The sequence below is a fragment of the Carettochelys insculpta genome, chromosome 25, assembly GCF_033958435.1.
Source record: "Carettochelys insculpta isolate YL-2023 chromosome 25, ASM3395843v1, whole genome shotgun sequence".
Lineage (NCBI taxonomy): Eukaryota > Metazoa > Chordata > Testudines > Carettochelyidae > Carettochelys > Carettochelys insculpta.
This window is the reverse complement of record NC_134161.1, coordinates 5,650,053-5,771,948: the sequence shown is the minus strand read 5'-3', so window position 1 is coordinate 5,771,948 and position 121,896 is coordinate 5,650,053. Positions and strand designations below refer to the sequence as shown.

The 121,896-nt window shown below is 50.7% G+C and overlaps 5 protein-coding genes and 1 long non-coding RNA gene across 9 annotated transcripts; 4 read left to right on the top strand and 2 right to left on the bottom strand.

The window, feature by feature from the left end:
* Positions 1–672: 672 nt before the first annotated feature.
* BCO2 (beta-carotene oxygenase 2) lies at positions 673–13,050 on the top strand. Of its 2 annotated transcripts, XR_012642501.1 has the most exons (12): positions 743–869; positions 2,482–2,693; positions 3,147–3,262; positions 3,885–3,987; positions 7,520–7,648; positions 7,812–7,972; positions 8,907–9,074; positions 9,672–9,809; positions 10,628–10,810; positions 11,494–11,604; positions 12,007–12,491; positions 12,934–13,009. XR_012642501.1 is itself a non-coding variant. In XM_074976719.1 (11 exons), the coding sequence occupies exons 2-11, from the start codon at positions 2,504–2,506 to the stop codon at positions 12,118–12,120; spliced, it is 1,413 nt and encodes a 470-aa protein (XP_074832820.1). In that variant the 5' UTR covers positions 673–869; positions 2,482–2,503; the 3' UTR covers positions 12,121–13,050. The 2 variants fall into 2 exon arrangements, 1 of the variants encoding a protein (XP_074832820.1); XM_074976719.1 differs by having other exon boundaries at positions 673–869; positions 12,007–13,050.
* A 3,202-nt stretch (positions 13,051–16,252) lies between these two features.
* Positions 16,253–49,298, bottom strand: LOC142001461 (6-pyruvoyl tetrahydrobiopterin synthase-like). 3 transcript variants are annotated; one of them, XM_074976703.1, is made up of 11 exons: positions 48,679–49,298; positions 43,563–43,705; positions 42,538–42,639; positions 37,523–37,692; positions 36,079–36,209; positions 30,330–30,378; positions 20,956–21,027; positions 19,862–19,884; positions 19,386–19,442; positions 17,972–18,042; positions 16,253–17,736 (listed from the first exon to the last, which is right to left on the bottom strand). In XM_074976703.1, exons 4-11 carry the CDS (start codon positions 37,638–37,640, stop codon positions 17,556–17,558), a joined length of 702 nt encoding a protein of 233 aa, XP_074832804.1. In that variant the 5' UTR covers positions 37,641–37,692; positions 42,538–42,639; positions 43,563–43,705; positions 48,679–49,298; the 3' UTR covers positions 16,253–17,555. The 3 variants fall into 3 exon arrangements, with proteins under 3 accessions (XP_074832804.1, XP_074832805.1, XP_074832806.1); XM_074976704.1 differs by lacking the exons at positions 43,563–43,705; positions 48,679–49,298 and having other exon boundaries at positions 42,538–42,922; XM_074976705.1 differs by lacking the exons at positions 37,523–37,692; positions 42,538–42,639; positions 43,563–43,705; positions 48,679–49,298 and adding exons at positions 31,669–31,871; positions 35,475–35,592 and having other exon boundaries at positions 36,079–36,210.
* Positions 49,299–49,423: 125 nt separating this feature from the next.
* On the top strand, positions 49,424–60,166 carry PTS (6-pyruvoyltetrahydropterin synthase). Its single transcript, XM_074976706.1, has 6 exons — positions 49,424–49,579; positions 53,208–53,287; positions 54,498–54,520; positions 59,037–59,093; positions 59,573–59,643; positions 59,882–60,166. The coding sequence occupies exons 1-6, from the start codon at positions 49,506–49,508 to the stop codon at positions 60,021–60,023; spliced, it is 447 nt and encodes a 148-aa protein (XP_074832807.1). The 5' UTR covers positions 49,424–49,505; the 3' UTR covers positions 60,024–60,166.
* A 4,842-nt stretch (positions 60,167–65,008) lies between these two features.
* LOC142001581 (uncharacterized) lies at positions 65,009–69,650 on the top strand. The gene is made up of 3 exons (XR_012642528.1): positions 65,009–65,783; positions 65,982–67,717; positions 68,779–69,650. It is a non-coding gene; the product is annotated as an uncharacterized LOC142001581 (long non-coding RNA).
* Positions 69,651–76,047: 6,397 nt separating this feature from the next.
* On the top strand, positions 76,048–83,001 carry LOC142001632 (6-pyruvoyl tetrahydrobiopterin synthase-like). Its single transcript, XM_074977068.1, has 6 exons — positions 76,048–76,163; positions 76,846–76,919; positions 78,012–78,034; positions 79,358–79,406; positions 79,757–79,827; positions 82,865–83,001. The coding sequence occupies exons 1-5, from the start codon at positions 76,066–76,068 to the stop codon at positions 79,816–79,818; spliced, it is 306 nt and encodes a 101-aa protein (XP_074833169.1). The 5' UTR covers positions 76,048–76,065; the 3' UTR covers positions 79,819–79,827; positions 82,865–83,001.
* Positions 83,002–91,490: 8,489 nt separating this feature from the next.
* Positions 91,491–96,476, bottom strand: LOC142001546 (placenta-expressed transcript 1 protein-like). Its single transcript, XM_074976902.1, has 4 exons — positions 96,286–96,476; positions 95,047–95,242; positions 93,954–94,012; positions 91,491–92,528 (listed from the first exon to the last, which is right to left on the bottom strand). The coding sequence occupies exons 1-4, from the start codon at positions 96,452–96,454 to the stop codon at positions 92,374–92,376; spliced, it is 579 nt and encodes a 192-aa protein (XP_074833003.1). The 5' UTR covers positions 96,455–96,476; the 3' UTR covers positions 91,491–92,373.
* Between the last annotated feature and the right edge of the window lie 25,420 nt (positions 96,477–121,896).

Below are 121,896 nucleotides of genomic sequence, written 5' to 3'. Positions count from 1 at the left end.
TTTCAGATGTTCATCATTTATTGAAAATAATTAGGAGTGTTTTTTTTTAATTACGTTGCAATTATAGCATCAGGAGCAACAAAGAAATGCTTAAAGAGCAGCAGGTGGCTCTGGAGCTGCAGGTTGCAGGCCGCTGGCTGAGGAAATGTAACAGATCCTCTTGCTTTGGTATTAGTGGAAGAATAGAGCCTTTGGAGGAGTTCAGTGCGAGGTTTGCTGCAGAGTTGATAAGCCTCACTCAGTGTTCCCTCTATTTAGCTTGAAGCATATTTGTTTCTGATCACAATATGTTCTCTAAACTCTAAGCAGTTGTCGTAAATGCTTCTCTCACTGTTGTTACACATTCATATCAATTACATTAGCTTAGTCTTCCCTCTGAACCTTGCTAAGGCTTGCTTGGGCTGGAAAGCAGGTGTCTGTTTTGGATTCATCCTGGGATGATTTATTGCACTGACTTTTCAGCTCCCTTTGGCACTCACAGACATTTTGGAAACAAAGCTTTATTTTGAACATTCGTTACATTTTGGTTATCTGTAGGATGCTGTTACCATGGAACTCCAACCCCAGTTGCAGATGTCTAGGCTGGCGACTGTCTATCTGTAGCCCTTAGCACTGAGGAATTCATTCACTTGATGTCTTCGAACCTCTTGTTTGTTTTCTGTAGTTCTAAAGGACTTTCTGCTGAGCCCACAACAGGAGCCGATCACCTTCCGCAACCAGAAGGGTTTGCAATGCATCTCACCACTAATAAAAAGTGTGGAAGAGACTCCTCAGCCCATCCTGACAAAAGTCAAAGGGCACATTCCCAAGTGGCTCAAGGGCAGCCTGCTAAGGAATGGGCCTGGGAAGTTTGAGTTTGGAGAGGAGAAGTAAGTTCATTGCTTGGGAAAATCTCAGTATTAATTAATTTGAGCACAATGTCAGAACCCCTGCCAGTAACTGTACAGCAATCAGGCCAAGACAGCTCTGTGTGGTAACTGCAGAAACGCAGCCTCCCTGGGAGCTGCTTCTCCCCAGACCTAAGTTGGCTCCATTTACAGCTGGGCTGCAAGCACTCTGCTGGGCTGTGCTCCCAGCCTGAACCAGCCCCCACAAGGAGAGTGCTTACCTTGTCAGTGAGTGGCAATGCCTGGGCTGGGCTGGCTGGCTGCAAACATGCTGCCAGCTGGAGTTGCTGAGCTCCCAGCCTGAATCTGCCCCCAAAAGGAACGTGTTTACCGAACCGGAGAGAGCGGTGGCTGGACTGCAGCCGCATTCACAGCTGGGCTGCAAGTAGGCTGCTGGGTGGAGGGGCTGAGCTGCCAGCCTGAGCCCGCCCCCATAGATCTTATTTCCCAAAACAAAAAGAGGGGGGAACCCTCCTGCTATCTCCTAGCATGTCCCTGCTCCTGCCCACTCCACTTCTGACTTTGCTTCCTGCCGACTTGAGATGAGGGAAACACAAGAGGTGGGGGAAGCTTGGGGGCTGCAGAAAGAGTTTGCAGGAGCTGAGCAGAATCCCAGACATTTTCTGATTTTGTAAAAACCCACCCAGAGAGCTTGTTAACAGGATGCATGTTAACCCTAATTCCAGTGTCCGGAGCCACAGAGGAGTCAGCACTCAGAGCCGCAAGTGACTCCTCAAAGAGCCGCAGGTTGCCGACCCTTGCTCGTGGGGATAGATTTACATGCCAGCTTCCCACACGCTAAATGTTTGTAAAGACAAACCCTAATTTGTGTTCTACTTGTGCCACACCATAAGCATGCAGGGGCTTTGTAGAACAACTGACTTTCAGTCCCGGAAAGCCAGTGGTTACCATTCTCAGAAGTCCTATGGCCAATTTTCAAAAGACATTTCAGCACTTAGGAGCTTGAGTTATTGATAGTGAGTGGGACTGAGGCTCCTAAATGCCTAAAGTCACTTTTGGAAATAAAACTTAGACCCTTAAGCCACGTACAGTATATCTACACAGCAGTTAAACACCTATGGCTGGCCCAAGTCTGCTGTTTAAGGTTCTCTGGGCTCAGGCTGAAGGGATAGACACTCAAGCTCAAGCTACAGCCTGAGACCTGGGACTCCACAAATTAGGGAGTGCCACTTAGTCCAGGCTCTAGACCAAAGCAAAGTTTTAGCCCTGCACATCAGCTGATCCAGGCCAGCCACTGCGATGCCTCAGCCTCAGTATTCCCTGTGAGCCCTGTGGCTTGCTGTGTAGGTGAACCTCTCGATGCTTTTGAGAATTTTACTCTCTCTCTAAACTTGGACCCCAAGCCTGCAGACGTGTGAGTAGTCACATGTCTGAGACTTTCCATCGTGCTCATGCTCTCTTCCACACGCACATACACACAGTTTCACGAAGAAAATGATTGTAGGATCTGATGCTCAGATTATAATGACACAGACAATAACCAACACAAGAGATTTAGGAGAAGACGTAGGAGATGTTGGACAGCACTGAGCTGCCTTCTCTCTGTGATTTTGTTTCTCTGCTCTGCTGGAAGATTTAACCATTGGTTTGATGGCATGGCCCTGCTGCATCGGTTCCAAATGGAGAATGGCACCGTGACTTACAAAAGCAAGTTCCTGCAGAGCGACGCCTGCGTGGCTAACAGCCGGCACAATCGGATTGTGGTCTCAGAGTTTGGAACCCTTGCGATGCCGGACCCGTGCAAGAGCATCTTTGGGCGCTTCCTGTCGTGGTTTGAGATGCTTCGTAAGTAGGCTCCTGAGTTGAAATCGGTATTCCCTGTAAACTGACCACCTGGGCGGCCGCTCAGGAGAGATTCCGGTGCTGCCCAGCTGAATAGCAGAGCTCCAACGGCTATGCGCAGCCAAGAGCATGAGTCTTTTGGTGAGGCACATTCACGCCTGCTTTGGTGCACATAAAAAGCACTGAAATGAGCCAGCACAAAGACTCAGTCATACCTGAACCCAAAGGGGTCAGATTTCTTTGATTTGTATTAAAAACAAGTCTTGTTTTCTTTGGAATGAAATCATCTGGATAGACAAAGCCCTGTGTGCTGTGACACATCGGTAAGGTGTTATTAATTTGTCACAAAAGGGCTTTCTGTCATTAACAAATTGGTTTGTTTGTTAAAATATCCCTAACTTGTTGGAACAAGAGGTGAGTGTAACACATCTGTATTACTCTGGGATTTCATTTCAGGGCCAACAGACAACGCCAATGTGAACTACGTAGTGTACAAGGGAGATTATTACGTCAGCACCGAAACCACCTACATGCACAAAGTTGACCCAGAAACCCTGGAAACCAAGGAGAAGGTAAAGAGTGGGTGGGATGTACATTGGTTTAGCATTTGACAGGCGGGAATCACATCACACTGTTCCCAGGATGGCCTTAGCAGTTAATGGGGACATTGCCAAAGACCCTCTTTGTCTTTGTGTCTAACCTGTACTGGTAAGAGTCCATGGTTGTAGCGGAACTTCTGTGTACCTCTCTCTCCTGGCAAAAATGACTTTTCTGTGGCAGATAGTGAAATTACCAGGAAATTAGTGGCCACTGACAAAGAATCAAAGAACCCGACACAGACCACAGAGGTAAAAAGAGAGAAGCAGGAACCATAAAAATACAACAGAAAAATAGATTTCAGTCACAACTGTTAAGTGATGCCTTGCCAGAGAGATGCTATCAAGCAAAGTTTTCTTTAAACATCTCAAAGGGTTTTCTTCCTTATCCGGAGATGGTATATACTGCGAGGAGGAGCGCTATTGTAACAGCCTGACATGACATTGCTTTGATATAATTTAGAACTCACGTGAGGATGTGACTCTCTGCTTCTAGGTTTATGGTTTCTGCTCTCCTCAGATGACTGCAGAAAAAGGCCTCAGGCCTTACCATAGGCAGTGATTCCTGCTCTGACCCTGAAAATCTTTGAATTCACAGGTGGATTGGAGCAGATTCATTGCGGTGAATGGAGCAACAGCTCATCCACAGTATGAGTCTGATGGGACAGTGTACAACATGGGCAACTCTTACGGGAAGCATGGTGAGGCTTGGCAGGGTGACTGTTCTGGGAAGTTCAATGAGGTGAGGCAGAGTTCCAGGCAGACTCCATGCTGCTGTGGGAAGGAGGTATTTTTGATGGAGCCTTACAAAGTGAGGAAGCTGCCATCTCTCTGCAGGACACAATCACAGCAAGGCAGGATCAGGATCAGTCTCAGACTGAGGCTGCCAACAATCTCACCATCCATTGTGCATTCTTATTGAAGAGCCTCTTCAGTTAATGTCCTTTGGGCGTATGACGACGGTCCGTGATGTGAGGGGCAGGGAAGACATGCAGGGCACTGTCTCGGACACAGATGAGGTGTACGGGGCACACGTGTGAATAGTTTGTTCGGGGATACATTTTGAGGAAGGTAACATGAAGTGCTGGGGCTGAATCCAAGGCCTTTTGAAATCCATGAGAAGGTTTTCCATTGACTTGAATGGGTTTTGGGTTCGGACTTTACCACACTCCCAGGGCCCTACCAAATTCACAGTCATGCTAAATGTGTCACTGACCCTGAAATCTGCGAGCCTTTTGTGTGCTTTCACCCTATGCCGCACATATTTCAGGGGGGAGACCAGAGCTTCTCAAACTGGGGGTCCTGACACAAAAGAGAATTGCAGGGGAATCTCAAGGTTATTTTAGGAGAGTCTCACCTTTGCTTCCCTTAATTCCATGCTGTCATCAGAGCTGGGGAATTGGAGACCAGTGGTTTTAATATTGGCTGGATGCCCAGCTCTGAAGGCAGCAATCCGCCAGTCACAGCGCAGAAGTCCAGGTGGCAATACCATACACGTCACCCTTATTTCTGCACTGCTGCTTTCAAAGCTTGGTGGCTAGAGAATGGCAGCTGCTGACTGAGGGTCCAGCTTTGCAGGCAATAGGGCAGAAGTAAGGGTGGCAATACCCTATCATACCATCCTTACTTCTGTGCTGCTGCTGGCAGCAGCTCTGCCTTCAGAGCTTAATTCCTGGCTGGCAGCCACCACTCTCAAGCTGCTCAGCTCTCAAGGCAAAGTTGCTGCCAGCAGCTGGTCAGAAGGAAGACTGGCAGTACTGCAATCAATAGTCTTGAGACCCCCACACAAATCCTTCTTGGGTCAGGACCTTTACAATTGCATCACTACCAAATTTCAGATTTAACACCTGAAATGACAAACTTTTCCATTTTAAAAATCATAGGAATGTGAAATTGACCAAAACGGACCACGAATTTCACAGGGCCTAAAGTATTCCTTAAGGGAAGAATTATTATGAAAAAATTATTATGCGAGATAATAGCCTGCAGTAAAATAAGTGCACTGACCGTTCAAAGACTCTATATGGAAATATCTGCTCCTTGGTCGCAATTCCCAGTTGTGCCAAACTCTGTGTGTTCAAGCAGCACCCCAGATCTGTAGCTTTGTGTCTGCTCTTTGTAGCTCCCAGACAGGAAACTATGGGTTAGATGTAGGACAGCTGTCAGAAATAAACCTGAAAAAAAGTGTGTGTTGAAAGGATGAAATGGTGGCACAGCTAGAATAAAAGTATTAAAAACAATGTTCATTTAGCTTGTGGTACTCATTGCCAGAAGTTGTCTATGAGGCCAAAAGCCTATTAAGATTCATAACAGGACAGGATATTTCTATGGATAACAAAGATTTAGAATTTAGCATAGCAAGGATGAAATAACCAAGAGCTCTGCATGGGAGATAACCCCCAGTATATTTCAGGGCATGAGCCAATCTTTGATTACTCTGGGACAGGAAGAAGCTTCCCTATGGGCTTCTTGTGCCAAAAATGCAGGGCTTCTTGAACCTGCCTTTGACACAACCTGCAGTGGCCACTGAAACAGTGGACTTGGCAGGCCATTGATGTGATCCAATGTGGCAATATGTAAAGATGGGGCAGTGTGGTGGGAGATCTATTGGTCCATAGTCCCCTGCCCTTGAGGTGTCTTGTTTGTTCCTCATATTTTGTCTTCTGCGGTCAGGGTTTAAAGTGGGATGCAAATTTTCAATGCAAATTTTCCAATAAGAAGAAGATATTGTGCAAAACCCGAACCCTATTTTTGTGGCTCTTCAAACCCAAATTTAATTTCTTTTTGCACAAGGACGTTCCTCCCCACTGTGCCTCAGCCCTGAGCAAGCAGATGATGCCCTGTGTTGTTGGAGCTCATGTTGCCGGCTTGCACCAGTTCAGCAACCAATCCCCTGGCCTTGTTATTCTTCCATTCTTGCTGTGATAATTTGTTTTGTGCTCAGCAGTGTGTAACTTCAAATTTCCCCATGGGGTCATGCACAGTACATAGCAAACCAATCCCTAGTGGGAGCGTGGGATCAGGTTCAGCAGACAGGCCGTCAGGCATCATTAAAACCAGGGCTCAGAATTCTGGTTTCTTCCTTTGACACGGAAACTTTGAAGGTGGTTGGCATTTTCATTGCACTGTTGAGAGTGCGCAGATGCGTCGACAGCCAGCTTAGCACAAAAGCTGAAGTTTGATTCCAGTTGGTCTGACTGAGGTACAGAAACAGACTCTTTGTTATCTGCTCATCTAAGCTGGTGCTCTGGCTCCAAATCTCTTAATGAGACAGAAGACAACGGAGCCCAACAATAGTGATGTGGAAATTGCCACTAGTGTGACTTGGAACAAGTCAGAAGAAATTACTGTAACGGATGAAGGAATGTGATGTGACTCTCTTCTGGGGCTGAAAGCGATGCTGAGGGGCAGGTAGATAGGAGAAGTCGGGGAGGGTTTGGGCTCTGCTGCGAGCTCAATTTGTGTCTTCAGAATTCAGCATGTGTCAGGCTATGGTCAAGTGTTAACCCTGCAGCTCCTGTTTGTAAAATGCCTTTGTCAACATGGTGTCCTGCTGGCAGAGATGGGAAAAGTACCCCCAAAATTACTTGAGTAAAAGTGCTGCTGATTTCACTTCTGGATCTTTGAGTACAATCAAGAGGTGACATACGTACTTTTGCTCAAGTAGTTCTCCAGAAGGACACTGGTGACCTGCACTTAAGTACACCCCCCACCTGTGTACTTTTACTCAAGTAACTTTTAGAGGCACTTTTCCCACCTCTGCCTGCTGGGGCAATTAAAGAATCACCACCCTCGGCTGATCTCAAACCGGAGAGCTCTGGCCAGCCTGAAAACTGCAACAGAATGGGTTGGGGAGATCTTGAACATGTGGCTAGGTGCCCAATAAAAGTAAAGAAATGGGAAGACCTTGTTTTCAAGGAGAAGGCCTGGGGATTTGTAGTACTGGATGAATCTGGACAAAGCTTAAATTTAAAATCTCATTCGCATCAGCACCTGATGGGATATTTGAAGATTGAAAGCTATCTGGGGGATTTATTCCAGTGGGAATTGTGTGGTTAAATCCCCTACTTGGGGTTGAAAATCTCACACGGGCCTGTCTTGTATCTAAAGGCTGATCCATAAGGACTCTGACCACAGAGAGGCTCGTGAACAAATCTGTGGTTGCCTGACCTGAAGTGCTGATTGGGTCAAGCCTGGGTCTGTGAGCTAACGAACATGCTTTCTTCTTTCAAGGTTCCACCTATAACATTATTCGGATTCCTCCGCAGAAGTCAAGCTGCGATAACACATTGCAGGGAGCCAAAGTTTTATGCTCCATTGCTCCAGCTGAGAAGCTGAAACCCTCCTACTATCACAGCTTCGGTGAGGAGGCTCCCCTTCTCTGCTATGCCTTGGGCACGCAGATCCAGCACAGCCTTCAAGCTACAACTTGCCAGGCTGTTTGCTGACCCCTGCTTCCAGCAGTTCTCTCACCTTGTTTGCCTATTGGAGCAAAATGTCTTGATTTTCCCCTTCTGTTCATTAGGAATGAGTGAGAACTATGTGATCTTCATTGAGCAGCCCATCAAGATGGATCTACGTAAGATTATGACATCCATGCTCCTTGGGAAGCCCATTGCTGATGGGATAAACTGGGAGCCACAGTACAAAACCCACTTCTATGTGGTGAATAAGCACACGGGAGAGGTAAATCTGCCATTCTGTCAGGCAATCACATCTAGGTCTCCTGTCCAGTCAATCTAGAGCTCACAGGAAATGCCCTGGCTCTTGGCAGCAGCAGCCTGGGCTGTATTGGCCAGTCTAGGAACTACTGCAGTATTGGCTTGAAAACCAGGGAATGGTGACGCCTCCTGGATGAGACTTCATTAGGTGCTGGGGCAGAGGCAAATGTGAGACAACTCTCTGCTGCCCATTAAAAGAATGTAGAAGCAGTTAGGGGCTCTTGGGAAGCCGTTCTGGAGCTGTGGGTACAAGGCAGAGATCAGGTCTGCTGACAGGGAGGTGTTGGGGGGTGGGGAGAAAAGGAGACAATATCCCTGGGGCCCAGTGATTCAGAGGGGTGCAGAGTCCCAGGCCCTTCAAGTTCACCACCGAGTGCTACTCCTCATGCTCCATTTGGCTCTAAGGGCTGGGACGCCCAGCCCCATTGTCCTGGCAGTACTGATGGCTGGCTGCCCTTGTGCTGCCCTGTCTGCCTGAGGCCCCTCACCTTCCAGGGGCGTGGAGCTGACCCTCTCCTTACACCTTGCCTGGCGGCCCCGCTGGCTGAGGTATACCTGCTGAGTGACTTGGGGATCCTGGTTTATGCCGTGTGACATCTCCAGGAAGCGCCATGTGGGTGTCGTGGCTACTGCTCCCACTTCTCTAGGAGGGGAGAAGGGTTCCCTTCCATGGCTACTCCAAGTGAGCGGTGGTGCCCTGGTGAGAGAGGCCCTTGCCCTGGTGTACTTTAGGCTCCAGATGGCCTGAATCTGGCTCTCTTCATAAGTGGCTGTGAAGCGGTTGTTCTAGCGCAAAAAGAGCGAGTGGGAAGTAGGAGGGAAAATGGGACTCTTTGGGCCCAGGGATGGACTGAGATTGCTGGGGGCAGAAAACAAAGCTGCCATTTGTCTCACTGCAGCTGCTTCCGGGGCAGTTTTACAGCAAGCCGTTCGTCACCTTCCATCAAATCAACGCTTTTGAAGATCAGGGCTGTGTGGTCCTTGACATCTGCTGCCAGGATGATGGAACGAGCCTGCGTATTTACCAGCTCCAAAACCTGCGCAAAGCTGGGGCGGGTCTGGATCAGGTAGAGCCTCTGTGTCTGTTGTATGGGACCTGATGCTTCCAGGCTGGTTGAGCCCAAGGCTGGGAAACGCGGAGGGAAAGCTCCCAGAAGTCAGTTGGTCTCATTGGTTTGTGGGCAAAGTAAGAACGTTTCATCAACTGTAAACTTGCATCGAAGTAACAATGACGTTAATATCAGGAATGGTGTGGGGAGAAGGGTCAGAGGAACAGCCCGGGGAAGGAATTAGAAGTTCTGGGTGAAAGAGAGAGGCAGAGTGGACTAGGAGTCAGAAAACTATGGTTCTATTCCTGGCTCTGACACTGGTGTGCTGGGTGAACATGGGCACGTCACTTCCCCTCTCTGTGCTTATTTCCCCTCCTGCTCTTTGTACGCCTTATCTCTTTGGCTGTGAATGCTCCCAGGCAAAACTGTTTCTAGCTCTGTACAGTGTCCAGCTTAGGGCCTCTAGGTGCTGTGTTAATACAAATAATAAGAGCTTACAGAGCTCCGGGATGGGGAAGGGGCTAGAATTCATTGGGTGCTTGCTCCACAATGGAGACTGAGCTCACCAGCCTGTTCAGGTCTCTCCAGCCCTGTAACTTCCTGTTTTCCTAATAGATCTATAACTCGTTACCCAAAGCTTTCCCACGCCGTTTTGTTCTACCGCTGAATGTGGATTCAAGCGTGCCTGTGGGCCAGAACCTCAGCCCTTTGTCCTACACATCAGCAAGTGCTGTGAAAGAGGTGGATGGGACGGTAGGTACTAAAGGGATAAGTAACTAAAGTTGTGATGGTGTTGTGCATATCTATATCTTCTTGTGCTGTGATCTTTTCAGATCTTGTAAGGTCTGTACATAGATGGAAGTCAGCACAAAGCCAAATGTCCTGGCAGGGTGTTGCTGGAGACGCCATCTTTTAGATGAGATGCAAAACCAAGATCCACACATGGTCACTAAAGATGCTGTGGCACTTTTGACATGAGTTGGGGTGTTAGCTCTGGTGTAACTGGCCAAAATCTGTCTTTGGATTCCAAATTTCACTCTGCACTTTCCGTTGGAGGTAGGCTTGTTCTTCGCTTCCTCCTGTAAACTGTTGAGTAGTGCTGCAGTGGGTGATTAATCAGTTACTTGGTTCCTCCCAGTGCGGATGCTCAAACAGATTAAAGCACAGCATGTCTGCACACCCAGATCCCACTGAGCTGGGCTGACTGTGCAGGGTGCACATAGCCCTGGAGGTGAAGTCTTTTCATTGGTGGAGGAACAATCGCTGGGTCTGCTTGTCAAGTGCACTGGTGTTCTGATGCTGTTATGGAGGCTTTCCTCCTTAGCTCAAGCCTTACGGGCCCTTTTGAAACACCAGACTGTGGTGAGAGTATGTCTCTTCCTTGGGTGGAATGGATAAGAGATCCAGCATGGTTCTGAGAGATGCTGGCTTAGAGGTGTACAGGGAACAAAGCCAGACATTTCATCTTCCCTGAAATAAGTGGGTAGCATGAGGATGCGACCAGTCTGGCATCAAAGCTGCTGCTCCAGGTCAGGGCTAAGAAACACCCTTGTGCTCTGTGCTTGCCCTAGGTCTGGTGCATGCCTGAAAATCTCCACTCTGCGGACCTGGAGGAGTTAGGGGGCCTGGAATTCCCCCAGATTAACTACTCACAGTACAATGGCAAGAAGTACCGCTTCTTCTACGGCTGTGGCTTTGGGCACCTGGTTGGGGATTCACTGATCAAGATAGATATAGAAACCAAGGCAATGAAGGTGAGACAATGTTCAAGTTCTCCCTGTTCACTGACTTAGACAGTGAACTGGTAATTGTAGGTTTTCAGTTATCCTCCAGCCCAGGCAGCTCTGTCACCCATGAGCATTGGGATCTATTTAATGGAGGGACTGGGACCGGGACCACACTTCCATTCTCTGTTTTACACTGCGTGAATGATAGCCTAACACAATGAGCAGATGTCTGTTTGCGACAGAGCAGGGCAGCTGGGGACACTGAGGGACATCTTAGGTGACAGTTTCAAATTGTGAATGAAGCATCTGAATGTACCTAGAGCTGGTCTATGGCACCTCCTGTTCCCTTCCACATTCCCTCTGTCAGTTTGCTGTCCCCCCTCCTCAGCCCACTTTCTTGCATCTTGTCTTAATATAGACCCCAACCCTGCAGGGAGCTTTGTGTAGGCAACCCCAGTAAGTCAGTGGGATTTGTCATAGGCACAGGGATCTGCCTGTATAGAGCTCTACTGACTTCAGTAGGACCATCTGTATGGATCTAGTTGCAGAATCAGGACCTTAGATTGTAAGTTTGTCAGGGCACAGGTTATCTCTGCCTTTCCTGACAACACAAATGGGCCCTGGCCCCTGATCCTGACTCAGATATCAGGAGATCAGTAGTACCTAAATCAGAATGAAGTGCATCTCTTATGTTATTCTTTCCCCACAAGACTTGGCGAAAGGAGGGATTCTACCCTTCAGAGCCCGTGTTTGTGCCTGCGCCAGATGCCAGCACGGAAGACAGCGGGGTCATTCTGTCCGTAGTGGTGACACCCTTGCAGGTAACTGGTTCTCACTTCTCACAAGTTGCAAGAAATTGTGGTTTCATATGGTGGTTTTTAAATCATAGCATCGGATTTGGTGCCCTCTAGAGGGCAGTCCCAAAACTTCGTTCTCCATGCTCCTCTGCTGTCCTGTCCCTGTACTGTACTACTGCGTTTTATTTGCATCCTCTGAAATTGACAATTGCAGCAGAGCATCAGATTCCTAAGAGCAGCCTAGTTTCTCAGGTCAGTGTTGCTCTCATGGCATGTCCAGGTAGCAACTGTTCCGGCTCATTGTCCTGAGTACTGGTCTGAATCGTCTCGCTGTGCAGACAGACTCTTCCTTGTGGAGAAGGAGAGGAGATGAGTGGGAAGGCGGAGTGGAATCAAACCCTACCATTCCTGTCTTTCGTTCTGTAGAACCAAAACACTTTCCTGCTTATCCTGGATGCAGAGACCTTCAGTGAACTGGGCCGCGCAGAAGTCCCTGTGCAAATTCCTTATGGGTTTCATGGAATCTTTATCCAACATTAAAGAAGAAGCCTTCTGCCCCTCGCTAGAAGCTCCTGACCTCTTGGAGCACAGGGCTAAGTCAACCCAATGTGAATCTCTGCTTTTCCTTTCCTTTCACTCTTGCGGTATGTCTTTGGTGAAGGAGGTGGACCTGTAGCCCCGAAGTTGTTTTCTGTGCAGCTGCAGTATTATCAATACACAGTCAATGTGTCTGAAGTTAGTACTGTGCAAAGAGAGAGTTCTTTCTCCAGAAGAGCTCGTTGCATTGGCCCACTCCACTGTCCTGCCTTGCCCGTCTGCTGCCACCCCCATGCAATGTGCGGTAAGCGAGAGAGGCCAGGCAGCAGCTCTTCTCCAAGCGGCAGCTTTGGCTTTAGTGTACAAAGCTAAAGGTAAGAAGGGACCCAGGGAAGGAGGGGAAATTGTCTCTCCCAAGTCCCAGCTTCTTGAGAAAACTGCCTCGACTCAGCCAGGCAGAACAGAAAAAGTGATGGCCCGCCTGGAAACAGCCAGTTCCAATTTGTCTGTGCGCTAACAGACAGCGCAAACATCATTCCCTTCCTCCGGTCTGTCACTGAAGCCCTGTGTGTGTCAAACCAGTCCCCTGCCCTCAGCATGAGTCAAATATGTCCCCACACCACCTCCTGTGATCCAATCAGCATCGGCCAAACACATCCCTGCTGTGCCCCCGCTATGACCCCTGGCAATCCACGGTGAAATCAGCAGGGGTCAAACTCAGCTATTGTTATATTTTCTGCTTACGCGCCCTGAGAGGACATTGCAATAACTGACCTTCCCCCGGTTGACTCTAACTCTCATTCATTTATCTTTCAGGTAGAAGGGCCAGTCCCTTGTGCTCAGTTGCTTTACCTGTGGTGGGATGGGTGAGGATAGAATGAGTTGGTTGGCTGTGGAGGGCACATACAGCAGTTTATTTGGCTGGCTCTACTAATAAAAGTCTCCTCACAGTGAATGATACCTGGCAGTTGGGCTCCATTTCTTGCTCAGGGACTTCTTGAATCGTACATTTATAAGGCCAGAGGGTACCATTATGATCATCTCTTTTGAGCTCCTCCATAACATTGAGAACCCCATCCAGACTTTTCTGCAGTTGTTTGTGCTGATGCAGGTGTGAGGGACACAAATCCAGTCCCTGGGCACATAGTACTTCAGAAAAACTAAACTACCTGCCTTTTAACGTGTGAAGAGCACAGCCTCTACCCTGGAACTTTGGAGGCTGAAATACACTACATATGAGCCAGCCTGATCTGCTTTGTACCTAGCCTCAAAGCACCAAAGTCCAAAAAAAGAAACAGAGTGCGGAATCAGCACAGCAATTCAGATGCAACCCCCCCCAAATGACAAGCTCTGTCTGAGCCTGATCCTGCTATTCATCTCTCTCCATGCCTTCGAGAAAGCCAAGGAGGAGACAAGAGCTTTTAACTAGGGTTGTGGCAAAGCCGGGGGAGGGTTTTCCAGAGCCAAAGCCCTGCTTCACTGCGTACACTCTAAACCAGCCTTGTCCATATTTAACCAGGTCTTAGCGTGGGCTCTCAAAGTAATGTGAATAACATCTACAAATGAATGGACCACAGGGATGCAGTAAATGCAGAGACCTCAAGGACAAAGGAAAGCAGCTGCAACAAGGAAGCCAACATCACCCATGTCCTTATGCCAGAGGCCCTTCGAGTAGGGAGAGGCCATGTCAATCCAGCCCCTTTGCTAACTGGATTTTTGCAAACAAGGAATCCAATAGCGAATACTAAATGGTGAGGGGATGCAGACACCAGGGAGGGCAGAAAAATCCAAAGGCCCGAGGGAGACTAGGAACAGGGACAAGAAACAAGCTAAGATTCAATTTAGGCAAACACATTTGTGGAAGAATAATCCAACCTCCTTGTGCTTAATGGGAGGGAGAAATCTGGGAGCAGGTGTATTGGTATAGTCCAAAATGTGCAATTGGGCGTGGGTTCAGGGCCCAGGCACAGCATGTAGGGCTGCAGGGGATGCTGCAACACCTCCAGGTTTTGGGCATCTCAGCCCTGCCCCTCGGCCACCCAGGGTCCTGGCCACTTGCTCTGTGGGGCGGTGAGGGGACACGGACGGGAGGAAGGGGTGGTGCAGCTCAGACCCTCCACTTCAACAACTGCTCCACTGCTACTGGTGCAGGAGTGGGGAAAAGGTGCTTGCAGCATGGGAAGCAGGCAGCTGATAATATGTATCTGATCTATTTTGCAGGTGTCTCTCCTAACAGTGAGACTCTGAGTGTGGTGTGGGAGGAGAGAACCCCTTTTTACAAGGCACTGGTACTGTCACCCCTGAAATAGATCACTTTCCATTCCAGCCATCACATTACCAGAAAGGCAGCCAAAGTGGGAGAGAGCTTTCTTCAAGCATCAGAGGAGTCAAGCATCTCACGGGGATAAAATCTATCCCCATGAGAGGAAGGCAGGTGATAACTACCCTTCCCATTAACCAGTGTTGGTGGCTGCCTGCGTTGCAGGCCAGATCCCCAGACATTATCTTGTTTACCAGCCCCTGCAAGTTCTCACCCCATTCCCTTCACAGAGAGAAGTCTGAGGGGTTGTTATGTTATTCTGTTTCTGCAATAACAACAAGGAATCTTGTAGCACCTTAGCGAACAGATTGATCACTCTGTTTCCCAAAGTGAGGTATGTGCGCCACTGGCGCTACTTGGAAAGATTTCAGAGGGTACGCAGCAGAAATCAGTTGCTTGGAGAGGGGGTACGCCAATAAGGCCAAAGTCCCGAAAGGGGCACGTGGATGTTTTAAGTTTGGGAAACACTGCTTAAGACATAAGCTTTCATGGCATGGATAAAAGCCACTCTGGTGCTGCCAGACCTGTGTTGTTTTTCCTGTCCTGGAGATATTTCCCAGCTGGGTCTCAGGCATGACCCATGGTTGGACAGCAGGTGGCGCACGACTCCATGCCAGGTCCTGCCTCCTCACTGACGCAAGCTCAGTGCTGTTGCTTCTTGCTAAGTCATGGTTTCCCAAACTGGGGGCATGAAGAAATTCCCGGGGGGGGGCAAGGCAACCCAGCCCCCCCAGTCATTCACCCCACCTGAAGAAAAAGCTGTCCCTTGCTTCCGGCTCTCAGCCCCTGCCACATCACATGGGCGACCCGCCGCAGCCCCTATAAAAGCAGGCGGCCGGAGAAGGCCCACATGGAGCTAGCTACCTCCTGCAAAGGTGAGTGTGGGTTGTGGGGGGAGGAGGAGGATGGAGTTAGACCCAGGGCTGGCTTTCGGGGAGGGGAGGGGCTCCAGCAGGCGGCTCACAGATGGCTGGGGTGGCTGGCCCGTGGTAAAAAGGGGTGTGTGGGGGACGGTGGTTGTGCAAGTTCACCCACCACCACCGGACTGTGGCTTCACTGGCTGTACTCTGTGCACACCGTACCTTACTCTCAGGAATCCTCCTGTTGATGCCTCCCCCAAGGGAGTTCACGGCTGCAGCCCTGTTCTGGGGTGGTACCTGTATGTATGCAGTTCCTTAGAGTCAGGAGACATCATGGGGGAGGGAGGTGGCTGTAAAGTCTGTTTATTCACATCCTGGTGATCGGGCGTACCTGGCCATTTCTGGCTCCCTGCAGAAGGCCCCATAGTCCTAAAACACCCTGTCCATGGAAAGCAGTAGAGAAGGGAGGGCCTTTGGGACTACCTAGAGAATTCTCATGCAGGCAGCCAATCAGAGTCCCAGTGGCTCAGATAAAAGAAGCTACAGGGCCAGGCAGGTCAGTCCCTGCATGGGGGGAGGAACCTGGGAAGCAGGCAGCTAATAACATGCATTTGATCTATTTTGCAGGTGTCTCCCCTTGCAGTGAGATTCTGAGTGCAGTGTGGGAGGACAGAGTCCCTTTTTACAAGGCAGTGGTATTGTCACCCCTGAAATAGATGACTTTCCATTCTGGCCATCTCATCCAGAGGGATGGGTCTGGGAGCCGTAGTCTGTCCACACATGATCAGGGGGTGGACCAAGTTGGGTTTCATCTGCAGTGATTTAAGCTGGGGGGCAGGCAGGGCTGCAACTGGGGGCAGGGCAGTTGCCTTGGGGCTTACCCAGGGGCTTCTGGATGTCACTACTTGTAGCCAACCAGGCTCGGGTTCCCCAGAGACGAGGCTGCACCCAGAAGGCGAGTGCTACATTTGGTTTATTGAAAGCGCGTGACACCCACGGTGGGAGCCCCAGAGACGCCGCAGTCACCTGTGGGGGAAAACCCGACGCGTCGGAGCTTCGCTCAGGGAGAGGCTCCGTAACAGGCCTCCTAACGCTAGCTGATAAAGCTGAGCTCATTAACATAAGATTGCCTAAAATTGCCTATGCATTTCTTATCACTATCTCTTGTGGCCTACTGCCAGCATAGCCTTGAAATCTTGGCAAGCGCAGCTTGTTCTGCAGCTGCTCCCATGACAGTTTTGCAGCTTTCACTTTGCACAGACTGGTCTGTTTAGATGCTCCTGAGGATTCACAGAGGGGTAGATCTGCTCTCATGAGACCGTTACAAACTCTTCTCGCACCCTACACTACTGCAGCTGGAGCCCTGAGCCCTTTCAATTACCACCAGGACCCCTTGTTGCACGGGCCAGGCAGCATTGAAGGGCTGTCTCCGGGAGGCCAGCCTGCTGCCTTGCCCTTCCACCCGAGGCCCTGCCCTTTCTGGAGGCCTGGAGCTGGCACTCCCCACCTTGCCAAGAGGCCCAGCAATTTTGTGTGCAGCCTTGGGAGCCAGGCCCTGAAAACTGAAGTGACAGGAGAAGATAAAGGAGCCAAGTGGGAAAAGATCCAAGAAAGTAGCAGCAATGAACTCAATGGAGGGAGTGTGGCTGCTGTTCCTGGGGTCACTGGTTTGAAAGCTGGAGAAGGAGATGGGTCTGGTTCCCACACAGTCACTGGGGAAGTGGTGTAAGCCTCAGGAATGGAACGAGGCTCACTTGGACACCCAAGCAAAGGGCTGAAGCCCTCAGTGAGCAGACAGGCAGTTTTGTTCAATTCTGTCCTATGTGGAAGGGGTTCATTTTGACTGTGACCCAGTTTTCCGAACTGTGTAACCCACTTTGAGAACTGAGCCAGTGAAGACCTGCCAGGTAAGGTCAACACCCAACGGGGGCGCCAGGAGTGAGAGTGAGAGAGAGAGACAGCACAGCATGGCACAGCAGCAGGACGTGCTCAAGGGGGTAGTGTCTTGCTTGTTACACTAACTGCCCTGGTCCCTTTCCTCTCTACCTGTCCGCATGGAGCAAGGGACACTACACCGTCAGCAGTAAGCTTGGTTGCTTATGTTTCTGGAGGAAACTAGCTTTAAAAAGTTCACTTGCCGGGGCCAGGCTGGAGGAGAGACCAGGGCTGGACACGGTTAGGGAGGCAGGAACGGGCACTACCTGCAGTGCAGGAGATTGCTTCTTGATTGCAAAGCTTCCTTTCATCTGTAGACAGTGCTAATCCCTGATTATGCCGTGTGTGCTCCAGTTACACGCTGAGGCTCGTGCAGGCATCTCTTCTCCCTTGTATTCAATGACGTTCTGCTCGGATTCGTACACCTTGACCTTGTAAAGAGCCCCTGCAGGCAGGCGCTTCTGGAGGTTTTCCCAGATGTACACTGCCACGTTCTCAGTTTTACTGCAGGGAAAACAGGGCCCAGGTCAGAATGGAGCAGCAAGTGTAGGTTAGATCCAGTTCCCAGCTGCATGTCAGTAAAAGCGAGAGACACAGGGAAGTATTTGATCACTTGTTTAAACTGGTTCCTCTGACCTGAGGGTGTGGTGACATACACAGTGCCAGATTTTCGTGTAGAAATGATAAGGGGCAGTCCTGGCATGAAATCCAATTTTACCACGAGACGCCCCCTACCAACCTCACAACATCAACAAAATAGGCCATGTCCTGATCCAGGTTCTTGTGGTCAAGCAGCTCCATAATCCCCTCCTATGGGAAGAGAGAGAAAACAGTGACCCCCATCAATGGGGTGTTACCCAGAAAGCTCAAAGTGTGACTGGTTCTCACCAACAGACTCCCTTCCTGAGGCCTTGGACTTGGAATGAAATGAAATTGGGAAAGGTGTGTCATGTCTACAAGGCAATCCCAGGTGTTTTAATGCCGGACCTTTTCCTGAGAGGTCCCAGAGATTTGCTGCAAGGAACAGCATAACAAGGTAAGACTTTTAAAGCAAGACAGCAACTGGTGAGAGGAAGCCAAAGGCCACAGCTTGCATGTTATAGGCCAGCCTGGGGACCTTCAGGGTTATGTCACTGCAGCAGAACGCATGGCTTGTGTGCATGCTTAGGCCTGGTCTGAACTGCAAAGTTTCACTTTCATCTCTGAAGGGTGTGAAAAATCTACACCTGAGCAACATAGTTAAGCTGAGCTAACCCAAGCTGTTGCCAGCACTATGATGATGGAAGAATTCTTTCTTCACCTGTCTACTGCTTGTTGGGAAGGTGACCAACAGTGACTGGAGAACCTCTCCCCTTGCGATAATAAATGCGTAGCCTGAAGTGCTACAGAGGTGTAGCTGCAGCATGGCAGCTGTGCCACTGTTGGGTTTGAAGTGTAGCTATGACCTCTTTCTCCAATGAGGGATTCTCTGTCACAGGTAATAGTACTCGCAGAGGTGAGGTCAGCTGAACGCTGTCTTTCAAGGTATGGATTTTTCACACCCTGAGAGATATATGCCAATGTACATTTTCAGTGTATTAGGCTCTGTCTGTACTTCAGGTGCTACACTCACTGTAGCTGTTGTGATGACACTTCCTGCAGCAATGGAAGGAGATTTCCTGTCAATGTACTTTCATCCACCTCTCCGAGAAGTCTTTAGTCAACCTGTTGGCTTCTACACTCGGGGTTAGGCCAGCTTAAATACGCTGCTTGGAGCTGTGAATTTTTCACACCTAAATTTTAACTGTAAGTCTACATCAACCCTTGTTTTCCTCTGGTCTTTATATCTCACTCACTCTGACACTCAGTATTTAACTGCTGCTGATTACACAAACTCTGTAACTCCCACCCTCTTGCCAGAATTTCCCCACTATAACAGGGTGGTCGTCATGCTGCATAGGAGGAGTAAGAAACCCAAAAATCATGGGGACTAGGAAATCTCCATAAAGGAAATGTATTGACATGACACTCTACATTTTCCTTTCCGTAGCCTCACGGTTACTATCCCCCATTTCCCAAAACACACTCCTCCTGCTCCACTTCAAGAGCTGCCTATCGTCCAAAAGTTGTGATAGATTCCCATGTCTAAGTGCTGTTAAGTACTTTGCTATTACCTGCATGTACGCTTTCAGGTCTCTTAGGTTTATAACCATCATTGAGTTAGGATCAATCTGCAGGGCAAATCACAGGAAAGGAAATCACAAGCACAGTTGACGTCCCTTAATCAGGGCATGCAACGATGAGCCACTCTGGCATCTAACCTGTTCCAAGCAAGCACCTGAGGAGGTTGCAGAGCATTTCCGAGGGCTTATTGACCAGCTGGGAGAAGTGGCAGGTCTGGCACATAGGCCACAAGGTGCAAGTCACAGCCAGGCCCCACAACTATATGAATGGGCAGGAATGATGTCAAGGAGGCATCATCAGTTACTTTGAGTGACAGGGGTCCTGCATCCTCACTCGGTGTAGGACCACTTCTTTTTGTACTGCTGAACAATGATCTTTTCAGTACATCACCCAGGCCATATGCCCCCTCTACCAGTGCATCCGCATTCCCCTGGCCAGAGGCAATCCCACGCACTGCTGCACTTACTTCTCCACGCACAGTCACCGCCACTGGAAAAACAAAGAAAAAAAAGTCAAATTACTGCCCCTGTGGGCAAGATCAACAAAACTGATCTCCACCATTCCTTACGTGGGATGAACGAAAAGGCAGACGGGCACAGAGAGGGTAGAGGAAATAGGAAACAACATGAAGCCAGACCTAAGCTTGCTGCTCAAAGTTCTGGGGAAGTACGATTTGGCTGCTGAAAACAGACCCAAGCTAATAAAGCCACCAGCTAAGTATTCCTGTTGAGCAAAGCAGGTTTTCACCTCACCCCTCCCTTCGCTCACCTGTGAGGTGCCGTGCTAGTCCTAGATCCCCACACTCAGCTCTGCTGGTGCAGCACCCCTACCCGTTTCTCTTGCGCCCCGGGTCAAAAGGTGCAGGGACAAAGGGTGCAGCGGAGGGGGTGGTGGGTGTTGCAGCAGACCCTGGCTTGAAGTGGTTTCCATTATATACAGGGTTTAGAGTTTGTTTCAGTGGTTCTCAGCACCCACACAAGAAAAACTGCTCCAGCACCCCTGCCTGGTTCCTCCCATACAGTTCTGCCAGTGCACATCACTAATAACTGGAACACATTTCCAGCTATTCTATTCTTGGCTTTCTTGGGGCCCCAGATCCCTGGGCCAGATGGTGTCCACAAGAAATTCATCTCTGATCCAAATTCATTGTCCCCTCTGCCCTACAGCAGAGTTTGAAACAGGTGAAAGTAACTTAAAGATTCTTAACAGGTCCTGTCCCATTGCAAACCAGGTCCCTGCCAGCTCTTTAAGTGGCTCCTTGCTGGCTTTTGCTGGAGCTCAGCCATATCTTGCTGGAGCTCTGCAGCAGGCACACCTGATTATTTTTATGCTTGGTTTGAAGGGAGGTGTGTAGATTGGAGAGGAGCCCACAGCATCACTCAATCAACAAAACAACAGCATTCCAAGTGCAAGACACAGTGCAGAGAATAAAGGCAGCCGTGGAAAAGGGACACCCATTTGTCTGCTCATGCTCCCACTTCCCTTTCATCAACGGTATGAGCTGATCCAGAGCTGAGCTGGGGCAACATGCAGAGTGTGCTGCCCAGGGCCGCTTCTCACCTGTATAGTTGTGCCCGTGACTCTGACTGCAGATCCCAAAGAGTTTCTCATTTTCTGCATCACTGTGATTTGCTGAAAAGAAATCGACAAGGAAGTTGTGAGGTGATAACTAAGAGACAGAGGAAACCAAGGGTTCGCTGCAGCAAATCAAACTGAGGGACCAGCTCGACTACTGACAGAATGGCCCAAAATAGCCCCTTTCTGTATCACAGGCAAACAGCAGCAGACGTCGTACAATACGAGCAAGCAGCGTGCAGTGGGATGGAAAAGACTTCCTGCTCCTAGACATGTCCATACTCCCGCAGCAGAAGGAAGGAAAAGCATGGAGATAATGCTGTCTGCTACCCATGCCCAAGACCCTGTTCTGTGCCGTGGCCATTCATTTGCCAGCAGAGGAGCCCAAGGACAATGCTGAAAGAGGGGCTCAGAAAGACAAGAAGAAAGGGGGAAGGAACGGAGTCCACGAAGGACTCTGAGCCAAGCTGGTGCGGGGCGCGGCCCTGTGCTTTGCCCGTGCTTAAGACGCTGAGGGCGAGCGGCAAGGACGGGCTTACCGACTGGCTCTCTTCTCTTCCTTGCCTCTCAAAGCAGTCCCACTCCTCTGCTCCTGTGCCACTCACCAGTCCTGTTGCACTGACCGCAGGGCTGGGAGTCTTGCGGGGATACGGACGGCTCAAATGATACACGAGGGGTCGACTGAGGACATAGAGACCAATTGGGGGGGGGGGTGGGGATGGGGGTCACAGAACATGCACGGGGGTTCAGTTTGAGGCCGGAGAGTTCAGCCGAGGTGAGAGAGAGCAGGGAGCGAGTCTGCCAGGGCCTCCCTGTTGGGAGAACGAGAAGGGTTCAGCTAGAATGGGGTCAAAAGAGGAGACAAAGACCAATTAGGGGGGGTCACTGAAAGTTCACCGGGGTTGGAACTGAGGCCAGAGAGTTCAAACGAGGTCACGGAGCACACCGAGCAAGTCAGTTTGGGCCTCACGCGAAGGGAAAGGGGCAGGAGTCAGCCAGAACGGGGTCAAATGACAGAGAGACCAATGATGGGGTCGCTGAAAGTTCACCGGGGTCCAAATGGAGGCCGGACAGTTCAAACGAGGTCACGAAGGAACTCAGCTAGAGCCTGGCGCGAAGGGAAAGGGGCAGGAGTCAGCCAGAACGGGGTCAAATGAGGACCCAGAGACCAATGATGGGGTCGCTGAAAGTTCACCGGGGTTCAAAGGGAGGCCAGAGAGTTCAAAAGAGGTCACGGAGGAAGCCAGTTGGGGCCTCGCGCGAAGGGAAAGGGGCAGGATTCGGCCAGAACGGGGTCAAGGGAGGACACAGAGCCCAACTATGGGGTCGCTGAAAGTTCTCTGGGGTTGAAATTGAGGCCGGAGAGTTCAAAAGAGGTCACAGAGAGCAAGTCGATTAGGGCCTCACTCGAAGGGAAAGGTGCAGGACTGAGGGAGAATTGGGTCAAATGAGGACACAGCGACCAATTATGGGGTCACCGAAGCGGCACAGGGGTTCAGTTTGAGGCCAGAGGGTTCGCACAATGTAGCAGAGAACAAGGTTTCCGGACTTTTGGAGAGAGACAAATTGTGATCAGTTGGAATGGAGAGGGGAAAATGAGGAGACGGAGACGGAGACCGTTCAGGGGGTCACCGAAAGTTCACAGGGGTTCCATATGTGGCCAGAGAGTTCAAATGTGGTCCGAGAAAGCAAGGAGCAAGCCTCGTAGGGCCTCGCTTTTAGTGAAAAGAGTAGGAGGCTTCAACCAGAATGGGGTGAAAAGAGGAGACAGAGACCAACTCCGGACTCCCTGAAAGTTGCCAGGGGTTCAATTTGAGGCCAGAGCGTTCCAGTGAGGTCAGAGAGAGCAGGGAGCAAGTCTGTTCCCTGTTAATTAGCTACGCTTTGGGCAAACAAGGAGGCCTTGCTTCTTCTCTGGGGCGCTGGCTTGGCCACACATCTGGGTCTAATTCTTGAGCCCAAGGCGGGTGTGGGCGCGCTGTTTTCGCTGTCGATGGTGGGCCACTTTCCCTTGCCGTGAGCTTGCCTGCCGCGGTCAGGTTAGTCGAGTGGCTCGTGTTGTTGCCCCCTCTCTGGGGAGCCAGGGGTTCTCCTCCTCTCTTCTCCTTCAAAAGGAGGGACTGCGTCTCGGCTCGCTTCTCTCTCGACCGAAGGCCGCGTGAGTTGGGTCAGGCTCTGGCCGCCTGCTCTGAGGTTGGCCGGTCCTCAGGCTATGCCCTCTCTTTCTATGGGAGAGAGAGACGCTGCTTTGAAGCTTCCTTCCTTCGTAATCGCCCCGGCGTTGCCAGTGTCTTTTTCCTGTGGAAGCTGCTCCACTGGCGATAAATACGCCTGGGGCTGGCCTCCTTGCTAGCTCCACTCTCTAGTCCAGTGGTTCGGATACTCGCCCAGGTTGCGGGAGATCCCGGTTCAAGCCCCCCAGCTGCCTGTTCAGCGCAGGGGCTTGCACTGGGACCCCCTGCCTCCTAGGCGACAGTCCTTTGCGGGGGAGCCATCCTTGCCCGAGCCCCCTCTCTTTCCCCAGAGGCCATTGTCTTCTTGGGAAAGAGAGGGGGCTCGGGCAAGGATCGCTCCCCAGACTCTCTCCCAGGAGGTGGCCACCTCAGTTCACACCCCTCAAAAGAGCAGGGGAGTGCCCTGGGGTAGGCTGCAGCCTGGGCTTGTATCCCAATCACGGTGGACTAGAGAGAGGGGGTTTTACTGCTCAGCGCCAAAACTTCTTTACTAAAAAGCAGCAAGAGGCCTTGTGAGCAGCCAACCCATCAGCAGCACAGGGCTGCTTTCCACACCTCAGGGATGCCCAGCAGGCAGAGCAGGGACTTGAACCAGGGGCCCTCAGATCCTTAGGAGAAGCCCTCACACCCTGCTCCACACAGGCCACTGAGGGCAAGCCTGTGCTCCAGTTAAGATGTACTGAAAGTGGAGCCCTTGAGCACTGAGAAAACAGAGCGCCTCTTGACACTCGCCAAGCGGAACGGAGACTTGAACCAGCACTGCACCAGCGCCAGGGCACAGGCCAGAACCACACCCCCAGAGCAGAAGTCACACAACCCTGGCGGCCCACTTCTCCCTTCATACTTGCTGAAAGCGGCTCCTCTTGGACAGAAGGAGTCTCTGCCTCTGACTCGCCCCGCCACCGAGCCCTTGGGGCATTCGGTCCAGAGAGAGGAGTGACCCAGGAGCAAGTCCCTCCGCTTTGAGGACAAAAGGGGATTTGAACCCTCGACCTCTAGGAGACCAGGCAGAGCTTGAGCCACTCAACCAGCCGCTCCTGGCCCGGGGCAGCCAACGGGAAGGGAAAGTGGTTCTCCACCAACAGCGAAAACACACGGCACGCAGCCACCCAGGCCTGCCTCCGCGCCCCGCATTTAGGCCGTTCACCCGAGAGACGGGCCAGAAAGGCTCAAATCCCACCGTGGCAAGGGGTTTTGAACCCTCAGCTCTCACCCGCTCCCACGACTCAACTCCACAGGGCTGCTTGGGCAGCAAAAAGCAAGCCAGCGCAGCAGCAGCTTCTTCCGAGAAGCCGCCCCTCCCCTCCCCAGGCCCGCAGCACCGCGTGCCTTTCGCCGCAGGGAAAGGGCCGCGCTGGCGCCCGCCTGAAGCCAAGGAGGAGGAAGGAGTCGAACTCGCGTCGGCCGCCTGCCGCGCAACCGGCCGAGCCACCGGACCACTCGAGGCTTGGCAGGAGAGGGGCCGGGGGGGCAGTGACCGTTGGTTGTTGATGGGCGCTCAGCCTCCCTGGGCTGGCCGTTCCTTCAGAATCAGGGCTAAGGCCTTTGCGATCGCACCGAGCCAGTCAGATCCCTGCTCTGGAGCTCAGGGAAAGGCAGCTGGACCAGCCTCTTCTCTTGACGGGTCCCCACCTCTGCGTGGGCTCTCTGCCTAGGAATCCCGCAGGCGACTCAGCCACCTCCCCAGACGGTTCAGTGTCAGCCTCCGAGGGACCTGTGAGATGCCCCTGCCGCGAATCAGCCGAGGGAGAGGTGGCAGCGGGCTCCTCGGAAGCTTTTCGCTCGGTGGTTGGGTCCCTCCCGAGTGACGCAAGGACCGGAGAGTTACCCCCTTCTCCTGACGCGAGAGCCGCGGGCCCCTGCTGAAACCAGTTGGGTGTGTAAGAAACCCCAGGCAGCGTTTCGTCACGCGAGAGGCAGACAGGCAGGCAGCCGGCCGGCCAGCCTGGGGAAGGGGCTGCCAGCAGAGGCGCCCAAGGACAATGCTGAAAGAGGGGCTCAGAAAGACAAGACGAAAGGGGGAAGGAACGGAGTCCACGAAGGACTCTGAGCCAAGCTGGTGCGGGGCGCGGCCCTGTGCTTTGCCCGTGCTTAAGACGCTGAGGGCGAGTGGCAAGGACGGGCTTACCGACTGGCTCTCTTCTCTTCCTTGCCTCTCAAAGCAGTCCCACTCCTCTGCTCCTGTGCCACTCACCAGTCCTGTTGCACTGACCGCAGGGCTGGGAGTCTTGCGGGGATACGGACGGCTCAAATGATACACGAGGGGTCGACTGAGGACATAGAGACCAATTGGGGGGGGGGGTGGGGATGGGGGTCACAGAACATGCACGGGGGTTCAGTTTGAGGCCGGAGAGTTCAGCCGAGGTGAGAGAGAGCAGGGAGCGAGTCTGCCAGGGCCTCCCTGTTGGGAGAACGAGAAGGGTTCAGCTAGAATGGGGTCAAAAGAGGAGACAAAGACCAATTAGGGGGGGTCACTGAAAGTTCACCGGGGTTGGAACTGAGGCCAGAGAGTTCAAACGAGGTCACGGAGCACACCGAGCAAGTCAGTTTGGGCCTCACGCGAAGGGAAAGGGGCAGGAGTCAGCCAGAACGGGGTCAAATGACAGAGAGACCAATGATGGGGTCGCTGAAAGTTCACCGGGGTCCAAATGGAGGCCGGACAGTTCAAACGAGGTCACGAAGGAACTCAGCTAGAGCCTGGTGCGAAGGGAAAGGGGCAGGAGTCAGCCAGAACGGGGTCAAATGAGGACCCAGAGACCAATGATGGGGTCGCTGAAAGTTCACCGGGGTTCAAAGGGAGGCCAGAGAGTTCAAAAGAGGTCACGGAGGAAGCCAGTTGGGGCCTCGCGCGAAGGGAAAGGGGCAAGATTCGGCCAGAACGGGGTCAAGGGAGGACACAGAGCCCAACTATGGGGTCGCTGAAAGTTCTCTGGGGTTGAAATTGAGGCCGGAGAGTTCAAAAGAGGTCACAGAGAGCAAGTCGATTAGGGCCTCACTCGAAGGGAAAGGTGCAGGACTGAGGGAGAATTGGGTCAAATGAGGACACAGCGACCAATTATGGGGTCACCGAAGCGGCACAGGGGTTCAGTTTGAGGCCAGCGGGTTCGCACAATGTAGCAGAGAACAAGGTTTCCGGACTTTTGGAGAGAGACAAATTGTGATCAGTTGGAATGGAGAGGGGAAAATGAGGAGACGGAGACGGAGACCGTTCAGGGGGTCACCGAAAGTTCACAGGGGTTCCATATGTGGCCAGAGAGTTCAAATGTGGTCCGAGAAAGCAAGGAGCAAGCCTCGTAGGGCCTCGCTTTTAGTGAAAAGAGTAGGAGGCTTCAACCAGAATGGGGTGAAAAGAGGAGACAGAGACCAACTCCGGACTCCCTGAAAGTTGCCAGGGGTTCAATTTGAGGCCAGAGCGTTCCAGTGAGGTCAGAGAGAGCAGGGAGCAAGTCTGTTCCCTGTTAATTAGCTACGCTTTGGGCAAACAAGGAGGCCTTGCTTCTTCTCTGGGGCGCTGGCTTGGCCACACGTCTGGGTCTAATTCTTGAGCCCAAGGCGGGTGTGGGCGCGCTGTTTTCGCTGTCGATGGTGGGCCACTTTCCCTTGCCGTGAGCTTGCCTGCCGCGGTCAGGTTAGTCGAGTGGCTCGTGTTGTTGCCCCCTCTCTGGGGAGCCAGGGGTTCTCCTCCTCTCTTCTCCTTCAAAAGGAGGGACTGCGTCTCGGCTCGCTTCTCTCTCGACCGAAGGCCGCGTGAGTTGGGTCAGGCTCTGGCCGCCTGCTCTGAGGTTGGCCGGTCCTCAGGCTATGCCCTCTCTTTCTATGGGAGAGAGAGAGACGCTGCTTTGAAGCTTCCTTCCTTCGTAATCGCCCCGGCGTTGCCAGTGTCTTTTTCCTGTGGAAGCTGCTCCACTGGCGATAAATACGCCTGGGGCTGGCCTCCTTGCTAGCTCCACTCTCTAGTCCAGTGGTTCGGATACTCGCCCGGCTTGCGGGAGATCCTGGTTCAAGCCCCCCAGCTGCCTGTTCAGCGCAGGGGCTTGCACTGGGACCCCCTGCCTCCTAGGCGACAGTCCTTTGCGGGGGGGCCATCCTTGCCCGAGCCCCCTCTCTTTCCCCAGAGGCCATTGTCTTCTTGGGAAAGAGAGGGGGCTCGGGCAAGGATCGCTCCCCAGACTCTCTCCCAGGAGGTGGCCACCTCAGTTCACACCCCTCAAAAGAGCAGGGGAGTGCCCTGGGGTAGGCTGCAGCCTGGGCTTGTATCCCAATCACGGTGGACTAGAGAGAGGGGGTTTTACTGCTCAGCGCCAAAACTTCTTTACTAAAAAGCAGCAAGAGGCCTTGTGAGCAGCCAACCCATCAGCAGCACAGGGCTGCTTTCCACACCTCAGGGACGCCCAGCAGGCAGAGCAGGGACTTGAACCAGGGGCCCTCAGATCCTTAGGAGAAGCCCTCACACCCTGCTCCACACAGGCCACTGAGGGCAAGCCTGTGCTCCAGTTAAGATGTACTGAAAGTGGAGCCCTTGAGCACTGAGAAAACAGAGCGCCTCTTGACACTCGCCAAGCGGAACGGAGACTTGAACCAGCACTGCACCAGCGCCAGGGCACAGGCCAGAACCACACCCCCAGAGCAGAAGTCACACAACCCTGGCGGCCCACTTCTCCCTTCATACTTGCTGAAAGCGGCTCCTCTTGGACAGAAGGAGTCTCTGCCTCTGACTCGCCCCGCCACCGAGCCCTTGGGGCATTCGGTCCAGAGAGAGGAGTGACCCAGGAGCAAGTCCCTCCGCTTTGAGGACAAAAGGGGATTTGAACCCTCGACCTCTAGGAGACCAGGCAGAGCTTGAGCCACTCAACCAGCCGCTCCTGGCCCGGGGCAGCCAACGGGAAGGGAAAGTGGTTCTCCACCAACAGCGAAAACACACGGCACGCAGCCACCCAGGCCTGCCTCCGCGCCCCGCATTTAGGCCGTTCACCCGAGAGACGGGCCAGAAAGGCTCAAATCCCACCGCGGCAAGGGGTTTTGAACCCTCAGCTCTCACCCGCTCCCACGACTCAACTCCACAGGGCTGCTTGGGCAGCAAAAAGCAAGCCAGCGCAGCAGCAGCTTCTTCCGAGAAGCCGCCCCTCCCCTCCCCAGGCCCGCAGCACTGCGTGCCTTTCGCCGCAGGGAAAGGGCCACGCTGGCGCCCGCCTGAAGCCAAGGAGGAGGAAGGAGTCGAACTCGCGTCGGCCGCCTGCCGCGCAACCGGCCGAGCCACCGGACCACTCGAGGCTTGGCGGGGGAGGGACCGGGGGGGCAGTGACCGTTGGTTGTTGACGGGCGCTCAGCCTCCCTGGGCTGGCCGTTCCTTCAGAATCAGGGCTAAGGCATTATGAAAGTGGAACCTTACAGGGGGAATAGAACACACTGCTACTTGCATCTTCACAAGCAAAGAGGGATTTGAACTAGCCCCTCACAGGCATCACAGCAAGTACCTCATCCACAGGACTACAGAGGGTGGTAGAGGGACTCCTACATGCAAATCTCAGTACATATTCCTGCTTCTGGCACAAGTACTCAAACCATAGGACTGCAGCAGCCCACAATCTTTACCTACTGGTTTGGCTCCTCACCTATCACATAGGGGACCCTTCTTCAATTGCTCCCTCTGCCTGCCCAGGATAAGGGTTTGAAGAGGGCTCTCCGAGTGGCATGTTTTAGGCACTAGCCGTGGGGGTCTCCATCACTCTTGCTTGTTGAAGCTGTTCCCCTCACTGTAATTATGACTTGGGCCTCATGCCAGCAGTGCCCTGGCAAGAAGGCTAAACATTATGAGTGAGATCTGCTCCTTTCCTCTGGACCTGCTTCTGAGAGGTGTCCCTGAATCCTGTGTTGTGTGAGGGAAGTCGCCTCACTCAGCATCATTGACAGGATTAGAAGGCAGCTGCCTGCAGTCCAGCCACCACACAAGCAGCAGGCTCTGGCGCACTGGTATCTGAACTCTCCTGTTGCACCAGCTTCGCTGGGCTATGCGATGTTTGCTAGGAAGAACAGTGAGAGGCTGCCACCAACCACGGCCTCCTTCAGGAGCACCGGAGATATGGAAACTCACTTATCGGCCCATATCCAACCATGCAAGTCAGCATCTTCACATGTCCCCTGGTAACTGATGAGTGATGGAGAGCACATGGCTCCTCTTTGGTATTCACTCAAGACATTCCACAGCCCTTCTACAACAAAGAGTCATTCCTGTTCTTTTTGGCGTTAATGTGTCCTGCTTTTCAAATTTCATTCGCAGCATGTGGGATTTAGGCTTGGCCGAGCAGCCAACAAAATACTTGGTTTATAATTAAAAGGTGGGGATTGTGTTACCTTAATCACGACATAAAAACAGAACAAAAACCCTTCTCAAATCAGTCTGTTCTGCAAACAATGACAAACATTTTGATGCATTATAGGTACAAATGGGCTCTGACTGTCATGTGACTGGAGTTTTATTGAACTAAAGGCCAAAAAAAAGAACAGAAACAGATAAAATGGATCACCTAAACATTTCCCAAACCTTCCAACGCAGAACTACACTGCGTACAGAGTTGCATAAGTTATTGCATTTGAAGACGTCTGCCAATTTTGGTCAAAATTAGACTTCGCAGCTGAGTGGTGGCCTTATGAGTGTTGTTAGGATTTTGTTCCCAATGTGATGCCATTTGAACATTGTGTGACCGAAGGAAACTGCTCCACTTCCAGAACCTAGTGCCACCAAAGTTGTAACCACCTCCTGCTTAACACAGCAGCAATGACATTTTTCTTTCTAATAAGTTTCCCTTTACTGCCACACGTGTCCCAGAGGATAGACTACATGTCAGGAGCCAAAGCTTTCCAGCAAAGCACTTTCTGCGTAGTGGATGAAGTAAGACCAACTCGGGCCAAAGAGTTACTTTCCTTCCTCCAGAAAGTGCTTTCGTAAAGCTTTAGGCATTGGCATAAAAAGGGTTAAATCCCAACAACAGTTTGAAATATGGTTTGCTGTGGCTTGCCCAGGAAGAGGTCTATGGCAAAGAAGGAAACATGAGGCTATTTAATTTTTGCAACGGCTGCAGCTCTTCTCTCAGTGTTCTGGAACAGGGCTCGGATTAAACTTTTTACCTCCGTGGGGGAGAATTCCGCAGCGAGGGGCCCTTTGCCGTCCGCCCATCTGGAAGACAGGAGAATGCAATCATTTTAGCGATCTGCACAACTCCGGGTTAATACCAAGATCCGTTTCTACGACAGTCCTCCTGACCCCTTTAATGAAACCAATGCAGCTCTCTGGCTCTTCCTCCCCACAGAGAGTAGTCAGATCTGCTTGCTTTACATTGCGAGCACCATTCTAGCCTGCATCACTTCCTCTCACTACAGCAATGAGAAGCACGGGCATTGTTACAAGTAATTGTACGGCAAGGAGGCACCTCCTTCTCCGGCAGCTTCAGATTTAGCCGATTGCCAGCATGCTAACCACATGGACCCAGCCTGAGTCCAATATTACACTGGTCAGATTTAAAGCAACTGGTGCAATATGCTCTTGGGGGGTTGCACTACAGATAGTACTCCTTTTCCTCACAGCTAGCTCAGAACAAACTTACAGCCTGCTCTGCCTCTATTTACTATGTCCAGCAAAAATCACCCTTGCTTGGGACTGCAAGGCCAGGGGCTGGAGCCAGAGCTTTCAGAAATACCCAAAACCGTTCTGAGGAGCAAACAGGTCAGATGGTGACAGCGCATTTGAACATGGGGTGAAGAAGTTACTTTTCCCATTTGCTTTGCACCTCTAAGTTAAGGCTGCCAAAGACAGGGGTGTGCAGATCAACTGGGGATGGGGACAGCCTGGTTGCAGATGTCTACTGCCAGTTATTGCTGCCTGCAGTGGTATTTGGCCCCAAACTTCACGTAAAATTCACGTGAAACTCCTTTGCCAGTCTCCAGGAACAAGACTCGGCATCTTTAAGTTCAAACTGACCACACAGAAAAGCCTGACCCTTGGCACAACAGCAAGCAGGCAGCGAGAACATCAAAAGTGAAGGGCAAAGCACCGAGGTGGCTACAATGAGATAGATCCAAAAGGCAGGCCTATGATTACACTGATTTCTGAGAGAACATAGAGAAAAGACGTAGGTCAGGTTTTACCCTTTTGCCTTAAGGCACTGGGCAGCGTTTTGTGGTTAGTCACTTTCACACCTCCCCTGCACAGTCAGCCATTTTCCCTTTTGCATTAGTCTTTTGCAAAGAAACGGGGAAAAGGCACAAAATCGCAAGAAAACAAAAAGGGGGGACTCCAGACAGGTGCAATACACAAAACTACTTGAAATCCTTTATTAAAACAAACTCCACTTCAAGCAGACAGAGCTCCTTGAACTGGGAACACTAGTGGTTTGATGGTGTTATCTATCAGCCTCACACATTTGCGAAAGAATTTCCATGTGCATCAGAAGTCAAGAAAGACACCTACTGATCTACTATGTCTTGGAGATTGGCCTGAAGAACCATCATCAGCTCTTTGAACATCATCCATTTCTGCACATAGACTGGCACTTCCTCTTGGTATTTCTTATTTTTGTTCTCATCAAGTAATGGAGTGAACACCAGCGGCCCTTCTTCCAGCATAGTCCTGCCCAGAGCATGCAATCTGTCTGCGTCCTCAGCAGAGATATCCTGCAATTGCACACACGGGGAGCGCTGTCAATGGAACAATTAAGCATCTTCTAGTACTTAGAGCAGAAGGTGACGTGAAAGGAATGGAAAGCTTTGTTAAGATAACAACTCTGTAACCTAAAACTATACTGAACATCCTTTGCAAACACGAAGCTTCTTCCATTTCCTATCTGCAACTGAACAAGTTCTTGGCATCTGCTCTGCACGGTTTCCGTGGCTTCAAAGGCACATATGCATCATGGAATGCAGAACTGTAGTGGGGCGGAACGGACACCCACTGACCTGTAGGCAGAGAAACCTCGCTGGGAGCCATTTTGGGCCGAGCCTAACCCTCTCATTCACTTGACCAGAAATCATAAGGTAAGGCCAGGACTATAAAAGGCCAGCCTGAGGGCTCAGTCTGCCTCCAGAGGATCAGAGGTCTGCCCAGCGCTCCCTATCCGGGATGCTGAGGACTGGCTGAGACCGCTGGACCTGAAAGCGGCCTCAAATGGCCTGGACCGCCCAGAACTCAGCTGGTCCTGGATCCCCTGGAACCCCCGAGAGACCAACCTGACCCAGAGCAACGGCCTGAACCCCAGCCCCGGCCTGCATCCCAAGTCTGGTTGGAACAGCGAGACCTGCAAGCGGCCATGGACTGGCTTAGACCCCCTGGAACCCCCAAGAGACTGACCTCATGCCCAGGTATGTGCTGGGGGTGGGGAGAACAGAAGTGGCCCAGGGAGTAGTGAGGACTGTTAAAGGGCCTCAAGTCAGCGTGTAATGGTGTGGATCCCTGCTGACCTGTGTGGCAGACCACGCTGCCACAGGCAGGACCCTGGGCTGCGATGCACTGGTGTGGGTGGGCCTGCATCCCCGCTGTCACCCACCTACCGAGTGGCAATCTTCCCCCCTCTGCTGTCACAGGCAGATTGCCTGCACCTCTCCTGCACAAGGAGACAGATCTTTTGCTGGGCTGCTGGGTTGTACCTGAGAATGTTTGTTTGCCACCACACCCTGAACCAGGGCCTGGCCTCTCTGAACAGCTAACTGTGTTTGTTGGCCTGCCGTGAACCTGGGCCAGGGCCCTTCAAACGTGTTTGTTTGGTGACAAGTACCAGAGGGGAAACCGCATGAGTCTGTAGCTGCAAAAACAACAAGACGTCCTGTGGCACCTGATAGACTGACATATTTTGGAAGCGGTACGGAATGATTATGAACATCGATAAAACAAAAACTATGGTATTTGGAGATAAGGAAATAGGAAGGAAGATCAGCGTCAACGGTATTGAACTAGAAAATGTAGAGAAGTTCCCATCTCTGGGGAGCAACATAACGGTCTAGACTGTAAGAAGGAAAGAACGACAAGAACAGCGAAAGCAAGAGCGAGTTTGAAGGTGATGGATAAGATCTGGAAAAGCAAAGCAATTAGCTTAAGAACAAAGCTGGGCATCTTGAAAATGTGTGTATTCAGTAGCAAGCTGTACGGATGTGAGACATGGGTGATAACGAAAGATTCGAAAAGAAGAATATTGGCATTCAAAAGTAGTTGTTATGGAAAGATTCTGAGAATAGGATAAATGCAGAAGGTCACCAATGAGGAATTATATTGGAAGATACAGCCGAAAGAGAACCTGCTGCAAAAGGTTATCAAATGGAAGCAACAACGATTTGGACATATTTGCAGAATGAACAACGAACGAAAAATCAAGACTCTAGTGTTTGGCATAATGGACGGTTCGAATAGGAGAGGCAGACCCCACAGAGAATGGATAGACAGCATAGTAGATTGGTGCGGAGCTAGTCTACAGAAACTAAGCCACTCTGCACTGGATAGGGAAAGATGGAAGGAAATCGTGAGAGAGGCATCAGACACCAACAGGCGTTGAAGCCACAGTTATTGATGATGATAATTAGCTTTCCTGGGCAAAAACTTGTGCTCCAAAATACCTGTTCATCTATAAAGGTGCCACAGGCCTTCTCATTGCTTTTAAATGTGTTTGCAGCCCCACCCTGAATCAGGGCCTGGGCTCTCTGAACCGCTAGACTGTGTTTGTTTGCATTAATGGTATTGGTTTGCTATCAGTCCTGACTCAGGGCTAGGATTTCTGGCCTGGGTTTATCTCCTCATTACTTGCCTGACACAAGGCTGGGCTTCTTTATTATCTCCTCTTGCCTGCCTGAAGCAAGGCAGAGGTTTAGTGGACTACTGACTTGGGGGTTTGTTTTAGTACCCACAGCAGTGGGGTGGAGTGGCTGCCCAGTGACCCAGCGGAGGTGGAGAAACCTCTCCAGGAAGCCAAACCGGCTCCAAGAACACATTGCTGAGAAGCAAGAAACACTATTATAAAGGCTTGAACACTTCTAGGGAAATCACGCCAACTACGCCAGCCTAATAAATGTGAGCTTTGAGTTTATTGGCAAATACAGACTTAGCAATCTTCCGGTAAAGGAGCTTAGACAAACAAGAGATACATTATCTGTCTAATTCTCTGCAGGGAGACTTGCGTACAGATCACTAATTGTTTCAGACAGATAATCACATTTCACATGTGGTATGAAGGGTGTTTGCTTTCAATAATTTAATTGTATAGGGAAATAAAGACAGAGGTTGAAACAACCTAATTATTTCAGCAGAGAATCTGGGATGGAGATCATGCACTCATTTTGGTGCCTAGACAAGAAGAAGGTAGATTCACGTATGGCCCCAAGCACTGCAGTGGGGAACTGGAGCTCTCGGCTTCCAGACTTCATGCCATAGAACAGAACGATCAGGTCCCAGCTGGACCCCTTGTTTGCTTCAATACAGCAACCTGAGGAGCCAGCTGGCCCAGGAATTTGGAAGCTCTGGGGTCCCCAGAGCCAGCAGACCCTGGGATATCTAGCTGTAGTTTGCATGATTCATATCAGATTAACAGCCGTTATTCAGTAGTGGGCAGCAGTAAAATGGACAAGATTTATGTCCATTTCACCGAACATCTGCAGAAGATCCCAGAAGTATCTTTTACCTTGGAATCCCCTGTATTTTTGATGTTTCTGAAACAAAAATTTTCCAATTCCCAAGTTGGAAGGAAATTTCAAAATGACTAAATCTGCCCAATGCGAGACTTCGATAAACCATCACTGAAACTTTGCAAATGCCTTACAAACTCCATTTTTCTACCACACTAAAGGCATCACATGCTTAATTTAACACTAAAAGGTAAAATCTACCAACTCCTGTAAAGCTAATAAGAGTTTTGCCATTGGATTAAGTGGTTACACCAGGGTTCTGGGTGATGGAAGCCTGAAGCATTTCTGGTGCACTAGATCCTAAATATCAGTGAAAGTCACTAGAGGCCACTGAACTTGCCTCTTGCAAGCTCATCTGTAAGGCAACCAAGTGCCTTAGTCTTAACGACATTTGATCCTTGATATGCAGAGCACCTGGATTGACCCCTTAACTCTAGGGCAGTGATTGTATTAATGATCTCACTCAGTGCTACAAAAAGTCCTGTGGCACCTCATAGATGAACAGATGTTTTGGTGGGCAAAGACCTGCTTCATCAGATGCATGAGTGGGGGGCGGGTTTGGAGAGGGAAATACTTTTTGCTGTTCTCAAAGATACAAACTAACGTGGCTACCTCTCTGACATTTATCACTCAGTGCTGTGTTCACTAAGGTCCCCACGGCCTTGCAGTAGATGTTGACTGGAAGCGCATCTTGCCAAACTTTGTCAAGTCTCTTCAGCTGGTGCAGTAACTGGAAAATAACCACTCCGTCTTAGTCAGAATTATCAAGAAAGACATTAAAGATGATAAGGCAATTTTCCCAGGGATAAACTAGCTTTCAAAAGAAGGACAAGGCAATAAGGTACCATTTTAAGGGGGGGGAAAAAACTAGTATTTTGGGCTTGGATCTGGAAGTTTAAAAAAAACAAAAAAACCCTCTTCCTTGAATGTTCAAACAAAATGAAAAAAATATGAGAATTTGACCATAACTACCTCATTTTTGAGAAAACAATTCAAAACTCAAATATTACATTTTTGTTGATTTGAAGGGAATGGAATCAAAACGAACACTGTTCAGTTTTTATAAATGAGAAAGAAAATCGGGGAGGGGAAAAATAATAAATAAAAATAAAAAAATATTATTTGAATTCCACATATTGTATCTGTACTACGAATTCTTACTGCTACTGCCAGGGGAACACTACAAAGATTTTGCCCTTTGGCTGACATCACTCGCCTGCCTTGTTGCTTTGTTTGCTGCAGAATAGTTTTCCTCATTGTCCATATTGGAAAAATTCTTTGATCTTGACACTCTCTCCAGGATCTCTCCTTTCTGCACACACATCTGAGCCAGAAAACACTCCATCCCTGGAGGAGCAAATCAGAAGATGAGAGCTATTTTTTCCACAACCTCAGATGATGTAAGCCCACGGTGACCAACACACTAGCTGCAAGCTACATGTGGCCATTTGCCTGGTTGAGTGTGGCTACTTGGCTTGAACAAAACTGTATTTTCAGAATAATGTGACTAGTTTACGACAGTGGCTATTGGTGAGACATCACCCATGTAAACATTAAATCTGATTTGCCTATTCTGAGCATTCAGCCTTAGAACACAAACCTGCCATAATGTTGGGATCCATTTTTAAAAGACAAAGGTATTTGCTTTTCACACTCTCATAGAACAGCCACATGGTGTCATTCAGTCAGGCACACATTGGGAAGGTGACACTGCACCTATAGCCCACCCACCCATGAGAGATCTCACACATGTCTACAATGAAAGAGAAAATAAATGACTTGAAAAATCTGAGCAGCAGCAGCAGCATTAATTATGGGTTCCCTGGGTTTGCCACATCACTACATTGTAAGTTTTTTGGTGTCTAACAACCATCTAACAAATTTTCAGAACATAGGACAGCTGCTTCCAGTGTCCACACGAGTTTGGCATCTGGCCATACAAAGAATGATTCCTGGAACCATATGCCCTTATACAGAATGTTACAAGCAAAGGCTACGGTGACACCTTGCGAACTGACCGAGGGCGCTACCTGACAAAGCAGCCTCCTCAACAAATACAGGAGGCAGAGCATGAAATGTCAGAACAAAGATTCACACCATCAGTGGCCAGTGAAGAAAGCTGCTCCACCCAAACCAGGGCAGAGCAAGAGACCACCCCAGACACTGCCAGAACGGACACCGGTCAGGAGTTCAGATCTGGCACTCTGGGAATCCCTCAAATGCTATGTGAAAGTTGGCCAGGACATACTCTGGCACAGCCTCCTCACTGACAGCAAACTCCCATTGAAAGCAGTAAGACTGACAAACCACACTGGATATTGATGCAGAATACACCATGTTATGACCAATATCACTCTGTCTAATATTAATCATGCTCAGCGCTCCCCTAACACCTTTCATTTAATAGTCTATGAAGCTTAATTACACCTCAGAGCTAGGCCTCCTTGAAACTCCCATTGAAGCATTAGCCCATTATGCAGATAACAAAAATAAGGCCTGAAGCAGTTAAGTGACTTGCTGAGGGTCAGACAATGCCAGGATTCCTAATTCCCTGTTCACTGCTTTCACTACCAAGCCAGATTTATATTATAAGCCTCAACAACGAACACGGGGATGAGCTGCAGTTGTGCTCGTCGGTGTGCTTCAGTATCAAAAATTACCAAGCCTCCTGAAGCCAGGCACCAGATCGACGAACGTAGCTGCTCCATCATACAGTATGTTGGCAAGGCGATAGAGGAACTGGTGGCCCAGGGTCAGCAAGTAGTGGGCAATGTACATACAGTTGTTGTGATGAATGGCTTTCAGCTGGGGTAGTTTCTGCAGGTTCTCTCTTCACAGGGAATGAGGAGGACGAGGGAAGAAATAAAGAGATTTTGTTAAAAATCAGATCTGGGCCTCTAAAAATAGATACAGAAGAATCAGATATCCTTCCATAGGTCAGAAACGCACCAGAGGTCAGACACTCAACTGGCAAGGGGCTACCTCCATTCTTAGATCAAAAGCAACACGGGCGAGAGTAAGCGTAAAAGGATGTGGCCTCTGGACTCACATGCTGAGAGGGCAGCACAACATAATCGCCTTCGTAGGCCTGAGCTACACTGGAAGAGTAGGTTGGCATAACTGCACAGGAGAAACCCGCTGGCAGCAGAAAGTGTCCACATGGAAGCAGCACAGGTCTGTGGCTGTAGTGTTTTCAATGTAGCCACGCCCACGCTCTCGCCAGATCAAGATTCAAATTATCATTAATATGAAGACTGAGAAATGGGAAAGCCATCCGAGGATAGCACAAAGGGGAAATCACAGGAGGGAGGTGATGAGAAGCTCTCACCAGTGTCTAAAAGGACAGGACAGGGCTGGGTTGTGGAAGGGCCACTCAAACTCACAGTCCTCAAATCCAGGTGTAGCCTGGGATTTTAACCCTTTCCTACCACTCCTTTTCCCTCAAGGGAAAGACGCCAGCAGCTGGGAGCAGGGAAGCACACCATGAACAAGCCACAGCTGGGCTGAAAGGCCAAGGGATATGTCTATACTGAGACTTGGAACTGGACTGAAGAAATTTTCCATCCTAGTTGTAACATGAGCTTCATACAAAAGCACTTCCACATGGAGGTTAACCGAAAAAATTGTTCCTTAAATCAGGGTTTCTCAAACCATGTTCTACAGAACACTGGTGTTCTGTGAACAACTCACAGGCATGCTGCACATGTTTGGAAAAATAATTCAGTTTTACAATAAGACTATATTTTCTGTAATTAAAACTAAATACTTCTTTATTGCTATGATACCTGATTAAATTACTTCACTGAGGCTGGGTCTACACGTGCCCCTTCCTTTCGAAAGGGGCATGTTAATGAGCAGGTTCGAAATATGCTCATGAGGCGCTGCAATGAATATGCAGCGCCTCATTAGCATAATGGCGGCCGCAGTGATTCGAAAGTGCGGCTTTTCGAATTGCGCGCCGCCCATGGAGACAGGACCTTCCGAAATGACCCCCCCCCACCAGTTTTCGAAAGCCCTTCTTCCTATCTGTGATCAGCAGATTGTTCCAAACAGCAAATCCAACTCTGTAGAGGCAGAGGTCCTCTGAACTCAAGTCCTTCCAGAAAAAAGTATTGTTGATTTCTCTCACTGACCCAGCATCGGCCAGCCTGGTTTCCTGGAGAGCAGCGATGTCGACGTTCGGTTAGTATAGCTGTTGACCTATGACTTCTGTTTTGTGTATTGAGTCAGTGTTCGTAAGGTCATGGGCACATTCAAGTCCCGGACACATGGTCTGTATGTTCCAGCTACCAAGCCAGAGGCAAGTTGATTTATTATTTCATTTTTTGGCAGGTACATCATTTACATCTACTTTCAATTCCTGGTCTATCCCCATGCACCCAATGAGGAAGGCAGATGTGGCGGGTCAGCACCTGACTTGAGGTGGGCAGTTGCTGACCAGCGGAGTGCAATGACTCCTCCCACTGACGAAAGTGCCCCATGGCATCCTCCTCTTCACCAGTTGAGGAGGGCTTATAACCCGTAACTGCCACTTCCCATGTTGTTGCCATGCTATCAGCAAGGATGGAATGTCCTCTCCATTTAGCACCCTCTTACACGCTGCATATCCAGGGCTAGTGTTTGAAGTAAGTGCATTGCCCATGCGGCACCACCCTCCTCTCAGTCACCCCAGTTGAATCCAAAGGAAAGACAGAAGTCAGTACGTTTGGAACTGAGGTGACTGCAAGGAGATGCCGGAAAGCAGGTTTGGCAAACCCTCCCTGCTAACCACCTAAGGGTCTCCACTCCATATTTTGTGTCTGGGTTTACTCCCATAGCCTTTGGATCTCCCGAACCTACCCACGTGGCAGTGGGGAATTTTCTGATGGGGTTATCTTCCCTGGGGGGACGTAAGGAGTCACGCTCCCTTGGATGTCGGTGACCAAATCATGGTTCATACACCATTTGGATTAACCAAAATAATCCAGGGATTCAAGTATCCCAGACCCTCATCTCATGCAGAATGAGGGGGCATAAGCCACTCAGTTTGCCCACACGTTCAGGGGTCCACACTGCCCACCTGGTGCCTGTGGGCTGCTGGTGCTAGTGCCCCGGCTCAGGGCACGCGGAGGACCACATGAATAAAAAGAAATAACATCTGAACAAGGCAGGGAGGATCGGGCCAGATTGATCCTCCTCAACACTGCCTGCTCGTTTGTCACAGAGCTCCCCACAACCCCCAGCCCGGCCCAGACCACTCCCAATATCCCCTTGCCTGCAGCCCCCACTGTACACCATAATCTGGCCCGGTCCCAACACCCCCTGGCCCGCAGCCCATCGCGTTCCCCATGATCTGGCCCACTCCCAACACCCCCCGGCCTGCAGCCCTCCCCTGCACCCTACAACTCAGCCTACTCTCAACACCTGCCTGCCCCCAGCCCCTCTGGCCCTCTCCCAACACCCCCCGCCCGCAGCCCCCCCCCACCACCCTGCCCCCAGCCCTCTGCCCCCCTCCGACCCAGCCTGCTGCCCATACCCCCTGCCTGGTCCCCAGGCCCCGCTGATAGGTTAAGGATTTACCACTGGTGCAGCCAGGAGGAGCTGCCACCTCCTCCCTTGGAGCCGCCGGTACCTCCAGCTTGCACACAGCAAAGTGGTTCCTGCCGCACGGCAGGGCAGCTGCAGTCACAGCCATGTGGTCAGGAGCCTCCAGCCACTCTCTGCAGCTCCCTCCGCATCTTCTGGCCTGGCCCAGCCCACTCCCAATGCTCTCCCCACCTCGCAGGTCCCCCCGGCACCCTCTGGCACAGCCTGGCCTGCTCCCAACACTCCCCCAGCCCACAGCATGCCCAGGCCACTCCCAACACTCCTCCAGCCTACAGCTCCTCCCGCTAGCTTTCTGCCTAGCTCAACCCAGCCCGCTCCCAACACCCTATGCCTGAAGCCCCCGCTGCACCCCTGGCCCGCTCCCAACACCCCCCTGCCCACAGCTCATCCCACGATCCAGCGTGCTCCCAACTCCCCTGGCCTGCAGCCCCCCCCGCACCCCTCGACTCAGTCTGCTCCCAACACCCACCTGCCCCCAGCCCCCCGGCCCGGTCCCAACACCCCCAGCCTGCAGCCCCCACTGCAACCCACAACCTGGCCACTCCCAACACTTCCTGCCCGCAGCCCCTCCCACCTCATGACCCAGCCTGCTACCAACACCCCCCTGCACAGTCCCCTTACCCCCCCCTCCCCAGATAGGTTAAGGACGAAGTGGTCACTGGTGCAGCCCGGAGGAGCCACCTCCTCCTCCAGTAGCGCTGCCGGTATCTCCAGTTGTGCACAGCAAAGTGGCCCTCAACACATGGTGGAGCAGTCGCGGTTGCATGCTGCAAAGTGACTCGGCTGCTCAGCGGGGCACCCACACCCTCGCCTCTCGCCACTCTCCACAGCTCCCTCTGCATCCAGCCTGGCCCAGCCCGCTCCCAACGCCCTCCTCAGCTCGCAGGTCCCCACGCATCCTTCATCCCAGCCCGGCCTGCTCCCAACACTACCCCAGCCCACAGCACGCCCTGGCCCAGCCCACTCCCAACACCCCATCCCCACTGTTCCCAGGTCCCCCAACACCCTCCAGCCCAGCTCAACCTGCTCCCCACACACCCCTGGGCTCACAGCTTCCCCCTACACCCTGTGGCCCAGGCTGGCCCACTCCCAACACTCTCCCCAGCTTGCAGGTCCCCCCACAGCCTCTGGCCCAGTCCAGCCTGGCCTGTTCCCAACAATCCCCAGCCTGCAGCTCGCCCCAGCACCCTCCAGCCCAGCCTGGCTTGCTCTCAACACTCCCCTGGCCTGCAGCACACCCCAGCCCAGTCTGCTTCCAACACCCACCCTGCTCACAGCTTCCCCCACACCTCCCCAGCCCGGTCCCCAAACCCCCTGGCCTGCTGCCCACCCCCACACACCAAGTAACGTTGGTGCAGCCCGGAGGAATGAGCCATCACCTCCTCCACCAGAGCTGCCATCAAAAGACTGAAAAGAACTGGACTCATTAGTCTGGAGAAGAAAAGCCTGGAGAGGGAAGGGGGGGCAGGACAAGAAGGAAGGGGCTTAAATTGCAGAAAGGGACAATGAGATTTGGCATTCAGAAAAACATCTTAAGTGCCAGGGTAGGTGAGAACTGGAATAAATTACCCAGAATGACCGTGGGATCTGTGTCACTGGAGGTTTTTTAGAACAGGTTGCACAAACATTCGTCTGGGATGGCCTAGATAATATTTGATTCTTTCTTACCACGGGGAACAGGGTGAGATGATCTGTTGAGGTTCCTTCCAGTCCTACATTTCAGCTCTAAGAGTAGACAGAGCTTTTAAAAATAATTATAGGACTAGAGATAGAAAAGTCACGATTATTTACTGACTATGGACTCTGAGGAAGGTGTCAGTGGAAAAAATGGGCCACATCCTCCCTGGCTGAAATGACTGTCAACTTTGGCCTTTTCATGAACCTGTATATTTAGACCCTCCTCTGGACTCCCCACCCATGCATCTGACAAAGCAGGTCTCTGCCCATGAATGCTTATGCTCCAAAATATGTGTTAGTCTAAGCTGCCACAGGGCTTACTGTTGTTTTTGCGGATATAAACTAACACAGCTACTCCTCTGATACAAAACATTTAGCGATCCAAAGCCGTTTTCCCAAACTTCTTCCTCACCTCTTGAAGCTGTTTCAGCACACTTAGAACCAATGAGTCTCGCTCCAGCTGCTACTTCAATTCAGTAAATTCTCCGACAGCCACATTCAGATCTTGCTGGACCTAGAACAGCAGCACGCACATTAAGTTTTCATCGGTTGATTTACAATACCAAAGGCTACGATAGCCCTTCAACGAAAGAAGCAACACCAACACGGTAACACCATTGCATTTGCCTGGAACATCTGTACCTCCCATAATTACAACCACCACCTAAGTTATTCTCACTGCAAGAAATTCGTACAAAAAGAGATTTTTCCCCCCAGTCTATTAGCCGAGTACATCTGATAGCAATTTGTATATATAGCAGAACCCAGAGATACATGCACTCCAGTTGTGCATATCTAGGGTTAATGCAACCCTGGATGGCAGGAAGCTGATGCCTGGCTCTGGGCTGCTCACCACACAGGGGAGTCGGGAAACTGACCAGTGCTTTGCACTGCTCAGCTTCCTGGCTCCTGTTAGTGGCAGGCAGCTGGGAGCCAGGCATCAGCTCTCCACCACTCACAGGAGAGGGGAAACTGACCAGCACTACTGACAGAAGCAGAGAAACCACTCTTCAGGGGCGGCAGTCTGACGCTCGCAGCCTGACAGAAGCCTTTTCTCCAACAGCAAAATACGGATTATTCCTCTATATCTCAGTGGGGGCAGACTTAGCGCACAATACATCAATATACATGACGGGCTCTAAAACTACTGTGCCAAGCCCCATGGAAAACCATACAACTACATAATTAATAAATAAGCTATAGCCTGCTCTTCATTTAAATCCCAGCTCTGATTCATCATAAATTGGTATGTTTCAGCCAAGGGCACTCTTTATAAAAGATGCAGTTTCATTCTGGAATCCTTAACCAAGATCTTTCTTTCCCTCTCTCCTGCCTTTCTGTGCAGCCACGAGCACGCTGCAGCTCGGTGGAATTATATGGCACGTTGCAGTACAAATGCTGCTAGATACAAATGAAGCGACAATGCTTTTGTATCACCTCATTTTTGATCCTGTATTTCAGCAGGTCTATGTTGCCACACAGGCTGTCTGTCCACTTGTGACACCAAGTCCTCAGCGCTCTGCATGCTTGAGAGAAACACATTATACTTCTGGTGAATCATGTTGCAGACTCCGCCCTACCTAGAAGGGAGGGACTCGGATCAGAACAGCGAACACCACAGAGAGAAATCACAGGACCCAAACCTCCCACCCCAGTGGCAGCTCTCTCTGCATCCAAAAGTACAGATGGAGCAGTTCGTGGTACAAAGGCAAGTAGCTGAAAGGGAACATCTCACAGGCCACAATGGGAGCAGTACAGCTCCTTACCCACCGCTTTCCCCAGCACTACAGCCTGAAAACATTAGCAGGAGTCACTGACACAAAACATCCCACCATTCGGATCCCCAGGAACTGCCGCTCAGTGTCCCCTCCCCACCCTTAAAATGCCTCATGCCCCAACACTCCAGTATCACCATCCTCACACCCTGTCCCTTCCTTCCCAATGGTTTCACAAGTGGATCCCTCTCCACTTCTAACCTTTCTTAATTTACTCCCCAGCTTCCCTCTCCACAATCATCCCCCAACCCTCAGTACTCCCCCTCCTGGGCGTCCCCACAGGCTGCCCCCTGCTCAGGTTCCCCATTTCTCCTCCCCTCTTCTCCGCACCCCTGTTCTGCCCCAATCAACATATACTTGGGTACCCTCATATGCCAGTCCCTTGGATTGCTCTTGCCTCCCAGGATGCCCCCCATCAGCAGCCCCCTATGAGCACCCTGCTCCTATCTCCCCAGTGCCCACAATCCCCCACATCTTCCTTCTGCACCCAACTCCCCCTGCTCCTGATCCCCCTCAGGCCCAGGATCCACCCTGTAACTGGAGCACACATGGCATAATCAGGGATGAGCGTTATCTACAGATGAAAGGAAGCTTTGCAAACAGGATGTAATCTCCTGCACTGCAGGTAGTGCTCGTTCCTGCCTCACTAACCGTGTCCAGCCCTGGTCTCTCCTCCAGCCTGCCCCCGGCAAGTGAACATTTTAAAGCTAATTTCCTCCAGAAACATAAGCAACCAAGCTTACTGCTGACAGTGTACTGTCACCAGGGTAGTTAGTGTAAAAGCAGGACACTACCCCCTTGAGCACGTCCTGCTGCTGTGCCATGCTGTGCTGTCTCTCTCTCTCACTCTTGGCTCAGTTCTAAAGTGGGTTACATAGTTCAGAAAACTGGGTCACAGTCAAAAGGAACCCCTTCCGCATAGGACAGAATCGAACAAAACTGCCTGTCTGCTCACTGGGAGCTTCAGCCCTTTTCTTGCGTGTCCAAGTGAGCCTCGTTCCATTCCTGAGGCTTACACCACTTCCCCAGTGGCTGTGTGGGAACCAGACCCATCCCTTTCTCCAGCTTCCGAACCTGTGACCCCAGGAACAGCAGCCACACTCCCTCCATTGAGTTCATTGCTGCTACTTTCTTGGATCTTTTCCCACTTGGCCCCTTTATCTTCTCCTCTGGCTTCAGTTTTCAGGGCCTGGCTCCCAAGGCTGCAGACAAAATTGCTGGGCCTCTTGGCAAGGCAGGGAGGTCCAGCTCCAGGCCTCCAGAAAGGGCAGGGCCTCGGGTAGAAGGGCAAGGCAGCAGGTCGGCCTCCCGGAGACAGCCCTTCAATGGTGCCTGGCCCATGCTAGAGAACAAAGGCCACGGGACAGAGAGAGGAACCAATCCATTACGCTTCAAGGCCAGTAGCTGGGTTGACTTTAATGAGGCACAGATCCACTTGGGTCTAACCCAGCAGCGGGCTGTGGTATGCATAAATGCAATGACGATGCATTTGCCATGGCAGATGAATGAGTCAAGACCACCCGGAACTACAGGGAGGCGGAAAATGGAAAGGTCAGGTTCCTGCTGCTTTGAGCGCATGGCTCGGAGAAGAACTTTTGGAGCTGCCATGAAGGTGTAACCCTTTTTCCTCGCAACTCACCTCAAGCATGGGTATCATCCCCAACATGCCGTAACTGCTAGTAGGAAAAATGTATGGAGTGGTCATCTGGTCAGAGTAGTTCTCCACACAAAAGGGGCTTTGATGGGCATGCTGGGGTGATAACCATAACAAAGCCTGGCAGCTGAGAGTCATGAAAGGGCCCACACTCTGTGAGGGCTTGTCTACACAGATCTTTGGCTTCCAGAAGCCATGACCAGATGACAGGCTGGAACACTCCATAACTGCCTTGGTCCCCTAAATGGTCTCTGTCTGTGATAGGATACTGGCGAAAAAGGAGAAGGTCTGATCCAGTTTGGAAGCTCTTGATGTTTTTATAGGCTGGGGTCATCTTTCTGTTCTGTATTTTTACAGCACTTAGCACAATGGAATTCTGGACCATTAACTGGGGCTTTTAGGTGCTACGATAATAACAAATAATAATAGTCATCACCAGCCATGCTCCCTCTAATCTTTTCCACGCATGGACTTTTCCCATCCCTCAGTGGCACAAATTTTGTTGCGTGCACTGAAGCATAAAGCTGAGGATGCTCTCCTAATCAGCTGGGCAGCATTGGCTTCTCTGCTGAGTGGCCACACAAGCACAAATCTTATTGGGAACACAGATTTGCTGTCCCTTCTTGGACAACCAGAGGGTACATATGGTTTTAGTTCTATTATTGCTTCCCTCTTATATAGGATACGTTGCAAACATGTACAATTGAAAAAGGTGTGTGTGGTTTTTTGTTAACCATGTTTATGCCCATCCAAAAGTTTTTTTCCTGAGTGGCCACCATACTCAATGGCTACATCTACACTGCAGAAGTCCTTCAAAAGAAGTTCTTCTGAAGATCTCTTCCGAAAAAACTTCTTTTGAAAGAGTGTGTCCACACACAAAAAAGCAGATCAAAAGATGTGGCCACTCTTTCGATAGAGAGTGGCCATACAGACCCTGCTCTTTTGAAAGAATGAGCCAGGGGTTGCAAAATCTGGTGCCATGAAAACTTCTCATTTGAAAAAAGGGCCTCCGGCATGTCTACAAGTTCCAACCCCCCCGCAACCCTCCAAAAGACTCTCTTGGAAAAAGGCACTCTTCCTCATCTGGGAGAGAAAGAGGGCCCCCGGCAAGAGCACCCTGTTCTTCCAATTTCAGATCAGAAGAGCGCATTGTGTGTGCAGACATGCCACAGGTTCTTTCGAAAGAGGCTCAGCTTTTTCGAAACAACTTGCTTGTGTCGACGTAGCCAGTGTATTTTTCAGCTCCTACCTCCTTCGTGATCAAGTCTGTGTCGCAACATCTCCTTGCACCTCATGGAGGGTGGGGGTGAGAGAGAGCTGCAGGGGGTGGCACTGGGGAGAGGATGATCCTGGAAGCTCTGGATGAGTGACAACAGCAGGGGACATATATAGGGGGAAATGTCTATTTTTCTACACTGTACCCATGGGAGTTATCAAAGTGAGATTTTTCACAGAAGACAGAGATTCAAAAATTCTTATCTATGCCTCCTGGCTCCCTCTTGACAAGACTTGAAAATGCTCACTTTTCCTTGCAACCTTAGCATCGAGGGACTTCACTTTTGTTTTGTGTAAGTGAGATTTGGAAAACACGATTGCTAGATCCTCGGAGTTATAAACACCAGAGTTGCAAACTGACCACAAATGTCATTTGGAAGCAGAAGTGTGCAATCATAGAATCATGGAATCTGAGGGCTGGAAGAGACCTCAAGAGGTCATTTTGTCCTGCTCCCTGCCTAAAGCAGGATCAACCCCACCTAAATCATCCCAGTCAGGACTTTGTCAAGCCAGGACTTAAAAACCTCTAGCGAATGAAGATTCCATCACACTGTATGTCATGGTTTCCCAAACTGGAGGGCATACAGAAATTCCAGGGTGAGGGGCATGAGGCAACCCAATCCTCCCCAGTCATTCCCTCCACCCAAAGAAAAAGCTGGCCTTTGCTTATGGCTCTCAGCCCCTGCTATTTTACATGGGCAACCTGGTGCAGCCACTTTAAAAAGTAGGCAGCTGGTGAACACCCACATGGACCTTGCTGCCTCTTGCAAAGGGGAGTAAGTGTCGGTTGAGGGGGTGGTTGGGGAGGAGAAGGATGGGAGTTAGATGGGGGCTGGGGATGCCTGGTTTGTGGGAGGGGGATGGAGTGTGTGGTAGACTTGGGTGCCTGGCTTTGGGGGCGGGGAGGAGTTTGGGAATTGGGGCTCGGGTGGCCAGCCTGCGGGGCTTGGGTGGCTGGCCCTGGCATTGCAGGGCTTGGCCAGCTTGGGCTGCAGGCAGGTGGCTGGCCCTGGCATTGTGGGGCTTGGTTAGCTAGGAAAGGCAGCTCTGGCAGCACAGGGCTCAGGCAGACAGGCAGCTGGCATAGGCAGCTTTGATGGCTGGCATGGGGCTCAGGCAGCTGGCCAGCTGGAGTTGCACCAGGCACTCGCAAGTGGCCAAGAAAAACTATTTTTAGTTTCAAATAACATTTTTATATCAAGTTTGTGTATTAATTTTAAATTACAAATTGAATTTTTGTTAAAGGGGTGTTGGATGACAGTAAAGAAGAGGCGGGGCAGCATGAAAGTCTCTCAAAAATCAAAAGGATGCTGAAAAGTTTGGGAACCACTGCTCTAGGTAATCAGGCAGCAGCAGAGGCACTTCTCTTCCCGACCCCCAGCCCCACCCCAGGCAGCAAATACAATGCAGTGTTATGTTAAATATAAATGACTGAAAAAAGCACCTAAAACCAGATTTGACAGGCTAAGGACACCATTTCAGTGCTTGTATCATTTAAATTAAGATGGCTAAAGCAGCATTTTCTAGCTGCTTATTAAAGGTTCAAAGTAGTATTAGATCAACTTTGAGTTGTAAGATTTTGGGGATTTTTTTTTTGTTCCCCCCCCCCCCCCGCACAATTACGAACAGTTGACTGCAGTGGTTTGAGCATTGGCCCGTTAAACCCAGGGTTGTGAGCTCATTCCTTATGGGGGCCATTTAGGGATGTGGGGCAAATAGATTAAAACAAAAACAGGAAAAGGGATGGTGCTTGGTCCTGCCAAGAGGGCAAGGGACTGGACTTGATGAGCTTCTGAGGTCCCTGCCAGCTCCATGAGAGGTGTGTGTGTCTCCATAACAACTTGCATACCTGAGGCAAGGCGCAGGCTCTGCTTCAAGTATCGGAGAGGTGGCCGTGTTAGTCTGGATCTGTAACAGGAACGAAGGGTCCTGTGGCACCTCATAGACTAACAGAAAAGTTCTGAGCGTGAGCTTTCCTGAGCACAGACTCGCTTCTGCTTCAGTGGCTTTAAAGAGCTTTGGGCCTCCTGGTGCACGCTGGATAACAGCCCTGCCAAGAAAAAGTAAACGACCCTGTCAAGCTGAAGGTCACGCTTTGGTTGAACATTTTGAGGGGCTCCTGGTGCCAGCCCCCCCCCGAGAGAGGCGAGGACAGTGACGTTCCTCGCTGTTTTCAGGGTGTGCCTTTGTGCAGGTGCCAGCGCTGCGGGTGGCATCAGACCTCCCCCGCCCCCGCCCTGTGGGTCTCTGACACAGCACCAAAGGGGAGAGAGGCCTTTCCAAAGAGGCCGGGCGCCCCCACACAAGGGCAGAGGGGGGCAGGGAACCTAAGCACCCCTCGGCAATCGACGGGACTCGCTGAGGGTCCGGTGTGGGGCGGGAACAACTGCCCCGGGGGGCGGGGAGCACGGAGGCCGAGGAGATGGGTGAGGCGGAGGGAAGCGCGGGCTGCCTGAAGGGCTAGGGCTGGGGCTGGGGCTGGGGCTGGGGCCGGGGCGGGGGGGGGCCGACCCGCTGTGAGGCGGCGCAGAACGCACGCGCGCGGGCCGCGCCTCAGGGAGACGCCGCCGCCGTGCAGGGCGGCGGGTGCCCGGATGTGCTGCGTCCGCCCTTCCCGCGCAGGCGCCGAAGCGGGAGCGGGGGCGGGGGGTTCGCACCCCGCAGCCCCGCGACGCGATGCCGCCTCCTCCCGCCCGCACCGCGCGAGTCTCCCGCTGCCTCAGCTTCAGCGCCTGCCACCGGCTGCACAGGTGAGGGGCCGGCTCCGTCCCGGGGCCCCATCGCCCGCCCGCCCCATGGCGCGGGGTTACGGCGGGATCCCCCCCCCCGCGCTCCCGTCGTGCGGGGTCCTGCGGGCCGCTCCTTGCAGCGCGCGGCGTCACGGGGGCGCCCTTGACTTGCAGCCTGCTGGAGCGCAGGGGACCCCCGCCGCATCACACTGCGTCACGTGCGACCCCCCCCATCGTCACGTGGGAATGCCGGGCGCGCGCGCCTGCCCCCCCGCCCCCCCAATCTCCATCGCACTCGGTCGCGGCGGGACCCCGGGTGCCTCTGCACTGTGCTTGGCTGTGGGGGGTGCAGACGTTGCCAAGCAGCGCCCAGCGCTCCCTCCAGGCGCTGGTGAGAAATCCCCTGCGTGCCGGGCAGGAAGGGGTGAGTCATCCCCGGGGAGCTGTCCCTGGTTCTTACCGTGGTTCCTGTCCCCTTGGGCCAGGGAGCCATTTGCTGCACCCTGGCCTTGTGCCCAGTGGGACCCGAAGTCCAGACTGTGCCCAAGAGAGGGGTTGGGAATCTTTGTTTGGGGTCGGGGCTATTGACCCACAGTAAAATCAGTGGGGTGGGGCCACACACGAGCAAGAAGGAAAAAAATAAACCCCTCCATGCCCCTCACTGACCTGGCCCTCAATCAAAGAGGGGAAAAAAAACACTTACAGATGTGGTCCCCAGCTGAGAAGCAGGAAAGAAGAAAGAAAGAAAAAAAGAAGACACTTCCCTGAAGCTCCAGCCCCTCACAGTGGGAGGGGAGGTGCCAAGGCTCAGGGTTTACCCCCAGGATTAGATTAACTCTTCTGGGGACATGTGGCCTGTGGATTTTGTGGGCCCCCCCCCCAGTCTCTGCAGTGGGGCCAGAAATGAGGGGTTCAGTGTGTGGGAGAAGGCTGCAAGGAGCAGGCAGGAAGGAGGGTGCAGGAGCAAGCTGGGAGTGAGATTGCAGGCCTCAAAGACTGCTTTGCTAAACATGGCACATACGCATAGTAAAACAGTCCAGGCCGTGCCCCAAAGAGCTCACAGTCTGCTCATTGTTGTTGTTTCGGTCATATGAAAGATCTTATTGCATTCAAAAACAAGAACTAGACAAATTCATAGAAAATAGGTCTGTCCATGGCTGTTAGCTGGGATGGATAGGACTGGTGTCCCCAGCCTCTGTTTGTCAGAAGGATGGAGTGGGCGACAGGAGATGGATCACTTGATTCCCCATTCTGTTCATTCCCTTTGGGATACCTGGCATTGGCTGCTGTCAGAAGACAGGATACTGGGCAGGGTGCATCTTTGCTCTGACCCAGTGTGGTCGTACTTATGTTAATATTGTTAGAAGGGATAAAGACAAGATGAAGGGAACAAAAATATTGTAAAATCCTCTGTTCTTCTCACTCCTTCACTCATGTCTCACCTTGTCCATTTCTTTTGTCCACCTTCTGGGAGTTCCTCCTGCCTCTCCTTCCCCCTTGCTGCCTTGAGTACAGCATTCTCACCTCCTTTCTCTGGTTGTCTTCTCCCCCTGTTCTACCTGCCTGAATAATTCCTGTCAGCTGGTACTCATTACCCCTCGCCCCCACTAGCAAAAATTAAATTGACGCATGTCAGTTCAGATTCAGTACCATTCAGTATCTTGGGAGTGGCAGCAAAGACACTGATCAGAGCAGAGCAAATTCTGTTGATGGGGGCTCTGGGTGTGGAGAATGGGAGAGAGAAAAAGGAATGACTCCTCTTTGTTTCCCTAGCCTGTCCTAGTCAGGAGCATTTTTAAACAGCAGCAGGGTGAAACTGGGGCATGACTCTGGTTAGTTTCAAGCCTGTGGGGCAGGCAAATCTGATTATCACTAAATCTCACCTGTTTCCTTCTGAGTATCCTGAGATTTTTCCTGGCTGGTGGCAATCTGTCCATGAGACCAAAAATCTATCTTCTTCATTCAGTGGGCAGCTATGGACATTGATAAACTGCTTCACACACTCCAGGTTCAAATCATTTATTTCCCCTGCTGTTATTTGAGGTGCTTCATGTTCTGCTTTTCCTGACGCAAAGAGGCTGGATGATAAGTGGTGCCTTCCAGTTTTCACACCCAATAGCTGTGTCTACACGTGCACGTTACTTCGAAGTAGCGGCACTAACTTTGAAATAGCGCCCGTCGCGGCTACACGCGTCGGGCGCTATTTCGAAGTTAACTTCGACGTTAGGCGGCGAGACGTCGAAGTCGCTAACCTCATGAGGGGATCGGAATAGCGCCCTACTTCGACGTTCAACGTCGAAGTAGGGACCGTGTAGACGATCCACGTCCCGCAACATCGAAATTGCTGGGTCCTCCATGGCGGCCATCAGCTGGGGGGTTGAGAGACGCTCTCTCTCCAGCCCCTGCGGGGCTCTATGGTCACCGTGGGCAGCAGCCCTTAGCCCAGGGCTTCTGGCTGCTTCTGCGGCAGCTGGGGATCCATGCTGCAGGCACAGGGTCTGCAACCAGTTGTCAGCTCTGTGTATCTTGTGTTGTTTAGTGCAACTGTGTCTGGGAGGGGCCCTTTAAGGGAGCGGCTTGCTGTTGAGTCCGCCCTGTGACCCTGTCTGCAGCTGTGCCTGGCACCCTTATTTCGATGTGTGCTACTTTGGCGTGTAGACGTACCCTCGCAGCGCCTATTTCGATGTGGTGCCGCGCAGCGTCGAAGTTGAACATCGACGTTGCCAGCCCTGGAGGACGTGTAGACGTTATTCATCGAAATAGCCTATTTCGATGTTGGCTTCACGTGTAGACGTAGCCAATGTGAGTCATGTGTGTTCTGCCTGCTGATTACCACTTATCTGTCCCTGGAATTTGAATCCTGGGCGGAGAGTTGTTGGTGCAGTGTGAAGGTCAGACTATCCATGGCCCCAGTGATCTCTTAAATATCTCCACAATCCTTGATACTTTAGTTTGCAGTGTTTATGTTCAGAAACGAGGTGATTCTTGCAGGCCTTTGGTCTCTTTTGTAAACAGCTGGAATTCTTGTATTTCAGTCTGTAAGTTGACAAGCTTGTCACAGTAGGAGTGGACATTTGCCAACAGTACATAGTAATGAGAAGTCAGGTTGCTACAATGAAACGATCAGCAACACGGAATCTAACAGACTGTATCTTTTTAAATGAGCACCCTCAACTCTCCAGTGTCTTTCTTTCGCCAATCAGGCTTTTCAGGGTTAGTAGAGCAATGTGGTAAATTGATGAATATTCATTATAACAGAGTGAAAGTAAAATTAAGAGGATTTCTCCAGCCCGTGCCACCTGTTTAAAAAGGAGACAGTGACAACAATTTATTTTTCTATTGGATCGTTATTACATGCAGAAATTTATGAACTATTGAAAAACAAATTACGTGGAATTTTTAAGGATTTATTACCCCCTCTTCAAGGCATCATACAAGGGTAATGTCTTGGTACAGTGAAAAATGGGACAACAAAACTAAAGTAAGGGGAGAGCAAATCAGGCAATGAGTAAACAGGGTCCCTGGCTGAAATGGTTCTTGTGGTATATGTGTTAAGGAGATCAGGAGGAGCTAAAAACCAATTCCAGTTGCAAGGAAAACATAAATGTTTGTATTTGGCTCTCAGATGCAATTTTTCACTTTTTTACAGTAAGTCACTGAGTGATGAAGAAAACCGGAAGCTCTTTGGGAAATGCAACAACCCAAATGGACATGGACACAACTATAAAGGTGAGGGGCTGACTGGCCGTGCGTGTTATGCTTATTCATCCAGCCCAGGAGATAATTTGTTCTCTTGGGTTATCCAGTAGTGTTCCCTGTACTACCTCTGCCTTTCTGATTTCTACTGCAGAAGCTTGAAGGGTGGGGGAGATTCAGGCCCTCATGGCAGGTCCTCCTTGTATACTGATTCATAAGGACGATGTCATTCTTAAGGTTCTGCCTAAGGCTGTCTCAGAGTAAAACCAATCCAGTCATTTGCCTGTTTTTCTTCCCCATGCCTCATTCAACCCTGGAGAAAGCTTGGCATCCCTGATGCACCAAGGGCACTGTCTTTGTAAATGGAGCAGAATTACTCAGGAACATGGCTAACTATTTTGTGTCCAGATTTAAGGAGCAACCTGTATCCTTAAAGATGATCCTAGGCAGGGTGGGGAACCTTCAGCATGCTGCCTACACTTTTTTCAAGCTTCTGGTGGGCCACCAGATGATTTGTTTACCTGAACATCTACAGACATGGCCATTTGCAGCACCCCATGGCTGCGGTTTGCCATTCCCAGCCAATGGGAGCTGCGGGAAGTGGCATGGGCTGAGCCACCACTTCCTGCCTCTCCCGTTGGCTGGGAATGGCAAACAGCCCCTACTAGGGTGTGCGAGGCTTTGTGCCTGCAGATGCTCAGGTAAACAGATGGTCTGGTGGCCTGTGGGCTGGATGTTCTCCACCCCGATTTAAGTGGATCTCCAACTGTATCGGCGTGTTACGGGTTAACAACCTCCCCACATGACAGCTTGTTCCATTAGAACTTGGGCAGCCTCCGATGCTGGTTTGAGGAGTGGCTTGTATTTGGCTTTTGTTGGACAGCTACAATCCTCACGTTAACAGGATACCGTTCCTTAGCAGGAACTTCCAAATCAGATGCCCCTTTTGGTAAGACTCTGTTGTGGAATTGTCAGACCTTTATTCTCTCAGGGGAAGGCACAGTCCCAGTAGACATTGCCAACCTAAGGAATCTAATCTTGTGCCCATCTTCAAGAATCACAAGTACTGTAGGGTTAGTTACTGTCCTTACTCGAGTGGATATTTTTTTCAAGCAGGACCACTTCTGCTGTCATTAATCCACCAACCACTTCCTGAGGCTGATTAATGCTGTGCGGCTCATGTGATTTGTTTTCGTGTATACTAGATCACACTGATGATAATCTGATCTTTTTCTTCCTCTAGTTGTCGTGACTGTCCATGGAGAGGTAAGTGCAATCATTATTCCTTTTCTGTCCTCCTTTGGAGGTATCAGCATGTTGCTTGCAAGTGTGAATTCTTCTGTTCTTTTCCAAAACACTTGCAACAGTTTGGGTCACAGAGATCCCCGTGAAATTGTGACATGATTGGGGCTGATCATACCACTAAACTTGCCTACCTGCCCTCTGGGGGTCTCCTCCACCCATCTGGTGAGCCAGAACCTCTGGCCTCCGCCAACATGACACAGAGTTGGGGTCACAGCCAAGCAACACAGACATTGAGAGCAGCTCACCTCTGGGAAGATTCAGTCATGGGAACTTGGGACAGCACCCAGGTGCACAGTCCAGTGGGACCAGAACCCCAGATGAATCTGTCTTAATCTGCATAGAAATTTTATACAGGGCAAGCTCATCTTTTGTTCGCTACCTTTATCGATGAAAGAGAGAGATGCACAACTGTTGTCCCTCTCAGATGACGATTATTTACACTGGGTTTAATAATAAACAAAACTGATTTTATGAAATATAAGAAGTAGGATTAAAGTGGTTTCAAGTATTAAGAGGCAGATCAAAGTAAGTTACTAAGATAAATAAGACAGAGCATGTTTAATACTCTTAAGAAACTTGTTCCATGCAATTCCTTACTCTAAAGTAGTTCTGATCATCCCTTTTCACAAGCTACTCCACGCACCACTAGCTTGAGCATGATCCTTCCCCCATTCAGTCTTACATGATTTCAGAAGTCATGTCAATGGTAAGCAGCGGCTATCTTGATATCTGGCCACTCTTCTGTTGTTTGGTTTCCTGCCTATAAATAGATTTTGCCGAATGCAGGAATCCTTTATGTTCAGTTTTGAGCATTTCACACACACACGGAAAAGTACCATATCTAAAGTGGGTTCCAGGATCACCTGATCTGGCCACATGTCTTGACTGGACCGACCATTGTACAGGCTTACAAGAAGAAGGCTATTCACAGGTTATCTTGAGCACTGGGCCATTAAGTTCCTTGAGTACAACTAAATGGCCTTCATTGGCCCATCTAGATAAATAAACAGGTTTATACTTCTAACGTCAAATACAGGAATAATACCTGCAAACAAAGAGAATGCAGGGCATTCCAAGCTACCTAAAGATGGGTTACATGGCAGATTTTGCATAAAGCATATTTGAGTTAGGCATATTCGAGTGAGGTATATTCATATTCAAAAATATATTTCCATAAAACATATGAGGGCACAACGTCACCAAACCGTTGGTGTTTGTCTGAGTAGAATTGCTAAAAGTCCTAGCTTGCCTGAGACCCCTTTGTTCCATCCACCGGTGAGAGGAAGGTTTTCTGTAATCGCTTGCATGTGAGAGAGGGGTCCAGCAAAGGCAGCTCCCCTTCTCACGCTTCCTCTCCAAAGGACATGCTACATTGCAGCCCCAGTCTTGCACTGAACTTCATGGCTGCGTCTACACGTGCACGCTACTTCGAAGTAGCGGCAGTAACTTCGAAATAGCGCCCGTCACGTCTACACGTGTTGGGCGCTATTTCGAAGTTGAAATCGACGTTAGGCGGCGAGACGTCGAAGTCGCTAACCCCATGAGGGGATGGGAATAGCGCCCTACTTCGACGTTCAACATCGAAGTAGGGACGTGTAGACGATCCGCGTCCCGCAACATCGAAATAGCGGGGTCCTCCATGGCGGTCATCAGCTGGGGGGTTGAGAGATACTCTCTCTCCAGCCCTTGCGGGGCTCTGTGGTCACCGTGGGCAGCAGCCCTTAGCCCAGGGCTTCTGGCTGCTGCTGCTGCAGCTGGGGGTCCGTGCTGCATATACAGGGTCTGCAACTAGTTGTTGGCTCTGTGTATCTTGCACTGTTTAATGAAAGTGTGTCTGGGAGGGGCCCTTTAAGGGAGCGACTTGCTGTTGAGTCCGCCCCGTGACCCTGTCTGCAGCTGTGCCTGGCTCCCTTATTTCGATGTGTGCTACTTTGACGTGTAGACGTTCCCTCGCTGTGCCTATTTCGATGTTGGGCTGAGCAACGTCGAAGTTGAACATCGACGTTGCCAGCCCTGGAGGACGTGTAGACGTTATTCATCGAAATAGCCTATTTCGATGTCGCAACATCGAAATAAGCTATTTCGAAGTTGGGTGCACGTGTAGACGTAGCCCATGTGGCCTCCAGGGTCCACCCACATGCAGCTCATTACAGGAGCCCAGCCTTGGCTCCTGCTCTCATATCTAGATGACCTCTTTCCTGAGCAACAGTGGGGCCAAGTGTTTGGGAAGTTAGCTCATTACTGCAGGAGGCCCTTTGCTTTTGTTTTGTTTAACTGTGATTCCCATGCATTAAAGAAACTAAGGCTTGGTCTACACTAGGGATGAAAGTCGATTCCAGATATGCAATTCTAGCCAGGCCATTTGTTATATGCATCAGTGTGGAGTACCAGGGTCGACGGCTGATCTCAGAGAGATCGATTTTGCTGCGTCTTCACACCTTCAGTAAAATCGATCCCTGGAAGATTGGTCACAGTGTGCCGAGCACCCTGCGAGTGTAGACATACCTTGTGGTTCAAGGTGGATTCTCAGCACTATGCGACTTCTATTGATTTAGATTTGTTTGCCTCAGCAGTGTCCAATAGGAATTCAAAGATCGCAACGCTTGTGGTTGCCATTGTTGTTGTCAACGCTGATGGTTGCCATGCTATTTGCACTCCCAGCTCTCCCTCCCCCCATCGCTAAATAAATGCCATCCCCCAGAGCCAGGCGCCCTCCCTCCGACTCTAACTGAATGCCCTCCCCCAGAGCCAGGCACCCCTGGTTCCCTGTTCTACTTCAATGCCAGTGACCCCCCAGAGCTACCGTGGGGGTGGCTGCTGGGGCCACTGCCACCATGCACTTCTCCCACCAAGTGATGGGGTGCGGGTGCGGTGCAGACTGATGGCACTCCCTGCAGGTGGCTCTCAGGAGGAGCAGCATTTAAAGGCTCCAAGAGCTGCATGTGGCTCAAGAGCTGCATGCGACTCGAGAGCCACGGATTGGCTGCCCCGTTTGTCCTATTTGCCACATGTGGTGAACGTATTGGGCCTATCTAGTGCTCCGGATAGTCCAACCAATTATGGAGCGTATTCCAAGTGTCATCACTGAACTGCCCATTAACTATCCACTTAACCCCACTAAATCCAAGCCTACTCTGATGAATCCGTTGGCCCCCAGATATCTGAAAATGCAGAGAGTATTTCATAACTCTCAATCGTGTTGCGAAACAGAGACTCACATGATACTATCAGAGACGTTATGTACAAAAAGGCTTGATGGTCTTCAGAGATACAGATCATGGTTATGGAATAATTCCAGTGCAATCTGATTCAGGACTGCATATCCTGTTGAGAAGCTCCATACTGTGGAGGTACATGCATTGTACAAGAGCTGAGGAAATATTTTTCTCACTCAGACTTGAACACCCAATCCTGTTTAAAGCGGGCATGAATATTAAATATAAATTAAATATTTATATATAATATCTGAATAAATATATTTATTTATAAGCATAAATATATCCATTTACATTTTCTTCTGTTTGGAAACTCATCCTCCAAATTCCCTGTACTTATGATGCTGGTACAAGTGTAAGTTGCTGAGTGCAAGTTTTTCTGACCGCGCAGAAATAGAAAGGCCTGTCAGGCATCAGAGTTGTAAAATCCTCTTCACAGGGCTTGTTACCTTGGTGCACAGGGCTCTGTGCCCTTGCAGGATGGCGGGAGGCCACAATCCTGGGTTTAAATCTTAAGTCCGTGATGGCTGATGGTGGGAGTTAACATAAGAATGGCTGTGCTGGGTCAGAATGATCCATCACATGCAGTATCTTGCCCTCTAGCAGTGGCCAATGCCAGATGCTTCTGAGGGAATGAATGGAGCAGGGCAATTTTGAGTGACCCATCTTCATCTGTCTAGTCCCATCTTCTAGCAGAGAGAGGTCTCTGCCAGACAGTCCCAGCTTGGGAAACCATGGCCGTCAGCCCACAGAACAGCAGTTCCTTTGGGAGAGAACCAGATTACCTGTGCACTGTAGCTAGGTCCTGCCAGTGCTCATGGTGTGTGCGTGATCCATGCTAGCTATCAGTTGTGTCTCAGGTTGGTGAAACAACCGATTATTATCCTTGTTCTTGCCTCCTTGGCTGCTTCTCTGTGTGGCTGATGAGCTCTGCCCAAGCACTGCTTAATGACCATGTCTGAGGAGCTTTCTTCCTGCTAGAGACATTATAAACTTCACCGGTCTTTTGCGAGTTCCATATTTAGCCATTAAGGTATGTTCTTCATGGCCTTATGTAAGGGTGGCCAAACTGCAGACAATGTCTGATGGCAGAAAGAGATTTTTCTGTCGGGTCAGGAAGCCTGAGCGCCCATTTTGGAAGTTGCAGATACCAGGTGGTCTGGGTTTGTGCTGGCTGAAGCTTTTGGTGGGATTGGTGGCTCAGTTGGGTTGTGAGGGTTAGTAGATGTACTTCTAATTTGCTTTTGCTCTTTGCCCTGTAGATTGATCCTACCTCAGGAATGGTTATAAACCTGACAGACCTGAAAGAGTACATGCAGGTAATAATGCTGAGCCCACAGAGCTCTCACCTGGGAATCAGCACTGGTATAATATCCAGTGATGGTGTGGGCAAGTGGGGAGTAAATATTGTTAGGAGTGCAGAAATAGGGAATGGCTAATGAGATAAAAATGCTTCAGCGCTGTTGCAGGGTAATGTCCCCTGCTGGCCCCCATGCTGGCCAGTGATGTGCGAGGTCTTTGATTTCCCCTCACCCATGGCATTACGTTTTGCTGTCTCCCTCTGATAGTGCTGCCCTGGTACCTTCTTACCAACTCTGGCTACCTCGGGCCTCTCAAGAGAAGGCCAGCACGGTCCCCAGTGACATCTCCGTTCCCGGTGTGAGTGTGTGGAATTGCTCTGCAGACCCCGCAGGGCCCTTGCTAGGTCCCAGGAGCACGGTTAGAACCTGCCATTCATTGTGCCCCCTTGATCTTCCCTGTTGATCCAGTGATCAGTCTCCTTCCTCTCTGCCCTCAGGAAGCTATCGTGGAGCCACTTGACCACAAGAACCTGGATAAAGACGTGGCTTACTTTGCTGATGTCGTCAGGTGGGTAGAACTAGAACTGGCACCAGAGTCCAGCCTGTGTTGTTTTATGGATAATAATGGTTGCCGTACATACGTTCAGGCACCAGTTCAAACTCCACTAATTCTCCAGAAGTTGATCGACTACCTCCCCAGCTTCTCCCTCTATCATCCATCATTGTATGTATGTGATGTCTCGTGCACGAGAAATCCGTCTGCCTTGGCTGCTCCCTGTCTAACTTCAGCCCTGTTTCCCTTTCAGCACAACTGAGAACGTGGCAGTGTACATCTGGGAAAACCTCCAGAAGCATCTGCCCCCGGGAACTCTTTATAAAGTCAAAGTGTATGAAACGGACCAGAACATTGTTGTGTACAAAGGGGAAGAGACAGCACCTGAGAAATGATCGTAAATGCCTGAGGAATTGATCAAATCAATGTACCAGTGAATTGTTGAAGCCCCACCTGTGATCTGTAGACAGCGATGTTTTATTTTTTTAATCTGAGGTCATTTTAAGATAATTAAAGACCATTTATTGTGGCGACCTAATGAGGTTTTCTGTTTAATTTGAGGTTCTCAGAATTTGCCGACCTCTTTTTATCAAATGGACAGTATGCAAACTACACCCACCAGGCTGATGTGAAACCTGTGGAGCTTTATGCCTGTGTGGAGTCTGTTCTGTCTCAAGAAGAAACATGCAAGCTAAATACATACCATTCTGCTGGGATTTGATGGGGGTCTGGGGGGAAGACTAAGAAATGACTTTTCCCTCTTTTTGTGCTGCAGGTCTGCCCCTCGCAACTGGTCTGTTTCCACCGTAAGATCAGGGACTGTGGTATTGGTGAGCGTAACAGGTTTTTGCTTTGTTTCTTCAATGCCATAGGCTGGTTCTTAGTAACACTTTGATTTAAGACAACTTGGGGTTTCGTGGAAACCCACTGCTACAAACCACAAAGTTGCTTATTTTCGTGTGTCAATGATAAAGCTTTGCTCGTGAATGCCAGCCTGCAGGCCAGTTTTATGCTACTGCACGGGGAAGGGAGGAGGCAGGGCTGTGGGAGAAAAGAAAACACTGCTACCCATTTTGGCCTCAGTAGTTAGCTAAAGTTCAGGGTTTAGTGGGTTGTTTCTGCTAAGAGTAGAAACTGGAGATAGAGTTAGGTGCTGCTTTATTGCAGTGCTGTTTATTGCCAGTGAAGGTACATAAAAGGCTGTTTTCTTGACCACAACAGGAATCAAACAGCAGGAGGCAGTTTCTTTGCTCACAGTTCCAAGCCTCTTTTCAGCCAGCACTTTACTGAGAAGCTCTCTGGGTCTCAGACTCATGCTCCCACTGCCTCTTTGGCTGTCTTGGCTTTTTGTGCCTCACTCCCACTTTCTCTTCTGTGTTTTGGGTACTTTTCTCACACATGCAGCCATACTGATCAGAGTCCTAAATCTTCTGCGCTTACTATGTCAGTCCCCGGGAAATCCTGTGGGCTTCTCCTCGGGCTCTGTCACTTGCCTATGGGGGCTCGATCAATGTAGAAGCTCTGATCCAAGCTGTGTCACAGACCATTGGTCCAACTAATTGTTGTCCTCAACGAGGGACAAAGGTGTGACAGGGCAGGTGCAAGTTTCTGCCTCATCCTAAAGTTATTCCTGGTACAATAAACTTCTGTGCTCTGCAATAGCCTCCAAAGGAAAGCGCGTGCTAAGATGCACCAGACGAAAGGCAGACGCGTGTCAGGGATGGACCTGCGCCCCAGCATTTATGGACCCTTACAAAACTTCCACGGGCCCATTTCAGCCAAGGCACAAGGTATTGCTCCCCCTGTGCTGCACTAGCCTCTAGCAGTCCCGGAGATGTGGAGATGCAAACTGCCTCCCTTCTGTCCCTACACAGCTGTATCAGGCCCCACGTGCCTGCTCCTTTTCCGTGTCCCACAGCTTTTTGGTAGTGTAGAGCTGCCTTGGAGAAAGTGAGTCACAGAACTCGAAAGGATCTCTGAAGGTCATTGAGTCCTGTCCCCTGTACTTGTGGCAGGCCCAAGCACCATCTCGATCATCCCTGGCAGATGCATGTGTGTGTGTGTGTGTGTGTGTGTGTCTCACCTGCTCTTCAGAATCTCCAGTGACAGATTCTACAACCTCCCTTGGCAATTTATTCCAGTGCTTAACAACCCTGACGGAAAGCGTTTCCTAATGTCCAACCTAAAACTTCCCTTGCTGCAGTTTAAGTCCATTGCTTCTTGCCCAGTCCTCGGAGGTGAAGGAGAATAAATTTTCACACTCGTATCAGTTTTTAGATACTTGAAAACTGTTATCACGTCCCCTCTCTATCTTCTCTTCTCCACGCTAAACAAACCCAGTTCTTTCAGTCTTCAGAAGTCAGGTTTCCTAGATCTTTAAAAAATTTTATTGCTCTTTTCTGTTTGCCAATGTGTCCGCGTCTTTCCTGTATTGCAGTGCCCACAGTGAGGTCCTCAGATACAGGGTCTCCATGGTAAAGAAGGATCTGCTGGCTTTATGAACAGGATATGTGATTAGGTCATGTGTCAGAATTAAATTGGGTAGGGAGGAGGCAGCTGATTCTAGCGGATACTGTTGGAATGGACTTTAAAATAGGAGTGGTTTGAACAGTCCATTCCGCACCATGAATCTCCACCCACCCCAGTTTACCCACAGCGATGGAAAAGGCGCTCGAGCCTAACGTATCTCCAGTGAGTTGGCATCATTGTCCTCTGGCTTCAGAGTCAACATGGCCTTGGAGAGGAAAAGAACATTTGGCATGTCTCAGGGCTGCTGCTTCAGGCTGCTCCTGTTGCGCTGGCTCTGAGTCTGCATCATTTTGTCACTGTGGTTTGTTTTTGCTTTTAATGTGGCTTTTTGCAGCATAACAGAACGTGCAGGGTGAGTCAAGAAATCAGGCGCACCCTGTGAAGACTAAGCCGTGATACACGTAACATCAGCCAGAGGACAGTTACCGCCTAACCTGTGCTCTGCAGACAATGCCGAAGGGAGCCCCAAAAGTTATGAATGGAAGGCTGGCCAGGGACCACTGACCCACAGAAAAATCAGTTGGGGGGGGCCACATGCAAGTGAGAAGGCAAAACCCCCCTCCCCAAACCCTCCCCCCCAAAAACAACCCCTCACGGATGTGGCCCCCAACTGTAAGCAGAAAAAAAGACACGCTCACCTCACTTGCAACTGGTGGTGACAGGGTTCCCCTTGCACTCGAGGCCACTGTGAGGATGTGGGGGGAGGCCGAGGCTCGGGGCTTCTGTCCAGGGCAGATTAACTCTTCTGGGGGCTTGAGGCTAGTAGATTTTGTGGGGCCCTTGTAGGCTCTGAGGTGGGGCCAAAAATGATGGGTTCAGTGTGTGGGAGGGGATTGCCAGGGAGTGGACTGGGGGTGCAGGGTCTGGGCGTAAAGTGTGGAGCAGGAGAGGAGGTGTGGAGTCTTGGCAGGAGGTAGGGTGCCCGAGTGCTGGGGCTGTGGGGGCTGGATAGGAGGTAGAGTGCAGGAGTCAGATGAGGGTGTGAGGGCTGGGCAGGAGAAAGGGGGTTGGAGGGATGGGGGATCCCTGGCTAGTGGGCACAACGGGAGTGGAGCCTGCAAGCTGGCACAGGGGACAGAGCTTCCCTGTGCTGCTGTTCCCAGCCCAGAGCCGCTTGCTTGGATCTGGCCTGTGAGGCTCCCTCCCCCGAGCAGTGCCAGGGCCATCTCGCCCTGCTGCAGGGGGTGGGAGGGGAGCCCTGAGCCTCATGGGCTGGATCAAGGGAAGCCGTCAGATGGGGGGTAGGTTCCCCACCCTGGTGTAGGCCTTCACTGAAGCACTATAGCAGCTCTGCTGCCACACCCTTTAAAGTGTAGATGAGCCCTCAATGTCCAGCAAAGTTGGGAACTTTAGTTCCTTGGCTCGTCTTTCGAAGGTATTGTGCAGGCTTCCTTTGAGGGAGGGAACAGCTGTGGCGCGATTGTTCTGTGAGAAGCATTTGACCGTAGAGTGTTTTTCTCTTTTACCCTTTTTCTCTGGGAGTTCATTTGAAAGAGTGGGGGCCTGGTTGCCGGCACTGGATGAAGTACGCCACATGGACTGTGCAGGGCCTGCGGGTCTTGAAAGACGTGTTGTGGGAAGTATCGATCATCAGAGGGGAGAGAGAAGTCTTTGGGGTTTATGTCTATTGTTATAGCAGGGTTGGGTATGCCTCTGAGTTGAAGTTTTCTGTTCTGTTGAGAGCTTGAATCCGATGACCAACTTGGAGAGGTGGCATGAGAAGAGGTTGTTTGAAGGCCAGAGTGGGGGTTCAGGAAAAATGGTCCCCACTGAGTATGGGGTGTCATTATTTAATTTTACCCTTTATGGATTCCAGTGTGGGTTGTCAGGGACAATGAGGGGCATGTGGTTAAAGAGCGTTTTATCTCTGTATTGCAGCAGGTTTCCTTGAGCTATTCTGTGATGTAACCTGCTTCACTGGTGGAATGTCCTGGTGTGGGGAAGGCGGTTTTGAAGTGCGGTAAGGTGCTTTGCTGTGTGACATTTTCTTTATCATGTGAAAATTGCTCTAAATGGCACTAAGAGGAATCAGAAGATATGACCAGGAAGCAGGAAGAGGTTAAAGCTAATTTACAAGTACAGTTTCAAAAGAAGGTGAGAGAGCAATCTTTCTATAGGCAATTACAGAGCTATATATTTCATGAAAGTTTGATAAATCAACTTAGAAAGGTTTAATGAACTTAATCTAATCTTCAACCTTGACTTCCATTTAACACTGGTAGAGGGAGTAGGGTCCTTCTGTATTCACTACCTATGCCAAATAGTTTATTTATAGTCATGAAAAATACCCAGACTGCTTCCTTGTAAACAGCAACTTTAAAGTGAGAACCCAGCTGTGTGCTATGCTCCTTCCTGAGCTGTCTTTGCCCACCTTTCTTGCTGGGCCTCTGTTCACAGGAAAGGAGCAGGGAGAAAAGAATTTTCTCCTCCCTACTTCAGTTTTGGCAGAGAGAAAACCCACATGATAAGCACTACCCGAGCCTCTTGTGTTTTTCACTTCTAATAAGGTGGCCACATGAGGGTGTAATTGTATAAGTTCATGTCAGCACTGTGCAGAGGGAGAACCTTCTGCGCACATCAGCTTTATGAAATCAACTTGCACATTTATCCAGCATTGCTCCAGGAAGTAAGACGGGGCTAATAACAAGTGTCTGGGGATGTGAGGGTGCAGGAGTCAGGGTTGGGGGGTAAGGAGGGGCTCAGATCAGGGGGCTGGGGATGTGAGGGTTGCAGGTGTCAAGGGATTGGTGGGTGAAAGGCTCAGCACAGGAGTTGGGGAGTGCGTGGATTAGAGTTGGGGGCTGAGGAGAGGCTCAGGGAAGGGGGTAGGGACCTTAGTGCCCAGCTGACAGTACCCCCCGACCCTGACCACTCTATTCCCAGGGCAGCTGCCCCACTTGGTCATTCTCAGTTTAGTATTTGAGAGGTAGTCGTGTTAGTCTGTACCTTCAAAAACAACAAGAAGTCCTGTGGCACCTTATAGACTAACAGCTATTTTGGGGAAAGACCTGCTTCGTCAGATGCAGTGTACGTACTCTTGCTAGCCGACCCCTCCCTTTCCAGTGTCTTGGCACACCCAAACCCTGACCTTGCTTAAGTTAGGCTAAGAGGAAGCTGCATAGGACATTTGATGGCCCTAGCTCTTAACTGTTGAGGAGGAGGTCTTGGAGAAACTCAGCCAGCTGGACGGACGCTCGGACAGACAGACGCACAACTTCTCTCAGTTGTACGGCGGAGTGACCTTTTTCTCAAATTGTGTTTCCTTTGAAGCCGCCCCTCAGCCCCGCTGGGACTGTGGCGAGAAAGGAGGCTTGCGATACAGCTGCTGTTCTGTGATGCGGTAGGCTAATGGGTTGTGCTTATTTGCTACCACGGAGGTCACTGTGACATAGCTGGGTGGGATCGGAACGGCCATGAAGCCTTTGATCATTCCCAGAGCATTTCTGTTTCTCCGAACCCTGCAGAGACTAATGCAAGGCATTAGTGGTACCTTTTTGAGTCTGCTCGTGCAGTTTGGATATCTCCCAGGAATACTTCAAAGGAGACGGTAAAGACTCAGGATCCCAGAAATCCACAAAGGACAGATCCCAAAAACCCAAGACTGTGCAAAGTGGAGGTGCAGTTTTGTAAGTGGGGGGGGTGGGCACAGCATGATTGGCTGCTGGGGCTCAGGCGTGCCCATGTCATTAAAATGTTGAACTATGTTACCGTGTTTAGGTCTGTATATTCACATTTATATACCGATTAATAGAGTTTGTACATTCTGCTGACTTATCTTTTTACACGTGCCAAAAGGTTTTTTTGTTTTTTTTTTTCTCTCCTAGGAATGTCACTGAACTTTCTGTCAGTTTGGACTACATTAGTCCAGCTGGGGGGCCTTGATCACTGCAGGGATGAAAAGTGGGGCCTGACATTAAAAGTTTGCTCAGCCTGCTCTCACCTTGCTGGTAAAAGAGATCCAGGAAAGGCTTACGTAATCTTTTATCTCGGGCAAGTTGGCTGCAGGTTCAAAGATTGAAATAAAAGGCTGATGACGGTGATGGTGGCTTGCGTGAAATGAGTTGAAGGCCTCTTGGGTGTGGTTGCCTCTGGTGTCCAGGGAGAGAGATTGAAACAACCTGTGTCACTTCTCTGCACTGCATATGCAGATTTACCTTTGGAAGAAATGCAGGCATTGGATGGAGTCTGCAGCCAGAGCCTGGTAGGAGGCTGTCATTTTCCATGGAAATGAGTCTTACTCCAGCTACACTGTGTGTGAGTTAAGAAGTAGTCCAGGGATATTTATCAGTGGCTTCCTGCATGTGGAAGGAAATGAACCTGGAATGCCAATCATTTTTATGAGGTGTTACAGGTAGCGCAGGTAATAATCCCTCCAGCTGAGAGTCCCTGACACTTCCTGTTACGGGCTCTTATTTTCGGTTGCATAGAACTTTGCCAAATTTAAACTGGTGTGGGTTGAAGTTTTTCATGCTGAATATTTACCTGATTGGCTGATTGCTTTCTTTAAAGGTTCATCACAGACATTTCTGAGACCAAGTTGACTTGTTTTGCCGATACTAAAAATAATTCTTACAGGGTCCTTGTTTTGGAGCAGGGACTTGAAATTTGACTCTGGGGTTGCCCTAGTAGCAAGGAGATATTTGCTGAAAATCTGCCAGATTCTGCATGAGTTACTAGCTCCTGAAAGATCACATGAGCGCAGTAGAGACTTAATGGCTATGGCTCCCAAATGCTCCTATACAGACCTCACAAATGAACCCATTATTTCTCTCAACATAGCTTTGCTGTCTAGCAAATAGCTGCGAAACCCACTGGCAAAGTGTGGATCCACCTCCCTGCTGAGGGCAGGGCCACATAGAAAAAAACCCCAGCCTTCTGCTTCCTCCACTTACACTGGTCACTTACACAGCAGTAGTCTGTGCTGTGGATCTAAGGATCTCAGTTTCGCACATGACTGGTGTAGAGGGCAGATGTGTTCTCAATGAATGAAATGTTTGTTTTTTCAATTTTTCAGTTTGTTTTTTAAATGTAGATTACATGGTTTCCCTTTGCTGCCTGCACGAAAGGACCATTTTTGACTTTGTTTGCAAAGTCAAACCTCTAGAAGTCATAAAATAACTTGAATTAAAGTTTCCTATTGTGACAGAGCCATATTAGTCTGTATTCTATCAAAACAAAAAGGCAGTCATACTTTAAAGACTAACAAAATCAGAAGTGGGTCTGTCCCACGAACGCTCATCACCTAATAAATGATTTTGTTAGTCTTTAAAGTGCTACATGACTGCTTTTTTGTTTTGATAAAGTTTTCTGTGTAACCTTAATTTGGCCTCCTTGTGTACCTGCATTGTGACAGCCTTTAATTTCCTGATAATGTGCTGTTTTTTCCCCTCAGGACACTTGTGTAAGTAGTGCTGTGCTCCACAGATTAATCAAGTGTGTATAGCGAAAAAAGTCTCTTGCCTCTTGGACCCTGTGTGATTTGTTGTAGGTATCAAAAAGCACATAAAGAATGAGAAAGAAGAGAATTGTCTTGAGCTGAAGGCAGCTCAGTGCCAGCCTGGTAAGAAGGAGTTTACTTTCATAGAATCATAGAATTGTAGGTCTGGAAGGGACCTCAGGAGGTCATCTAGTCCAGCCCCCTGCTTCAAGCAGGATCAACCCCATCTTAGTCATCCCAACCAGGACCTTGTCAAGCTGAGACTTAAAAACCTCAAGGGATGGAGAATCCACCACCCCCTAAGCAACACATTCTAGTGCTTCACCACGCTCCTGGTGAAGTAGTTTTTTCCTTATATCCAGTCTTAATAATTGCCTAATAATTGCCTCTGCCACAGCATTCCTGTGTAACGCTGGGTAAATCGTGTACCCTGAAATGATCACAAGTGGGCAGGGTGTGTTCCTCATTTCTGGATGCTCTGACTAGCACAGCAAGAGCCATGTTTGCTGAAGTTTTGGGCATTCACAGGGGCAAAAAACCACAGTGGGAGCTGTGTTTTGAACAAAGGGCACCCAAAATTAAGAACATATGCATGGCCTTACTGGGTCAATGCCAGGTGCTTCACAGAAAATGAATAGGACGGATAATCTTCAAGAGATCCAGCTAGCTGACGTTATTGGCCTTTCAAGGTTCACCTAAGTTATCTATATGGGTGTAAGTAATCCCACCTTATTGGAGCCTGTTGAAGATAACGTCTTATGTGTTTGTGATGAAGAACTGAGATACTATGAGAACGCATTGGAAAGCCAAGGAGGCAATTAATGATCGTGTATTCAGTGCAGTGTTGGAATGGTGTGCTGTAAATAATGTAAGGGGCCATTCACTGAATGATGACGATCAAAAATGAATATTGAATAGCCACCCAGAGAGTGAGCACACTCGACCCTGTAAGGGTCCTGCAGGATAAAATAGAAAGTGATTGTGTGATTGAAGATTGTCGAAAAGCATACGCACTAGAGACCTGCTTAATATTGCACGGGAAGCCTTCGTTCAGGAATTTTCTAACTTTTGAATCCTTGACCTTAAAAGTGTCTGAATGACTTGTAGTTTGGGGGTGCTTCTTTTTCAATGTCTCTAGATAACTTAGCTCACAAGATCATGCTTACACTGCATCCATCATTTAGGTTGGTTTCTGGATCTGCCTGTAGAAGTTATAAAGTGAAATGGCTGGCGTGAAACTTACAACAGCAATATCGGAAGGGTAGCCGTGTTCGTGTGCATCTTCAAAATCAACAAGAAGTCCTGTGGCACCTTATAGACTAACCGATGTTTTGGAGCATAAACTTTCATGGGCAAAGACCCGCTTTGTCAGCAAAATGTGTGTCAGAGTGTGTTAGTGTTTCTGAGTGTGATGGGAGACTAACAGTGCTGGCAAAAGTCAATCCATGTGTTGAATGGAATTTCCCCAAGTTAGCTCTGGATGCATGTTACTCCTGGTATGCAGCCCCTGTGCTGTTCCAGTCCTACCCCATTTCTTTAGCAAGTTCTACCTATCGTCTACTAGCCAGATTTAAAAGGAGTCCCATTAATGATGGTATGACCCATCAGCTCGAAAAATGTCATTGCTACCACACGTTGCAGACATAGCCGGTGGTCACCACAGGGATGAAGACGGGTTTTGGATGTTCTGCTGTGTTTTTGAGAACGTGTAAAGTTTTATTGTTCTGAGGCATCTAATCTAGAAAAAAATACCACCATACAATCACAGAAAGGGCCCTACTCAGTCAAAGAACAGTCTAATTTTGACCATGCTTGTCAGATAGCTTCTAAATGCAAATGTTAATGCACCTATAAACTCCAAACATTACAGTTTTGGAAAGTACATGAAATATTTTGCTCCAAAGTGATATTTTTATGCATTTTCCTGTGTTTTATTTTTGTTTTTATTTTTTTCTTTTGTGCTCTTTGGCTAAAGCAAAAAGTCTGCCATCTCATGACACAGGGAATTTGTCGGTGTTGTATAATCCATCCAATTATCTATATATTAAAAGAATGATCTGAGGGGAAAAATTCTGTCTGCTATTTTACATTTTATGAATAGCAGTATGCCGTAGTTCTTGCTTTAGCAGCAGCTGTTAATGCAGTGTACACCATGGTGAAATGTTTTCAGGCGGTGCTCCCCGCTCTGGGCCAAGATTGCATCCTTATGTAAATCTGTTGCACAGCGCAGTTGCTTAAATCAATGCAGGCATCAAAGTAACACTCTTAGTTCCTGTAGCCCAGGGGTTGGGTGATATATTTTTCACAGCCCAGGCACGAGTCCAAATTCTCCATCTGCCTTTGTTAAAAATAACTTCAGAGCGTCAGGCTGGGGCAGCGCTGTAGTAAGGGCGCGGCACTCTCCTGATCGGTTGACGACGTTCCACTTTAATTAAATGTGATTTGGGGCAGAGACTGCCTTTGACTTTCTCTATGGCTCAGGGGTTAGGCTTTGTGCTGGTGATATGGGTTTAACTCTCCCCTGGCTGTATGAGGGTGCCTGCCTCCTTGCATGTTTAGCTCAAGCACAACAGCTGTAGTATGCTTTGAGCCAAGCCCATGGTCATCCTCACATTCTAGTCTAGTAGTTCGGATATGTGCCTGGGTTGTGGGAGAGGCTGGTTCAAGCCCCTCCCCACTGTGTGTTCAGCACAGGGGCTTGCACTGGGATCCCCTGCCTCCTAGGTGACTGTGCTATGGGGGGCTATCCTGGTCTGACCCCCCTCTTTCTCCAGAGGCTGTTGCCTTCCTGGGAAAGGGAGGGGATTTGAACAGGGATCGCTCTCCACACGATCTCCCGGGAGGTGGCTGCTCCAGTTCACACCCTCAAAAGATCGGGGGAGTGCCCTGGGGTGGGATCCAGCGTGGACTTGTATCCCAATCATGGTGGGCTACAGAAAGCAGGTTTTACTGCTCAGCAGCAAATCTGCTTCACTTAAAAAAAGTAAGAGGGCCTGCAAATGGCCAACCAATTGGCTACAGGGCCTTGCTCTCTCACACTCCACAGGCCCACCTCTCCATTGGTATGGGTGTTTGATCCAGGGGCACTCAGAGCCTTAGGGAGCAGCACCCTTAGCCCCACACTACAGGGGGCTCTGCCAATTTGCTTCAATCTCGTTAATGGGTAGTGAAAGTGGAGCGCACTTCAGCAGTAAGAGATCAGGTTCTCGACAAGCAGAGAAGGGATCTGAGCAGACATCACCCCATGTCTTATCTAGAGCCAGTACCTAAACTACAGGACTACATAGGGAATCACAAGTATAAAGCGTCCCAATTCTCATTTTGTATTTACCAAACGTCACCACCTGCCAACAGCAGAAGCTGAGGGTGCCCCCATTTCTGATCACCTGCTAGCCCGGCACTTAGGCCATTTATTTGAAAGCAAAGAGATCACCCCTATAAGATCTGCTCTAGGCATTCATTTGGGGAAGTTTTGTGGCCTCTGCTCTGCAGGTCAGACAAGATGACCCCATTGGTGTCTTCTGGCCTTGGAATCTAAGAATGCCATAAAAAGAGAAGTCAGCCTTGGATTAGCAGCCAGGAATCTGAGCCAGCCCCTGCCATACTCTTGAAAAAGCAGCACCCAGCTCTGCCTGGCCTGTCATGGCCCACTTGCTAGAATGTCAAACAATCCTCTTTGGGCTGTCTCCTGTGCTTCTCCGATGGCCAGGAAGAGTTTCCATGGATATCTGCAAAGCTGCTTTATTGTTTGTGTTCAAATCCCTCCTTCAGCCTCCGCTTATCCGTAATGCCTGCCATAAACATGAGAACAGTTGGCCTGCTGGTGAGCAGAGACCACTGCCTACCATGCCAGCCAGGATGGACTTACTGTTTCCTTTTGCTCCCCTGTTGGCCTCGCTACCACATCTCACCTCTTGTCTCTTTCCTACATTGTCAGCTCTCCAGAGCGGTGGCCGTCTCTTCACTCCATGTCACCCTAGCACAATGGGGCCTGGTCGGGCCTCAGGGCTCCTTGTTATTTATCATTTGTATCATCAAATAGCCAACAACATTCACATCTGGTGACCTAGCTGCTCCCTGGAGAAATAAAGCAGACACATCCTGCCTGAAACTATAGCATATGCACTGAGCTCTCATCAGAGCCAGAAAAACAGGCCTGAGCAGAGACGGCAAGCGTTGCCTTGCCCTCTGGCTTTGTTCCTTGGCAGTGGGATTTTTCCAGCCATGGGAGGAAATGGCTTAGCAGCCATGAAAAAACAAAGAATCTGCCTGCAAAGCACCCAACAACCCACATTTCTGGGGCTGGCTAAACAGGTTGAGCCTTGCTCAGGTAACCACTCACCTTCCTGTAAGCAATAATGGGAGAACAATGACATGGAGGCACCACCTGATTTCCGTGTGCCGGGCAGCCCTGTGTCGTTCGGAAGGCACGGACAAGCTGTGAGAAAGAGCACAGAACAGTGCTTGCAAAGAGCAGCAGTGGGTACAGGAGGGGAGAGCCAGGCAGGTGTGACCCCCAGCATAGTGTGGCGGTAAGCCTGCTCCATGAACTCCACCTCAGTCAGCAAGCAGCCATAGTTCCTGCAGGGGCTGTGCTAAAACAGGGTGGGGGCAGGGGTGGGGGATGACAGCAGAAGGGCCTCAGACCCTCGTGGCTAGATGCTGTGGGACCCAGAGGGTGCAGAAGAGACGTCCTACAGGGGCGCTGGGCTGCACGGTTCAGGGGAGCCTGGGGTGTGAGGAACAGTGGGGTTGTGTCCACATACAGAACAGGCAGAACAAACACAAGCCACCCCACCCCCCGCCCCCCTGGCCGAAGGAAGTGTTAGGAAATCAATTTGCACCCCCCGAGGGAACTGGTGACAAGCAGCTGCTAGAGGGAGTTGCTGGGTGAAATCCATTGGCGGCAGAGGACCATGAAAGGTGACTGCTTGGCTGTCTCGATCATGCCCTTCTCCTGAGCACACGCACGTGTGAAGACCAGGCCGGAAGCCTCACATCTCAGCCCAGAGAGTGGGCCCTTTGACACTGACTGAGTCTCAGGACATGCCCCAGGGCTGTGCTGATCACTTTTCATGGTGTGTCTGCCACACCTGCCCTTACAGGGAACCTTGTTGCCACTAACCCAGAGGAGCAGTAACCCTCCTGGGAGAGGGCCACGGGGAAGCAGCCTGTGCCGGTGTGGAGTCGTCCTTCACGCTGGGGGTTGGCTCACTCCCCAGCCCCCTTCAGGAAGCAGCTGAGGCAAAGGCACAGCGATAGGGCAGCAACTCTGCCCTACGGGGCCGGGATCCCGTCGGAAGGGATGGTGGGGGGGGGATGGGATGCTATGACCCCGCCCCATGGGGACAGGATTTCATGGGGGCTGGAAGGCACATCTGCCTGAGTGTTGGATCCTGTGGGACAGGAGAGCAACCTGGGGGCGAGCGTGCCTCACTCGCATCCAAATTAAACAGGTGTGGCAGCAAATCGGTGGCTCCCGAGTTCCCTGAAGCCAGCAAATCCTGTCTAGCTTGCTCCTTTTAGTGCCATCTCTTGGCAGGTTGTCAGTGGCTCAGGTACCTGGCCTCCACTGAGCTCTCCAGCCCTGTTCCCATCAGCACCCAAGTTCAGGGGTCACTTCCAGATCTCTCCAGCTTCCCGGGGTCTTTGCACGGATGGGGAGCTTTGTCAGGGAGGGGAGGCGCACCTGGCCTTCCTGGCCCCCTGCTGGCAGCCCCACTGTCCTAGTCCACCCTGCTCTGGGAAAGCAGCACAGAAGATTGGGGCTGCTTAGAGAGGTCTTACATAAGCAGCCAATCAAAGACATACTGGCCGAGATGAAAGGTGCTGCAGGGCCCAGCCAGGTCAGTCCAGGGGTACCAGATGGTGAGGCAGAAAGCTGCTCACTGGCCACCGGTACTCAAGGGATGGGCAGAGTTTGGTTCTGGCTGCATTGGCTTAAGCTGGAGGGCAGGCCCTGAGAAGCGAGGGGTGTGAAAAAGCGACCAGGTGGGAGCTAGCCCAGGAGAGTAGCGGCAATTAATTGAAAGGAACAAAATATGGCTGCCACTTATATGGTCCTTGGATTAGACCCCAGTGCAGGGGATGGGCATAAGAACTTGAACGTGCACCAGCTGAGTGGGGTAACCTTGACAAACAATGGGACAAGGCTCCTGTGGAGGCACAAGCAAAGGGCTGAATTAGAAGGGCCAAGAGCAGAGGTGCAAAGACCCTGGTGAGGGCAGACAGGCAGCGTCAGCGGGCTCTTTGCTACCCCAGACGGAGTTTGTTTAGACTGTGTGACCCAGCTTGAGACCTGAGCCACTGACAACCTGCCAAGCGAGGTCAACAAGCTACAGGTGTGCCAGGCATGGGGACAGGACTGCAGCACCACACGGCCGCAGCAGGAGGCGCTGCACAGGTGAGCACTCTGCCATTCGTACCATCTTCTATGTAAAGAACCCAGGAGCCACAGAGTTGAAGTGCAGGGAGAAATGTTATAAGCTACCTTGGACTGAGTACATGGGAGGATGGGCACCAGTGTTCCCTCGAAGTTTTTCCATCCATGTGTGGAATAAATTTTGTTATGTGCACCAAGGCATGTGTGGATGTGCACCACCAATAAACATGCTGTGGGTGCTCTGCTAATAAACGGGGAGGCACCTGAATCTCTCCTGGGCAGTTGCCCAAGTGTTCAGGTCACAGGGAATACTGCAAGTGACCCACACAGGTTCTGCATGAGACCCTTCTGCACAGAGCTGGGACCAGCACAGTTCAAGGAATCCTAGCGGCTAGAAACACAACACCTCTGTTGACTCCATCTCCCCTTGCCAGCAGGAATGGTCCCTGCTGTATAGATTACTTTGGTTTTGTTATCTCCAGGGCCTTTTCTGTTTAAAAAAGGAGGAGCCGGTACTCAGCCGGCTCCCTGCCCCCCACCGCCCCTGTCAATCCCTTGGCTGAGGCTGCTGGTACTCAGTTATCGGCCCCAAAGCACTGGCTATACCTCAATTTAAAATGGGCCAAGCAGGCTTCCCTGAAGAGAGGGAGCAACCTACCCAGGAGATAGATAATAATTGGCAATAGAAATGCGTGTTGGTAAGTACCTAGCTCTTCCCCGGGGTGCTCCATAATCACACTTTACACCCCTCACCTCTGCCCCAATTAGCGCTTTCACCCAAGGTGCTTTGCAAACATGCAGCCATCAAGCTTCACATCCGAAATATTGCATCCCAAGAGTCCTAGATGATGCTGCTGACTCCATGCACCATCAGAAAAATGACCCAATAGGTCCTTTCTCTCCCTTAGTCTTTTGTCCTTGTACTACAATATGGCCTAGAGCCCCTTCCTGTTGATAAGTTTGAAGGCCAGAAGGGGCTATTTTGACCATTTAGTCTGACCTCCAACACTCCTGTTCCACTGGGGCCCTACTGTGCCAGGCGCTGTTGTTACCCAGACTGAGAGACAAGTATCAGAGGGACAGCCGAATTTGTTTGTACCTTCAAAACCAACAAGAAGCCCTGTGGCACCTAATAGACTAGCAGATAGTGGGCAAAGACCCGTTTCATCAGACGTCAGACGAAGAGAAGCCCTGAAGCACTTCCAGGCTTCTAAAGTGACAAAGTCGGCAAAGAGAGGAAAATTAATATCCGCATGGTGGAGAGGGGAAACTGCAACTCAGAGAGCCTGGCTGGCTTGCCCCTGGCAAGAGCTCACAGGGAGCAGTGGGATGAAGTTACTTCTGTAGGCGGCCGCTTTTCCCCACTTTGTCTTCTGCGCCCTCATTTCTCTTCTGCTTGCGTGCTGCTACTTTGCCCGGCTGTCCTCCCATTGCCTGGTTACGCAGCAGAGCAACATTCATATCACACGAACCGTATGAGATGTTCTGGGCACTTGACCAAGGTTCCCTCTAATTTTTCTGCCCCTGGGCAGAGCAAGTTTTGTTATGTGCACCAAAGCCGACGTGGATGCGCCCCACCAACAGAAACACATGCTGCCCGTTGCACCTGAAGCTCTTCTTGGCAGCCTTCCGGGCACTCAGCTTGTAGGGAGTGCTTCCCATGGTCTCCATCAATGTTCCCTCTTTTCCAGCCATGTGCGGAATAAATTTTTTATGGGCACGGAATCATGTACCTTTGTGCACCACCAATAGAAACACAAATCCCAGCAGCGGCAGTGCTGCTAACCAGCTGGGTGGCACGTGAGTTTCTGCTAAGCGGGCTGCAAAAGCACCTAACTTACAGGAACCCTGGTCTCAAGTCTTTGACCCAGAGGGGAAGGGAAATAAGCCAAATTAACTGGGGCCGGGGGGAGAGAAATCACAAAAGATGTAGTCATGCAGTTCATGGAGAAATTGCTTTAACGCTTCCATCTGCCTGCCTGCTCTGCTGTGAATCACATGATGTCTGGCAGCTGTACTTATTGCTGCTCTGTGGTCCAGCGTGGAACAGTTTCCACTTTGACGGCCCCGGTGCTCCTTGCCTCTAGTGATGCAGAACAGAACTAGAAATGGCCAGCTGAGCCCTGCTGGCAAGGTGGCCTTCCTCTCCAGGACAGAAACCTTTGCTGCTGCTCACAGGCTCAGCAGGTAACAGGGCACGATCAAAATTTTCAGGAAGAAATTTTTGCATTCCCCAACACCCCATCACTCAATTTGACGGTTGCAAGGGGGACAAATGACTTTTGCGGGCAACTTCTGTGCTGATAGACCTAATCAAGGGGCCATATATGTTAAAAAGTGGGGCTTCTCTTAGGTTTTTTTGGTCTGGACAAGGTTGTGACCCATAGACCAGGTCAACGCTCTGGGTGACTGTTTGTCTGTATATCTGGAACGTATTTATTTATTTAAAAGAAGGATGGGTCTGAGCCAGGGAGCAAGGGAAAGTGGGAAAGCAGGGGAGTGCATGAAAACCTGCGGGGCAGGATTAGAGAGGCACATTGAACAGGAGAATTAGGAAAACAGAGCAGCCCCAGGAGGAACAGGTGGCAATGCAGGGGAGCATCTTCCAGTCAAGTTTTCCTGGGTTATCCTTCCATTTTTAGGTGGATAAAGGAATGAGGGTGTCTCTTTCCTCTCTCTTCAGTTTTCTTCACTAGCTAAGGGCAGTGACAGACACTGCTACCACCTGACAAGTGGTTCTGAAAGGTTCTGTGCCAAACCCCCAGAAAGCGGGGCCAACGGGCAGAAGGCAGCATGGGCAGGGCACAAAGTGTTGGCTGGAAGCTGTCTCTCCGTTGGCTTCCTAAGGCCGGCTTTGTTTTTTTTCCAGCAAATCACTGAGTGATGCCGAAAACAAGAACCTCTTTGGGAAATGCAACCACAGTCACGGACACAATTATAAAGGTAAGGGGCAGCCCTGCATGTTCCCCTTGCCTACGGAAGGGCCAAGGAAAGGGAAGCCAGGATCAGTGGCTCAAAGCGCGCATCCCCCTTCCCTGTCCACACTGACAGCATTGGTCTCACATTCAAAGCAAAGTATCCAAAACTGGGGAGCTTTCCCCGCGTGGAAAACAAAAGAAAGTCTTAGGCCAGGGGCCTGTGGCTGAGCAAACAGACTGGAAACAGCAAACAGACTGGGAGTGAGGATATAATAACAGTTCTTATCATCCTTTAAGCACCTGACAATCAAGCACTGAGGACTATTTTTTAAAAACCCTATCCAGGGAATAACTGCTCTGCATCTGATCCTTGAGAGAGCAGCCGCTTCCCTCCCCTTCCTGTTCCTAACAGAAAAGGAATGAGGGGGGGGGTGAAATTTCAAAGTATTCTTGGGGGACTAACCTCTCCGGTTCAGGGCCTAATTTTCAGGGAAGCTGCTTGCTCTCACTTCATCTGGAGTTGTAACCAGTGTTCCCTGTAAGCTCAGCACTTGAGCGGCCACCAAGAGATTCAGGTGCCTCCCAGCTGATTGGCAGAGAGCTCACAGCACCCACAGCCGGCCAGGTGTGCGTCTACTGGTGGTGCACATCCACACGTATCATGGTGCTCACAACAAAATTTATTCTGCCCATGGATGGAAAAAAAATGGTTGTAACTACTCCGTGTTTGCGTGACTCAGGCCTTTCAGCAGATGGGGCCATTTCTTTCCATAGAGCAGCAATGATTCGGGGTTAGCGTTGCTGCTGCACCTCTCAATGGTAGTGTCTGTGCCTCTTTTCTATGGAGCACCAAGAGAGACAAAACACGCTTTCCTCCCTTAGCCTCCTGTCCCCAGGAAGCCTCCAGATACTGCTGGTAAGGGAGATATTGGCCATGCGGTCAAAGAAGATGCCTCTCCTTATCAGGAGCATCATGCCCAGCAGGCTTCAGAATGCTGACTGTAGTTTAAAGATCACCTATGCTGCCGTATTCCTTCCACCACACCTCCCTCCCCCGCAAACTGGTGTCTGGCACAGGCACTACAGGATTCACAATTGCCTTCTGTTTGCTTTTCAGTGACGGTGACGGTGCGTGGAGAGGTAGGTGTGTCTCTCCTATTTCTCCTCTGTCCGGGCTGCTTTTGCTTTCATTTGGAATCCTTGTTCGCTCAGGTCTTGTCTACACTCACAATTGGCCCTGAACTAGCAGTTGGGGACCAGCATCTGATGGCACTGTAGTGGCCTCGATGTCCAAGGCAGACAAGGAAAGCAGCAATTCGTACCAGCGAGGTTTCGCTGGCTTCAAGCTAAGCCAGGGCACTCGTCTGCATTTGGAGTTTGAACCGGTGCGGCAACACCGGCTGACGTTGGCCACTAATGGCTGAATCCTAAGTGCAGACAAACCCATGTCCCAGCATGGTCTGCCTGTTTCCTGCAGCCCTCCTCCTTTGCTAGCAGTAATGAACAGCTTACCCACCTTGCTAGTTTGCACCAGTTTACCCAGCTCTCTGGGGTTACACAAGGGCCTTCAGAAGGGCGAGTTGAAGATCAGACAGCTAGCAGAGGAGAAGCGAGCGCACAGAAAGCACAATAAGGACTTGCCAGACACCCACTACATCTGCAAGAGATGCAGCAAGGACTGTCACTCTCGTGTGGGTCTTCATAGTCACAATAGACGCTGTAAATGAAGTCCTCAATTGAAACTTTAAAGGGCGCGATCCATAGTCTATGCAGACTGAAGGATGCCTACTACTACTACTACTACTACTACTGCCCAGCTCTCTACAACGTGCTCTGCATCAGATCCCAGTAACCTCCTGTCTTCCTATTGCACAACTCCCGTTGACATTCCAAATAACAATCTGAAGGGCAAAGCAGCAGAAATGTGGCATTGAAGAGCAGTTTGGTTTATGTTGGTTTTCAGTTTCTTTTCTGGTCCCTGTGTTATGTAAATCTATCACTTTGCATCAGACAAGAAATCCCCTCCCCTCCCCTTTCCCCACATACACAATTTCATTGAGGGAAGTTGAACTACCCACTAAGCATCTGTGGCGAAACTCACAAACAGGTTTCCCTTTAGCACCTCAGGGAGAAAAGATTTCATTAGTATGCATCCTACAACAGCATTTATTTCCAGGCCCGCTAATTGCTTGGTAGCATAAGAAATACCAGGGTGATCCCAACAAAATAAGGGGTTAATTGGAATAGAATTAAAGCCTGTAACCTTAAACTCCTCATTGATTCACACATCAGGTCTGATTGCTACCCGACAGGCCCTGTACCAGGTCCGTATTCCATACCCAAACTTGTTTTTCGCTCAGGGTTCCGGTGTGAACATCCATTGCCACGCTTCTGCATTTTAATAATTGCTGCAGGCGATTTTTCAGCATTGGCCTGAGTTTCTGCTTTCTACTTGTCCTGCAGATAAACTCCATCGGTGGCATGTTTATGAACATCTTCACACTTCATGAAGGTAACAAATAGTTCCTTTCAAGCTGCTCACAACCCTCCCTGATGGTTGGTGTGATTTCACAGGTGTCAGCAGTAACTTTGGTGGCCTGGAAGGAAGAGCGTTGTGCTGTGCCTGTGATTTTGAGCTTCACCCTGGTTTTGTCCAACCAGCCCCAAATCTCTGGGGCTTCCCGGGAAAAGGCTGAGCCAAGAGCGCAGCATTATTGAGGGTCCTCGTGTTAAAGTGTGAGGTATTCCCCTTAATGTGTCCCTGGGCACTCAGCTCTGAGTCTAGGGCCCTAGGAATGAGTCCGTAGCGGTTAAAATGTGCCACTCTGATGGGCCCATAACCCTCCTTCCTCTGTGGTGCAGGAGACCATCATGGAGCCCCTGGACCACAAGAACCTGGATCAGGACGCGGCCTATTTTGCTGATGTTGTGAGGTGAGTGAGTGGTGGATTGCTTTGGCAAAACAAGAGTCGAGGCCAGTGAATATTAGGGACAAGCGGCTCTGCTCTGGGTAAGGCAGATCTGTCTCTCAGAAGCCAGCAGGTGCCGCCGAATCTCTCTGTCCTGTCAGCCTAATGCAAGTGGCCCTGTTTGGGAGGACGGTCGTGTCGTTCAAATTCTGACCACACTCGGTCGTGTCGTTCAAATTCTGACCACACTTCCACAGACAACAAATTCTATCCAACAGATGCAGAAATGGGCCAGTCTCTCCCTCTGGAATTTCTAAGTCTTGAACCCAAATGCACCATTTATTGTTGGGAGCACCAAGGGGCCAGATCAAGGATCAGGAGCTGACTGGGTGTGGCATTACAATAACAGGTCACAGTCTCTGGGTTGGTTCATCTCCAAGACAGGCCAAAACAAGCAGAACAGGCCTCTTTGTTCGATCATTCTCCTGTCCAAGGGGACCAAACCCAAAGGGTACAGTTTCGGAATCAACAAAGTGGTTGGCTCATTTGTGACTGCAGGATTGTTGTTCTGTGCCCAGCAGGAAAAACACAGCTGAATTTAAGTGCATCGCTCCGAGTGTTGGCAAAAAAATACATTGACTCAAAGCAATGTAGGGCATAAAAACGGCAAGAGGTCATCAAGTCCAGCTCCCTGCACTGGGGCACAACCAAGTAAATTTAGATCATCCCTGGTGGGTGTTGGCCCAATCATGGGGATTCCACAACCTCCCTGGAAGCCAATTTCAGAGCTCAGAGTAAGAAATCTTCCTTGCTGCAGATCTAACCTGAGGACTTTCAGTGGGCCTGGAAAGCAATTGATCATTGTTCTCTTTGTAGCAGCTGGTTACATGTATGCCACTGATCAGATTGGATTCGCGAGTTAATGTTAAGCAGTCGATTGCTGTGTGGGTTACTGGGGAAGCAGGCCTGTATGGAACAGAGACAGGGTATCTTTGTGAAATGAATGATTCAAAAGGACTCTCCGTGATGTGCACATCGCTGGGATTCCCTGAGTTGTGGGATCAGCCCCTTGTGACTCAATTTGTGATCACCACACCTGGAAAAATGCCTTTGGGAGAACAGAACTTGGCCTGACAGGCCTGATTTACACACAGGGAAATTATGTGATAAAAGCCATTGAAATTGCTGGAATCATGCTTGGTGAGCAAGAGGAAGAACCAAGCCCCTCATTTCCACAGACATTTGCAAAGTGCAGGGGATGTGCACAAGGAGATTGTGATCAGAACCAGGGTTTCCTCTAGTATTTTCCATTCGGGGTGGAATAAATTTTCTGTGCACCATCAATAGACACACGCTGCCGGCTGTTGGCAGTTGTAGGATCTCTGCTAATCTGCTGGGGGGCACCTGATTCTCTCCTGGGTGGCCGCCCAAGCCCCCAGCTTACAGGGAACGCTGATCAGTGCTGCTGCTGGGAGTGCAGGGAGTGGAGTTGCCCAGGAGCCTGGCAATTTAAAGGGGCCCAAGGCTCAGCGCTGAGGGAAGCCTAGTTGCTCCTCGCCCCGCCCCTTCTGGGAGCCCAGAGCAGAGTCCCCCCGCCACACACATTGCCCAGAGCAGGAGACCGCAACCGAAAGAGTGAGGGGAGCCATTTTTTCAAATTCAGTTGCAAAATCCATCCTTCCAGAGCCCCCAGGCACACGAATATGAGACAGTCCCTAGTAAATAACATCAAGCTGTGCTTTTTATCACCCCGGTTCTGAGACCAGCGCACAGAAGGGTTTGTTCCAGCTGGAAAGTTCAGTTACCCCTATCTCCAGGCTCTACCCGCCTCACCCCCCAAATCTGCCCTCCCCACCCCTGGGCTTAACCCCCATCAGCTCCAAACCATCCCTCCATCTGCAGGATTTGTTTGCCTGAGATGACTGCTCTCCCACTGCTCCCCCTGCCCCCGGGCGTTTATTTTAAGGGATGTTCGAAGGGACGTGACTGATTTCAGCTGGGAGAAGCTGAAAGCCCAGGGAGTGGGGCAGACACCCTGCAGCGCCTTGAGGCAGGAGGGTGTCACTGTGCACCGTGGGCTTGACACAACCGTGGCAAGCTGCTCAGTCCAGCCCCGCTTGCGCTGGGTTGAGCGTAGCGGAGGGTTTGAGCAGCCCTTCCCATTGGGAGCCAGAGCCCTCTTGCTCTTCCTTTGCTGGCCGGCAGCTGCCCGGCCTCCTCCTCTTCCCCAGCACGGCTCTGGCAGGGCAGGCTCACCCATCCCTCCCCCATCCCCCGGCTCTCCTTCCCCTGCGTGTAGCGCATCGGCATCTCCCTGCCCTGCCCGCTTCCTCTTCCAGGGCTCCCCGCAGCTGCTGAGACCACTTGCGGCTCTGAAGGCTGCTGCCACTTGAACAACTAAAGCCCATTTTAACTGTGGGCACTGTTTAAATGGTGGCAGCCTCCACAGCTGCACGTGGCGTGACTGGCGGCAGCACTCGGAGCTGCGAGTGGCCCCTTAAATTGCCGCATGCAGCTCCGGAGCTGCAGGTTGCTGACCCCTGGCCCAGGGTCTGGTGAAATCTGGCCCAACCCCTGACCGCAATAAATGTCTTTCTGTCCCAGTGCTACTGTGCACCTGGCTCATCACAAACCCCAGTGAAGCACACGGCAAAGTACAAACACCTCCAAATACCCATGGCCTATTATAGGATACTGAACTGCTTCTTGACTTTACTGTCCTCCTGGCACGACTGACTAACCATCTCCTACAATTGACCCTTCCCAGACAGGGTGGTGCTCTCACTTCTCGGAGTCAGAACTCTGCACTGAGGCAGTCAACGCACCCAACCAGTAGAGCTGGATAAGGTGCTCTGAGGGACAGGTTCATTAGTAACTGCTGAGCATGCCATTTGCAGACACAGTGCACCAGGCTGCAAAGCACTGGGCGTGTGCAATCTGCTGTAAGCTCAAATACTTCTGACTGCATTTGATTGCATCTGGAACAGTGCCGTTTCTCCAGCCTTAGGCAGCACACCTTTCCCCTTCTCGTTTTGTCATCGAGCCTCTGTTTCCTCCACAGCACAACAGAGAACCTAGCAGTATACATCTGGGACAGCCTCCAGAAGCGCCTTCCAGAGGGATGTCTATACAAAGTTAAAGTCTGTGAATCTGACGAAAACTTTATTGTCTATAAGGGCGACTAGAAGAAAATGAGTACACGAATGCGCACCCTGAAGCTGAAACCCCCATGGCAGCTATTACCCCAAATGTTATGACATCAATCAGCGTGAAGCTGATATTGTAAACTTTGAATCGAAGGAACACTTATTAACAGTAAACAAATGATTGTTGCAAAGTCCTTAAGGTAAGTCAGAAAGCTACATTAAAAAGTTTCCCATCAGACTGGCTACTTGTAATTCATAAAGTTTAATAGCAATTGAAATGTGCTATGGCGATTTTGCTAATCAAACATTTGTTACACAAATCACAATAACAACACTGGTGTTCTTGGCTCCAACCTTTACTTTCCAGTCAATATTTCTTAATAAGCAACATAGGAGGTGAAGGAGGAGGGTTGTAAAAGTCACTTAGAAAAAAGACTTTTGGCAAGGTGAAAATTTGAGTACTAATCAGTCAGTGCCAAAAGCTGTATGTGTGCATTTCCATTTCTGTGACTTGGCAATATCACTAAAAACAAGAAGTCCTGTGACACCTTACAGACAAACAGATGTTTTGGAGCGTAAGCTTTCGCAGGCATGCATCTGACAAAGTGGCTCTTTACCCTTGAAAGCTTATGCTCCAAAAAATCTGTTAGCCTATATCCGCCAAAGACAATGAGATGGCCTGCAGCACCTTATAGACTAACATGGCTACCCCACTGAAACTTGGACATATCACTGCAAATTTAGACGTAGAATTCACCCTGGATCTGCTGTTGCTGATACTTTTCCCTTTCCTGGAGCACGAACTAGAGGTGGAAAAAGTACCTAAAAAGTTATTCAAGTAAAAGTGTGGCTGCTTTCATTTCTGGATACTTGGAGCACAATCAAAATTTGGTGTGTGTGTCTGTGTGCACTTTTACTCAAGCAGTTTTCCAGAGGGACACTGGTGACTTGTACTTAATTACATTTTCCCCAAAGCAACTGTATCTTATTCAAGTAATGTTTTAGGTACTTTTTCCACCTCTGGCAAGACCTCCTCCATCTTAAGACCATTGCAGTATCACTGAATGAACAGCAACAAAGAGGAAGCTGTGCTAGTCTATTCACTATCAAAACAAAAAGCAGTCAAGTAGCACTTTAAAGACGAGCAAAATAGTTTATTAGGTGAGCTTTCGTGGGACAGACCCACTGCTTCAGACCATAGCCAGACCAGAACAGACCTGTCTGTTCTGAAGAAGTGGGTCTGTCCCACAAAAGATCACGTAATAAACTATTTTGCTCGTCTTTAAAGCGCTACTTGACTGCTTTTTGTCCTGAATTAATAGTTGTCTACCAATTTAGACCCACTTTGGGCATTCTTGGGTAACTCATCAGCTAGAAAAATGTCATGGCTGCTGAATTAGACGTTGCGGGGAGCCTTCCCTGAGGTGGTAGCAGATTCTGACAGTGGTGCAGTATTTCTGTCTCACATACTGCTTAAATGTCACTGGAATTTTTCCAGCCAATCTGGAAAAAAATCCAAAAAAAAATTACAAAAAAGTCCATAATGCAAAGACATAGAAATATAATTTTGGTGAAAATTGGGAGAAAGCTTTTAAATCCCATTGCAAAGGCAGCTATGCACTCAAAAGAGTGTTCTTGTGGAAAGTTTAGGACATATTTAGCCTCAGGAGATGCATTGTTATGAATGTTTGAGTATCTTTTTCCTCTGCTTGTACTCTGTAATGCCTCGAAACGCTTGCCATTATTTGTAGAAGGAATGGATTTGATAAAAAGGGTTTTCTTCTGAAGTGATGCAGGTAAGCTGCCCGCCTTCTAAATATAAAACATTCTTTTTAGATGTCAGCCCTACGTCTAAAGCAGACAGGTACAACTGTAATTACCTTACTATTACCAAACACAATGGCAATCCATGGAAACTCCTTGCAGAACAGTAATGACTCTTCGTAGAAGGGCTGTGGAATGTCTTGTGTGAACAGCAAAGCAGAAACATGTGCTCTCAGCATATACAACTACTGAATGGCAATTGCAACAGCCCTCCGAGCTCTACTGACTCACAAAAATAGTCCCAGTAACTTCCAGAGAATTGAAAGGTTTCTTCTGTGTTCAATACTCAGCTGCTGTGCTTGCCCCGTCACTGTTGGGTGCATGGGAACACATCAGATCCTCCCTCTAGCAGCCCTCCCTTGCCCGAGGAAATGCGAGTGGCTCCCTGGGTGGAGAGAAGCATGTGTGATGGATTTGGATCTGCCTGTCATACATTTTGTGAATACTGTCCATCGAGCTGGTTATGGGGACTCCCCCAGTCTGGCTATGCTGGCTCTCGCAGAGCTGTGGGGAAACAGACAGGAAGGAAAGAATCACTGGAGCGATGCCATCCATTGTAAAGCTCTCCTGTGCTCTCATTGATCTGGTGCTGGGCACAGTGGCTGGTGTGAAACATCCACTAGGAGCCTGCAGCAATGAAACTGAGCAGGCCATTGTTGTGAGACTCTGTCCAAGACAGAAGGACTAATACAGACTAGAACAGAATCACACCTCCTTGCTCTGCAAGGTGCTGTAATTGTGAACCCCCCACCAGCAACTAAGCCTGGCTGTCCTGGAGCAACTTTGATTTCCCACTTTCTCAGCAATAGGCTTTCTCCTTGGAAGGGATTTTCTTAGCTGTAAACCGGGGCAAAGCCGGCTCCAGATAACGACAACATTTGGGAAGGTAGCATCCCATCCTTCCAAGGCTCTGAGGGGTCTGGTACCTGGGCTCACAGCTGTCTTCTTGGAGCTAAACTCTAGCTCATTGCCTGTCACCACCAGAAAGTTGCAAGAGGGAGGCTTGTGTTTGCTCTAATAATGTGAAAGCCATAAATGAAGATTACACACCCAGTTTTGCATGCTAACAAAGTCATTTATTACAGAAAGATAGAGGCAGGTGTCTATTTGTTTTTGCCAAGATCCTTATTGCTGAAGTATTGCTTAATAGAAGAAAATCCAGCAGCTCTGGCAGAATGCCTTGATTTGTTCATTAGTGAGGGGAAGACAGAACTGATTGCTGTCAGCAGCTGTCTGGTAGATGTAGTAAGAGATTTTACCCATGCAGGGAGTGAGATGTGCAGTGATGCACTCACCTAGATGTCCTGCAAAAACATCAAAAGCAAAACCCAACTTTCATAAACTTAAAAAGTTTGCCAAAGGGGCGTGACTGGCACAGGCAAAAAATACAAAATTTTCCACACTCCCACTGGCATCGTGCCTCTCCTTTTTTGTGGAGCAGAGTTGTGGAAATCTACAAGGTCAGTTTGCTCCTAATTAATAGCTTGTGAAAGTGCTTCAGTCCATTTGAAAACGTGTCTTGCAACCTCAAAAGTTCTAAGGCAGGGAATGACTTAAGCCACAAATACAGTCAGAAGAAGATGCGGGGTGTATTTAAGGCACACTTGAGGTGGGTGTCATGTGAGTGCCATCCTTAAAGTGATACAGGGACACCAACTGGGAAGAGAAAAAGGAGGTGATATAATAAAAACATTACACAGAACAATAGAGACAGAAGCCAAATCCATCAACCAGACCCTCAGAATTCTGAGTTGATCAGCACAAGACCAGAATAAATAGCTGGACACTCTCAATACCTAAGGGCACAGGAGAGTAAAGCAAGAAAGAAGAAAAACTGTAATAGTAATCAACATACTAATTCTCAACCTTTTCCCAGCATCTTTCTCAACAGAATTCAAGAGACTTTCTTAGCATTAATACATGACATCCCCTGGTGGGACTGCTAAGGAGACACCCCATTATACAGAGGTGGAAACTGAGGCACGAGAAGGGGAAGAGATTTGCCCAAGGTTGCATAAAGAAGCAATTAGAAGATGGGGAAAGAACTCAGCCATCTGTTGCCCAGCCCCTCCACCCCACCGATCTCTAGATTGAACTCTGCCACCATCATTATAGCAGTCTAGAATATAATCTAAAAACATCCCATCCCCTACCTTTTCTTCATATGTTGGGTGCTTAGACATGTGAAGGAACCCTGCCTCCAGGCCTATGCAGCCTATAGGTAGAACGGCAGCAAACTTTGTTCTCACTATGATTATGTTCTATGCAAAGCAGGGCAAAGGTTGCAAGCTGAACCCCCTTCTCTTGGGGTTCCCTTGTGAGTAGGACCCTACCAAATGCATGGCCATGAAAAATGTGTTGTGAACAGTGAAGTCTGGTCTCCCCCCCCGTGAAATCTGGCCTTCTGTGTGCATCTACCCTGCACTGGACAGATTTCATGGAGGACACAGGAGTTTCTCAAAGGAGGGGTTGGAGTCTTGCACCCTTACTTCTGTGCTGACTTCATAGCTGGCTGGCCAGAGAATGGCAGCTGCTAAGGGACAGCTCTTCAGGCAGCAGCACAGAAGTAAGGCTTTGCAGCGTGTGGTGGCTCTGCCTTCAGAGCTGGGCTCCCCACCAGCAGCTACCCCTCTCCTGCTGCTTCCTGAAAGTGAAGCACTTGGGCAGCCACCCAGATGAGATTCAGGAGCCGCCCAGTTGGTTACCAGAGCACCCACGGCTGGCAGCATGTGTTTCTATGGTGGTGCATACCTGCACACATTAGTGCACAAAATAAAATTTATTCCACCCATGGACAGAACCAGAGGGAACACTGGTCAGGACCCCTACAATTACAACTGCTAAGTAGCTAAAATCATGAAACTGACACCTTTTGAAACCCAATGACCGTGAAATTGACCAGAATGGGCAGTGAAGTCGGTAGGGCCCTGTTCATTATGCTTCTTCATACAACACACGATGCACACCACCAGAGTACAGAAAACCTCAGCTTAACCCTCTTAGTGACGATCCATGTGTCCATTCACCTCCTAGCTTTGACACAGAGGCAGCTCCCAGGAGCAGTTATTTAATATTTATCCCTGTCAGCATCTCTGGAATTGCTGGTGGCTGTGATGGGTTTGGAAAAGCATGGGTGGTGTCAGTGTAAGCCAGGACAAGTTGTGTTGGCAGAGCTGACAAGGGGACGCTGGATGGGAGTGTGAAAGGGCTGCTGCAGTTGACAACTGAGGTGCATTGGTTGAACTGTGTGGGAGGCCCAGACTGGAAGCGGGGAGCAGGGGATGAGGGCTAGAGGCAGCAGGTCAGGAGTGAGGTGCATTAACTGACCAGCACATGCAAGCTTGTGCAGTGCTGTGCCTAGTGTGAGCGAGACTTACAGTCAGGAGGAATCAAGGTGTCCTTCTGTGATGCCGCCATACAGACAATGGTCTGGGATCAACACAGACACCGGCAAAGGAAAGCATTTGTCTGCCGAGGTTCTTTAGACAGGTCTTGTCTGAAAAGTTACAACAGAGTAACTAGCACAACTGGAGAAGCACCTTGACTAATTCAAGGGAACCGCTCACAAAGAGGTTTGTGGGGCTACCAGTAGTGGAAGTAAGCAGGGGCCTGCTGCCAGCCCTATTTGATTTGATTAGAGCAGTGAAGTTTCAGGTACATCTGAGTGAGATCTGGATGCATAGACCATTTTGCATGAAGACAAAAGTCTGCCAGCTGCATTTGCAAAGCATCCTGGATGCCCGTGGATCTTTATGGCAGGACTACAGGGGGCAAGGGGAAAGCACTGTGGGCTGAGGGGGTGGAAATAAAAGCATGCAAATCCTTGGAGCAGACAACTTGGCTGGGCATCTCAGAAGCCTGCAGGCAGCATTCCAGTGCAGTCCCTCCCCCCGATATGAACAAGGCAGAGCTTGCTCAGATGACCACCCCCTGCCAGAGGATGATGGTGCTCATCCCTTGGGAAAAACATCCTGTTCCTCCTGAAACAAGCCACGTGGATTCATCTACACTACAGGTGGTGAGAAAGGCTGGGGAAAAGGATTGTAAAAAGTTCCTGGTGTGTTTAACCATTAGGTTTCGCGTTCCTATGTATTTATCTTTTTTGCCTCCACGCTATAGTGTTCAAATAATGGTCATTTTGTGACAATGAAGGGGGCTGGGGACTGATAACACTCATGGAACTCTTCATCTCTGGGAAATTAACGCTAAAAAGATCCACCCAAGGTTCTGCTCCCAACTTGTGATGATAAACTCACAATGCATTAGATACTCAACTGAAAAGAACCACTGAAATGTGAAACACTCTGCAAACAATATGGTAAGCCTCACAAAAGCCCCGTGACTAAGCACTATTATCCCAATTTCCAGGTGCAGCACAGCTAGAGCAAGAACCTCCCCAGGGTCATGCTGCTAATCTGTGTCCTAGCTGGGAACAGAACCCAAGAATCTTGATTTTGAATCCCTTACTCAGGAGGCAACACAGCTGTGATGTAAATGTAACTCAGTAAATGCATAGGGACAGCTTAGATCTCATGCACGGGGTAAACATGGGAAGTTCCAGATCCTCTAAGGGGCACAGCGTGAATCTGGTAGTGGGCATTTTTGGAGAAATCACAGCATCTGGGTGGGAAGGATCTTTAGGGTGTCTGCAAGTTCTCTAGCAGCCTTCAGGATCTGGATATTCTTCAGGAAAACATGGTCCAAAGAGAGTCCTGATACGTGTACATGTCCATTGTCACATGCAGTGACATCTGAAATCTGACCCGAGAGCCCTGGGGCCCTGTGGAGGAGGCCCTATTGTGCTAACTGCAGAACAAGGAAGTAGGAAAGGGAAGCACCAAGTGAACAGAATTGTCAAGAAGGAGGTGGCAGGAACTATAATTAGATCACATGGTAGTTGCATGTCACTCAATCTCTCCAATCAACCCTCCCAGTCAGCTGCACTGCAAGGGCACCTTTGGAGACAGATGGCTTGTGGGTGTTATATCAGAGGTGGGGCTTGATGAGGTACCAGAGGGAAGCCGGGGCAGTGGTGCTCTGAGTCAGTTTTCTATAAATAGGACAATGGGGAAGGAGGTTACCAGAATGAACATCCAAGGCTGTAATCAGTGGAAGGACAGAGCTGTGGTGGGGAATGTGAAAAGAGTAAATAATTAAGGGAGGGAAGCCAGAAAGCAGCACACATGCCCCTATCAGGTGATAGATACGATCTAAGATCCTTCTTTGCTTTGAAAGCACCCATGAGCCATCTATTTACATTTTGCTGGAGGCCTTAGTAGCTCAAGAGTCTGACTTGTTTTCCCAGCTACACCTGCCTTGACATCAGAATAAACCTTCCCAGTAGGAATGCATGATATTGGGGCCAAGGTCCCTCTCCTTCACCTTTGAGGTTTGCAGAGACCTATGGTGCATATCTGATGTTAAAGAGAAGTGGAACTGACAGTATGTAGTGCAGGGAAGAGTCCAAAATCAGAGCTGATGGATCACGGAGGTTCCCAGGAAGGCCTTCCTCAGGGGATCCTCTGAGCTCATGTCTTGACAGTTCCCCCTGCCCCCACATCCATGCTGCCAGGCTCTCTGGTCTTCTAACCCTGTGTCTTTGACACCAGTGGCTCCCTCAAAGCAGGCCAGCTTGTCACACTGGTTCAGAGAGCTGGAGATGGCTGGATGGCTCCCCATAGGGCTGAGGTGCCACTCTTTAGCACCAGCTGGTGTACAGTTTAATGTTGCAGCTCAGTCAAGCTGAGTAGCATTCAGAGTCACCCTGGAACTGAATTCTCCACCACACTCACCTATATTCAAGTCAGAAGTTAATCCTGCCTCACACGTTCCCATAAAACAGCTGGCCCTTTCACAAATTCGCAACAGGCAACTTTTTTCTTTTTGTTTTTTAAAATTCTCCCCCCAAATGATTTGGGAGGAGGAAGTGCTGAAGCTGAGAGAAAAGCATACAGAACGTGATCTGTGATCCCAACCACTCAAACGACTCTTCCTTCGGAGGCTGGCCATGAGACTGTGGAATGCTTTAAAGTAACACTCAACTACACTTCAAACAGCATGCCCCTCTCCAGGTGGAGTGTTTGATATCAACTTACAGCATTTTAGGCCATAAATATGACATGCATATCTTAAGCAAAGAAGCAAAGAGAAAGGTGACTTTCTCAACACTCATGTCCTGAGGACTGAGGATGCTCAAAGTCTGGGAACAGGTGATTTCTTTTGATCCTGCCTTTTGCAGAGTATTTTGGAAACATGGTGTTTCATTTCCCCAGTGCTCTCGGGCACTTTGGCTTGAGCTCTTTTCATAAGCCAACTAGCACTAATTCCACGGAAACTGAATGCAGGCTGAGAGGGATGAGGCCAATTATGCGGATAATAAGGGGAGTTTACCTTAAGGGTGAGGTTAAGTTACATTTTTGACCTAATAAAAGTAGTGTAGTGATTTGGCTCCCGGTGTTCTGGGGGAAAAAGGTGTATTATTGGAGTTGGGACAACCTCGTGTTACCGAGTCTGAGGATGCTGGTTGGGTTAGTACAATAGATGGTAGTATATACCCCACAAGTCTCACAAGGAAGGACTTGTTTCTGACCATTCTCAAAAAGCACGTTCAAGACATTTTGGAGCAGAGACAAGAGACAGAAACCAAATATTTAGAGTTACTTCCCCATCACCACACTCTTCCGAGAAAGTCCAAGAAAGAGCCTTAGGCACAATACATAGAATTTCATTCATTAATTTATTGAGATTTGTGTTAGAAAAATCTACATCTCTCGTCCGTTTTACAAAATCTAAACAATCCATACAACACACCCAACCAAGAAAAAAAAAAAATAATAATGGATCAACAAGTTCAATGGCACATCCCAGCAATCACGGCAGTAAAAAAAAATCATCTGATCTCCATTAAAAATATTCTTACTCATCTCAGAGACCTAACCCTTCCTTCAGCTCAGCCTCTCCCCCCAGAGCAAAGCGGGGAGTGGGCAGAGGGTAATTGCAGCTGCAACCGATTCAGGTTATTTTGGGTGGTGACTGGAAACTAGCAGTGAATTCCAGTCAGGGGGCCTTCATGGGAACACCCTGCCAGCAGGGGAGTTGAAGGAACTTGTGGCCACAAGGCAGAGTAGGGAAGACTACTGTCCCGGTTTGCACGGCCAAGGGGAGGCAGCAGGAGGTGCTGAAGACTCCTCCCCATGCCGGAGGGAGAGTGATGCTGTCTCTGCTTCATAGAACTATAGGAGATCAGGATGGAAGGAACCCCCTCCCGTGGTGTCACCTTGTTCGGCCACCTTTGGTTGGATAGGAAGGACTCTGCAGGACACTAATTCTAGACTTTATGAACGACCACGATCCTGACGTCCTACAGAACATCTCAGCTCCTCAAGACAACTTTGTGCCAGAGTATTTTTCGGTGTTCCCTGTGCCTGGCAAATGGGGTTGGGTGTTAACTCTCTGGTCAGGTAGGGTATCAAAGAAAGTGCAGTCATCATTCTTAAATACAGAACAGTAGAAGAGAGAGAGACTTCCTGAGTTGATCAGTCAACCATCCTTGCAGCCAGCAGAGATGGAAGTGTGTGGCTCGACAGGGGTGCCTCTGCCACTAGGAGAACAGTTTGCTGGTGACAAAGACTGACAGCAAGTGGATGAGGGCCATGAGGAAGGAGCTGGCCTGCGCTGTGGAGACAGAACTGTTTTTGGTGGTGCTGGTGGTGGCGGCGGCGGTGGTGGTGGTGGTGGTCGTTGTCGTTGTGGTCCCTGACATGCAAAAGCAAAGCAGGATTAGATGTGAGGAGAGCAGATGGGTGGAAGGTGTGCAGATTACTGCTGCTGCACGAATGGCTCGGAAACGGAGGTCAGTTCTGTGCCTGTGCTGAACTGGCAGAGCTGCTCTGAATTCAGTGGCGCGTTGCAGATTAACAGGATTTAAAGATCCTGTTTTAGGAAGGGGCAGGGCAGGGCGAGGGGAGAGAGAGAGTCTCTCCTTTTTGTGGAATAAGTATAAATAGGATCAAGGATAGCACATTGCACGGCCACCAACAGGGTTGTGGTACAATGGGGCAGTTGCCCTGGGGCCTCGTGCGGCAACTTTACTGAGGGCTGGTGTCCCCCATCCTGCTTCTTCCACCCCAGTGTGCCCTCCCATCCCCAACATCACTCAGGGCCTGGCAAAGTCTGTTGCCAGCCCTGGCACGTATGCGTAGGAGGCAGAGTTAAGCAGGACACATCCGGCACCTCGTACCAGCATCTCCCTCCTGCAACATTTTGCCAGGGATACAAGGGCATGTGATTTCTTGGTGTGCAGATGGATGGACGGCAGGGGCCATGTGCCAAGCAGGGCCAATGCTGTGTGCATTCAGAGCAGGCTGGGAAGTGTTGTTCGAATCAGAACTCTGAGAGCCTGCCCAAAATAGCAGCCCTTGGTGAGCCTTGCCTGGATGGGGTTTCCATCATATGTAGGGTTTATAGTTCAGGCAATGGCTCCCAGCACTCTGGCTGCAGCGCCCCACTTTAGTTTCTGCAATCTCTTCTCACTGAGGTGCTGAGTTGCACTAGAGGAGGCAGCGGCAGGCAAATAAAGTTGATAGAGTTATATGCCCTTTAAGAACAAGAAGTCCTGTGACATCTTATAGACTAACAGGCATTTTGGAACATAAGCTTTCGTGGGCAAAGACCCACTTCATCAGATGCCTCATCACCCACGCATCTGATGAAGCGGGTCTTTGCCCACGAAAGCTTATGTTCCAAAATGCCTGTTAGTCTATAAGGTGCCACAAGACTTCTTGAAGCTACAGACTAACATTGCTACCTCTCTGACACATGCCCTTTAGTTCATTTGAGGATCAGGCCCATTACTGAAGCCAGTAGCACACGGATGATTTACCCCAGCAGAGGATCACCTATTCATATCTGCTCTGTCATAGCTTTTAGAGCCAGGTGAAATTTTTCCAGATTTTAATGACGTTTGCATGATCCCCCATTTTTGGATGGGTCCAAACTTTCAGCTGGCTCACCTGTTTTTGTCTTATATTTCTCTACTGGTGAGAACAGGTGCTTGCTTCAAGGATCAGACCAATCCTATTCATCTCATATAAACCATGGTTTGAAAAAAAAAGTGAACCCTTTCAGCTGCTGTCTCATTTCAAAAGCTCTGCAGAACACATGCAAATAAGGCATATTTACCTGCATTCAGGGTTGCCTTCTGGAACTGGGTGGAGTTATCAGACAAGATCACAAACACCCTGTGGAAGACAGTGTTCCCTAGAATAAATATAGGCCCGAGTATTGTTCCTCCCTCTATCTACCCTTAAAGCCATAAAGAGATTTTTTTATTGAGCCATTATGATAAATTTCTCCATTATCTTGTTTCTGTAGCACATTTTGTTAGTCACTATTTGCCATCAATACGCCCATCATTTAATGCTTTACAGTACTTCCCGATGACGTGATAGGAAATCTATAACTGCACACTATCAATTTTGTTGGTACCAGCCACTGCAATTAACCATATAACTAATTGCTATAAATAACTTCAGCAGTCTCTCCCCTCTCAGTTGTTTGCCTGATAGGGCCTTATCTCTGGTAAATATTTCCCAGGGGTGCAGTTTCATTAATGCGAGTGCCAGGGTAGACCGTATATCCAAAATGGTTTCGGTTGAGTCACTCTTGATTTATGACAGTGTAAAGCAAGATCACAATCTGGTTTTTAACGCCATCACAAAACCCAGATCCAGCTCTCCACTGTCAAATGGCTTCTGAAGTTCAGATGCTATACTCCATTCAAGTGCTTTGCATGGATTTACCCTGGGGGCGCAAATGAGAATATGGAGCATGCATACACAGCAACTCCAGCATTGCAGTGGTAACAAGGCATCCAGAAAAGCCTGCAAAGCTATGAATAGCAGGAACTGAATATTTAAGGTCTCTGGGGACATGGGCTGTTTCTCTCTCTCTCTCTCTCTCTCTCTCTCTCTCACACACACACACACACAGTTTTAGTACAACAAAGGCCAAGTCCATGATTAGGACTTACAGGTGATATGTTAATACAAACACATCATAAGGGGTGGTGGGAATAATAATAGAACCACCTGGATTTACACATCTGCTTCACTTTGAGCTTCCTCTGTTTGTTTTGTGGTTTGGCTGGACACCGTCCCCCCCTCCCTGCTTCCTGGGACCCTGCTCATTAAGCCTTTTACGAAAGCAGACCGAGCTCTCCTGCTCTGCTCCCCACTTGCTGTCACCTGTCCCATGTAAGGAAGAACTGCATTACCTTATTTCCACTGGGGCTTTCTCACTGTTTGGGGATGTCCAAGTGACTGTGAGGTTGGTAGTGAGATTTTGCTGATGTACTGTTGTCTCGTTGGTGCAGTTCACAGCGGGGACATCCCACTGGCCCACAGACATGTTCTGGGAGTTGAGGGCCTGCAGGATAACAGAGCTGCTGTTTGCAGCATTGCTGATGATGACTGGAGAGAAAGCAGGGGAGGAGAAAGTCAGTCCTCTGGGGGTGAGAAACCACACACCAGCCCCTCTGGGCCCCAAGGGCAGCCCACTGCCAGAGTCCCTGGAGGTCTCTGGGGCTTTCGTGGGATGATCTATGGAGGGAGGGCATCGGTGCAGCATCCAAGAGGCATAGCCACTCCTGCAACCTCAGGAGCTCCCTTCACCCAAGCATCACCTACAGGGGGAAGGAGGACAACTGCATTTCACCCGAGGCTGAGCCGCACAAGTTGGTAGAACCCCAGGCCTGGAGGAGCCCTCGGGAGGTCAGCCGCAGCCCTGGCCTTTCCCCTGGCGGCCTGGGGCAGTTCGCGGAGAGGGGGCTCCAGGGAAGCAGTTCCGGGGCGCTGGAAATTTGCAGCCCGAGCCCCAGCCAGGCTGGCAGGGGGCGGCCTGTTGCACTCACACCCCAGCCTGCACGTGGCATTTACAAAGAACCCCCCCTGCGCTTTCGGTCCCTCGACCCCACCCCACCCCGAACTGTCGGTCCGATCCCGGCCGGGTGCAAAGCGGCACAGCGCCCCGACGCTGCTGTGCGCCAGTCGCGAGCAAACCACGCCCAGGACCCAGTCCTGAGTCCAGCCGGGGACGCGAGGCTCCTGCAGGCCAGGGGCGATTTGCTCGCGGAGGGGGCAGCGCGGGGTCAGGCTCCTGGGCCACCGCAGTCGAGCCGCCGGGCCGGTTTCCAGCGCCCGGGGGCAGGCGGGCAGGCGAGCGCGCTGGTAGGGGCGGAGCAGCTTTGGCCGAGGAATGCAACCCGGCTCCGCTTGCTGGCTGGGATCCCCGCGGCCCCTTTCTCCTGCACCCCCCCCCCCGCCCCCGGCTCGCCTGGCCAAGCAGGGAGTTTGCAGGTTCGCCTGCAGCCGTGGCTGGCCCCAGGGGAGCACAGCCCGACAGCTCCCCGGCCGCCCGCGGGCCCCACGTGCTCCGAGCGCGGCTGGAGAGCGCGCGCTCGGCCTTGCAGCCAGGCAGAGCAAGGGGGCAGCGCCCCCCAGGGAGGCCAGCTTACCACTGTAGTTTGTGCTCGCCGTGTAGAGCGCAGGGTTCACGGATAGGGTGAAGGAGCCGACCTGGGTGGTGTTCTTGATGATTTCACACGAGTCCTGCAGATAGGCGGGGGAAATCAGAGCCCCCAGGACGAGCAGTTGCAGCGGGGTGGTGAGGACTGCCATGGCCATCTGTGCTCCCTCTGCTTCGCACACCTGGACTGGGGAGGAGCCCAGCTGCAAAGGTATTTATACCACCTTCTTGATGATGCAGCTGCCGGTTGGCCCTCCCTCCCCTCAGCTCAGTCACCCTAAATGGGAGGCTCCAGGGTCACCGATTTGCAGTTCACTTCCTGCTCAGGAGCTTTGGACTTATCTACACGGGCAAGGTGCTGCCCTGTACTTTTCTCTCTGGACGGTGCACCTCCCTTTCCCCTCCTTCCTGCCAACCTAGCTAGTAACAGTGCTGGAAAGCAGCCCTGGAAACAGGCTAAGTCCACACTGGCACTTTACAGCTAGTTACAGCCCTGAAAAGTGCCAGCGGGAACCAGGCTACCCAGCTCCCAGCCCCGTCAGCGGCTTTCCTGGTGGAGGTGGCTTACCTACTGTGCTGGGAGAGCTCTCGCTCAGTGTTTTCGCTCGGCCACATGTATAGGCTACGTCTACATTACAGCTACAAAAGGTCACATCATCCTTTGACAATATACATGCAAGCCACACAAAAGAACTTGGTCTTCGAAGGAAAAGCTCTCAGACTGCAGAATTCAGAAACAGACTGACATGCGGTTATTGCAGCGGACCGTGCAAATCCAATATTGGATGAATAAGTCAGGAGAGAAACTGCAGACTCAAACACAGCCCATAGATCCTCACCACCACTGTGAACCATTGTCTCATGAGATGGAAAGGGGCCATAGACACTACAGTGATCCTTCGAAAGTAGTTTTTCTGGAAGGTCTTTTCCAAAAAAAAAAAAAAAAAAACACCAAACCCTTCTTTCAAAAGAACACGTCCACACACAAAAAAGTGGAGCAAAAAAATCGATCCGCTCTTTCGAAAGAACAGGCCAAGGGTCAAAAAATCTGGCACCAGGAGGACAGCTCTTTTGGAAAAAGGGCCCCTGGGATGTCTACACGTGTTTTTTTTTCTGAAAGACTATTTTGGGAGAGGAAGAGAGCCACGAGAAAAAGTGCCACGTTCTTCCGGTTTAATATCGAAAGAACCACTTTGTGTCCGGACGCCCCACGTGGTCTTTTGAAAAAGGCCTATTTTTTCTTTTTTCCAAAAGAACTTGCTAGTGTGGATGGTGCCATGGAGAAGGCCCTAATCAAAGATGCGGCTTGCCTGGGAGAGCCAGCTGGCTAAGAGGTCCCCTAGTGCTCGGCATTTTACATCTCATTGAAACATCTGTGGCTTGGTAGGCCAAGATTCCACCCGCCCTACCCCCTTTACACCAGTCCTGTGCACAGATGAGCGCTGGGTGGTGTTGATGCTTCATTCTGACTGCAGCAGAGCTGCCAGACTGAGTGAGGGAATGCCACGGAATGTGCAGGTGTCCCACACACCCTTCTGCTTCCAATGAGTAGTTCTTCCCTGTGCAGAGATGGGCCAACACAATCACCTTCTCTATCTGGGAGAAGAGGGAGTGAAGGGCCCACCCCCATTGGGCCCCTCTTGGGAGCAGTGCAAGGAGGTTGTGTATGCTGGGGGTGGGGAGTCACGTGCCCCCCTCAGATCTGCATCCCACAGCCACACAAAGAGCCAACATACAGGCTTCACACATTGCAGCCAATGTTCCCTGTATTTTTTTCCATTTGGGGTGGAATAAATGTTATGTGCACCAAGGCATGTGTGGAGGTGTACCACCAACAGAAATACATTTTGCCTGCTGTGGGCGCTCTACTAATCGGCTGGGCAGCATTTGAATCTCTCCTGGGTGACCACACAAGCACTCAGCTTACAGGAAACACTGTCTGCGGCCCTCTGCTGAAGCTAGAGATTGAGTCATAAAATGCTCGAGAAATACGTTAGGAGGAAACCAAGATGGCTCAACAGAAAGTCAAGAGGATTCTAGGGGAATTGCTCTAAAAGTCAGCAGAGATTCTCTGCTGGAGTAATCCAACAGACCTCAGCTAGGAAGCCTGAGCCCATTGAACAGAACACAGAAGCTAGATATTTTTCTTAGATTCCAGTGGTTCTTTTGACTTTCTCTGTTGCCTAGAACTCTTTAGTGGGGAGAAACTGAATTATTCATTTCTACCAGGTGGTGCAATAAACCTACAGCACAGGGAACATTTTCTAGTGCACACTGGAGGATTTTCCATCCAGGGTCCTCTTCCACACTTGCTCCCATCTCCAATGCCATAAAATTTGGTTGGAGATAGCCAGAGAATTTGGTTACATGAAAGATGTTCCTGTTCGATCAATATCAAGTGTGGTGAAAAAAATAGCCCTTCAGGGAACGCTTAGTGCAAAATGCCCTAATTTCAGTGCAAACACCTGACTCGTTGCGGTGGCAATTTTATTTCCTTTTTCAAAAAAGTTTGCAAATTTGTTTTCTTTGTGCTTTATGGCTGTGGCTGGTGTAAGGAAGAAGCAGACCAGAGATTTACTGCTTCAGAACATTCCTCAACAGCTATCTGAATGAGTCCTTCCATGTTTGGAGATGATTTTTTTGTGTCACTCAGCTTTTGCTGCAGCATCTGCACAAGGAGCTTCAACGTGTTGTAAAATTTCACACACATAAGAGTTGGCTGATGGGTGGCATTTGTGGTCAGAGATAGAATGGAGAAGGCTTCTTTCTCTGAACCGAAGTAAGAGGAATTTTTCACGGCTGAGATCTTGCAGATAGCCTGTGGTATCTGTTTCAGCAATACGTCTGTTGGGTAAGTGGACCTAAAGTGGACTGGTAATATGCAAATTACGTTTTTTTTACATGAGTCTCTGACACCAAGGAACTATTCTGTTTTGCAGTTCATTGCAGGTACTTACACTGCACCTGTGAAATGTGAGTCATTTGCCAGTTCTCATGGTTTCCTGCACCTTCTGTGTCTGTGCTGGCTCTGCAACTGTACCAGAATGAAAACAAAAAGCAGTCAAGTAGCACTTTAAAGACTAGCAAAATAGTTTATTAGGTGAGCTTTCGTGGGACAGACCCACTTCTTCAGACCATAGCCAGAAGAAGTGGGTCTGTCCCACGAAAGCTCACCTAATAAACTATTTTGCTAGTCTTTAAAGTGCTACTGGACTGCTTTTTGTTTTGATAGTGTATAGACTAGCACGGCTTCCTCTCTGTTACTGTACCAGAATGATTATGGAATCTTTTTTATCTCAAATACCCTGCAACCGTGGTTTCTGGTGGGGCCTTGATGATGGCACAGAACTAATCCAGACATGGAGAATGAGGTGGTAATGCGTATTTACATTTTCATTTATATGAATGGTGTCATGACTCATGGGTAGAGACTGAAGCCCAGATACCACAGCAGAAAGCTCAGTAGCTCACATACAACTTAGCTTTCAATACACTCCCACCCATTATTCTGAAAACACTTTGAAGAATAACCCACGCACACCAACAGTTGGTTGGCCGATATTATTATTCGTTTAACAGGCATTTTTTTGGGCGAGGGTGGGCTGGGGACGGTTCTTTTGGAGACTTACGGACGCCATGTTTCAGAATATAGTAGCCTACAATTAAGCTGCTGCGTTCCAACTTGGTGGACTCGGGCAGCTTTCATTTAGGTGCCCGCCTATGATGTTAAGTGTCTAATTTGAGGTGGTCAAGTTTGACATTTTGGACCTACCTTCTTTGCCACAGTTGCTTTTCAACTGGATTTCTGTCACAAACCCCTAAAGAAACCCCCGAGTGCAGGAGGGGACACACATTACTCTTGCGGGAAATTCCCAAATGCTGTGGGATTGACTCCTTTTGCATCCAAACCTCAGTCTCACGAGCCTGCTTTATGGAGATCAATAATGCTCTGCGATCCAGGGCAGGGGCATCCCAAACCTGTGCGGGAGTAACAGACTAAACCAAAATGAACAAAGGGGACATTGGAAGATTGCTTCTCTTTCCATCCTTCCCCCTCACAGGTACTATCCCCTAGTGCCTCCTAGGAGACTAGGCATTTTCCATGATCTCAGTCCAAGCTGTTACTGCTAGCATCCCCTGCTATTCCAGCTCTGATAATCATTAACTCGTCCTTTCTATTTATTCACCAAGTGACTGTGCTGATTAACTGGGGCGCAAGGAAGGCGGCGACTCGATGAAAGAGTCACAGGCTTAATGGCTGCACCCAAACTGCTGGGTAATAGTTCAGCAAGGCCACAGTTTCATCGTTTCAGGCCCAAAAGGTACATGAGTTGCCCTAGTCTGTTTGCAGCACAGGCAGCTGTTTTTCATTCAGACCCACCTATACGGAGCCCGAAGACTTGAGATGAAAACATTCCAGCCCCAGGGGACTAAACTGCCTGCCCCATGGAGGGAAGGGGAGAGCCCCAGGCCAGCAGGGAATTGATCAGATGGGACAAGCTCAGTCATGCCTGACCCCATGTGGCAGAGGAAGCTGAAGCCTTCCCATTTAACTCAGGGAGCCTGGGTGGATTAATATAAGGGGGCCGTTGTCCCAGGGTCCCCAGGTGTGAGGGCCCCAAGGCTCCATAACTTTTCTGTTTAAACGATTTGCTTTCATGGAACAAAAGGAATGTGCTGTGTCATTCTTCTTTTAAAATTAATTTCCGTGTAATTTGATCATGCATCGTAAGTCACAAGAAAAGCAGATAGATTTAAAGTATAAATAATGATGTTTAATGTCCTGGTGAGGGAGGACGTGTCTTGTAACTCAGTTGTCCCAGGGCCTCACCGGTTCTTCATCCAGCTCGAGTCTGGGTCGCCAGCTTTCTGACTGAACAAAACCGACGCCTTTGCCCTGCCTCTCCTCTGAGGCCCCGCCCCACTCATGACATCCCCCCTCCCTCTGTCGCTCAGTCTCCCCCACCCTCGCTCGCTCATTATCCCTGCGTTGGAGGCGTGGGGCTGGGTTGAAAAATACGCTTTTCGACGGGGTGATTGGTGGAAACCAGGACACCTGGTAACCTTTCTGGAAAATTCCTTCCTGACCTGAACTCTGCTAGTGAGCATGACATTGACCCTCTGTGCAAGATCCACCAACCAGGCAGCCGGGAACAGGGTTCTCCATGTCTTTCTCTGCCTGCACCATAAGTCACTCTCTGACATTCCAGGCAAGCAAACAGGGCTCTCCTCACCAGACCACACCACACACCATGGTTTGATTATCATCATTATCGTCGTGCCCAGCTGTTGGCATACAATGAAGGCAATAGCCTAAGCCCTTCCCAGGCCAGCCAATGATCTTACGCCTCCACAGCCTGCCCCGGCCAGCTGATTTATGCAGCAGCTGGTTTGCAGAACAAGTAAATCATTCAGAGAAAAGAAGGTGAGGGAAAAAAAACAACCCACAAAAGGACGAACGCCAAGGACAATCTGCAGGCCATTGCACAAGCAAAGCACTACATGGGGAGGGCATTAGGGAAGCCCTGATGGAGAGAACAGAAAAGAGACAAGAAAGCTGTCCTGAAACATTGAAAGGGTGAGGAGTTAGTGACCAAGGATGTCCCCAACCCGCTTGGAATGACCATTAATTCCTCGCTGGAGGCAGGGAGGGCTTGAGCAGTGGAAGGGATTCTCTTTCAGTCATATCTGTGGTTTCAGGGCAGCCCTGAAAAGGAAGCTGGCAGCTTTTAAAGTATTTGAAATTGAGCGAGGCACGCAATAGGAAGCCGAGGATGCAGGTTGAATCTGCAGCTCTGCCACAGCCTCGCTGAGTGACCCCAAGGCAAGTTACTTAGTAGCTGACCTGGGAGAAAAGCAGCCTTGAAATGCCCATGTTACGGGGGGATCCCAGCCCGACGAGGATAAGCTGTGCCTACAGGATGCAGCTTTTAGCTGTGTCAACTGAGACCCATTGCTAAAAGCCAGGCTGTGCAAATGCTGTTTGTGGGCACTTTTGCAGACAGGACACTTCTCCAGCTCACCACTTGTGCTCATGTCGTCAGAAGCAGAGCACTTCTGCAGGCAAAGGAGCATTTGTTCTGGCACTTGTCATGGCAAAACTTTTGTCCTTCAGGGAGGGGTTTTTTAAGCCCCCGTGAATGACAAAAGTTTTGTCATTCAGTTGCAAGTGTAGGCCTAGCTTTAGTTTGCAAGCTCCCCTGGGCCGGGAGGGTCTCTTCTTTTGTCTGCAAACCATGCCCAATCTCACCGAGCCATACTCTCAGGTACATCTGCACTTAACTGGAAGATGGACACAGTGGCAGTCAATCTTCCAGGGTTCTTTTGATTGAACCTTGCAAGGCCACGCTGACTTGAACCATTAAGGTTCCCTTGACAAACCTGTTACTCCTGGCTGGAGTACAGGAAGTCAACAGGAGAATTTCTCCCATCAACCTCCCGCTGTGGCATGCTTTCCCAAACTGGGGAGGGCATGTCCCCCCTGGGGAGCATGAGGCAACCCTCACTCCCAGTCATTCCCCCCACTCGAAGAAAGAGCCGGCCTTTGCTTCCGGCTCTCAGCCCCTGCCATTTCATGCGGGTGACCCGGTACAGCCGCTATAAAAAGCAGGCAGCCGGAGAAGGCCCACTAGGAGGTAGCTGCCTCCTGCAAAGGTGAGTGAGTGTGAGTTGCTGGGGGAGGATGGAGTTAGACGAGGGGCTGGTGGTGCCTGGATTTGGAGGAGTGGAGCTACTCAGGCAGGCAGTTCACAGGTGGCTGGGGTGGCTGGCCCGTGGCAAAAAAGAGGTGGGGGGGGCATGAGAGCTTCTCAGAAATCAAAAGGGGGGGCGCGGGGCGTGATGCCGAAAACTTTGGGAACCACTGTGCTGTGGGGATGCCAGGAAAAGTGGATTCCCGATACATCGACTCCAGCTATGCAATTCCCGTCGCTGGAGTTGCATATATTAAATAGATTTTTCCTCCTGTAGTCTAGACCTGGTGTCAGTTCTGCGCTTAGGTGCTAAGCTAGCGTAATACAAACAAAGCACAGTTATGGTAACAGAGACTGGCAGGAATGAGTCTCTGAGCTTGAAACATCTGCTTGGTTTCGGTGGATACCGCCTCATCAGAGCCCCGCCCTGTCCTCTGTCCAATAGCAGTGACTAAAACATGAGGTTGGAGCAGGGGAAGTTGGAAATAGATAGCAAATCTGAGTCCTCTGCCCCAGGGGAGGAGATGAATTCCCAAAAGTGAAATACCTCCTACGCTAACTTCAGAGATACCCCAGTGATGAGCACATGATGTGGAATTAAGGTAGTTAGATCCTTGTTGGCTTTGGCACAATAGTCCTTGTGATTGGCTATTATTCAGCAGAGAGTTTACATTTGGTTTCCCCAGAACTCTGAAAGTCTTGAGTTCCACAAGGCAGAGTGCGACAAAAGCAAGTTTGTTTTCCGAGAGCCGTAGCTCTGCAGAAGGACAACTGTGTTTCTACAGGACGTCGCTGGGAAGTCCTGGAAGGAGGAGGTGCAGCACGTCTTTATCCAGGAGAGCTGCACTTGGGATGTGACTGGACAGTAATCTATCCATCCAGGGAGACTTAGGGAAGGGCTGCACCGGCACCTGGGAATAAAGCATTCACTGAGAGTGAAACTAACGACCAAGAGGTTGGGTAGAGATGGAAGGGGGTCTGTTTGGAAAGCGGTGGGGTGTTGGGACTTAGGTGGTTATTGCCAAGGGAAATCAGTCACCAAGGGCAGGAATTTAGACCAGAAGCACCAGGGTAAAAGGCTGGAATGGCCATATCCTGGAGACCTGTCATGTTACAGCGTGCAGCTCCTGGGCGGCAGGGTGGGTGGGGCAACAGGCAGGGAACCCATGAGGAGTAGAGGTGCCAAGGGTTCTGTCCATCCCTCCATTTCTCTCCACATTTGTTCCACTGAACTCAGCGTTCTGCTAAACCAGGCCAATGGCCTCTCTCTGGGTTTCAGTCTAACCCTGAGGCGAGTGGAGGAGTACTTTTGACTGAAGCTTTGCTGCCAGTTCCCATGATTTTTATCTCAAGTTTTGAGACACTTGGTGTTTTTCTTAAGAGCCACAGGGTCTGCAGTCCTGTGATTATGGGAGACACTCCGCTTTCACTGTGAGAGGAAGAAAGTTTCTAGCCTTTCTTTTTAGGGGAGAAAAGCCTGAAAGCCATGAACCTTACAGGTTTCGAAACCCAGTAGGCCAATAAAAGCCACCCAAGATTCATTTGCTTTGAAAATCTCCTGATTTAGGGGTCTTGCCTCGTGCTCTTTGTCCACCTGGAGCTGGTGCCATTGCTGATGATTTGTCCTTGTTTAGTCCCCGCTATTTTCAAATGTCAGCCAGCAATAGCACATCTAAAGTCATCAAACAGGGACCTCGTGGGCTGATTGCCTGGACTGCTACCTCATGAAGAGCACCACCTCCTTCATGGGGAGTTCCTGGCAGAACCCGGTATTTGGGAAAGTACAATGCATTGTGTCACCTCCATGAATTCACAGACAGCCCCAGCTCTTCAGAAAACCAAGCACCAACATCGCAAGGCAAGCCTAAAGTTGGAACCCCCAAGGGGAAAGGAAAAGAGGGCACCCAAGAAACACCTGGCACAGAGACCTGAAGGCAGACCCTGAAAAGACGGGGTACACCTGGTCAGAACAGGGAAAGATCACCTAGGACAGGGGACACTGGCGAATGATCGTCAGCAGCCTATGACCCAAGACGTAGGAGTGGAAGAGGCTTACTCCTGCCATTACCCAGCTCTTTGCAGCATTCTCCACAGCAGACCATCTGTGCTTCCTCTGGGAACCGCAGACCACACCAGTTGAGAGAGGCCTGCAAGCCCTGAGGCTGTATCAGCAACTGGCTTTGCCAGCAAGGTGACAAGGCGTTGGTCAATTTCCTACAGGATACATTTTCCCTTTGGGATGCACCTGGAACTATCCCAGGGGAACAGGGTGGGGTGTGTGGTCAGAGCATGGCACTGGGAGCAAACACTGCCTGTGGTCCTGTCCTGACCCTGGGCACATCACTTGACCTGCATCCCAGCAGAGGGATGTTTTTGTGGCTAAGTCTGTCTCTCTTACACACCCACCCACCCCGCACCTCTCATATACAATAGGAATAATAGTCTTCCTTTTGTCACCCTTGTCTGTTTGTAGCCTCTACACTGCTGTACTGCTTGTACATGAAGCACCAAGCATGACAGGGCCCAGTCCTGGGACAGCTTGGGTCTTGCTCTGATGTAAATAATGGTAATTACGTGTCTTGGTAAGGAAGTCTGCAAGGCTCATGCTGGTGGTAGACACAGGGCAGAGAGGCTGGGGCCACCAGCCATCTTAAAAAAAATGTGACCACAGTTTCCTGGAGAAGCATGTGAGTAACACAGAGCTGACAGGTTGCTCAAGAACAGGTGGGGTCTGTGGGTGTCTTGGGCCCTGTAGCACTGCTTGGAGCACAAGGTTCACAAGAGTATTATTGACCCAGATTGTGCAACAGAATCAGAGCGATACCTTAGTGAATCTGAACTAGACACCTGCCTTTGCTGGAAAAGTCTCAGTGCCTGAGTTAATGGAAGTTGCTCAAATTGCAGACACCAACTCTATGGGTGCTCTGGGGCTCCAGCACCCACAGAAAAATCAACGGGGAGTGCTCAGCACCCCACCAGCCACAGAAGTTCTGGCCCAGCGCTGACTGCCTGTTCGGTGGGGCCCTGGGGACGGCTGCCCATCAAAAGAAGAGTCAGCGCTTGTGCTCCCACTTCCACAGCTCCCTTGGGGCTCTGGTAGCCATCCATGACTCTTGCTATGTAATGGGGTAGGTGGAATTTCCAGTGGGCCTTCCCCACAATTCCTTAGGCCAGGCGGGGGAATGCTGGGACGGAGGTCAAGTGATGTGCCCAGGGTCAGGACAGGACCGCAGGCAGTGTTTGCTCCCAGTGCCATGCTCTGACCGCACACCTCACCCTGTTCCCCTGGGATAGTTCCAGGTGCATCCCAAAGGGAAAATGTATCCTGTAGGAAATTGACCGACGCCTTGTCACCTTGTTGGCGAAGCCAGTTGCTGATACAGCCTTAGTGCTTGCAGGCCTCTCTCAATTGCTGTGGTCTGCAGTTCCCAGAAGGATCACAGATGGTGTGCTGTGGAGAACGCTGCAAAGAGCTGGGTAATGGCAGGAGTAAGCCTCTTCCACTCCTACATCTTGGGTCATAGGCTGTTGACGGTCATTCGCCAGTGTCCCCTGTCCTGGGTGATCTTTCCCTGTTCTGACCAGGTGTACCCTGTCCTTTCAGGGTCTGCCTTCGGGTCTCTGTGCCAGGTGTTTCCTGGGTGCCCTCTTTTCCTTTTCTCTTGTGGGTTCCAACTTAAGGCCTGCCTTGCGATGTCGGTGCTTGGTTTTCTGAAGAGCTGGGACTGTCTGTGAATTAATGGAGCTCCCTGAAAAAAAGCTGTTGCAGAGTGTGGTTGGATGCATATTCAGAGACATAAATGTTAAGGGGGAGTCAAGGGAACTGGTGGCAGGACCAGCCCCAAAACCACAAGGAGGGTTCTCGTGTGGGTGAATCTCACTAACTCTCAGCAGCAGCCATCATCTGCCAAAGTATAGCAGCTCCATCTCACAGAAGGCCCGTGCCTCCCCCTGCACCCAGCCCAGGAAGGGAGCTTTCCAGGAATCCGTTCATGGCTTGCTTGAGCTATTCAGGAATTAAATTAAAACAACAGCTCTGGGATGTGAGCTGCAGGAACCTTTCCCCAGGGCAGACAGCAGGAGAGTGAATCTGCCAAACCGTACCGCAAACAGCCTCTGCGTCCAACAGCCGCAGGGCTCCAGGCCCCACACATCGAATACGTGTTTTCAGAATAAAGCCTAACAGCAGTTTGGCTCTGAAGAAGGGATTTGGGGAGGTTCCCCCCTCCTAACTCTCCTTTCCAGGTGCTTTTACAGCTTGCCTGCAGCCCTTTCAGCAGCAGCAGCTGAGCTCTTTTGAATAAAGACTCTTAACAGTCTCTTACATCCATCTCTAATTTTTGGTTTCTCCTCTCCCCCTCCCCATTAATAGCTTTTGGTTTTTCCTGCCCCTCCTCCACTAAAACAGTCGGCTGGAGCTACATTTTTGCAAACTCTCAGAACATTTGAACAGCGCCAAAGTTTGCTCATTGTGCATCTTGTGACCCCTGTCCGGAGAAGAGGCAGAAACTGCTTCTCATATGTCCTCAGAGCCTCCAGAGGCTGCTTCTGAGCCCCTGTGCTGAAGAAATGGGATGAGCCGGGATGACTCAGATGCCACTGCAATTTTTGTATGACGAGAGTTACATAAGAATAATTCCTGAACTGCAGCTCTTGTTCAATCCCCGTGGGAGCTGGGCTTATCCCAGTGTGGTTTGCTGCAGGCACAGAGAGAGAGGGAGGGTCAATGAGAAAGCATAGCTCTGCCAGCCCTCAGATGGAAATGGCTGTAAAGTAGGAGCCCTGGAGGAGCTGCGCCTCTCAAGGATGATCCCCTGCCCATTGCTGAAGCCTGGCTGGTTGATCCATTTTCTTACTTCCTTGGGAGAAGCTGCACCCAGGTGGTGCAACTAGGACAAGAAACATGTTCCCACCTGCCTCTGAGCGTTAGTTGTGTGCGTTCAGAATTCCTCTGTGTGGCACAGCACCCAGTGATATGTGGCTTGCAAGAAGTTACCTGAAGAGAAATCCTCATGTCTGGAGTTCCGAGGAGACCCAGAGCTCTTTGGGGCAGACACTTTCTGGATTTAAACACACACACCTTGTGGCAGTGAAAAGAATGTGAACCTCTGGCTGGGTACATGGTGCCATGTCTGTGCCATCTCAGATGCTACACAGACCATTCCCCACTCCCCTCTGTAGGGCAAGGATGGCAACCTTGCATCTTAGAGGTTCACCCTGGGACACATAAAAGCAGGGAAAGAAGGCAAACCAAGTTCCCCTCAATCCCAGGACTCCAGGAGCTGGGGCTTTAAGAAAAAAAATGCCAACTCAGATCCCGTGGGTTGATGACACTGCAATTGCCTGATGCCAGGCTCCCTCCTTGCACCCACCTACTTGTTCTGCTTGGGGCTGAAAGCCAAGGAAAAACCACGCCCCCAGTACTGAGATGGGAAGCACAGGAGTCATGCCACTGAGAATGACTGATTAGTAACATCAGCCCATGCACAGGCTGGGGCCAAGAACAAGTGGGGACTCACCCTGCTCAGGGCAATTGATCAGCAGCAAATGCCTGTGGGCAAGGCCAGGGCTGGGGGAGTCTGGGAGGAGAGGTGCCTGGAGAGAGACTGCAGCCTTAAGCGGCAGGGGGACGGAGGCTCTGGTGAAAAGTGGGGTGGCGGGCAGTGGGTGTAGACCTCCTGCTCCACCTTTAGCCCTAAAGAAGGTCCTGGATCCTGCCCCCTCTCTGCCCTGGTGTGGAGGGGAGTCTGGCATTCAGTCTTGGCTGCGTGATGCTCTCAGGCACCAGCCTGTTTCAAATGGTAACAATGAGATGTTGGCTGCGATCCGGTCCCAACCTCGGCATTGGCTGCCCGGTGCCATTGGAGCGGGGACTGTCCCTCCAGCCCCGCTGCCAGGCACAGGCCAGCCCCATGCTGGGGCACCGCCGCTAGGAGAACTGGGCTCCCTGCCCTGCCCCTGGGCGCGAGACAGGCGATCCAGGGTGTGTGTGGGGTGAACACCCAGGGCCCGGTGCTCCTTCCTTTGTTTGCTCAGAGGGAAGTAACTGCTGGCTCCTTGGGGTGTTTGCTAAACATTGGGCCTTGCATTAGCTGATATTTACCCAGCAGAACGCTGCGTTCCCAGAGCTGTGATTCTGCCAGTCGCATGCCTCTGGAGGGCAGGTTATTTATGGGGCTTATCTTGACCTGAGGGTTTCTGCGGCATTTGCAGGGATACGTAATGAACGTACAAGCCCTGCCGCCCAGGCTGGCCTGACCACTCTGATTACCTGCCGAGGGGGGCACTTCCCTCCCCCACAGGGCCCATCTCCCACCACTCAGTCCTGCACACCTCCTGCCCAGCATGCTCTGGGCTGGGTCTCGCTCCTTGAGGCAGCCACTTCCCAACAGGCTAGCACCGGCTCTCTCGGCCTCCCCGCCTCATCTACGCACTCACTGTCTCTTCTCCTCTGATTCTCTGGTGGCTCAAACTACACTGCCCCAGTTCAGTTTCCCAGGTTTATGCTGCAGGGAGAGCTGACATCCTACCGGCACCATTGCTCTTGGGAGGGCTGTGTCTTATCTGCCAAAGTGGCAGCTGTCTTACTTCCTCCTGTCGCTGCGTTAGGTGTGGGGGTGGCTTTTGCAGCAGTTTCTGCTGCCTTATCCCTGGCTTTCTTTGCGCACGTTAGGCAACAGTCACCGATGTTATAATTTTTTCTATCCATGTGTGGAATAATCTTTGTCATGCGCACTCAGCCGTGTGCGCCGCCAGTAGAAACAGGTGCTGCAGGCTGTGGGCACTCTGCTAATCAGCTGGGTGACACCTGCATCTCTCCTGGGCAGCCATCTAACTGCTCAGCTTACAGGGAACACTGATGGTCACCTTGGGTCCCAGGTGGTGGACAGGCTTTCTTCGGGCATGTCCAGTCAGCTGCTATGTGGGAGCTGTGGCCTGCAATGAAGGGCTCGCATGGGCTCATGCAGCTGCACCCCATCTCGATGCCCACATGAAATACCTAATCCTGGAGCGAGCGCTGCTCAGGCAACATCAGAGGGGACTACTCTGAAGCCAACCTGGTTGAGCTATGATATCAGTTGTGTGACTAGAGCTCACAGTCTCCAACAAGCTCAGCTATCCTTACTCTTCTCCAGCCACTGGCTGAGCTGGTTAGTCCTTCTCCCAGGAGACACCCGAGATACATGAGAAACTCAGGAGAGTTTCGTACACTGCATCAGGGATCTGCAACCTGCGGCTCTGGAGTTGTACGTAGCTCTTTAAAGACTTCTTTGTGGCTCCCAACACTGTAATTGCAAATTGCAAAAGTGAAAAAAAACAAACAAACAAAAAAAAAACCAACCAAACCTGATTATTTTCACTTAACAGTGAACATCTAAAAGCCCAACAAGGAACAATTCCGATCTAAATTGCAAATGACTCATGATCTTGTAACGTTGGATAACTCTCCTTTTTAATATGCGCAGTGCATTGTGGGATATGATACCCGTTCTGTGTTTTGATCGTGTTGCTGGTAAAGCCTTGATTGCGAAAAGGAAAAGGAAGCTTGCAGCATTTCTGCTCTGAAGGACAACACACATTTTAGGGAAGGCAACCAAGTAAACATGAAGTAAAATTGACATAAAGAAAATAGGTTTGGGACTGAAAGTCAGGGAGATAGCGGTACAAACACACCCATGTAAAGTATGAGGAAACCGACGATGTAAAAAGTTCGTGACTGCCCTGCGGTAAAAACGGATGGCATTGCAAATCATCGCGCCTGTGATGTTCTTAAAACAGGGGTGATAAGAAGTATGGTTTGATGCTATTTATTGAGGACTATCTTGTATTCACATGTATTGTGGCTCTTGAATTATTGAGTTCTTTACTGAATTCAAAAAAAAAATTGCTCTTCTTTTGGTTTTGGTTGCCGACCCCTCCTCTGCGTGGATGACCAAAACTCCCTTAGAGATTCCACCACGTCTTCATCCACCACGGCCCATGCATCAGACTCTGCAGAACACCCCCCGCCGGTCAGCATCAGCTTCCTGGACACCAGAAGCAGCTTCCACAATGGGAACTTGCAGTCAGCTATATATGAGAAACCCACGGTCACATCACTGATCTCCACAGCTCCAGGACCTACCAAGGAATCTGGTCTGTATAGCCAGGCCCTCCCATGCCCCAGAATACAATGGAAGGGGAAAGTCCAGGGTACACCCTCCATGCACTCAAACCCACCTTCGCCCTGCTGGGACACTCCACCAAAGAAATAGTTTACCTCCTGGTGAGAATTGCTGCAATACAGACAACAAACAAACCCCACCTCTGACTGCATAGCCCTTGTTGGCACCTCCCACCCATCCTGGTTACCTGAAACTGTAATAGCCCATCCTGAGAGAACAACAAGAAGTCCTGTGGCACCTTATAGACAGAGAGAAAACTTTTCAGTTCTCCCTCTCCCTCCCTCCCCAGTTTGGGTTACAAATCATCTTCCAACCTCATCCTCTGAATGCATAGCCCTGGATTTACAAAGCCAGTGCTCAAACCACTAAGCCGTTCCCCATACACCGGAACCCACCTGCGCCAGTGGCCATACGAACAGGTGCAAAACCAGCAGGTGTATCTCTGCTGCAACAGGGATCAGTTCTGCCCACACCACACTGCTCAAGGTCTATGAATCCTACCCATGCCTGTCACGACATGCGGTGCACCTCATCCACCGCACTAAATGGCCCAATCACAATGCTATGGTGAAACAGACAATGGTCTTGAATGAACTTGCACAGGAAAATGATTAAAAAAAACCCTTCAAAACCACCTTATTGCCTCTGAATGAATAACCACAGAACAGTCACATCGCACATAACCGCTCAGTTGCTGTCCTCAGCGCAAACCTGTCCCCCGCCTTCCAAAGCGAAGCTTCACGTTCAAAATTTTGCTAGGCAGTAAAAATCATGGCCTCAAAAGAGAGACTGGGTTTATGGCTTATTACAACCATCTGTAGGTTGTCCCAGGCCTGCAGAGGTGTGAATGGGCCACTTCTTTGGCCTTCCCCTTGACTGAGACACGCCCTCTTTAAATCCTCCTCTGAAACCCCCCGACTCATGCGTCTGACAAAGCGGGTCTTTGATCGTGAAAGCTTACCCTCTGAAATATCTGTTAGTCTATAAGGTGCCACAGGACTTTGAAGATACGGGCTAATTCGGCTACCTCTCTGGTGCTGTTCACCTGAACTGCGCCCTTAGAAAATGCACTAACCACCCTGCTAAATGATCTGTTCCCATTCTACCCTGTGTTTAGCTGGCACACCAAGGGGTATGTCTACACTACCCAGTTTTTAGGGACAAGGCCTATTGCTAAAAGTCAGCATAGGTGAAAGCTGCAGACACAGCTTCTGCGTACCTTTCCCAAATCTGAAGTAGACTCTGTGTCGTAGGCTTGAAACCCTGTCTCTTTCACCAACAGAAGATGGGCCAATAGTTGATATTGCCTTGCCCACCTTGTCCCTCTAATATCCTTGGGAACCAAATGGATGCAAAACCATTGCAAACAGCCTCTTCTGTTGGCTGTTTAGCTAGCAAACAGCCTGCTCTCTTTCAGAAAGGCTCTTCCAGGTTAGCATGGAGGCAACTAATCCGTGCCTCCAGGGCAATCCTTTCTCTCCATTCCAGCCTTCTCTCCCTTGCTGCCATGACAGCTTGTCCATTTCGGGAACTGTAACCACTTTTCAGGGATTCGGGATCCCTGTTTAGGGCCCGAGGTGCAGGAGGGCTGATGGTGTTGTGGAGACAGGGAGGGCAGGGGAGAAGAGGAGATTGGGGAGTTGGGGGAAGGCTGCCAGGCCAGTGGCAGGACCTGGGCATTTTAGAACATTCGCCACATGAGCCTTATTCAACTCCATGACCCCCAATGGTCAACCTTGAGCAAAACGAGGATGGTGCAAAGGCCCAACAGCTGTTTGTGTCGCGAGGTGCAAAAGCCAGGTTCCTTGGTCCTGCTCCCCCATCCCCAGGCATGCCCCAGGGCTAGGATTTCCTTGGTGCTTTGGGATTAAGTTTTTTCAACAAAGCCAGCAGTTTCTGCCATGGGCTGCCCTGTGTTTTCACAATAAAGGTGCTTTGTTATTTGTCACACAGACACACCCTGAGTAAACTCCTCGCTACTCATCTGCATTAGAAAGGCCCCTGGCCAACCTAAAGACATCTTCCCATGGTGCCTGGCTGGGGGTAGCCTGTTCTAATGAGAGACCTGCACTCCAGACCTTAGTGTCTCCCCAGGGAAAGCCAAGGGAGGGTCACCTTATCCCCTCTCTGAATTCTTCCACTGGTGCCTTCTGCTGGGACCACACTGTGAGCGTACAGCGCCTGGCACAGTGGGGGCCACGGCAATATTAAGAGCTTGCAAGACACGCATTGTGAGCTCCCCCAAACAGCTGGAGATCAAGGCTAATTGAGAGTGGCATGTTGTCCTTTTACAGCCTCTGACAGCTGCCGTCTGGGAGGCCAGGGGGTTTTGCTGTGCTTCTCTTGCCCACTGAGTTCTCATAGGTGTGGTCACAGCCTGCTCCTGGGCCAGGCGAGTGAGACCTCTCAGTCCCACTTGCTGTCCCTAGGCCCTCTCTGGCCACAAAGGCGCAGCACCGCCAGTGGTGCACAGGCCTCTCGCGGTTCCGTTGCTGGTCTCTGGCCCTGCCCTGTCTCTTTCAGCTGACTGAGTGGGTCTTTGCCCACAAAAGCTGAGGCTCCAAAATATCTGTTAGTCTATAAGGTGCCACAGGACTTCTTCTTGTTCTGTATCGGAGGGGTAGCTGTGTTAGTCTGGATCTGTAACAGCAACGAAGGGTCCTGTGGCACCTTATAGACTAACAGAAAAGTTTTGAGCGTGAGCTTTCGTGAGCACAGACTCACTTCTTCAGATGCTAGTCATGGAATTCTGCAGGGCCAGGTATAAATAAGCCAGAGCAAGGCTGGAGATAGCAAGGTTAGCTCAGTCAGCAAGGGTGAGGCTTACTACCAGCAGTGGATCTGGAGGTGTGAACACCAAGGGAGGGGAAGCTGATTCTGTATTTAGCCAGCCATTCGCAGTCTTTGTTTAAACCTGAGCTGAGGGCATCAAATGTACAGATGAATTGTAGCTCAGCAATTTCTCTTTGGAGTCTGCTGCAGACTAACACGGCTACTTCTCTGATACTTGGCTTTCAGCTGGGCCCTTCTTGAGCCTGCAGGAGTGCTGCGTCAAGGTGGGCGCGCCCTTCTGCTCAAGAACAGCAGGATGGTTCTCTGCCTTGCTCCGTAGGGAATCCACCCCCCTCAACTTATTGTTAAAAAAAACAAACCTCTGATCACAGCCGCGCGGGCGGCTTTCATCTGCCGTCTTCCCTCTGACGGCCGCCCCCACCGCAGGCGAGGCTGTTACAATGGGCGACCGGAGCGCGTGTGAGGGGCACCCCACAGCCTGGGGGAAAGGCAGCTGGCACAGGGCAGATGCTGAGGTGGAAGCAAGGTGGATTGTTGCAGCCTGGGCTCAGAGCAGTGCCCAGTTTCCTGCAGCTCCTGCTCCGGCAATGAACCAGCATCTTCCCTTTATTGGGTGGGGCCAAAAGGTACTTTTATTAAGGCGCACAGCCCTAGACTCAAAGCGAACTTGTGTCGCTGTGTTTGCGTAGGGCTGGGCCCCAGGGCACAACATCCAAGGCCAACAGCCGCGATGGGTTCCAAGTCATAAGTTCATTGCCTCTTCCCAGACCACGAGCTGACGTGCTGGTGATCGTGGAGTTGCCGAGCAGCAGGCAGACCGCGCGGGGCAGCGCAGCATTCGCTGCCCGGCACACGCCAGCAGCCAACTGCCTGGGTTCAGCACCAATTAGCGATTGGTGCGAAAGCTTCAGGGGAGAGGAACGAGCTGGGAAAAGGCTGCAGGAGATGGGAGCAGGGGTCCTTGCCACAGCCAGGAGGGCCGATTTCTGCTGCGACAGACCCTGGGGGTGGTGGTAGGAATGGAGGGACAGAGAGGAGCCTCCCCCACCTCTTGGGCCAGCTGTGGTCCCGGGGGGCTTTTCATGGGAAGCGTGGCTGGAGCAGGGGAGCCAAGGAAGGCTACGACTGGGGGGGCTGGGCAGAGAGGAAATGAGGAGGGGGCCATGGGCCAGGAACCCTGAGAATTGCTCCAACCCCCCGGGCCCTGCTGCTGCGCTCTCCCCAGCGCAGAAGGTGCACAGGCCTTTGCACTGCTGGCCTCAGCATGGGGCCTTGTGCCTGCTGCCCAAGCCTGCCCGGGGACCACACACTGCAAGGATTTGGCTCAGAGCCCCAGCCTGGCCTTCCTTGCGGCTTGGCTGGCCCCTGATGGGAGGCACAGAGGTATTACTGCCACTGCCCCTCCTTCAGCCTTCCAGAGGAGCTGCTGGGAGCCCCCAGAAGCTGTACTGAGTCCAGCATCGCTCTCTGCAGCTGGCAGGTCCATCTGCGCTGCGCGTTACTGTTTGAAATGAGCAGACAGCGCCCTGGGCAGCGCCTGGTACTGAGCCGGAGCCAGAGCTACTGTTGCCAGGCCGGCCAGAGGACCCAACGCTGTGACAAGAGCTTCGTTTCCTGGTTGACGTTTTGGAGGGGGACGACCAGCTGGCGCTCCCTGCACTCCACCAGCACAAGGGGCTCCTCCTCCCACTTGTGGGCTGCCTGTCCCTCGGGCCAACGTCACAGGAGGCCAAGTTTCCTTCCCAGGCTGAACACTTGCAGGAGCTCTAGCTGCAGTAAGCACCTCCCTGCAGGCCTTGCCCCCGCCCAAAGCAGGCAGCAGGAGAGGAAGCCCAGAGCCATCAGCTCTCCTTTAAAATCCCCCAAGGCAGCACAGTCACCTTGCAGCGGGGTGATCCCAGAGACAGGTGCTGTCAGCTCAGGGGCAGCCTGGTCCCTGCCCCACCCCACCATGATCCTGTCCCTGGTCCTTTGCACTGGCTAGAGTTAAATCCTCTGAATTGTTCCCCCATCTCCTCTTTGAAGCTAACCCCTCCACTCACAGAGCTCAGAATGTTTCTATTCCTCCTCTCTCCCTTGGTCTCCCTGAACAACCAGCAGCCTCAAACTAGCCCCTGGGCCTGCCCTTAAATACCAGCCACCAACCCTCCCCCTCCGCTCTGCTTCCTATGTATGCTCACCTGCTCCCAATTAGCACACCTGCAGGGGCTCTGAGCTCAGCCGCCATAAACCCTTGCAGTCCCTCAGCCAGATTTTGCTGCTTTAACCAGTCCAGGGCTGGCTTTGAATTCAGCCCCTGGGTGCCTTCTGCAGGGACCAAGTTCTAGCATTCAGCCAGGGCTAGCCCCCCAGGCCAGACACCTGGGCTTGTTCCAGACCCCCCTGAGAATTCTGCCTCCTTGTTAACTCTGTCATGGGACAAGACAAGGTTTCTTCCCTGCCCCTCTCCACTTTGGTAAGGAAGCTGTGGACGTGTTCCCACCACCTCTTGCCTAGGTAGCTCCAGGAGCAATGAGAAACATGCTAGTAGAGCCAGGCCTGGTCACTGGGCCTTGGAATTTGCAAATACTGACTTATCTTTGTGTCCTGGTGAGGCTGGGAGAATCCGTCTTCCTCTTTTGCAGAAACTGGAGACGGCCACTGCAAATAGCAACTGGGAGGCAGACTGAGCCGTCCCAGGCCAAGAGGGAGTGGAGAACACTGCCCAGGAGATGCTCCGGCCTCGCCAGGTTGTTCAGAAATAATCCTATCCTGGTGCTCCAAGAACCGCCTGATCCCAGTGTCTTCAGTTCTCAGGAACCACACTTCTGCTGCTGCATAAAGCTGCTGCCGTGAAATGTAAATCAGGCCAGAGATAAAAAAGACCACTGGCTGGTGGCAACTGAGTGATGGACGATGCAGATCTGAGCCTGTCCAGGCCCACTCTGCTTCCTTGCTCTTGAGTCGGGGCTCGACCTCTCTTCCACGACTGGCAAAGAGAAACTAGTGCATGGAAGGGACCCAGAGCTGCCTGTGTGCCCAAGGAATCCTTCCCTGCCTTGGTATGGGCTGGACTCAAAGGTCTAGCTGCAGCTTTTGACTTAACTCAGCTCTCCAAACAAACAGCAACCAAAGGGACAAGATGCAATGGGAGAAGAGGCAATGGGCTTAAACTGCAGCAAGGGAAGTTTGGATTGGACAGTAGGAAAAACTTCCCAACTGTCAGGGTGGTTAAACACTGGAATAAATTGCTTGGGGTGGTTGTGGAATCTCCATCCCTGGAGATGCCTAAGGGCAGTTAGATACAGTGTGATCTAGATCTAGATCAGTGGTTGACAAACTTTTCAGCGTCACAGCCCCCTTTTGATTTTTGAGAAACCCTCAAGCCCCCCAGCCTCTTTTTTACCACCGTCCAACTCCCGTTTTAACCAAAAATTCAATTTGCGATTTAAAATAAACACACAAGCTTGACATAAAAATTATTTAAAATAAGCACAAATGGCTTTTCTTGGCCTCTTGCGGGTGCCTGGTGCAGCCCCACCTGGCCAGCTGCCTGAGCCCTGTGCCAGCCGCCAGAGCCAGCCGCCCACCCTCCCGCCCGAGCCCTGCGCTGCCAGAGCTGCCTGCCTGAGCCAACTGAGCCCCACGCTACCGGGGCCAGCCGCCGGGACTGGCCACTTGCCTGCCTGCCCCATAGCTGCTCGGGCCACCTGCCCATGTGCTCACCACCCACCCAAGCCCTGCGCTGCCGGGGCCAGCTGCCCACCTGCCAGCCACCCCAGCCATCTGCCGGAGCCATAGGCCAGCGGTCCAAGCTGCCTGCTTGAGACCCATGCTACCAGGGCCAGCCGCCCACCTACCCGCTAGCATCTGGGGCCAGCTACCTGCTGCCTGCCAGCTGCCTGAGCCTCGTGCTGCCAGGGCCAGTTGCCTCAACCCTGCGAGCCACCCACCTGAGTCCTGCAAGCCACCCACCCAAGACCTTCCCCTCCCCCCAAGGCAGGCACCCCCAGCCCCACGTCTAACCCCCTCCTACTCCTCCTTGCCCTCTCCCCCAACCTGCACTCAGTCACCTTTGCAGGAGACAGCTAGCTCCACATGGGGCTTTGCCAGCTGCTTGCTTTTTATAGTGGCTGTGGGGGGTCACTCATGTAAAATGAGCAGCTGAGAGCTGGAAGCAAAGGCTGGGTCTTTCTTGGGATGGGGAATGACATGGGGGCTGGGTTGCCTCACGCCCTCCCTGGAATTTCTTCATGCCCCCCATTTCCCCATACCACTTTGGGAAACCAAGATCTAGATGGTGCTTGGCTCTGCCATGAGTGCAGGGGACTGGACTTGATAACCTCTCAAGTTTCCTTCTAGTTCTAGGAGTCCATGAAGTGCGTTTTCAGGGACAGACAGGGAGGAGGGGCAGGTCATGTCCATTTCAGTGGCAATCTTGTTGGCAGAAAGGGAAAATTCTAGTGGGACCCTTTTTTTTTTTTGCTGCAAAGGGACAAATAAGAAATAAATAAATACAAATTTTCAAATTTAAGAGCCTAACATGCATATGTATCATGGTGTATGACAGAGCAAAATCCTGCATGCAAATTGTGCATCAAAGGTGTGCCCTGGGCTACACACACAGTAAAAACGAGGTATACCAGAGACTAACACACTGTGGAGGCGGGGCGCGGACGATGCTCTTTAACTGGGGCTGCATTTGGTCTAGACTCTAGGGCCAGATCCCTGTGTACCCAAGGCAAATTTCCTGGGTCAGTTCCGGGCTGGGCAGTAGGATTTTCAGCTGTTCAACTGGCGGGTCTGGTAAAGCAGCACTGCCCTCCGGTGGTGGTTGTGGAGACATGCTCGGGCCAACCCTCCCTTTAATTCCTGCTCTCCCAGCTCCAGGGTCCTGGATGTGCGTGGGTGGGTAAGCCTGGGGAGGGTATGTTGATCCTGCAACTGGGATTCCCAGCACAGGCAGGCAGCTCAAGCTAGAGTGCTAAAAAGAGCAGTGTGAACCCAGCTGTGGTTTGGACCGACCCAGAGTGGCCCTAGGGTGCGTGGGCGACAGAATCTACCGAGTGGCTTGGCCAGCTCCGCGCATGAAGTTTAGAAGTCGATAATGCATGGGAGCTGTTATTCATCCAGGGGCTTGGTGGTGGTGAGAGGATTGCTGATCCCATTCTGCGCTCAGAGCCCAGGGGCACCTGACCCCTTTGTTCCCCGGAAAGACACACAACAGGGAGCAGTGTGGTCTAGTGGGTGGAACACGGAGCAGGGATTCAGACCTGTGAGCTTCTGCCTTTGCTCTCCGGCAATCGCTTCTCCTCCCAGCCTGTATCCATCTTGTCTATTGAGCCCATGACTGTCGGGGGCCGGAAAGCGGAGCCTCACTGCCTGGACGTACAGCCCCTCGCACAACGCAGCCCTGGGACGGATGGCGCCCAGTACCAGTCACAGGCTGCACAAGAGGATTTCCAGCACACTGAGGATTTGGCTTTCAAACAGGGAAAGGGAGGGAGGTTCCTGTCTCCTGCCGGCCAGTAGCCCATGCTCAGCAGGGCAGATGGGTGTGAATATACCAGACTCGTGCTGCGCTCTCCACTGCTCCCTATTCATTTCTGGGTCCGATTCAAGGCCCTGATCTTGATTTCCAGCAGTGGCTGGCACCGAGCTCTTTGACTCACGCAGGGAGTCATGCTGGCCAGGGACGTTGCAGCGATCAGGCCCCAGAGTGAATGTGTCAAGGGCCAAGAGCTTTCTGAGTGGACAGCCCTAGACAGAAGCACACCCCTTCCAGTGGGGTCAGGCCAGCACCCACGGCATTGGCCTGCCCACAGTGATGGGACAGCTGCTTTTGGAGGAAGAGATCTATGCACACACACGTACACCGGCTCGCGCACACGCCACACACACACATAGTTCCAAGGGGAGTTCCCCACTTTGGACTGCATCTGCGCCCCTGGTGGCTCCCTCCCTGCATGGTCTCCGCAGAAGCTTGGCACCGATACATCCTCACCCTCACTCAAATTCCCAGGCTAGCTGTAAAGTGAGGGGAAGTGCCTTTGGGTGAGCAATAGAGAAGCCTCGTTCTGAGCTAGCCCATTGCCAATCCCCAGTGCCCCTCGCCTGCTGGCTCAGCTGTGCAGTTTAATAAACAGCGATTTCATTACCCGGCAGGGGAGCGCCTCACCCTGGCTTTCCCTTGAAATATGCTGTAATAACGGAACAGAATCAGGGTTGAGCCATAGCTGAGGAAGGCTCAGGAGTTCAGGCTCCATTTACTCCCTTTGGCATCTCATGGGGTCTCCCAGTTATGAGTAGCTGCCCAGCTCCACGTCTCTGCACCAGTGATGGCTGTGGGGAAGTGCCAGGTCCAGTCCCCCCCTTTAGTTCCTGCTCCCCTAGCTCTACAATTGGCACCTGGGGCAGTTTCCCCACTGCTAGGGCAAGCGATACAGCGCAAATCCTGGCTTCTATTGGCTTCCCTGGGGTGGAAGCTTCTGTGGGGAGAGGGCTGAGCCTCAAGAGTCATGGAGTGGAGCCTGATGAGCGTGGGCGAGTCTCTGTCCTTCTCTTTCCCGTGTAGATTGCTACCTCTTCAGGGCACATCTTTTCCAATGTGCACAGACAGCACCTGGTGCCAGCTGGGCTCTCTAGGTGCTCCTGCAATACAGAGAGTGAATGAATGCGATGGGTACAAACTCAGACAAGCCCTGCGCACCGATGTTCCCGCTAATGTTTTCCATCCATGCATGGCATCAATGTTGTTATGTGCACTGAGGCTGGTGCAGATGTGAACCACCAGTGGAAACGTATGTTGTTGGCTGTGGGCGCTTTGCCAACCATCTGGGCGGCACCTGAATCTCTCCTGGGGGGCTGCCCAAGAGCTCAGCTCACAGGGAACCCTGCTGGACATCCAACACAAGTGGGAGATAATATCTGTCTACAGCAGTGATTTGGGGGTGTGTGTGTGGGGGGGGGTGAAGTCAAGTCCCCAGGGCTGTCCTGAGGGTTTATGGGCCCTACGCTGTACTTTTACCCTGATGCCCCATTGCACATGGTAGCGGGGTGTGGGTGGGTGGGAGTGTTTTAGAAACATCATTCTACATTCTACTCATTCAACAGTTCGTCCTGGGCCCTAACTATATTCGTTGCCCTTCCTTGTGGTGCTGGCCTGACCATATAGGTGAAGTCAGGTCTGTCCCCAGAGGGGCACAGGACCTGGGACAACACCCCACCCCCAGTGCCGCCGGCCCAGGGCCTAGGGCAGGAGTTGGCAACCTGTGGCTCGACAGCCCCGAGTGGCTCCATGTGCAGCTCTGGAGGCTGAGCCTTCAGCTGCAACAGGGGGAAGCCGGCAGGGCAGGGAGCCCTGGAAGAGGAAGCCAGCAGGGCTCTCCACGTGGGGGAAGTCAGCCTGCAGGAGCGCTGCGGGGAGGGGTGGCCGAGCCTGCCCTGCCAGAGTTGCGCAGCCACGCTGAGAAGGAGGTGGCGGGTTGCTGGGAGCAGAGACAGCATGCAGAGCTTATCGACTGAGGCAGGTAGATCCTGGAGATGGGAAGGGGCAGGTTGGGGATGAAGGGTTAAACCTGGAGGGGGGTGTCGGGGGCAGGTTTGCTGGATGGGTGGGAAAGCGTGGAGGGTGGGGGCAGATTTGGGGGCTGAGTTGGGTCAAGCCTGGAGATGGGGGCGGGGAACAACGTTCTAACCGATACAAATCGTGTGTCGGTGGTTCTTAAAACAGGGGTGACAGTAAGTCTGGTGTGACGTTATTGATGAAGGACCGTCTCGTGTTCATGTGCACGGCAGCTCTTGAAGTACTGATTTTGTAACCGAATCTGAAAAAAAATGGCTCGTCTCTCTATTTCAGTGGCAGACCCCTGCCCTGGGACAACCCACCCAAGGCCCCTCCCACAAGCCATGCAAGCTGGAGGAGTCCCCAGGGGGCCTAGCACAGGGCGGGGCGCAGAGCTCAAGTGCCCC

Bases quoted from the DNA above. Each gene is read 5' to 3' on its own strand.
- BCO2 (XM_074976719.1), top strand. From the start codon at position 2,504: ATGGCCCTGCTGCATCGGTTCCAAATGGAGAATGGCACCGTGACTTAC. The intron at 3,988-7,519 runs GTGAGGCTTGGC...TCTTCTTTCAAG, and splicing joins CAACTCTTACGGGAAGCATG to GTTCCACCTATAACATTATT. The intron at 11,605-12,006 runs GTAACTGGTTCT...TTCGTTCTGTAG, and splicing joins TAGTGGTGACACCCTTGCAG to AACCAAAACACTTTCCTGCT.
- LOC142001461 (XM_074976703.1), bottom strand. From the start codon at position 37,640: ATGTACATTGCCCACTACTTGCTGACCCTGGGCCACCAGTTCCTCTAT. The intron at 36,210-37,522 runs GTAATTTTTGAT...TTGCTCCTCCAG, and splicing joins GCCTGGCTTCAGGAGGCTTG to GGATGGAGTGTTTTCTGGCT. The intron at 21,028-30,329 runs GTAAAAAGTTTA...ATTTCTTTTCAG, and splicing joins CGGAATTCTCCCCCACGGAG to CAAATCACAGTGATGCAGAA.
- PTS (XM_074976706.1), top strand. From the start codon at position 49,506: ATGCCGCCTCCTCCCGCCCGCACCGCGCGAGTCTCCCGCTGCCTCAGC. The intron at 54,521-59,036 runs GTAAGTGCAATC...TTTGCCCTGTAG, and splicing joins TCGTGACTGTCCATGGAGAG to ATTGATCCTACCTCAGGAAT. The intron at 59,644-59,881 runs GTGGGTAGAACT...TTTCCCTTTCAG, and splicing joins TACTTTGCTGATGTCGTCAG to CACAACTGAGAACGTGGCAG.
- LOC142001632 (XM_074977068.1), top strand. From the start codon at position 76,066: ATGCAGAACAGAACTAGAAATGGCCAGCTGAGCCCTGCTGGCAAGGTG. The intron at 76,164-76,845 runs GTAACAGGGCAC...TTTTTTTTCCAG, and splicing joins GCTGCTCACAGGCTCAGCAG to CAAATCACTGAGTGATGCCG. The intron at 79,407-79,756 runs GTAACAAATAGT...TCTGTGGTGCAG, and splicing joins CATCTTCACACTTCATGAAG to GAGACCATCATGGAGCCCCT.
- LOC142001546 (XM_074976902.1), bottom strand. From the start codon at position 96,454: ATGGCCATGGCAGTCCTCACCACCCCGCTGCAACTGCTCGTCCTGGGG. The intron at 94,013-95,046 runs GTAATGCAGTTC...TGTCTTCCACAG, and splicing joins AAAGCCCCAGTGGAAATAAG to GGTGTTTGTGATCTTGTCTG. The intron at 92,529-93,953 runs GTAAATATGCCT...TTTGCATGTCAG, and splicing joins GAAGGCAACCCTGAATGCAG to GGACCACAACGACAACGACC.